The sequence below is a fragment of the Mytilus trossulus genome, chromosome 5 (assembly GCF_036588685.1).
Source record: "Mytilus trossulus isolate FHL-02 chromosome 5, PNRI_Mtr1.1.1.hap1, whole genome shotgun sequence".
Lineage (NCBI taxonomy): Eukaryota > Metazoa > Mollusca > Bivalvia > Mytilida > Mytilidae > Mytilus > Mytilus trossulus.
In genome coordinates this window covers 84,982,989-85,127,167 of record NC_086377.1, presented here as the reverse complement: position 1 = coordinate 85,127,167, position 144,179 = coordinate 84,982,989, and the positions used below count along the sequence as shown (strand labels likewise).

General features: G+C 34.9%; 2 protein-coding genes and 1 long non-coding RNA gene across 5 annotated transcripts; 2 read left to right on the top strand and 1 right to left on the bottom strand.

Annotated features, from left to right (window-relative positions):
- Positions 1–41,886: 41,886 nt before the first annotated feature.
- On the bottom strand, positions 41,887–47,096 carry LOC134717512 (uncharacterized). Its single transcript, XR_010107358.1, has 3 exons — positions 46,903–47,096; positions 42,728–42,869; positions 41,887–42,109 (listed from the first exon to the last, which is right to left on the bottom strand). It is a non-coding gene; the product is annotated as an uncharacterized LOC134717512 (long non-coding RNA).
- A 5,572-nt stretch (positions 47,097–52,668) lies between these two features.
- Positions 52,669–111,367, top strand: LOC134718401 (uncharacterized). The gene is made up of 14 exons (XM_063580901.1): positions 52,669–52,767; positions 61,029–61,118; positions 71,183–71,219; positions 72,198–72,440; positions 72,911–73,390; positions 84,695–84,801; positions 86,198–86,651; positions 88,479–89,251; positions 90,970–91,000; positions 92,401–92,672; positions 103,593–103,620; positions 104,978–105,301; positions 108,697–108,996; positions 110,595–111,367. Exons 1-14 carry the CDS (start codon positions 52,669–52,671, stop codon positions 111,365–111,367), a joined length of 4,011 nt encoding a protein of 1,336 aa, XP_063436971.1.
- A 142-nt stretch (positions 111,368–111,509) lies between these two features.
- LOC134719220 (uncharacterized) lies at positions 111,510–133,369 on the top strand. 3 transcript variants are annotated; one of them, XM_063582224.1, is made up of 3 exons: positions 111,510–111,920; positions 112,377–112,730; positions 132,378–133,369. In XM_063582224.1, the coding sequence occupies exons 2-3, from the start codon at positions 112,382–112,384 to the stop codon at positions 132,773–132,775; spliced, it is 747 nt and encodes a 248-aa protein (XP_063438294.1). In that variant the 5' UTR covers positions 111,510–111,920; positions 112,377–112,381; the 3' UTR covers positions 132,776–133,369. The 3 variants fall into 3 exon arrangements, with proteins under 3 accessions (XP_063438294.1, XP_063438295.1, XP_063438293.1); XM_063582225.1 differs by having other exon boundaries at positions 111,510–112,034; XM_063582223.1 differs by having other exon boundaries at positions 111,510–112,153.
- Positions 133,370–144,179: the final 10,810 nt, after the last annotated feature.

Sequence of the window (144,179 nt, the reverse complement as noted above, 5' to 3'; positions counted from 1 at the left end):
CCAAACTTGTCCACAATCATCTCTAGGGTATCTAGTTTAAAAAATGTGTGGCGTGACCCGCCAAACCAACCAAGATGGCCACCATGGCTAAAAATAGAACATAGGGGTAAAATGCAGTTTTTGGCTTATAACTCAAAAACCAAAGCATTTAGAGCAAATCTGACATGGATAAATTTGTTTATCATGTCAAGATCTATCTGCCCTGAAATTTTCAGATGAATCAGATACTATGTTGTTGGGTTGCTGCCCCTTAATTGGTGATTTTAGGGAAATTTTGCTGTTTTTGGTTATTATCTTGAATATTAATATAGATAGAGATAAACTGTAAACAGCAAAAATGTTCAGCAAAGTAAGATTTACAAATAAGTCACATGACCAAAATGTTCAGTTGACCCCTTAAGAAGTTTTTGCCCTTTAAAGTCAATGTTTAACCATTTTTCGTAAATTTTAAATATCTTTTACAAAAATCTTCTCCTCTGAAACTGCTGGGCTAAATTAATCCAAACTTGTCCACAATCATCTCTAGGGTATCTAGTTTAAAAAATGTGTGGCTTGACCCGCCAAACCAACCAAGATGGCCACCATGGCTAAAAATAGAACATAGGGGTAAAATGCAGTTTTTGGCTTATAACTCAAAAACCAAAGCATTTAGAGCAAATCTGACATGGGGTAAAGGAAGTACACCACTAATTCATGGTCCCATTGCTTTCTATGTTAAATTCCTCCGTTTCAAGCAGGCACACCTCTTTTATTTTAAGTTCAAATAAAGTGGCAATCATTGCATTTCAAAGCAACACTTTATGGTGTCTTGTACTGAAAAAATCAACATACCTTGCATGGCATATAAGAAAGAACTGGTTCCTGGAACATCAGATGTACCAAAACAGGTACTTCAGATCTGACAAACAGACAAAATGTACCCTCCTTTTAAAATTTGGTGCAGTTTTTTTAATATTCAAAACTAAAAGTCCAAAAGTGTTCTACAATGATCACCAGTCCTTCAGCTTTCATTTGATACCAAAAATACCTAAATATTCTACATATTTTGAAAGTTACACTCATGCGTAGGAACTATTTTGTGTTAAATATGAACTACTTTCTGGTATGTGCTTTCTGGCCGGGCCTGAATTAGTGGTGTTACACCTATAACAGAACCAAACTTGCTATATTGACTTGAGCATTACTTTTTTTTCATTCTATGATCTATTTCAAGCAATAAAAAACATATAAAGCTTTAGTCCAAAGACTATTTTATTACTTCAACGCTCAAATTGGACTGGTAGTAACATATGGGTTATTCAAAGAAAACTGCATATGTATATTACCAGTGACCAATATACTTTTTTTATTCTCAATATCATTATTTTATTTATTAATTTCTATTAGGAAAGCTATGCGCTTATTAATAGTCATATTTTTATCAGAGGTTCTTCATTAAATAAAAATATATTAGTCCAAGCTTAAGACATAGATGAGAAATTATCCCCCCTTTTTTCTTAAAATTCAAAAAAAGCTTTTTTTTTGTATGAACCATTAATTATGTGGTAAAACATATATAAAAAAGAGCAATTTATACATCCCTCAGCTATATAACTTGCTAAACTGGTTCAAAATTGCATGCACAGTGAGATTTTAGAATTCTTATATGAGTATATACCATTTGCCTACATTGTAAAAGGCTACCATAAGAAAAACAAAAAATCTTGAAAAATCAGAAAATTATTTTGACCAAGAGCTATTCTGTTCCATATACAAGTCATAAAATACATGTTTTATGGATTTCAATCAGAACAAATGCAAAAATAAGAACTTGGAGTCAAGTCCTAACTGCATGCATGTTGTATGACCATAAAAGGCTAACATACTTGAGTATGCCAATTTAAGAGCTTAAATTTCCCATAAGCAGGTTGGTTGACAAAAAAAGATGATTAAACATGATTACTAACATCATATTTGACTTATTTTCATTGGAATAGGTACAACTTCTAAAAATTGGATTTCTGGTGATTCTCTGTAATAGGAAGTACACCACTAATTCATGGTCCCATTGCTTTCTATGTTAAATTCCTCCGTTTCAAGCAGGCACACCTCTTTTATTTTAAGTTCAAATAAAGTGGCAATCATTGCATTTCAAAGCAACACTTTATGGTGTCTTGTACTGAAAAAATCAACATACCTTGCATGGCATATAAGAAAGAACTGGTTCCTGGAACATCAGATGTACCAAAACAGGTACTTCAGATCTGACAAACAGACAAAATGTACCCTCCTTTTAAAATTTGGTGCAGTTTTTTTAATATTCAAAACTAAAAGTCCAAAAGTGTTCTACAATGATCACCAGTCCTTCAGCTTTCATTTGATACCAAAAATACCTAAATATTCTACATATTTTGAAAGTTACACTCATGCGTAGGAACTATTTTGTGTTAAATATGAACTACTTTCTGGTATGTGCTTTCTGGCCGGGCCTGAATTAGTGGTGTTACACCTAAATTTGTTTATCAGGTCTAGATCTATCTGCCCTGAAATTTTCAGATGAATCAGATAACATGTTGTTGGGTTGCTGCCCCTGAATTGGTGATTTTAGGGAAATTTTGCTGTTTTTGGTTATTATCTTGAATATTAATATAGATAGAGATAAACTGTAAACAGCAATAATGTTCAGCAAAGTAAGATTTACAAATAAGTCAACATGACCAAAATGGTTAGTTGACCCCTTTAGGAGTTATTGCCCTTTAAAGTCAATGTTTAACCATTTTTCGTAAATTTTAAATATCTTTTACAAAAATCTTCTCCTCTGAAACTGCTGGGCCAAATTAATCCAAACTTGTCCACAATCATCTCTGGGGTACCTAGTTTAAAAAATGTGTGGCGTGACCGCCAAACCAACCAAGATGGCCGCAAAGGCTAAAAATAGAACATAGGGGTGAAATACAGCGTTTGGCTTATAACTCAAAAACCAAAGCATTTAGAGCAAATCTGACACGGGTAAAGGACAAGGTATGATAAGGGCCGTTTTTGGCCCCCCTTTTTCCAGAATTTTTAAACTTTAAAGTTGAATCCCATCACGCTTGTGTAATGAACTTCAATATCTGTTCGTCCCTGTAGAAACTTATTTTTAGGTGTTATGTACTCGAATATGTTCAAACTTAGACATTGAATAGGCTTAAACCGACGAAAAGTGTAAGAAATCTACAATTTTGTCAAGTTCGGAGACGAAATTTGACATCAGCGCCAACGTAGACCATCTTGAAATTTTTAACCATCAACGGTACTCTTCTGTATCTTTTCCATAACAAAATATCATGGTGGTCTACGTTGGCGCTCATGTCTAAAAATTTGAAAAATAATCCGATTGTTTACATTATTTTGGCAAGTTATTGTAATACGTCATAGGGAACGGCACGGGTAAGAAATTATTCCGGGATTCATAATCGATCAGAATATCACGTACGGATAGTATTACGCCGTATCCAGTCATCAAGACTTTTTAGACATGTCACTCTCTTAAAGAAATATATTGTACGTGAAATTAGACCCATATAAATCAAAATAGTCCAACACTATGCAGCCAAATACAGAGTTTTGTCCCTTGAAATATGGTGAATTAATTTTTATTCATTATTATTTTCAAATATTCAACGAAATCTTCCAAATGAATTTTATAATAAATTCACAATATATTCAAACCCTTTTTGTAGTTCTGAAGAAAATCATTTCATCAAAACCTATATATTTTGCACTTTGAAGTTTTCTATTTTACCATCTACAGAAAAATATGTTACATATCTATTGGTTTAAATTAAGTTTATGTGAATTGTCCATAATTTCGTATATGCTACAGATACTATGACTTGTTAATAGAAAAATATATAAATACAGTACTAAACTAAAACGTTAAGCATCAGTGCAAAACAGTATTAATGCTGAATCTAAAGTATGAAATGTAAATATAAACATAATTCCATGTAAATTTAAGAGCAGTTGATACTGAAAACAAGTTAACTTCACTTATACAATACTGTAAATTATGTGTTCCAGCCTTTTCATATATCGGTACACTAATGATTTTTCTTATACATGTGTCAGAGCACTCTTTTGACAAGCTGTAACCATAAAAAAAAGTACACATGTAGCATTCAATTGACTCAGATCCAATTTGGATTTTCAAATAAAACATGCTATAGCGAAATTACTTTTAACATATTTTACTTTTTAATGTCGAGCACGTTCGTTAATTTAGATCTATCCGTACGTCCATCCATCCATCCGTCCGTTTGTTTCTGTCCGGACATATACGTCTATTTATCGCCTTAAGATTTTGACCTAAAAAGCTTTTTATTTATAATAGAGATGTATATGTCTACAGGGTTTTGATTTTTTTTTATAAAATTTTCTTTAAATGTCCGGTATATTGACACATTAACTTTTTGGTACAAGCTATATATATGAAGAGTCGGTTACAGAGACGGATTTAGGGGGAGGGGAGGGGGACCAGCTCCCCTTTTGAGAAATAAAATGGTTGCTTATATATAGGGAATCACTGAAGCTTGACAAAATCATGCCCTCTCTTAGGCAGCCAGTGGGCCTTCACTTATGAACTTTTCTGGATCCACCACTTGGTTATCCTACAGTTTTAGAGATACAGCTTTAATACCTTTATTGTACACCTAATTGAAGCATGCATTGCCACCTGATTTTTGTTATTCTTCAAATATTCTAAAAATGTCAGGCTTTTGGACTTAGTCAATATTTCTTGGTACTTAAAAAAAACAATTAGGGTAGTTGTTGAATATTCACCAAAAACGGTAGTTGAACTTGTTTTCCCTCTCACATGCTATATATATATATGTAGGACTCTAAAGTGCGATGGTACTCTAAAGTGCGATGATCACGCTAAAGTGCGATGGTCTACGCTAAAGTACGATGGTGTATCACGCTAAAGTGCGATGGTTGTTTGTTTGCTAAAGTACGATAGAATATCACGCTAAAGTGCGATGTGATTGTTTCTAAATCAAAAGGAACGACCACATAATAATTGCTGAAATGGTAATTGAGGTGTGACAAATATCTATATATCTTGTATATGATTTTTTTTAAATTCGGCCAATATCAAATATTTCATTTTTGATAATTGGCGTTACTTGCCGTTCACACAGTCTTTCACAATTGTGAACATCTCCCCTTAAAGTCGTCATTGTTTAATCTTAATTTAAATGAGAGAGAAATGCCATGTTCTCTGAGCTTTCTCTTTTTTCGCAGCGAGTACAAATACAGGTTGTATTTTCCTACAATGTACTAACTAATGTTTTAGCGGACAATTACTGATTTACGCATAAAAAATGTACCTTTATTCTGAGACTACTATAATACTATATCTGTGTTATAGTAGTCTCAGCTTTATTTTACCGACTTTACTTTTCAATAAAATCGACAATATTTTAACGGTGACCGCAATTGTATAGTAAACTGCAACATAAACAATTATTTCAGTGTATCCGTTAGCTTCTTATATAAACTAGAAAAGGATACTTAGGCGTATAATTGTGTATTTGTATAGTAAAATGGTCGAGTGCAGGATACAAGTCCTTCTTCCAGCACCCGGGGGAAAAAACATTTGCCTCAGCCGACAAAGCACGTTAAGGTTTAAATTAAGTAAGTCATGGACATTTGGTTTAAAGTTGTTAATCAAATATTCTACATTTATCTTTCGGCATGTTCATTTTTTTTGTATAAACGACTGTTCACGTCATAATCCATAGTACGTTTATTACGTCTATTCTTTCGCAGACCATCGCACTTTAGAGTGTGTTGGCATCGCACTTTAGCGTAGACCATCGCACTTTAGCGTGACTATCGAACTTAAGCGTCCCCATCGCACTTTAGAGTCCTACATATATATTACTGAAGACACAAATTGCACTACTAGTACTACAGTTAAATGTCCCTAATGCAATAAATAAGATTTTTTTAGTAATTTTAAATATTTATTCCATGCCGGAAAGGTTGAACTTGGTGACTTCTACAGCCGACATCATTGAGTGTGAAGTCAAAGGTAATATCTTTAGTTTGTTTGTTAGTAAGATGAACCATAAAGTCATTGTTAGGTCAGGTTAACTACCCTCCTTTAAGAATATTCTACTTCAGCAGATTGCCAATCTTTCTATCTGATGGACTATGCTACTTCGAAAAGAGGGTAGTAAACCTGAAAAAATAATGACTTCACGGTTCAGCTAACAAGCAAGCTTACCAAAGACTATACCTTTGACTACACACTCAATGAAATCGGCTGCAAATCTTGAAAATTGAAACCTTTTGGTTAGACATTCAGACATTCAGAATAAAAATAATAAATAGATCAACTTAAAAAGGATAAATTCAGGTTGAAAACGAGTGCACCCGCACCATCGGGGGTCGAACTCACAACTTCAGTGTTGACTAGCTAGGGATTACAGAAGTAACTTCTTAGACCACTCGGCCACCAAGACCCTTTAATGGTCTTTAATGAAGTGTGTCTACGTTTCTTATCAAATTCAAATGTTTTTAGGTATAAAATACTACTTACCAATAACTGTTTCATTAAAAAAACCAAAAAATTTTGGATAAGATAAGGAGATGTGGTATGATTGCACATGATTCTTTACACTGGCGATCAATGTGCTAATTTCAGGATATATATCGTAGAAATAATATATTTGTAGAGAAGCTTGAAGATGTTCATGCCTCTTTCGTCTACATATCTTCATGAGTTTTTATCGTCTTGAAGCCTGACCTCATTGAAAATTTTGAACTTTGTTTTTTAAGCATTTCCTTCTTTAAAATATTGTGTTAAGTGTTAAAAAGTTCACAGTGTACGATTATTGAAGTGACAAACAATGGCATTGTATAGGCTATGCATATTTGCTCTACATACTGTATAAATCTGATACTGAATCTTCAATAGTAATCCAGTTTTTCAATGTACCGGTAATCATCATGTAAATGTGAAATGCTATATTCATAACTTTAACAATTATTTATGAATAATAATTGTCACTTCTTGGCCCATTTATAGACATTATGTTTTCCGGTCTGTGCGTCCGTAAGTTCGTTCGTCCGCCGTCCGCCTGTCCGTCCGTTCGTCCATCTGTCGCGCTTCATGTTAAAGTTTTTGGTCAAGGTAATTTTTTGATGAAGTTGAAGTGCAATCAACTTGAAACTTACTTCACATGTTCCGTGTGATATGATATTTCTAATTTTAATGCCAAATTAGAGATGCTGCCCCATTTTCATGGTATACTATACTGGGGACACATTCTTATATAATTTCTATTTATGCTTTTTTTTTTATTAAACAGACCAATTCCTTGATAGCTATTTTTTATCTAATACTAAAATTGAGAATAAAATGGGGAAAGAGACAACAACCCGACCAAAGAGCAAACAACAACTGAAGGCCACCAATGGGTCTTCAATGCCGCGAGAAACTTAAACACCCTGAAGCATCTTTCAGCTGGTCCCTAATCAAATATGTATGCTAGTTCAGTAATATTTGGCGTCATACTAAACTCCGATTTATACACAAGAAACTAAAATGAAAAATCATAAAACACTAACAAAGGTCAGGGGCTCCTGACTTAAATGCTGCGGGGTTAAACAATTGTTTTTGAGATCTCAACCCTGTTTTTGTAACAGCATATGATTTAATATTTACTTCATCAAGATATAAATATGATACCAAAAAACCTACTTCGGTATACAAAAAAAAATACACCATTATTTAATCGTTGCTAAGCACTGTTTTGGTTGCTAATCTTTTTATCAGCATGCTATACAATTGACTTACTTTCATTTCTTACTTCTAGTTATTCTTGCATGTTTAACATTTCTATAAACCTGGTTGTACTCTAATTTGTACAATTAAAAATCAAAACTGTTTTTCTGTAGTTCAATTTGATTTCTATCTTTTTCGGCTGTTGCTAAGTAACTTTTAGGTTGCTATGGTCAATTTCATTTTCTTGAGAAAAAAAATGATGACCAAGACATCATATATACGAAAGAAAAATCATTTACGGTAGCTAAATCTTTAAATATTGCTATATCTATACCTCATATGGCCGAAATTACAAATTTTTGAACCGTTGCTAGGCAAAATTTTTGTTGCTAGGTTGTTGCTAAGCATTTTTTTAAACTGAAATTGAAGTGACTTTTCCTTTGCAAACTCAAGTTATTGTTAAACAAACAATACTATTTTGAATTATGCTTATTTGTAATACGAAAGCAATGCATATGTGATAATTTGGCTATTTATGAAAACCGTTGCTAGGCAACCTTTCTTTCACCGGAACATAAAAAAAACCACAGTTTTTAAGAGTTTTTATCCTAAGACTATCAATGATATATATATAAACTTATTTGGGAAGGGGGCCAAAAACGCCTCTTATCATACCTTGTCCTTTGTTTATCAGGTCAAAATCTATCTGCCCTGAAATTTTCAGATGAATCAGAGAACCCGGTGTTGGGTTGCTGTCCCTAAATTGGTAATTTTAAGGAAATTTTGCTGTTTTTGGTTATTATCTTGAATATTATTATAAATAGAGATAAACTGTAAACACCAATAATGTACAGCAAAGTAAGATTTACAAATAAGTCAACATGACCAAAATGGTCAATGGACCCCCCCATATCCTCCCTCCGACCGAGCGAATCCGGATTCCCTCCGACCGGGTCCGGACCCAAAAAATAAAATCGTCATTATTTCAATAATTTATCACTTAGACTAACCATTCTTACATTTTTTGTAAACTCTTAATATGTTGCTTTCCATTGATCATTCGCCGATAACTGCTCATTCTTTGGTATTTGAGGAAAAAAGGATTATATTTTATGAACCCTATTCAGAATTGGATTCCCGCTCGCCGGATATACACCTCATTTAAAAATATGCTTTATTTTTTTTACTGTGCAAAATAAACAGACCATTCAAGGCCAATCACTTACATATGGATATATATGAATGACCGAAATAGAACCCATTGATTTATTTCACCAACCCACTCGATTTTTAAGGTTCATAAGTTAGTGTCATATTTTGACATTTTGGGATTTTGATTTTGCTTACATATGGCCATACACAAATACAATTTTTTGTCTATTTAGCTGTTATAACTGTATTTCTTCAAGCGTTTATGATATATTATGTATTGTTTGTTAGGAAACAATTAGTTTTTCCTCAATAATTGAATACAAATTGCCGAAATGTATTATCAAACATTTACAAAAAAATACACTCCGGAAAATTCCGGACTGAATGAGAAATTAGAAAAAAAGGACACATAAAAAGCTTCTAATTTTTTTAACAACGTGATATATATCGGAATAACGATACTTGTCATTAGGGGCAATCAATATACTACCATAAAATCAAAAACCCATCAATCAGTTGTTATAACCCACTCGATTTATAAGGTAAAACAAATTAGTTTCATATTTTGATATTTTGGGATTTTGATTTTGCTTACATATGGCCATACACAAATACATTTTTTTGTCTATTTAGCTGTTATAACTGTATTTATTCAAGCGTTTATGATATATTATGTATTGTTTGTTAGGAAACAATTAGTTTTTCCTCAATAATTGAATACAAATTGACGAAATGTATTATCAAACATTTACAAAAAAATACACTCCGGAAAATTCCGGACTGATTGAGAAATTATCAAAAAAAGGGCACCTAAAATCTTCTTATTTTTATAATCATGTGGAATATATCGGAAAAATTATGTTTTACTCTGAGGGTTATCAATATGCTACCATAAAACCAAAAAACATTGATCAGTTGTTACAACCCACTCGATTTTATAGCTGAGGAAGAATTTCACTCTAATAGATATTTGCCTTAATGTTGATTTTCTAGGCTTTTATGATGGTTTTTCGTGTTTTCCGCTTAATGAGGCACCTATTTAAGTTGGAAAACACATGTTAAAGTTAGCCAAGACCTTAACGGTAAAAATGACACCTTGTATATACCAATGGCATGCTCAGTTTTGTCTCTAGGGTGAAAAGATCCGGGGTAGGTATGGTCAATATTGGCGTCTGGCGATCCAAATTTGGGGTAGGGGTCGATTAAATATTTTCTTGTCTTACGTTCACATATTTCAGTATAAATAAAGATTCAGGCATGTAGTAGACACCCTAAGCATTAGTTTGAGCTATAAAATACCTTAATGGCATGTCTGGGCGGTGCTGGGGGAAGATTTTCACTATAATTGATATTTGCCTTTATGTTGGTTTTCTTGGCTTTTATGATGGTTTTTCATGTTTTTCGCTTAATGGGGCACCTATATATGTTTGAAAACACATGTTAAAGTTAGCCAAGGCCTTTACGGTAAAAATGACACCTTGTATGGACAAATGGCATGCTCAGTTTTGTCTCTAGGGTGAAAAGATCCGGGGTAGGTATGGTCAATATTGGCGTCTGACGATCCAAATTGGGGGTAGGGGTCGATTAAATATTTTCTTGGCTTACGTTCACATAATTCAGTATGAATAAAGATTCAGGCATGTAGTTGACACCCTAAGCATTAGTTTGAGCTATAAAATACCTCAATGGCATGTCTGGGCGGTTCTGGGGGAAGATTTTCACTATAATTGACATTTGCCTTTATGTTGGTTTTCTTGGTTTTTATGATGGTTTTTCGTGTTTTTCGCTTAATGAGGCACCTATTTATGTTGGAAAACACATGTTAAAGTTAGCCAAGGCCTTTACGGTAAAAATGACACCTTGTATGGACCAATGGCATGCTTAGTTTTGTCTCTACGGTGAAAAGATCCGGGGTAGGTATGGTCAATATTGGCGTCTGGCAATCCAAATAGGGGGTAGGGGTCGATTAAATATTTTCTTGGCTTACGTTCACATATTTCAATATAAACAAAGATTCAGGCATGTAGTAGACACCCTAAGCATTAGTTTGAGCTATAAAACCTCAATGGCATGTCTGGGCGGTGCTGGGGGAAGATTTTCACTATAATTGACATTTGCCTTTATGTTGGTTTTCTTGGTTTTTATGATGGTTTTTCGTGTTTTTCGCTTTATGAGGCACCTATTTATGTTGGTAAACACATGTTAAAGTTAGCCAAGGCCTTTATGATAAAAATGACACCTTGTATGGACCAATGGCATGCTCAGTTTTGTCTCTAGGGTGAAAAGATCCGGGGTAGGTATGGTCAATATTGGCGTCTGGCAATCCAAATAGGAGGTAGGGGTCGATTAAATATTTTCTTGGCTTACTTTCACATATTTCAATATAAACAAAGATTCAGGCATGTAGTAGACACACTAAGCATTAGTTTGAGCTATAAAATACCTCAATGGCATGTCTGGGTGGTGCTGGGAGAAGATTTTCACTATAATTGACATTTGCCTTTATGTTGGTTTTCTTGGTTTTTATGATGGTTTTTCGTGTTTTTCGCTTAATGAGGCACCTATTTATGTTGGAAAACACATGTTAAAGTTAGCCAAGGCCTTTACGGTAAAAATGACACCTTGTATGGACCAATGCCATGCTCAGTTTTGTCTCTACGGTGAAAAGATCCGGGGTAGGTACGGTCAATATTGGCGTCTGGCGATCCAAATAGGGGATAGGGGTCGATTAAATATTTTCTTGGCTTACGTTCACATATTTCACTATAAATAAAGATTCAGGCATGTAGTAGACACCCTAAGCATTAGTTTGAGCTATAAAATACCTCAATGGCATGTCTGGGCGGTGCTGGGGGAAGATTTTCACTATAATTGACATTTGCCTTTATGTTGGTTTTCTTGGTTTTTATGATGGTTTTTCGAGTTTTCCGCTTAATGAGGCACCTATTTATGTTGGTAAACACATGTTAAAGTTAGCCAAGGCCTTTACGATAAAAATGACACCTTGTATGGACCAATGGCATGCTCAGTTTTGTCTCTAGGGTGAAAAGATCCGGGGTAGGTATGGTCAATATTGGCGTCTGGCAATCCAAATAGGAGGTAGGGGTCGATTAAATATTTTCTTGGCTTACGTTCACATATTTCAATATAAACAAAGATTCAGGCATGTAGTAGACACCCTAAGCATTAGTTTGAGCTATAAAATACCTCAATGGCATGTCTGGGCGGTGCTGGGGGAAGATTTTCACTATAATTGACATTTGCCTTTATGTTGGTTTTCTTGGTTTTTATGATGGTTTTTCGTGTTTTTCGCTTAATGAGGCACCTATTTATGTTGGAAAACACATGTTAAAGTTAGCCAAGGCCTTTACGGTAAAAATGACACCTTGTATGGACCAATGGCATGCTCAGTTTTGTCTCTACGGTGAAAAGATCCGGGGTAGGTATGGTCAATATTGGCGTCTGACGATCCAAATAGGGGGTAGGGGTCGATTAAATATTTTCTTGGCTTACGTTCACATATTTCAATATAAATACAGAATCAGGCATGTAGTAGACACCATAAGCATTAGTTTGAGCTATAAAATACCTCAATGGCATGTCTGGGCGGTGCTGGGGGAAGATTTTCACTATAATTGACATTTGCCTTTATGTTGGTTTTCTTGGTTTTATGATGGTTTTTCGAGTTTTCCGCTAAATGAGGCACCTATTTATGTTGGTAAACACATGTTAAAGTTAGCCAAGGCCTTTACGATAAAAATGACACCTTGTATGGACCAATGGCATGCTCAGTTTTGTCTCTAGGGTGAAAAGATCCGGGGTAGGTATGGTCAATATTGGCGTCTGGCAATCCAAATAGGAGGTAGGGGTCGATTAAATATTTTCTTGGCTTACGTTCACATATTTCAATATAAACAAAGATTCAGGCATGTAGTAGACACCCTAATCATTAGTTTGAGCTATAAAATACCTCAATGGCATGTCTGGGCGGTGCTGGGGGAAGATTTTCACTATAATTGACATTTGCCTTTATGTTGGTTTTCTTGGTTTTTATGATGGTTTTTCGTGTTTTTCGCTTAATGAGGCACCTATTTATGTTGGAAAACACATGTTAAAGTTAGCCAAGGCCTTTACGGTAAAAATGACACCTTGTATGGACCAATGCCATGCTCAGTTTTGTCTCTACGGTGAAAAGATCCGGGGTAGGTATGGTCAATATTGGCGTCTGGCGATCCAAATATGGGGTAGGGGTCGATTAAATATTTTCTTGGCTTACGTTCACATATTTCACTATAAATAAAGATTCAGGCATGTAGTAGACACCCTAAGCATTAGTTTGAGCTATAAAATACCTCAATGGCATGTCTGGGCGGTGCTGGGGGAAGATTTTCACTATAATTGACATTTGCCTTTATGTTGGTTTTCTTGGTTTTTATGATGGTTTTTCGAGTTTTCCGCTTAATGAGGCACCTATTTATGTTGGTAAACACATGTTAAAGTTAGCCAAGGCCTTTACGATAAAAATGACACCTTGTATGGACCAATGGCATGCTCAGTTTTGTCTCTAGGGTGAAAAGATCCGGGGTAGGTATGGTCAATATTGGCGTCTGGCAATCCAAATAGGAGGTAGGGGTCGATTAAATATTTTCTTGGCTTACGTTCACATATTTTACTATAAATAAAGATTCAGGCATGTAGTAGACACCATAAGCATTATTTTGAGCTATAAAATACCTCAATGGCATATCTGGGCGGTGCTGGGGGAAGATTTTCACTATAATTGACATTTGCCTTTATGTTGGTTTTCTTGGTTTTAATGATGGTTTTTCGTGTTTTCCGCTTAATGAGGCACCTATTTATGTTGGAAAACACATGTTAAAGTTAGCCAAGGCCTTTACGGTAAAAATGACACCTTGTATGGACCAATGGCATGCTTTGTTTTGTCTCTACGGTGAAAAGATCTGGGGTATGTATGGTCAATATTGGCGTCTGACGATTCAAATAGGGGGTAGGGGTCGATTAAATATTTTCTTGGCTTACGTTCACATATTTCACTATAAATAAAGATTCAGGCATGTAGTAGACACCCTAAGCATTAGTTTGAGCTATAAAATACCTCAATGGCATGTCTGGGCGGTGCTGGGGGAAGATTTTCACTATAATTGACATTTGCCTTTATGTTGGTTTTCTTGGTTTTAATGAGGGTTTTTCGTGGTTTCCGCTTAATGAGGCACCTATTTATGTTGGAAAACACATGTTAAAGTTAGCCAAGGCCTTTACGGTAAAAATGACACCTTGTATGGACCAATGGCATGCTTTGTTTTGTCTCTACGGTGAAAAGATCTGGGGTAGGTATGGTCAATATTGGCGTCTGACGATCCAAATAGGGGGTAGGGGTCGATTAAATATTTTCTTGGCTTACGTTCACATATTTCACTATAAATAAAGATTCAGGCATGTAGTAGACACCATAAGCATTAGTTTGAGCTATAAAATACCTCAATGGCATGTCTGGGCGGTGCTGGGGGAAGATTTTCACTATAATTGACATTTGCCTTTATGTTGGTTTCCTTGGTTTTTATGATGGTTTTTCGAGTTTTCCGCTTAATGAGGCACCTATTTATGTTGGTAAACACATGTTAAAGTTAGCCAAGGCCTTTACCATAAAAATGACACCTTGTATGGACCAATGGCATGCTCAGTTTTGTCTCTAGGGTGAAAAGATCCGGGGTAGGTATGGTCAATATTGGCGTCTGGCAATCCAAATAGGAGGTAGGGGTCGATTAAATATTTTCTTGGCTTACGTTCACATATTTCAATATAAACAAAGATTCAGGCATGTAGTAGACACCCTAAGCATTCGTTTGAGCTATAAAATACCTCAATGGCATGTCTGGGTGGTGCTGGGGGAAGATTTTCCCTATAATTGACATTTGCCTTTATGTTGGTTTTCTTGGTTTTTATGATGGTTTTTCGTGTTTTTCGCTCAATGAGGCACCTATTTATGTTGGAAAACATATGTTAAAGTTAGCCAAGGCCTTTACGGTAAAAATGACACCTTGTATGGACCAATGCCATGCTCAGTTTTGTCTCTACGGTGAAAAGATCCGGGGTAGGTATGGTCAATATTGGCGTCTGGCGATCCAAATAGGGGGTAGGGGTCGATTAAATATTTTCTTGGCTTACGTTCACATATTTCACTATAAATAAAGATTCAGGCATGTAGTAAACACCCTAAGCATTAGTTTGAGCTATAAAATACCTCAATGGCATGTCTGGGCGGTGCTGGGGGAAGATTTTCACTATAATTGACATTTGCCTTTATGTTGGTTTTCTTGGTTTTTATGATGGTTTTTCGTGTATTTCGCTTTATGAGGCACCTATTTATGTTGGAAAACACATGTTAAAGTTAGCCAAGGCCTTTACGGTAAAAATGACACCTTGTGTGGACCAATGGCATGCTCAGTTTTGTCTCTACGGTGAAAAGATCCGGGGTAGGTATGGTCAATATTGGCGTCTGACGATCCAAATAGGGGGTAGGGGTCGATTAAATATTTTCTTGGCTTACGTTCACATATTTCAATATAAATACAGAATCAGGCATGTAGTAGACACCATAAGCATTAGTTTGAGCTATAAAATACCTCAATGGCATGTCTGGGCGGTGCTGGGGGAAGATTTTCACTATAATTGACATTTGCCTTTATGTTGGTTTTCTTGGTTTTATGATGGTTTTTCGAGTTCTCCGCTAAATGAGGCACCTATTTATGTTGGTAAACACATGTTAAAGTTAGCCAAGGCCTTTACGATAAAAATGACACCTTGTATGGACCAATGGCATGCTCAGTTTTGTCTCTAGGGTGAAAAGATCCGGGGTAGGTATGGTCAATATTGGCGTCTGGCAATCCAAATAGGAGGTAGGGGTCGATTAAATATTTTCTTGGTTTACGTTCACATATTTCAATATAAACAAAGATTCAGGCATGTAGTAGACACCCTAAGCATTAGTTTGAGCTATAAAATACCTCAATGGCATGTCTTGGCGGTGCTGGGGGAAGATTTTCACTATAAATGACATTTGCCTTTATGTTGGTTTTCTTGGTTTTTATGATGGTTTTTCGTGTTTTCCGCTTTATGAGGCACCTATTTATGTTGGAAAACACATGTTAAAGTTAGCCAAGGCCTTTACGGTAAAAATGCCACCTTGTATGGACCAATGGCATGCTTAGTTTTGTCTCTACGGTGAAAAGATCCGGGGTAGGTATGGTCAATATTGGCGTCTGACGATCCAAATAGGGGGTAGGGGTCGATTAAATATTTTCTTGGCTTACGTTCACATATTTCACTATAAATAAAGATTCAGGCATGTAGTAGACACCATAAGCATTAGTTTGAGCTATAAAATACCTCAATGGCATGTCTGGGCGGTGCTGGGGGAAGATTTTCACTATAATTGACACTTGCCTTTATGTTGGTTTTCTTGGTTTTTATGATGGTTTTTCGAGTTTTCCGCTTAATGAGGCACCTATTTATGTTGGTAAACACATGTTAAAGTTAGCCAAGGCCTTTACGATAAAAATGACACCTTGTATGGACCAATGGCATGCTCAGTTTTGTCTCTAGGGTGAAAAGATCCGGGGTAGGTATGGTCAATATTGGCGTCTGGCAATCCAAATAGGAGGTAGGGGTCGATTAAATATTTTCTTGGCTTACGTTCACATATTTCAATATAAACAAAGATTCAGGCATGTAGTAGACACCCTAATCATTAGTTTGAGCTATTAAATACCTCAATGGCATGTCTGGGCGGTGCTGGGGGAAGATTTTCACTATAATTGACATTTGCCTTTATGTTGGTTTTCTTGGTTTTTATGATGGTTTTTCGTGTTTTTCGCTTAATGAGGCACCTATTTATGTTGGAAAACACATGTTAAAGTTAGCCAAGGCCTTTACGGTAAAAATGACACCTTGTATGGACCAATGCCATGCTCAGTTTTGTCTCTACGGTGAAAAGATCCGGGGTAGGTATGGTCAATATTGGCGTCTGGCGATCCAAATATGGGGTAGGGGTCGATTAAATATTTTCTTGGCTTACGTTCACATATTTCACTATAAATAAGGATTCAGGCATGTAGTAGACACCCTAAGCATTAGTTTGAGCTATAAAATACCTCAATGGCATGTCTGGGCGGTGCTGGGGGAAGATTTTCACTATAATTGACATTTGCCTTTATGTTGGTTTTCTTGGTTTTTATGATGGTTTTTCGAGTTTTCCGCTTAATGAGGCACCTATTTATGTTGGTAAACACATGTTAAAGTTAGCCAAGGCCTTTACGATAAAAATGACACCTTGTATGGACCAATGGCATGCTCAGTTTTGTCTCTAGGGTGAAAAGATCCGGGGTAGGTATGGTCAATATTGGCGTCTGGCAATCCAAATAGGAGGTAGGGGTCGATTAAATATTTTCTTGGCTTACGTTCACATATTTTACTATAAATAAAGATTCAGGCATGTAGTAGACACCATAAGCATTAGTTTGAGCTATAAAATACCTCAATGGCATATCTGGGCGGTGCTGGGGGAAGATTTTCACTATAATTGACATTTGCCTTTATGTTGGTTTTCTTGGTTTTAATGATGGTTTTTCGTGTTTTCCGCTTAATGAGGCACCTATTTATGTTGGAAAACACATGTTAAAGTTAGCCAAGGCCTTTACGGTAAAAATGACACCTTGTATGGACCAATGGCATGCTTTGTTTTGTCTCTACGGTGAAAAGATCTGGGGTAGGTATGGTCAATATTGGCGTCTGACGATTCAAATAGGGGGTAGGGGTCGATTAAATATTTTCTTGGCTTACGTTCACATATTTCACTATAAATAAAGATTCAGGCATGTAGTAGACACCCTAAGCATTAGTTTGAGCTATAAAATACCTCAATGGCATGTCTGGGCGGTGCTGGGGGAAGATTTTCACTATAATTGACATTTGCCTTTATGTTGGTTTTCTTGGTTTTAATGAGGGTTTTTCGTGGTTTCCGCTTAATGAGGCACCTATTTATGTTGGAAAACACATGTTAAAGTTAGCCAAGGCCTTTACGGTAAAAATGACACCTTGTATGGACCAATGGCATGCTTTGTTTTGTCTCTACGGTGAAAAGATCTGGGGTAGGTATGGTCAATATTGGCGTCTGACGATCCAAATAGGGGGTAGGGGTCGATTAAATATTTTCTCGGCTTACGTTCACATATTTCACTATAAATAAAGATTCAGGCATGTAGTAGACACCATAAGCATTAGTTTGAGCTATAAAATACCTCAATGGCATGTCTGGGCGGTGCTGGGGGAAGATTTTCACTATAATTGACATTTGCCTTTATGTTGGTTTCCTTGGTTTTTATGATGGTTTTTCGAGTTTTCCGCTTAATGAGGCACCTATTTATGTTGGTAAACACATGTTAAAGTTAGCCAAGGCCTTTACCATAAAAATGACACCTTGTATGGACCAATGGCATGCTCAGTTTTGTCTCTAGGGTGAAAAGATCCGGGGTAGGTATGGTCAATATTGGCGTCTGGCAATCCAAATAGGAGGTAGGGGTCGATTAAATATTTTCTTGGCTTACGTTCACATATTTCAATATAAACAAAGATTCAGGCATGTAGTAGACACCCTAAGCATTCGTTTGAGCTATAAAATACCTCAATGGCATGTCTGGGTGGTGCTGGGGGAAGATTTTCACTATAATTGACATTTGCCTTTATGTTGGTTTTCTTGGTTTTTATGATGGTTTTTCGTGTTTTTCGCTTAATGAAGCACCTATTTATGTTGGTAAACACATGTTAAAGTTAGCCAAGGCCTTTACAGTAAAAATGACACCTTGTATGGACCAATGGCATGCTTTGTTTTGTCTCTAGGGTGAAAAGATCCGGAGTAGGTATGGTCAATATTGGCGTCTGGCAATCCAAATAGGAGGTAGGGGTCGATTAAATATTTTCTTGGCTTTCGTTCACATATTTCAATATAAATAAAGATTCAGGCATGTAGTAGACACCCTAAGCATTAGTTTGAGCTATAAAATACCTCAATGGCATGTCTGGGCGGTGCTGGGGGAAGATTTTCACTATAATTGACATTTGCCTTTATGTTGGTTTTCTTGGTTTTTATGATGGTTTTTCGAGTTTTCCGCTTAATGAGGCACCTATTTATGTTGGTAAACACATGTTAAAGTTAGCCAAGGCCTTTACGATAAAAATGACACCTTGTATGGACCAATGGCATGCTCAGTTTTGTCTCAAGGGTGAAAAGATCCGGGGTAGGTATGGTCAATATTGGCGTCTGGCAATCCAAATAGGAGGTAGGGGTCGATTAAATATTTTCTTGGCTTACGTTCACATATTTCAATATAAACAAAGTTTCAGGCATGTAGTAGACACCGTAAGCATTAGTTTGAGCTATAAAATACCTCAATGGCATGTCTGGGCGGAGCTGGGGGAAGATTTTCACTATAATTGACATTTGCCTTTATGTTGGTTTTCTTGGTTTTTATGATGGTTTTTCGTGTTTTTCGCTTAATGAGGCACCTATTTATGTTTATAAACACATGTTAAAGTTAGCCAAGGCCTTTACGATAAAAACGACACCTTGTATGGACCAATGCCATGCTCAGTTTTGTCTCTACGGTGAAAAGATCCGGGGTAGGTATGGTCAATATTGGCGTCTGGCGATCCAAATAGGGGGTAGGGGTCGATTAAATATTTTCTTTGCTTACGTTCACATATTTCACTATAAATAAAGATTCAGGCATGTAGTAGACACCCTAAGCATTAGTTTGAGCTATAAAATACCTCAATGGCATGTCTGGGCGGTGCTGGGGGAAGATTTTCACTATAATTGACATTTGCCTTTATGTTGGTTTCCTTGGTTTTTATGATGGTTTTTCGTGTTTTCCGCTTAATGAGGCACCTATTTATGTTGGTAAACACATGTTAAAGTTAGCCAAGGCCTTTACGATAAAAATGACACCTTGTATGGACCAATGGCATGCTCAGTTTTGTCTCTAGGGTGAAAAGATCCGGGGTAGGTATGGTCAATATTGGCGTCTGGCAATCCAAATAGGAGGTAGGGGTCGATTAAATATTTTCTTGGCTTTCGTTCACATATTTCAATATAAATAAAGATTCAGGCATGTAGTAGACACCCTAAGCATTAGTTTGAGCTATAAAATACCTCAATGGCATGTCTGGGCGGTGCTGGGGGAAGATTTTCACTATAATTGACATTTGCCTTTATGTTGGTTTTCTTGGTTTTTATGATGGTTTTTCGAGTTTTCCGCTTAATGAGGCACCTATTTATGTTGGTAAACACATGTTAAAGTTAGCCAAGGCCTTTACGATAAAAATGACACCTTGTATGGACCAATGGCATGCTCAGTTTTGTCTCAAGGGTGAAAAGATCCGGGGTAGGTATGGTCAATATTGGCGTCTGGCAATCCAAATAGGAGGTAGGGGTCGATTAAATATTTTCTTGGCTTACGTTCACATATTTCAATATAAACAAAGTTTCAGGCATGTAGTAGACACCGTAAGCATTAGTTTGAGCTATAAAATACCTCAATGGCATGTCTGGGCGGAGCTGGGGGAAGATTTTCACTATAATTGACATTTGCCTTTATGTTGGTTTTCTTGGTTTTTATGATGTTTTTTCGTGTTTTTCGCTTAATGAGGCACCTATTTATGTTTATAAACACATGTTAAAGTTAGCCAAGGCCTTTACGATAAAAACGACACCTTGTATGGACCAATGCCATGCTCAGTTTTGTCTCTACGGTGAAAAGATCCGGGGTAGGTATGGTCAATATTGGCGTCTGGCGATCCAAATAGGGGGTAGGGGTCGATTAAATATTTTCTTGGCTTACGTTCACATATTTCACTATAAATAAAGATTCAGGCATGTAGTAGACACCCTAAGCATTAGTTTGAGCTATAAAATACCTCAATGGCATGTCTGGGCGGTGCTGGGGGAAGATTTTCACTATAATTGACATTTGCCTTTATGTTGGTTTCCTTGGTTTTTATGATGGTTTTTCGTGTTTTCCGCTTAATGAGGCACCTATTTATGTTGGTAAACACATGTTAAAGTTAGCCAAGGCCTTTACGATAAAAATGACACCTTGTATGGACCAATGGCATGCTCAGTTTTGTCTCTAGGGTGAAAAGATCCGGGGTAGGTATGGTCAATATTGGCGTCTGGCAATCCAAATAGGAGGTAGGGGTCGATTAAATATTTTCTTGGCTTTCGTTCACATATTTCAATATAAATAAAGATTCAGGCATGTAGTAGACACCCTAAGCATTAGTTTGAGCTATAAAATACCTCAATGGCATGTCTGGGCGGTGCTGGGGGGAGATTTTCACTATAATTGACATTTGCCTTTATGTTGGTTTTCTTGGTTTTTATGATGGTTTTTCGAGTTTTCCGCTTAATGAGGCACCTATTTATGTTGGTAAACACATGTTAAAGTTAGCCAAGGCCTTTACGATAAAAATGACACCTTGTATGGACCAATGGCATGCTCAGTTTTGTCTCAAGGGTGAAAAGATCCGGGGTAGGTATGGTCAATATTGGCGTCTGGCAATCCAAATAGGAGGTAGGGGTCGATTAAATATTTTCTTGGCTTACGTTCACATATTTCAATATAAACAAAGTTTCAGGCATGTAGTAGACACCGTAAGCATTAGTTTGAGCTATAAAATACCTCAATGGCATGTCTGGGCGGAGCTGGGGGAAGATTTTCACTATAATTGACATTTGCCTTTATGTTGGTTTTTTTGGTTTTTATGATGGTTTTTCGTGTTTTTCGCTTAATGAGGCACCTATTTATGTTGGAAAACACATGCTAAAGTTAGCCAAGGCCTTTACAATAAAAATGACACCTTGTATGGACCAATGGCATGCTCAGTTTTGTCTCTAGGGTGAAAAGATCCGGGGTAGGTATGGTCAATATTGGCGTCTGGCAATTCAAATAGGAGGTAGGGGTCGATTAAATATTTTCTTGGCTTACGTTCACATATTTCAATATAAACAAAGATTGAGGCATGTAGTAGACACCCTAAGCATTAGTTTGAGCTATAAAATACCTCAATGGCATGTCTGGGCGGTGCTGGGGGAAGATTTTCACTACAATTGACATTTGCCTTTATGTTGGTTTTCTTGGTTTTTATGATGGTTTTTCGTGTTTTCCGCTTAATGAGGCACCTATTTATGTTGGTAAACACATGTTAAAGTTAGCCAAGGCCTTTACGATACAAATGACACCTTGTATGGACCAATGGCATGCTCAGTTTTGTCTCTAGGGTGAAAAGATCCGGGGTAGGTATGGTCAATATTGGCGTCTGGCAATCCAAATAGGAGGTAGGGGTCGATTAAATATTTTCTTGGCTTACGTTCACATATTTCAATATAAACAAAGATTCAGGCATGTAGTAGACACCCTAAGCATTAGTTTGAGCTATAAAATACCTCAATGGCATGTCTGGGCGGTGCTGGGGGAAGATTTTCACTACAATTGACATTTGCCTTTATGTTGGTTTTCTTGGTTTTTATGATGGTTTTTCGTGTTTTCCGCTTAATGAGGCACCTATTTATGTTGGTAAACACATGTTAAAGTTAGCCAAGGCCTTTACGATACAAATGACACCTTGTATGGACCAATGGCATGCTCAGTTTTGTCTCTAGGGTGAAAAGATCCGGGGTAGGTATGGTCAATATTGGCGTCTGGCAATCCAAATAGGAGGTAGGGGTCGATTAAATATTTTCTTGGCTTACGTTCACATATTTCAATATAAACAAAGATTCAGGCATGTAGTAGACACCCTAAGCATTCGTTGGAGCTATAAAATACATCAATGGCATGTCTGGGTGGTGCTGGGGGAAGATTTTCACTATAATTGACATTTGCCTTTATGTTGGTTTTCTTGGTTTTTATGATGGTTTTTCGTGTTTTTCGCTTAATGAGGCACCTATTTATGTTGGTAAACACATGTTAAAGTTAGCCAAGGCCTTTACGATAAAAATGGCACCTTGTATGGACCAATGCCATGCTCAGTTTTGTCTCTACGGTGAAAAGATCCGGGGTAGGTATGGTCAATATTGGCGTCTGGCGATCCAAATAGGGGGTAGGGGTCGATTAAATATTTTCTTGGCTTACGTTCACATATTTCACTATAAATAAAGATTCAGGCATGTAGTAGACACCCTAAGCATTAGTTTGAGCTATAAAATACCTCAATGGCATGTCTGGGCGGTGCTGGGGGAAGATTTTCACTACAATTGACATTTGCCTTTATGTTGGTTTTCTTGGTTTTTATGATGGTTTTTCGAGTTTTCCGCTTAATGAGGCACCTATTTATGTTGGTAAACACATGTTAAAGTTAACCAAGGCCTTTACGATACAAATGACACCTTGTATGGACCAATGGCATGCTCAGTTTTGTCTCTAGGGTGAAAAGATCCGGGGTAGGTATGGTCAATATTGGCGTCTGGCGATCCAAATAGGGGGTAGGGGTCGATTAAATATTTTCTTGGCTTACGTTCACATATTTCACTATAAATAAAGATTCAGGCATGTAGTAGACACCCTAAGCATTAGTTTGAGCTATAAAATACCTCAATGGCATGTCTGGGCGGTGCTGGGGGAAGATTTTCACTACAATTGACATTTGCCTTTATGTTGGTTTTCTTGGTTTTTATGATGGTTTTTCGAGTTTTCCGCTTAATGAGGCACCTATTTATGTTGGTAAACACATGTTAAAGTTAGCCAAGGCCTTTACGATACAAATGACACCTTGTATGGACCAATGGCATGCTCAGTTTTGTCTCTAGGGTGAAAAGATCCGGGGTAGGTATGGTCAATATTGGCGTCTGGCAATCCAAATAGGAGGTAGGGGTCGATTAAATATTTTCTTGGCTTACGTTCACATATTTCAATATAAACAAAGATTCAGGCATGTAGTAGACACCCTAAGCATTAGTTTGAGCTATAATATACATCAATGGCATGTCTGGGTGGTGCTGGGGGAAGATTTTCACTATAATTGACATTTGCCTTTATGTTGGTTTTCTTGGTTTTTATGATGGTTTTTCGTGTTTTTCGCTTAATGAGGCACCTATTTATGTTGGTAAACACATGTTAAAGTTAGCCAAGGCCTTTACGATAAAAATGACACCTTGTATGGACCAATGCCATGCTCAGTTTTGTCTCTACGGTGAAAAGATCCGGGGTAGGTATGGTCAATATTGGCGTCTGACGATCCAAATAGGGGGTAGGGGTCGATTAAATATTTTCTTGGCTTACGTTCACATATTTCACTATAAATAAAGATTCAGGCATGTAGTAGACACCCTAAGCATTAGTTTGAGCTATAAAATACCTCAATGGCATGTCTGGGCGGTGCTGGGGGAAGATTTTCACTATAATTGACATTTGCCTTTATGTTGGTTTTCTTGGTTTTTATGATGGTTTTTCGAGTTTTCCGCTTAATGAGGCACCTATTTATGTTGGTAAACACATGTTAAAGTTAGCCAAGGCCTTTACGATAAAAATGACACCTTGTATGGACCAATGGCATGCTCAGTTTTGTCTCTAGGGTGAAAAGATCCGGGGTAGGTATGGTCAATATTGGCGTCTGGCAATCCAAATAGGAGGTAGGGGTCGATTAAATATTTTCTTGGCTTACGTTCACATATTTCAATATAAACAAAGATTCAGGCATGTAGTAGACACCGTAAGCATTAGTTTGAGCTATAAAATACCTCAATGGCATGTCTGGGCGGTGCTGGGGGAAGATTTTCACTATAATTGACATTTGCCTTTATGTTGGTTTTCTTGGTTTTTATGATGGTTTTTCGTGTTTTTCGCTTAATGAGGCACCTATTTATGTTGGTAAACACATGTTAAAGTTAGCCAAGGCCTTTACGATAAAAATGACACCTTGTATGGACCAATGGCATGCTCAGTTTTGTCTCTAGGGTGAAAAGATCCGGGGTAGGTATGGTCAATATTGGCGTCTGGCAATTCAAATAGGAGGTAGGGGTCGATTAAATATTTTCTTGGCTTACGTTCACATATTTCAATATAAACAAAGATTCAGGCATGTAGTAGACACCGTAAGCATTAGTTTGAGCTATAAAATACCTCAATGGCATGTCTGGGCGGTGCTGGGGGAAGATTTTCACTATAATTGACATTTGCCTTTATGTTGGTTTTCTTGGTTTTTATGATGGTTTTTCGAGTTTTCCGCTTAATGAGGCACCTATTTATGTTGGTAAACACATGTTAAAGTTAGCCAAGGCCTTTACGATAAAAATGACACCTTGTATGGACCAATGGCATGCTCAGTTTTGTCTCTAGGGTGAAAAGATCCGGGGTAGGTATGGTCAATATTGGCGTCTGGCAATCCAAATAGGAGGTAGGGGTCGATTAAATATTTTCTTGGCTTACGTTCACATATTTCAATATAAACAAAGATTCAGGCATGTAGTAGACACCGTAAGCATTAGTTTGAGCTATAAAATACCTCAATGGCATGTCTGGGCGGTGCTGGGGGAAGATTTTCACTATAATTGACATTTGCCTTTATGTTGGTTTTCTTGGTTTTTATGATGGTTTTTCGTGTTTTTCGCTTAATGAGGCACCTATTTATGTTGGAAAACACATGTTAAAGTTAGCCAAGGCCTTTACGATAAAAATGACACCTTGTATGGACCAATGGCATGCTCAGTTTTGTCTCTAGGGTGAAAAGATCCGGGGTAGGTATGGTCAATATTGGCGTCTGGCAATTCAAATAGGAGGTAGGGGTCGATTAAATATTTTCTTGGCTTACGTTCACATATTTCAATATAAACAAAGATTCAGGCATGTAGTAGACACCCTAAGCATTAGTTTGAGCTATAAAATACCTCAATGGCATGTCTGGGCGGTGCTGGGGGAAGATTTTCACTACAATTGACATTTGCCTTTATGTTGGTTTTCTTGGTTTTTATGATGGTTTTTCGAGTTTTCCGCTTAATGAGGCACATGTTTATGTTGGTAAACACATGTTAAAGTTAGCCAAGGCCTTTACGATACAAATGACACCTTGTATGGACCAATGGCATGCTCAGTTTTGTCTCTAGGGTGAAAAGATCCGGGGTAGGTATGGTCAATATTGGCGTCTGGCAATCCAAATAGGAGGTAGGGGTCGATTAAATATTTTCTTGGCTTACGTTCACATATTTCAATATAAACAAAGATTCAGGCATGTAGTAGACACCCTAAGCATTAGTTTGAGCTATAATATACATCAATGGCATGTCTGGGTGGTGCTGGGGGAAGATTTTCACTATAATTGACATTTGCCTTTATGTTGGTTTTCTTGGTTTTTATGATGGTTTTTCGTGTTTTTCGCTTAATGAGGCACCTATTTATGTTGGTAAACACATGTTAAAGTTAGCCAAGGCCTTTACGATAAAAATGACACCTTGTATGGACCAATGCCATGCTCAGTTTTGTCTCTACGGTGAAAAGATCCGGGGTAGGTATGGTCAATATTGGCGTCTGACGATCCAAATAGGGGGTAGGGGTCGATTAAATATTTTCTTGGCTTACGTTCACATATTTCACTATAAATAAAGATTCAGGCATGTAGTAGACACCCTAAGCATTAGTTTGAGCTATAAAATACCTCAATGGCATGTCTGGGCGGTGCTGGGGGAAGATTTTCACTATAATTGACATTTGCCTTTATGTTGGTTTTCTTGGTTTTTATGATGGTTTTTCGAGTTTTCCGCTTAATGAGGCACCTATTTATGTTGGTAAACACATGTTAAAGTTAGCCAAGGCCTTTACCATAAAAATGACACCTTGTATGGACCAATGGCATGCTCAGTTTTGTCTCTAGGGTGAAAAGATCCGGGGTAGGTATGGTCAATATTGGCGTCTGGCAATCCAAATAGGAGGTAGGGGTCGATTAAATATTTTCTTGGCTTACGTTCACATATTTCAATATAAACAAAGATTCAGGCATGTAGTAGACACCGTAAGCATTAGTTTGAGCTATAAAATACCTCAATGGCATGTCTGGGCGGTGCTGGGGGAAGATTTTCACTATAATTGACATTTGCCTTTATGTTGGTTTTCTTGGTTTTTATGATGGTTTTTCGTGTTTTTCGCTTAATGAGGCACCTATTTATGTTGGTAAACACATGTTAAAGTTAGCCAAGGCCTTTACGATAAAAATGACACCTTGTATGGACCAATGCCATGCTCAGTTTTGTCTCTACGGTGAAAAGATCCGGGGTAGGTATGGTCAATATTGGCGTCTGGCGATCCAAATAGGGGGTAGGGGTCGATTAAATATTTTCTTGGCTTACGTTCACATATTTCACTATAAATAAAGATTCAGGCATGTAGTAGACACCCTAAGCATTAGTTTGAGCTATAAAATACCTCAATGGCATGTCTGGGCGGTGCTAGGGGAAGATTTTCACTATAATTGACATTTGCCTTTATGTTGGTTTTCTTGGTTTTTATGATGGTTTTTCGAGTTTTCCGCTTAATGAGGCACCTATTTATGTTGGTAAACACATGTTAAAGTTAGCCAAGGCCTTTACGATAAAAATGACACCTTGTATGGACCAATGGCATGCTCAGTTTTGTCTCTAGGGTGAAAAGATCCGGGGTAGGTATGGTCAATATTGGCGTCTGGCAATCCAAATAGGAGGTAGGGGTCGATTAAATATTTTCTTGGCTTACGTTCACATATTTCAATATAAACAAAGATTCAGGCATGTAGTAGACACCGTAAGCATTAGTTTGAGCTATAAAATACCTCAATGGCATGTCTGGGCGGTGCTGGGGGAAGATTTTCACTATAATTGACATTTGCCTTTATGTTGGTTTTCTTGGTTTTTATGATGGTTTTTCGTGTTTTTCGCTTAATGAGGCACCTATTTATGTTGGAAAACACATGTTAAAGTTAGCCAAGGCCTTTACGATAAAAATGACACCTTGTATGGACCAATGGCATGCTCAGTTTTGTCTCTAGGGTGAAAAGATCCGGGGTAGGTATGGTCAATATTGGCGTCTGGCAATTCAAATAGGAGGTAGGGGTCGATTAAATATTTTCTTGGCTTACGTTCACATATTTCAATATAAACAAAGATTCAGGCATGTAGTAGACACCCTAAGCATTAGTTTGAGCTATAAAATACCTCAATGGCATGTCTGGGCGGTGCTGGGGGAAGATTTTCACTACAATTGACATTTGCCTTTATGTTGGTTTTCTTGGTTTTTATGATGGTTTTTCGAGTTTTCCGCTTAATGAGGCACATGTTTATGTTGGTAAACACATGTTAAAGTTAGCCAAGGCCTTTACGATAAAAATGACACCTTGTATGGACCAATGGCATGCTCAGCTTTGTCTCTAGGGTGAAAAGATCCGGGGTAGGTATGGTCAATATTGGCGTCTGGCAATCCAAATAGGAGGTAGGGGTCGATTAAATATTTTCTTGGCTTACGTTCCCATATTTCAATATAAACAAAGATTCAGGCATGTAGTAGACACCATAAGCATTCGTTTGAGCTATAAAATACCTCAATGGCATGTCTGGGTGGTGCTGGGGGGAAGATTTTCACTATAATTGACATTTGCCTTTATGTTGGTTTTCTTGGTTTTTATGATGGTTTTTCGTGTTTTTCGCTTAATGAGGCACCTATTTATGTTGGAAAACACATGTTAAAGTTAGCCAAGGCCTTTACGGTAAAAATGACACCTTGTATGGACCAATGGCATGCTCAGTTTTGTCTCTACGGTGAAAAGATCCGGGGTAGGTATGGTCAATATTGGCGTCTGGCGATCCAAATAGGGGGTAGGGGTCGATTAAATATTTTCTTGGCTTACGTTCACATATTTCACTATAAATAAAGATTCAGGCATGTAGTAGACACCCTAAGCATTAGTTTGAGCTATAAAATACCTCAATGGCATGTCTGGGCGGTGCTGGGGGAAGATTTTCATTATAATTGACATTTGCCTTTATGTTGGTTTTCTTGGTTTTTATGATGGTTTTTCGAGTTTTCCGCTTAATGAGGCACCTATTTATGTTGGTAAACACATGTTAAAGTTATCCAAGGCTTTTACGATAAAAATGACACCTTGTATGGACCATAGCATGCTCAGTTTTGTCTCTAGGGTGAAAAGATCCGGGGTAGGTATGGTCAATATTGGCGTCTGGCAATCCAAATAGGAGGTAGGGGTTGATTAAATATTTTCTTGGCTTACGTTCACATATTTCAATATAAACAAAGATTCAGGCATGTAGTAGACACCCTAAGCATGAGTTTGAGCTATAAAATACCTCAATGGCATGTCTGGGCGGTGCTGGGGGAAGATTTTCACTATAATTGACATTTGCCTTTATGTTGGTTTTCTTGGTTTTTATGATGGTTTTTCGAGTTTTCCGCTTAATGAGGCACATGTTTATGTTGGTAAACACATGTTAAAGTTAGCCAAGGCCTTTACGATAAAAATGACACCTTGTATGGACCAATGGCATGCTCAGCTTTGTCTCTAGGGTGAAAAGATCCTGGGTAGGTATGGTCAATATTGGCGTCTGGCAATCCAAATAGGAGGTAGGGGTCGATTAAATATTTTCTTGGCTTACGTTCCCATATTTCAATATAAACAAAGATTCAGGCATGTAGTAGACACCATAAGCATTCGTTTGAGCTATAAAATACCTCAATGGCATGTCTGGGTGGTGCTGGGGGGAAGATTTTCACTATAATTGACATTTGCCTTTATGTTGGTTTTCTTGGTTTTTATGATGGTTTTTCGTGTTTTTCGCTTAATGAGGCACCTATTTATGTTGGAAAACACATGTTAAAGTTAGCCAAGGCCTTTACGGTAAAAATGACACCTTGTATGGACCAATGCCATGCTCAGTTTTGTCTCTACGGTGAAAAGATCCGGGGTAGGTATGGTCAATATTGGCGTCTGGCGATCCAAATAGGGGGTAGGGGTCGATTAAATATTTTCTTGGCTTACGTTCACATATTTCACTATAAATAAAGATTCAGGCATGTAGTAGACACCCTAAGCATTAGTTTGAGCTATAAAATACCTCAATGGCATGTCTGGGCGGTGCTGGGGGAAGATTTTCACTATAATTGACATTTGCCTTTATGTTGGTTTTCTTGGTTTTTATGATGGTTTTTCGAGTTTTCCGCTTAATGAGGCACCTATTTATGTTGGTAAACACATGTTAAAGTTATCCAAGGCTTTTACGATAAAAATGACACCTTGTATGGACCATAGCATGCTCAGTTTTGTCTCTAGGGTGAAAAGATCCGGGGTAGGTATGGTCAATATTGGCGTCTGGCAATCCAAATAGGAGGTAGGGGTTGATTAAATATTTTCTTGGCTTACGTTCACATATTTCAATATAAACAAAGATTCAGGCATGTAGTAGACGCCCTAAGCATTAGTTTGAGCTATAAAATACCTCAATGGCATGTCTGGGCGGTGCTGGGGGAAGATTTTCACTATAATTGACATTTGCCTTTATGTTGGTTTTCTTGGATTTTATGATGGTTTTTCGAGTTTTCCGCTTAATGAGGCACCTATTTATGTTGGTAAACACATGTTAAAGTTAGCCAAGGCCTTTACGATAAAAATGACACCTTGTATGGACCAATGGCATGCTCAGTTTTGTCTCTAGGGTGAAAAGATCCGGGGTAGGTATGGTCAATATTGGCGTCTGGCAATCCAAATAGGAGGTAGGGGTCGATTAAATATTTTCTTGGCTTACGTTCACATATTTCAATATAAACAAAGATTCAGGCATGTAGTAGACACCATAAGCATTAGTTTGAGCTATAAAATACCTCAATGGCATGTCTGGGAGGTGCTGGGGGAAGATTTTCACTATAATTGACATTTGCCTTTATGTTGGTTTTCTTGGTTTTTATGATGGTTTTTCGTGTTTTTCGCTTAATGAGGCACCTATTTATGTTGGAAAACACATGTTAAAGTTAGCCAAGGCCTTACGATAAAAATGACACCTTGTATGGACCAATGGCATGCTCAGTTTTGTCTCTAGGGTGAAAAGATCCGGGGTAGGTATGGTCAATATTGGCGTCTGGCAATTCAAATAGGAGGTAGGGGTCGATTAAATATTTTCTTGGCTTACGTTCACATATTTCAATATAAACAAAGATTCAGGCATGTAGTAGACACCCTAAGCATTAGTTTGAGCTATAAAATACCTCAATGGCATGTCTGGGAGGTGCTGGGGGAAGATTTTCACTATAATTGACATTTGCCTTTATGTTGGTTTTCTTGGTTTTTATGATGGTTTTTCGTGTTTTTCGCTTAATGAGGCACCTATTTATGTTGGAAAACACATGTTAAAGTTAGCCAAGGCCTTACGATAAAAATGACACCTTGTATGGACCAATGGCATGCTCAGTTTTGTCTCTAGGGTGAAAAGATCCGGGGTAGGTATGGTCAATATTGGCGTCTGGCAATTCAAATAGGAGGTAGGGGTCGATTAAATATTTTCTTGGCTTACGTTCACATATTTCAATATAAACAAAGATTCAGGTATGTAGTAGACACCCTAAGCATTAGTTTGAGCTATAAAATACCTCAATGGCATGTCTGGGCGGTGCTGGGGGAAGATTTTCACTACAATTGACATTTGCCTTTATGTTGGTTTTCTTGGTTTTTATGATGGTTTTTCGAGTTTTCCGCTTAATGAGGCACATGTTTATGTTGGTAAACACATGTTAAAGTTAGCCAAGGCCTTTACGATAAAAATGACACCTTGTATGGACCAATGGCATGCTCAGCTTTGTCTCTAGGGTGAAAAGATCCGGGGTAGGTATGGTCAATATTGGCGTCTGGCAATCCAAATAGGAGGTAGGGGTCGATTAAATATTTTCTTGGCTTACGTTCCCATATTTCAATATAAACAAAGATTCAGGCATGTAGTAGACACCATAAGCATTCGTTTGAGCTATAAAATACCTCAATGGCATGTCTGGGTGGTGCTGGGGGAAGATTTTCACTATAATTGACATTTGCCTTTATGTTGGTTTTCTTGGTTTTTATGATGGTTTTTCGTGTTTTTCGCTTAATGAGGCACCTATTTATGTTGGAAAACACATGTTAAAGTTAGCCAAGGCCTTTACGGTAAAAATGACACCTTGTATGGACCAATGCCATGCTCAGTTTTGTCTCTACGGTGAAAAGATCCGGGGTAGGTATGGTCAATATTGGCGTCTGGCGATCCAAATAGGGGGTAGGGGTCGATTAAATATTTTCTTGGCTTACGTTCACATATTTCACTATAAATAAAGATTCAGGCATGTAGTAGACACCCTAAGCATTAGTTTGAGCTATAAAATACCTCAATGGCATGTCTGGGCGGTGCTGGGGGAAGATTTTCACTATAATTGACATTTGCCTTTATGTTGGTTTTCTTGGTTTTTATGATGGTTTTTCGAGTTTTCCGCTTAATGAGGCACCTATTTATGTTGGTAAACACATGTTAAAGTTATCCAAGGCTTTTACGATAAAAATGACACCTTGTATGGACCATAGCATGCTCAGTTTTGTCTCTAGGGTGAAAAGATCCGGGGTAGGTATGGTCAATATTGGCGTCTGGCAATCCAAATAGGAGGTAGGGGTTGATTAAATATTTTCTTGGCTTACGTTCACATATTTCAATATAAACAAAGATTCAGGCATGTAGTAGACACCCTAAGCATTAGTTTGAGCTATAAAATACCTCAATGGCATGTCTGGGCGGTGCTGGGGGAAGATTTTCACTATAATTGACATTTGCCTTTATGTTGGTTTTCTTGGTTTTTATGATGGTTTTTCGTGTTTTCCGCTTAATGAGGCACCTATTTATGTTGGAAAACACATGTTAAAGTTAGCCAAGGTCTTTACGGTAAAAATGACACCTTGTATGGACCAATGGCATGCTTAGTTTTGTCTCTACGGTGAAAGATCCGGGGTAGGTATGGTCAATATTGGCGTCTGGCGATCCAAATAGGGGGTAGGGGTCGATTAAATATTTTCTTGGCTTACGTTCACATATTTCACTATAAATAAAGATTCAGGCATGTAGTAGACACCATAAGCATTAGTTTGAGCTATAAAATACCTCAATGGCATGTCTGGGCGGTGCTGGGGGAAGATTTTCACTATAATTGACATTTGCCTTTATGTTGGTTTTCTTGGTTTTTATGATGGTTTTTCGAGTTTTCCGCTTAATGAGGCACCTATTTATGTTGGTAAACACATGTTAAAGTTAGCCAAGGCCTTTACGATAAAAATGACACCTTGTATGGACCAATGGCATGCTCAGTTTTGTCTCTAGGGTGAAAAGATCCGGGGTAGGTATGGTCAATATTGGCGTCTGGCAATCCAAATAGGAGGTAGGGGTCGATTTAATATTTTCTTGGCTTACGTTCACATATTTCAATATAAACAAAGATTCAGGCATGTAGTAGACACCCTAAGCATTCGTTGGAGCTATAAAATACCTCAATGGCATGTCTGGGCGGTGCTGGGGGAAGATTTTCACTATAATTGACATTTGCCTTTATGTTGGTTTTCTTGGTTTTTATGATGGTTTTTCGTGTTTTCCGCTTAATGAGGCACCTATTTATGTTGGAAAACACATGTTAAAGTTAGCCAAGGCCTTTACGGTAAAAATGACACCTTGTATGGACCAATGCCATGCTCAGTTTTGTCTCTACGGTGAAAAGATCCGGGGTAGGTATGGTCAATATTGGCGTCTGGCGATCCAAATAGGGGGTAGGGGTCGATTAAATATTTTCTTGGCTTACGTTCACATATTTCACTATAAATAAAGATTCAGGCATGTAGTAGACACCCTAAACATTAGTTTGAGCTATAAAATACCTCAATGGCATGTCTGGGCGGTGCTGGGGGAAGATTTTCACTATAATTGACATTTGCCTTTATGTTGGTTTTCTTGGTTTTTATGATGGTTTTTCGAGTTTTCCGCTTAATGAGGCACATGTTTATGTTGGTAAACACATGTTAAAGTTAGCCAAGGCCTTTACGATAAAAATGACACCTTGTATGGACCAATGGCATGCTCAGTTTTGTCTCTAGGGTGAAAAGATCCGGGGTAGGTATGGTCAATATTGGCGTCTGGCAATCCAAATAGGAGGTAGGGGTCGATTAAATATTTTCTTGGCTTACGTTCACATATTTCAATATAAACAAAGATTCAGGCATGTAGTAGACACCGTAAGCATTAGTTTGAGCTATAAAATACCTCAATGGCATGTCTGGGCGGTGCTGGGGGAAGATTTTCACTATAATTGACATTTGCCTTTATGTTGGTTTTCTTGGTTTTTATGATGGTTTTTCGTGTTTTTCGCTTAATGAGGCACCTATTTATGTTGGAAAACACATGTTAAAGTTAGCCAAGGCCTTTACGATAAAAATGACACCTTGTATGGACCAATGGCATGCTCAGTTTTGTCTCTAGGGTGAAAAGATCCGGGGTAGGTATGGTCAATATTGGCGTCTGGCAATTCAAATAGGAGGTAGGGGTCGATTAAATATTTTCTTGGCTTACGTTCACATATTTCAATATAAACAAAGATTCAGGCATGTAGTAGACACCCTAAGCATTAGTTTGAGCTATAAAATACCTCAATGGCATGTCTGGGCGGTGCTGGGGGAAGATTTTCACTACAATTGACATTTGCCTTTATGTTGGTTTTCTTGGTTTTTATGATGGTTTTTCGAGTTTTCCGCTTAATGAGGCACATGTTTATGTTGGTAAACACATGTTAAAGTTATCCAAGGCCTTTACGATAAAAATGACACCTTGTATGGACCATAGCATGCTCAGTTTTGTCTCTAGGGTGAAAAGATCCGGGGTAGGTATGGTCAATATTGGCGTCTGGCAATCCAAATAGGAGGTAGGGGTTGATTAAATATTTTCTTGGCTTACGTTCACATATTTCAAAATAAACAAAGATTCAGGCATGTAGTAGACACCCTAAGCATTAGTTTGAGCTATAAAATACCTCAATGGCATGTGTGGGCGGTGCTGGGGGAAGATTTTCACTATAATTGACATTTGCCTTTATGTTGGTTTTCTTGGTTTTTATGATGGTTTTTCGTGTTTTCCGCTTAATGAGGCACCTATTTATGTTGGAAAACACATGTTAAAGTTAGCCAAGGCCTTTACGGTAAAAATGACACCTTGTATGGACCAATGGCATGCTTAGTTTTGTCTCTACGGTGAAAAGATCCGGGGTAGGTATGGTCAATATTGGCGTCTGACGATCCAAATAGGGGGTAGGGGTCGATTAAATATTTTCTTGGCTTACGTTCACATATTTCAGTATAAATAAAGATTCAGGCATGTAGTAGACACCATAAGCATTAGTTTGAGCTATAAAATACCTCAATGGCATGTCTGGGCGGTGCTGGGGAAGATTTTCACTATAATTGACATTTGCCTTTATGTTGGTTTTCTTGGTTTTTATGATGGTTTTTCGAGTTTTCCGCTTAATGAGGCACCTATTTATGTTGGTAAACACATGTTAAAGTTAGCCAAGGCCTTTACGATAAAAATGACACCTTGTATGGACCAATGGCATGCTCAGTTTTGTCTCTAGGGTGAAAAGATCCGGGGTAGGTATGGTCAATATTGGCGTCTGGCAATCCAAATAGGAGGTAGGGGTCGATTTAATATTTTCTTGGCTTACGTTCACATATTTCAATATAAACAAAGATTCAGGCATGTAGTAGACACCCTAAGCATTCGTTGGAGCTATAAAATACCTCAATGGCATGTCTGGGCGGTGCTGGGGGAAGATTTTCACTATAATTGACATTTGCCTTTATGTTGGTTTTCTTGGTTTTTATGATGGTTTTTCGTGTTTTCCGCTTAATGAGGCACCTATTTATGTTGGAAAACACATGTTAAAGTTAGCCAAGGCCTTTACGGTAAAAATGACACCTTGTATGGACCAATGCCATGCTCAGTTTTGTCTCTACGGTGAAAAGATCCGGGGTAGGTATGGTCAATATTGGCGTCTGGCGATCCAAATAGGGGGTAGGGGTCGATTAAATATTTTCTTGGCTTACGTTCACATATTTCACTATAAATAAAGATTCAGGCATGTAGTAGACACCCTAAGCATTAGTTTGAGCTATAAAATACCTCAATGGCATGTCTGGGCGGTGCTGGGGGAAGATTTTCACTATAATTGACATTTGCCTTTATGTTGGTTTTCTTGGTTTTTATGATGGTTTTTCGAGTTTTCCGCTTAATGAGGCACCTATTTATGTTGGAAAACACATGTTAAAGTTAGCCAAGGCCTTTACGATAAAAATGACACCTTGTATGGACCAATGGCATGCTCAGTTTTGTCTGTAGGGTGAAAAGATCCGGGGTAGGTATGGTCAATATTGGCGTCTGGCAAACCAAATAGGAGGTAGGGGTCGATTAAATATTTTCTTGGCTTACGTTCACATATTTCAATATAAACAAAGATTCAGGCATGTAGTAGACACCATAAGCATTAGTTTGAGCTATAAAATACCTCAATGGCATGTCTGGGCGGTGCTGGGGGAAGATTTTCACTATAATTGACATTTGCCTTTATGTTGGTTTTCTTGGTTTTTATGATGGTTTTTCGTGTTTTTCGCTTAATGAGGCACCTATTTAAGTTGGAAAACACAAGTTAAAGTTAGACAAGGACTTTACGGTAAAAATGACACCTTATATAGACCAATGCCATGCTCAGTTTGGTCTCTACGGTGAAAAGATCCGGGGTAGGTATGGTCAATATTGGCGTCTGGCTATCCAAATTGGGAGTAGGGGTCGATTAAATACAGTTTTGGCTTACGTTCACATATTTCAGTATAAATAAAGATTTAGGCATGTAGTAGACACCCTAAGCATTAGTTTGAGCTATAAAATACCTCAATGGCATGTCTGGGCGGTGCTGTGGGAAGATTTTCACTATAATTGATATTTGCCTTTGTCTTGGTTTTCTTGGCTTTTATGATGGTTTTTCGTGTTTCTCGCTTAATAAGGCACCTATTTATGTTGGAAAACACATGTTAATGTTAGCCAATGCCTTTACGGTAAAAATGACACCTTGTATAGACCAATGACATGCTCAATTCGGTCTCTAGGGTGAAAAGATCCGGGGTAGGTATGGTCAATATTGGCGTCTAGCTATCCAAATTGGGGTTAGGGGTCGATTAAATATTTTCTTGGCTGACGTTCATATATTTCAGTATAAATAAAGATTTAGGCATGTAGTAGCACCCTAAGCATTAGTTTGAGCTATAATATACCTCAATGGCATGTCTGGGCGGTGCTGGGGGAAGATTTTCACTATAATTGATATTTGCCTTTATGTTGATTTTCTAGGCTTTTATGATGGTTTTTCGTGTTTTGAATCCATAATTCGGATATGTACAGACTTTCATCCATGTGAACCTAGAGTAATGTTAATTCAATTCATCAGGATATTTCAAAACTTTTGTCACTTATGAGATTTACTACTACTATAAGTGGTCATTAAAGGCTAATACACCAAATTTAAATCCAATAAAACCAGATTTTAATTATTTTATTATATGGCTATAAATTATTCGCCATGCCATTTGGTAAAAACAAAGGAAATTATTTTTGTTAAAATATTTTATTTATTGCGGCAAAAATTACGAGAGATTACCACCCATAATGCAGTTATGTCCGGATATTCAACGGAGGTCATAGGGAATATTGCGAAATGATTATCATATCACTTCCGATATTTTCTTCTTGTTTTCGGTGTATTTGGTCTCTTCTTTTTTTTTGGGGGGGGGGGGGGGGGGGGCATATTTGTTTTTTATGACCTTATTGAAAATGTAGACTTATGAAAATTATCCAGTGTATGCAAAAGAACTTAGTGGCAATAAAGCATAATCTGGATTGGTCCAGACCTTTATCTCCGGTCCAATGGAAATAAACAAATTTTGTAATTTTTCGCTCCGGATATTTCCGGACTTGTACCACCGGTCTGAGGGAATTTAATGAGATTTTCACCAAAAATCCGAAAATATCCGGACTTTCAAACCCGGTAAAAGGTAAACCAACAAAGTTATTACTATAACCACTCCGTATAATTACACTCTTTTTTTACCAGTCTGAGGGAGATTACCACCCATAATGCAGTTATGTCCGGATATTCAACGGAGGTCATAGGGAATATTGCGAAATGATTATCATATCACTTCCGATATTCAGGACCGAATATTTAGGCAGTCTAAGTACACTTATTGAGATTTCTTTCTTAAACTCGTATTTGTCTTGGCATTAATCTTGGTCAAATAAAAACCTGCAAAATTGCTTTTATACCACTCCGGATATTTCCGGACTTCTTTATCCGGTCGGAGGGAATTATTGAGATTTACACCTATAATACGTATACGTCTGGACTTTCGTCCTCATTCAAAGGGGAACAAACGAAATTGTGTTAGTAGTTTACCACTCTGATTATTTCCAGACTTCTTTCATCGATCTGAAGAAATCAATTGAAATTTCCACCCATGATCCGGTCATATCTGAATATTTATTGGAAGTGAAAGGAAATCTAGCAAAATTGTTATTGTACTACTCCGGACTACTTTCGCTGGTCTGAAGAAACTTATTGAGATATACATAGGTAATCCGTATATTTCCGGACTTTCGTTCATGGTCAGAGATAGAGAAAACGACGAAATAGTCATTATACCACTTCTTTCGTCGGTCCGAATCAACTTATAGGGATTTCAATCCATAATCCGGATATGTCCGGACTTTCATCCATCGGAACCTAGAGTAATGTTAATTCAATTCACCAGGATACTTCAAAACTTCTGTCACTATTAGATTTACTAAAATTATAAGTACCATAAGTTGTCATTAAAGGCTAATACACACAATCTGAATCCAATCAAACCAGAGTTTAATTATTTCATTATATGGCTATAAATGTTTCGCCATGTCATTTGGTAAAAACAAAGGAAATAATTTTTATGAAATATTTTATTTATTGCTGCAAAAATTACGAGAGGTGAATATAAGGCTTGGACTATCGTCCATGTACCTGAATATAAATTTTCCAAGGTAACACCAATGACGTCGATTTATGACGTCAAGGTTAATTTATTTTTTTCCCCCATTTTTGCCTCGTTTTCGGTGTATTTGTTGTCTTGTTGTTCGGTTAGGGTCACTCCTACATGCAAGAATCGTTTCTTACTATAAATCACTCGAACGTCAGCCAAAAACAATTTAAATCGATCCTACCCGACATACGGATATTTATTACCTCCCGTAGTAGATTTTCATGTTTTTGTGTGTAATGTTAGTATTGTATTGATATAATAATAGATATATGATGAAAATGAAATGAGCGAACATTGAAGTGATGTTTGGCCTAACTAAAATTGTAAAGTTCTTGATTTTTTGAAAACGCGCCAAAAACAATTTTTAATCAATCCTACCTTAATATTTCACACATATAGTACAGTAAAGGGTGTACAACTCAACTACTTGTACATTTTATTTTTTAAGGTATGGTTGTTACTAATTAATTCATCATTTAAGATCATGTTATATTTTTATATAAAAAATGTTTAAGACATCTTTTATGACAAAAGTAATATAATAAACAAAACCGAGCGTCATTAATATATTGTTTGTAGAATTATTTATATTGAAACATTTTAAACTGATTGTCGTCATCCTTTTCTTTTATGTATTTGTTTTATATAAGGCGTTCTGTGAAACATTTGGGTTGAAATGTGTTGCAGGTGGCAATACTATTATCTTATTAGATTTAAGGTGTTTAAACAACTGGGGAGAATAAAATGTCCACTAAAAGAACATGCGTAAGGTTTGAGCCAAGCTGACATGGTGACCATCAGTCTGATCTTTCCGTTCATAAACAACCATAAAACTCATGATGTCATCTATAATTCATTGCTCAACGTTTCAACTGGGTCTACACAATAAACAGGATGAACGTTAATTGTGATCTAAACACATGCGCTTATTATTACTGTGGTAAGAATATTTTAGATTTTTTTTAAATAATACCTGTCCATATCTATTTTCCGTTCAAATCTGCACCCATTATTTGCTACTATTTCCCGAAAACAATGTTTCATAACAGAAAAAAAATGATTTACAATTAAATCAAGCAAAGAATAACACATTTTAACAGGATGAACGTTAATTGTGATCTGAACACCTGCGCTTATCAATTACTGTAGTAAGAATATTTCAGATTTTTAAAAAATAATACCATATCTTTTTTCAGTACAAATCTGCACCCATCATTTGCTACTTTTTCCCGAAAACATGTTTTACAACAGAAGAAAAAATAATTTACAATTAAATCAAGCAAAGACTATACAGCTCAAATTAACCCGTTTTAACTATTTTTAAGTTGTATATTTTATAATTTATATTAAACTATAAAATTAAGATTATATTTGTACAGGTCATATCAACGCACAGTTTTTCTGCGGTCTGTCATTTATTTAGATTTAAACCAATCATCTTGGTGGATTCGGTTATATTTTTCGTCTTCGATCGTCCTGAAAGTGAATGAAATATTGGCCACTGCACGTTAAAGTATCAAAACTGAATTAATAGTTCGACTCCGGTCAAATGTGACCAATTGAATTGTTATTTTAATCACTACGGATATGTCCAGATTTCTTTTAACGGTCTGTTAGAGAACTTATTGAGATGTCAATCCATTGTTCAAACATGTTTTAACACCAGAAAAAGGAAACCACCGAAAAATTTAGATGCCATCAAGGCAACGATATTTCTCCACACAAGACAGTTAAATTTAAGGATCGAACAATTATTTGAAACTTTGTACACAGTAAAATGTTTGAAAAGTACGACAACTTTATGTCATGAATATTCTGAACGTTGACAAATTTCAAACGAGTAGCAATTCCTTATAATGAAACCCTGTCATTGAGAAATTAATAACTACAATAAATTGTTTTATTTCTCAGAATACAAATTGCTGTTTTCAACTACAATTTTATTATGGAAATAAATTAAGTAATAAAAAAATAAGGATTCATATAGACAATTAAATAAATACTTAATTTCAATTAAAATCCAATGTTCACTTATTCATCTTATTCATGTAATTGTAATAAAATTGATTTTTAAAATCCAATAAAAGATATGTTCCAGCTTGAACTAGACCGTACAAGTATACGCATACGTGGCGCATACGGTCCGGACCGTACGCGTATTGTCCAAATACTCATATGGTCACGAGTATACGCATACGGTCCGGACCATACGCGTATTGTCCAAATACTCATGGTCTGGATCAAATTTATTACTTTTTTATTAATGATTTTCAGTAATGATTGATAAGTTTGTAGGGGGATATTGAACATGCAATTATCGCAGCATACTGTTGGTTAAAAGGAAGTAATTAAATATAATTTCATCTAGTTTTAGTGGAAACAACATAAAGGACATGGTAAGCGGAGAGTTTGGCGCCCGCTAACATGTTTAACACCGTCGCATTCTGTATGTATGGATATGAACTAAGTTAGGAACCTGTTGTTCAGTGTCGTTTGTTGCTAACTTGCTAAGTCACATATTTGCTTTTTGGTTTATTGTTTTGTGTTTAACTCTGATTAGTTTTTCTCGATTAAATTGTTTAACATTTGTCATTGATGGACCTTTTATTATAGCTGATAAGTGGTACACGCTTTGATCATTGCTGAACTTTTGTTCTTAATTTTAGCGTTTTGTAAAGAGTTTTCTCATTAGCAATCTTACCCCATCACTTTATATATAAAGCCTTTTTATGACGTAACAATTGGAAATTTGAAAGAAAAAAAAAACAAGAATATTACGTATCATTAACATGATTTAATCAAAAGACAAACGGATGAAATTAAATGAAATATAGGCCATGCTTTCCCAAAAAGGTTCCGTCCTCACTACAACTTTGGATCATGTGCATGAGGGTCTGTTGAGCCGTACCCAGTACTCCATTTCAGATCCGTAGGCTGGATTCTGCCAGGATTTTTGGCCAAGTCGCCTTTAGATACCTTTAAAGGGTTTTGTCACTGCTGAATTAGAAATATAAAAATGTACACTCAATAAATAAGAATGAATCAATGCATGCAATTCCCTTTTCTCAAACACCTATTTTGAACAAACAAATAAAATGTGATGTGAAGGTTTAGCATTACGACATGCACTTTAATATGTGACATAAGTATTTTACCTACCATTTTTCTTGGAAGATACGGAAGATCGTCAGAAAATTTCAATGACTTTCGGTTTTGGAACTCATTTTCTATTGTACCAGTATTAGGTTCAGTTGAAACAGATATATGGAAATCAGTCAATATTTAGTCTAGATACTTTTTTTAATCAATAAGAAACAAAGGTCTGTGAATTCGTTCTTGTTAACCCGACAATGAATTGAAGATTGTATTGGCATCAAGATAAAAACAAATATATTTCGGTATTCTTAAACTGTAACAAGTATCTATCATAGGTCGCTGTTATCAAATTATTTTTGGTCAAGTGCGTGTTTGATATTTTGTGTTTTTGCTGACTGGGACGATGGTTCGAGGAGAAATGTCGCGTAACATCAGTAGTATGACATAACCATATAACGTTTTTGTATGTATATTTTTCTATTTCATGATAAATCAAAATATATTTTTGTAAATAATTACCTTTCACAAAATGCTTCTCTGCATATTAATGTCATAGGAAACGTGCTCCTATTCAGGACATTCAGCTGTTAAATCTTTGATGAAGGATTCCTGAGTGCACTAAGGACTATACAATGCCACTCTTGAAGGACTAGAAGGAGTGCTGTAATATGTATTATTTTTACATATGATATTAAATGCATAAATTTCAAATTGTATCGGAAAATAATCATAAATAAACAAGATATTCAACATTATTTAGACACGTGTCCGTTTTTCTTTGATATGCCGAAAATCGATGAACCGTCTGACACGTGCCTGTTACATTTTGTTATTAAGATCATGCTGTTAATTATATTTATAAACCATTTATTTGTAAACATCGCATATCTGCTCGCTGTTTGAATATAATATATAATACTGATCGATTTTAAAATATTGAGAGACATCTGAGATTTTGTAATATGTTTGATAAACAAGTAATTGAAGATGAATATCATTTTATTTTAGTATGTGAAAAGAATAATGAACTTCAAAAGAAATGTATCAAACCATATTATTTGAGAAAACCTTCAAATTTTGAACTCATACAACTACTATCTTTTCATAATGTTAAGGAACTTAACAATTTAGGGAATTTTTCTGGCATTAGGAATGCTTAATGTGTTATGTTTAAAATACTCTGCTGTACTGTTATGGGTATACTTACTTATATGAATTTTTGACTAATTGTTTAAATGTTAATATATTTCACTGATGTAATTGAATATTTGTAATATTTATAATTCTATAAGCTGTATTGCTGACGAATAAAAGATTATAAATCTAAACCGGAAATAAATCTCAGCTTGATTTGACATCTTAGCTTTATCCGTTAATTAATCCCAGCTTCAACATGCGTGATTTATGACAACTTATTGTTTGGTGTGTAAATATTGACACCTCTTTTTAAAAGGTTTGATGTTAAAAACAACAAATGTATATACATGTACTTGTTGATATGAAAAGTATGATCTTTTTAAAAATTTAAAAATTTTCAAAATAAGATTTTCTAACTGAATGTCGTGTTTTCTTTTCAATCCTATTTTCAAAGGAAACCAACAACTTTTATACAAAAATACTGCCCCAACCCTCTTTCCACAAAAAAAAAAGAATGTGTTTGTCATTTTTTTTTTATATATAATCATTAATAAACCGCAATTGCATATTGTAAAAATTAAAGAGGTGATTGTTGGTTACTTAACGTCGTGTCATACATGCTTAGGACAATTATAATAAAGATTAATTGACAAAAGAATAAAGTGAAATGTTAGAAAAAATAACGATAGAGAACTATAGAAATGATGATCTGACATCTGTGATTTAAAATATTAAGTAGACCAATTTCAAAGAAACAAGACCATTTAAAAAAGTTAACGAAATTATTGTAATATAGCGTAATCAATTAAATTCTTTTAATGAATAAAATATTACCAGAGACATATAATACAATTTGTATTATATGTCTCTGATATTACTATTACCCCCCCCCCCCTTCTGACTTCCAGGTTCTTGATACGCCCTTGTTATTTTTTCGGTATATTTTTTATACGTGTTAATCGGTATTCTTTCTCATTTTCATGTTATAAGATAACTGTTCCAGACCGTATGAGGATTTGGACCGTACACGTACGGTCTGGACCGTATGCGTACTTTTTCAAAATACTCATACGGTCGGACCGTACGCGTACGGTCTGGCTAATTATAAGAAGTTGGTCAAGTTCATAAGATACAAATGCATATACCATGTATAACAGATCAACATAACTTAACTTAATTGTAATTGAAGTAAAAAATATATTTTATCTATCTTAAAAATTTTCGCTAATTAATTCCGTTAATCTCGTGTATTTAGCATGCGATCTGTAATACATTAATTAAATCATGATCACTGAAATCGAAGATATAGGAAATAAACATAATGTGGGAGGATATTTTTAAAAATATTTTAGCAACTTTACAAAAATGCAAATGCAACGGAACATGCATGAACTGCAAACGTGTAAATAAAAAATAATAGTACGTTATACTTGCGGTAGCAAGTGTCACCTTGGGCGAGAGTACCAAAATAGGATTCAGATACAATTAAACAAATATTGGATTTCAATTACTCGTTAATTCATTTTATTTATCTTATTGAAGTAATATTAATTTGTAAAACGAAAAAGAAAGAATGTGATATGTATTTGTTTAGATTAAACCCATATGATCAAATGACACTATTGTTTGCTCGTACTGGACCATACGCGTATACTCATACGGTCCGACCGTTCGCGTATGGTCGGACCGTACGAGTATACGTATACGGTCCGGACCGTACGCGTACGGTCCAAATACTCATATGGTCTGGAACATGACCACTTAAACATTTACCGGCTTTCTTGTATATGTAGAATTGCTCTATACTATAGTGTACTACTTTCCAGACACCTCGAATCGGACGGCATAACAGTTACTAAGTGGTTACTCTATTTTGTAAAAAAGAAAGACTTCCTTAATTGGATTGGATGTTGAACAGAAAAAGAAGCATGCATATAAATATATTACATATCTAAAACTTGCAAAACGCAAAAAAATATACTTCCTTTAATATTCGAACGACCAAAAGACGAGATATATATATATATGTCACAGTATGGCCTTTAACGATGTACAAAACCAATACCATTTAGTAAGCTTTAAAGAAATGGCATTCTATGCGGCCCTTACTATGAAGGGCGTTTAAAAATAAATTTAGTGGCAAAGAACGTATTTGAAGAAGAAGAAAAACGTGTCCGCTATCATACTCCAAATCCCTCATAAAAAGGAAAAAAGATCGTACCTTAACATAATTTCTTTCGAAAGATTACAGGTAAATGTTAAATTCGATTACACAGTGTCCGTGTAATTTTGTTTGTTACCAGACTTTACCTGACATTATACAATCTTACATAATAATACCTATGTGATAATAGTATTAATGAGGATATTTGTCAATTGCAATATACAGTAATAAATAACAACCATGTCAAAACTTATTTTGTTAAAGAGTTAATGAAATGATTGTTACATAACATGATTAATCAAATCGTTAGAATGAATTATATATTAGACTTAATCGAAAATTAGAAAAAGTTCCCTTATAACTTAAATGAGGACCCAAAAAACTAGAAAGTAAAGCAGAAAGTCACAGGACAAAAAGTCACAATTCATTTTTTCTGATATTTTCTTTGAATAAAAAACACCTATTTCTACAAAAATATTTTAGTATTTTTCTTGAACTATTGTAAATAAACCAACTTATTAACAAAATTTATCAAAAGCATATCAAACATGATGAAATGATATTTAAAAAAAACAAAATGTCAAAGTGGCTTCAGTTGGCACTTAAATGGCTTCATGGTGCCCAGAAATCTTTCTTTTGCATTAATAAATTTAAATAAATTAAATAATTTTTCAAGTATAATGACACATTTTCTAAACTTTATTATGAATATGTGTATTAAAAAGTAATCATTTCAAGATAATTCTCTTACATATTCAAACAATTGTCAACAGATTATTTGTGACTTTTGTCCTGTGACTGTTAGGTGATTTTATGTCCTGTGACTTTCTGTCCGTTTACCAAAAAATAGATAGGGCTCTCTGATCTGTTTTTGGGATTGTGATCTATTATAGATAAGAACTGACTCACAAACGGCTCAAAAGGGTATAATCAATTCAAGTAAATGATAGCTAAAATACATATATGTATAGGAACATAGTCCCCTATGACTTTTTTCAAAGCGCTTTTAGGACTATAGGACATGATTTTTTTACTAAGGACATGTATGTGCCTTTAGCCTTTTTCAAACAATCGTATATTCGGAAAGTCATAGGAATCGTCTCATTAATCAAATCGACTCTTAGATGCAATTTCAATTTAACAAAGATGAAAACTTAATCGTTCTATTCTATAACATCAAATAAAAGATGAAAAAGGGTTTCAGTCAAGAGTGAGACTCCTTCCTAAAAATGGGAACTCTATATACTTCATACAATGCTATTCTTAAATCTGTCCCGAAGTCAAAATATTATTTGTTTTAAATTTCTTACGAAAATGATCTTAAATTAAAATATTTTTTTATTTTGATCAATTATAACTGTTAAAACAACTTGAAGAACCAAAATATAAGTACCGTATTCTATCTTTGTTTTCTCGTTGACGATATTCCATTACCAATCTTCTTTTTGCTGGATGAAAGAAATACTGTCGCTCTGTCGAAGTTCAATTGCAAAACTACATATGACAGTACTTTTTTAACCAAAGCATTTTGATTAAACCAATCAAAATACCTACATTGAAAGACTTGTATATATTTGAGATACCCGGTACGGTATATTAGAGATAGAGGACCAGCCTATTGTATTTCTGCATGGTTTTGAATTCTAGATATCATGTGTTATTATATTATTTCTCACTGAACCTACATTTACTAGAAGTATTTTAAAATTATAAGCGAATTAAAACTGAAAAATACCGTATTCTGTCATAATAAATAAATTGAAGTGCAATCAGCAAAAGGTTCTGTTTGCAACATGTTTGTCGCGTTTATGTTACATTATTTATCAAATAGCACTAACGATATTTTTTCTATTATTTATTTATGCTTCATAGGTTTGAAGGCTGTACAGATATGATATACATGTATATACAAGTTTAAACAACGTTCGAACCTATGATATTGCTTTGGATTTTGTTTTACACATGTGCATGCAAAACAAATTTCTTGGTAGAGGTGTCTAAATACAGCACAAATAACGTTTTTAAAAGACCGAACAGTGAACAAGTATATTTTGACAAAACGCATTTGACTGACAGGTCGAACAAAGGATGTTAATCCTATGTTCAGTATTTTAGTACTTGATTCAATATAGTAACACTTTTTTCGTAATTTTTTGTTGTAAAATGTACTTTATTATATCAAGATTTGTTTGCTTTTGTTTTTGTGAGGGCGAGAAAAAGTAAACTTGAAGTAGTTGAAAACCATACAGGTACATACACATGTCCGACTTTTTTTTAATATGTCGGAATTATATGCCATAATATAGAAAGCAAAAAATAACCAATTAATCAACTGCCATGGACATACAACATGTAGTTTTGTTTTGTAATTCCAAAATGTTTTTAATCAAAATATAAATAAAATAGATAATTTGCTTCGGTTTAAAACATATGCGGCATGGGCTTTGCTCATTGTTGGGCGCCGTACGGTGACCTATAGTTGTTAATTTCTGTGTCATGTTTGTCTCTTGTGGACAATTGTCTCATTGGCAATCATACCACATCGTCTTTTTTATATGTGTCTGTGTGTGGAACAAAAATACAGGAACCAAAACAATTTGGAAAGTGGAACTTCTTATTGTCCTTTTATTTAGCTGATCATCAAACGTCTTTAAATTTTGCTCATAGGAATCTTTACTCTACAATCATTTACGGTACCAACGAAACAAACACAGAAATAGGACAAGTAGCTCCTCATAACATATCTTTTCCCTTGTGTAACTCTGTTCACTTATATAATAAATATTTGTTCAGATTTCTCATGCCTCATGCGTAGGCCTCAAAATATTTATGTACGATACATTGACCACTGTTATACTACTAGTTCCAATCTATATAGAATTCTTATAAATAGCAAACGGCGAAAATCCAATTTCAAACAAAAAGAAATATATATTAATATCAAATGGAATGAAGTTAGGTGATATCTAATCGCCATCGTGGCGGGTTGAGCATACGTTTACGACTTTTCCTTCCATAGACATGTAGGTTGAAAAATCACAAATGTTCATGTAAAATTGTAACCAATTAGATAATTGGTTATTTTGATACATTTCCATGTCTTCATATGAATTGGTAAAACAGTTAACAGTAATTAAGTAATTTTTATTATAGTGACATGTGTAATATATCAGTTCAGTAAAGTTCAAAATATATATTACATACACAACAAGTGTGGACACAGATTAGTGTGGATAGTATGTTTGGAGGTGTGACAGTGTTTTATATGACAAAAGGAGTTCTGCGATTTTCCTATATGGTGTTATTAATAATGTTAACTGAGACACTAATTGCATTAATTACAAAATGATTTTTATGATAGAATATGGCCGTGTTCACACCAAACGCCGTGTACAGTAAGCATGTTTACACTTGGTTTAATGTAATCTACACTAGTTTCACATAAGATTTGTCCAAATCTATACACATTGTTTAGTTACCTGTACATAAGATTTGTTCACACTTGTAAACTATATGTCATTTAAATGTCATTACGTAGAACCGAACTCAAATTTTCGAACAACTTTACTAGCAGTAAGGGAACGACCATTTGACCTAAAAAAAAAAAGAGGGGAGGATGGATTTTCCCACAATTTGATTTAAAAAAAACGGGTCATACAGATGATAAAAATGAAAATATAGTCTGATTCCAAAATTTCTCCATACATTATGGTGTTAAATATTGAATTGGTACCATCGAACAAAATTGAATATTAACTTTCGCGCGAGAAAAAAATCAGACTAAGACCCCCCCCCCCCCCCCCTTTTTAGGTAAAGTGGTTGCTCCTTTAAAAAGTCATTTTGGATGATTTGCAGAAGTTTAAAGATGCCTCGACTACGCATTAAAAATATAGGCTGCATCAGCGTGCTTAAAGACAAAGAAACAGAATTGCGATGTTAAGGATCACTACATTTCTATCTTTTCTGTTTGTTTCAAATTATATTTTTTCTCCAATGAGTATTTAGCAAAAAAGGAAGGGGTGATGTTTTTTGTTTTTGTTATTTCTTACTATCTAACGGATCTGAGATACTAAACCTCACCCTTTTTCAGTAATGCATTTTTGAGTGAATCATTGTTTGAGTAAAGGCCAGTGGCAAATATTTCTGTCAGTGTGTACGTCCAGTCGATTCGGGAAGACCTTTTCAAATGGATTATGTGTTCGGCAATAATGGTGAATGAGTCTTGTCTGTCTTGATATGGGGTTAATAAGGCTACGTAAAGTGTTTCTATAACAAATAAATATATCAAGTATAGAAAAATATTTTTGTAAATAACTTTATTCATAAGTGTTATAAGTATCAATTTTATATAAAAATTGCTTCTTTTTTTAAATATACATGGGAAAATCAGAGTTCTGAATGCTTATTTTTGTGTACACTTAACCTACACAAGGCCTACATCGACTATCGACTGCATGTATACAAAACATGATTTACACTACATGTAAACATTGAGTTTTATCAATGGGAACGTAATTATGTTTAGTTTATGTGTGAGTTACACGAACACAACACCAAATTTAGGTCAATGTGAACACGGCCTATGTTCCACATCTTTGATTTTGGATACATTTTGTAGCTAGGAGAGCAACACATAAAATTTTAGTTTACATTTGTTTATATAATAACAATCATTGAGGTTTCTGTAATCAACATCAATGTGAAATCATAATGCAGAGACTCTAAAGACACATGCAGCGCTTATGTGAACCCTTGTTCGGTTGCTTTCTGTCAAATTAGTTTTTTTCTAACCGGGTTTTAAAAACCATTATTTAAGAATTGAATGCTTCTTTTTGTAACTCCATCGGGATGTAAAAGCGTTGAACGAAGTACATTTTGTACGAAGCGCGGAAGCGCTCTATTTAAAAAAATGTGCACACGGTCAACGCTATTACAACCTTACGAAGTTACAAAATGAAGCATTCAATACTTATAATTACATTTCTTTTAGCTAGGATCATGAAAACACGGTTTTTATCAAGTTTTCATTTAACTTACTTGTGCACTTTATTGTGGAAACTCGGCGTGTCATTATGCATGAGAAATTTTATTGTGTTATGAAGTTGATTAAGGAATAACGCGAGATTGCAATGTAGCCAATCAAAATAACGTGTTATAATGAAACATACATCTACTGTAATTATATCTTCATGGCAATGGTTTAAACTTTGTTATATATTATGTAAGATGTTGTAAGATTGCCAATGACTAAATGTTATCCTCTGTATGTTGTCGCAAGGCCCTCAACAATGAGTCAGATTCATGTTTTGTTTCATAGTGGACATTTACGACACCCTTATTTGAAAGAGAGACATTTCTGAAGTAAAACCGATCCCAGAATTATTTTGCGATTTAAAAAAAGTAAAAAAAAAATCAGACATCATTTTTGTACCAGAAACAAAAGGAACCACGAAATGTTTAATTTTAATCTTTGACCAACCTGATGTTCCAAGTTTAATTTCCATAATCATGACGACCTCTATACTCCACAAAGAATTTATATTAAATGTGAAATAAGTGAAGAAAGTGTTTCGTGATAAATGTACTGACCCATTAAAGGGCATTTGAAGTATACAAATACAAGAAAGATATATTTGATTTGAATACCAAATATTCATCTCTCTTTCATTTATCTCTTTCTTATTCGTGTTACTTTTTATATATATCATCACAGAAACAAGCTATTGGAACCATATTTAACGTATAACTCTTATGAAAAAACTACACCTATTTGTCACTGCACGAACTCATTATTAAACTGAATTTTAATTTCAAGCACTGAGAAGGACTTCAATCTGTTATTTTTACGAATGTTTACTTGATTTTGATTTAAACGTTCTCCTGAAACACAAAAAGGCCATAAAAATGTGCTCCGGAATATTCCGGACTGGATTGCAATTTCAAAATTGGGCATGGTAAGTGAGTCCGGAATATTCCGGAGTGGTCGGAGTCCGGAGCCGAGGTGACTCCGGAATATTCCGTACCAGTCCGGAATATTCCGGAGTAAGGGAATCGGGATTCACGTCCAGGTCCGGAATATTCCGGAGTGGTCCGGAATATTCCGGAGTGAGGGAATCGGGATTCACCTGGGTCCGGAATATTCCGGAGTGGTCCGGACAGATCCGGAGTGAGGGAACGGGGATTCAGGCGGAGGGAATCGGGATTCGGGCGGAGGGAGGATCCCCTAAGGAGTTATTGTCCTTTATAGTCAATTTTAAACAATTTTCATAAAATTTGTAAATTTTTACTACTGGTAACATTTTCCACAGAAACTACTGGACCAAGTTCATTATAGATAGTGATAATTGTAAGCAGCAAGAATGTTCAGTAAAGTAAGATGTACAAACATATCACCATCACCAAAACACAATTTTGTCATGAATCCATCTGCTTCCTTTGTTTAATATTCACATAGACCAAGGTGAGCGACACAGGCTCTTTAGTGCCTCTAGTTTTATTAGGGGACAGCCTAGGCTACTATACTTATATGTCAATAAATGGATACAGTGCTGTAGATAATGATAGTCTCCTGTCCTCAGTGAAATACTTTAAAACTGATGATTTTACTTACTTGTCAGATCATGTACAGATTCAGTTAACTTTAAATTGTAATATAAGACAAATTTTTGACCTTAAAAGTCATATAGAAGAAAAATGGAAAGATTTGAAAACATATAAATGGACTGAAAATTCACAAAATTTGCTTCTTAAAGCTCTTACATCAGAGCATATTAAACACGATATATTATATTTTGAATTCAATGAGTATGAGGGAAATTAGAAAGGGGTTGATGGTGCAACTGAAAATTTAACTAATATTTTTGAAAATATCTCTAAGATTACTTGTAAAATATCAAAAAGATTTAAAAGTAAGAGAAAAAAATATAAACAGGTATGGTCAGACAATTGTGTCTATGAGACAAAAAAAGAAATAAACTTGGTTGGAAATAAATGTAAAAAATGTCCAAATAATCAACTTAAACAGAAATATTTTGAATTGTTAAAAAGTTCTAAAAAAATGGTAAAATTTTAATAAGCACAATACAGAGAGAAGATATTTAACTCGTTGACAGAAAGTTTTGATAAGAAACCTAAAGATTATTGGGAAATACTTAAAGGAATGAAAAACAAAAACAATGTTGGTAATGAAGTACCAAAAATTTTAAAAGACGAAGAACAAAATATGAAGCATATTCAGGACCAAGGAAAACCCACATTTGTAAATATAAAATAGAAAGAGGAAATAGAAAAAACAACTTGTTAATAATGAAAAGAACATTACATTTAATAAAGAAACAGATGCTCCAATAAAATACTCAGAAATAAAAAACGTCATTAGTAAGCTTAAAAAAAAAAACAATCATACACTACCGACCAACCTCCCACCAATCATATACTACAAACATACCTTCCACCAATCATACACTGCCAACATACCTTCCAACAATCATACACTACCAACCTACCTTCTACCAAGCATACACTACCAACCTACCTTCCACCAATCATACACTACCAACAAACCTTCCACCTATCATACACTCCCAACCAACATACCTTCCCCCAATCATCAACAACCAACATACCTTCTACCAATCATACACCACCAACATACCTTCCACCAATCATACACCACCAACATACCTTCCACCAATCATACACTACCAACAAACCTTCCACCAATCATACACTACCAACTTACCTTCCACTAATCATACACTACCAACATACCTTCCCCCAATCATGAACAACCAACATACCTTTCACCAATCATACACCACCAACATACCTTCCACCAATCATACACTACCAAGATACCTTCCCCCAATCATCAACAACCAACATACCTTCCACCAAGCATACACCACCAACATACCCTCGACCAATCAAACACTACAAACATACCTTCCACCAATCATACACCACCAACATACCTTCCACAAATCATACACTACCAACAAACATTCCACCTATCATAAACTACCAACCAACATACCTTCCCCCAATCATCAACAACCAACATACCTTCCACCAATCATACACCACCAACATACCTTCCACCAATCATACACCACCAACATACCTTCAACCAATTATACACCACCAACATACCTTTCACCAAGCATACACCACCAACATACCTTCCACCAATCATGCACTACCAACATACCTTCCACCAATCATACACCACCAACATACCTTTCACCAATCATACACCACCAATATACCGTCCACCAATCATACACCACCAACATACCTTCTACCAATCATACACTACCAACATACCTTCCACCAATCATACACCACCAACATACCTTCTACCAATCATACACCACCAACATACCTTTCACCAATCATACACCACCAATATACCTTCCACCAATCATACACCACCAACATACCTTCCACCAATCAAACACCACCAACATACCTTCCACCAATCATACACCACCAACATACCTTCCACCAATCATACACCACCAACATACCTTCCACCAATCATGCACTACCAACATACTTTCCACCAATCATACACCACCAACATACCTTCCACCAATCATGCACTACCAACATACATTCCACCAATCATACACTACCAACATACCTTCCACCAATCATACACCACCAACATACCTTCCACCAATCATACACCACCAACATACCTTCCACCAATCATACACCACCTACATACCTTCCACCAATCATGCACTACCAACATACTTTCCACCAATCATACACTGCCAACCAACATACCTTCCCCCAATCATCAACAACCAGCATACCTTCCACCAATCATACACCACCAACATACCTTCCAACAATCATAAACCACCAACATACCTTCCCCCAATCATACTCTACCAACAGACTTTCCACCAACCATACACTTCCAACCAACAGACCTTTCACCAATCATACACCACCAAAATACCTTCCACCAATCATACAACACCAACATACCTTAAACAAACCATACACTACCAACATACCTTCCACCAATCATACACTACCAACAAACCTTCCACCTATCATAAACTACCAACCAACATACCTTCCCCAATCATCAACAACCAACATACCTTCCCCCAATCATACACTACTAACATACCTTTCACCAATCATACACCACCAACATACCTTCCACCAATCATACAACACCAACATACCTTCCACCAATCATACACCACCAACATACCTTCCACCAATCATACACTACCAACATACCTTTCACCAATCATACACCACCAACATACCTTACACCAATCATGCACTACCAACATACCTTCCACCAATCATACACAACCAACCTACCTTCTACCAATCATACACTACCAACCTACCTTCCACCAATCATACACTACCAACATACCTTCCGACAATCATACACTGCCAACATACCTTCCACCAATCATACACCACCAACATACCTTCCACCAATTATACACCACCAACATACCTTCCACCAATCATGCACTACCAACATACCTTCTACCAATCATACACTACCAACCTACCTTCCACCAATCATACACTACCAACATACCTTCCGACAATCATACACTGCCAACATACCTTCCACCAATCATACACCACCAACATACCTTCCACCAATCATACACCACCAACATACCTTCCCCCAATCATACTCTACCACCATACTTTCCACCAATCATACACTACCAACCAACAGACCTTTCACCAATCATACACCACCAAAATACCTTCCACCAATCATACAACACCAACATACCTTCAACCAATTATACACTACTAACATACCTTCCACCAATCATACACTACCAACAAACCTTCCACCTATCATAAACTACCAACCAACATACCTTCCCCCAATCATCAACAACCAACATACCTTCCCCCAATCATACACTACCAACATACCTTTCACCAATCATACACCACCAACATACCTTCCACCAATCATACAACACCAACATACCTTCCACCAATCATACACCACCAACATACTTTCCACCAATCATACACTACCAACATACCTTTCACCAATCATACACCACCAACATACCTTCCACCAATCATGCACTACCAACATACCTTCCACCAATCATACACAACCAACCTACCTTCTACCAATCATACACTACCAACCTACCTTCCACCAATCATACACTACCAACATACCTTCCACCAATCATACACTGCTAACATACCTTCCACCAATCATACACCACCAACATACCTTCCACCAATTATACACCACCAACATACCTTCCACCAATCATGCACTACCAACATACCTTCCACCAATCATACACCACCAACATACCTTTCACCAATCATACACCACCAACATACCTTCCACCAATCATACACCACTAACATACCTTCAACCAATCATACACCACCAACATACCTTCCACCAATCATGCACTACCAACTTACCTTCCAACAATCATACACCACCAACATACCTTCCCCCAATCATACTCTACCAACATACTGTCCACCAACCATACACTACCAACCAACATACCTTCCCCCAATCATACACTACCAACATACCTTTCACCAATCATACACCACCAACATACCTTCCAGCAATCATGCACTACCAACATACCTTTCACCAATCATACACCAACAACATACCTTCCACCAATCATGAACTACCAACATACCTTCCACCAATCAGACACCACCAACATACCTTCCACCAATCATACAACACCAACATACCTTCCACCAATCATACACCTCCAACATACCTTCCACCAATCATACACTACCAACATACCTTTCACCAATCATACACCACCAACATACCTTTCACCAATCATACACCACTAACATACCTTCCACCAACCATGCACTACCAACATACCTTTCACCAATCATACACCACCAACATACCTTCTATTAATCATGCACTACCAACATACCTTCCACCATTCATACACCACCAACATACCTTCCACCAATCATACACTACCAACATACTTTTCAACAATCATACACTACCAACATACCTTCCACCAATCATACACAACCAACATACCTTCCACCAATCATACTCTACCAACATACCTTCCACCAATCATACACAACCAACATACCTTCCACCAATCATAAACAACCAACATACCTTCCACCAATCAAACACTACCAACATACCTTCCACCAATCATACTCTATCCACATACCTTCCACAAATCAAACACTACCAACATACCTTCCACCAATCATATACCACCAACATACCTTCCACCAATCATGCACTACCAACATACTTTCCACCAATCATACACCACCAACATACCTTCCACCAATCATGCACTACCAATATACCTTCCACCTATCATACACTACAAACATACCTTTCACGAATCATACACTACCAACATACCTTCCACCAATCATACTCTACAAACATACCTACTGCCACTCATAATCTTTCAACAGACTTTCTACCAATCATATACTTCTTACATACTTTCCACCAAGCATACACTACTAACCTACTTTCTACCAATCATACGCTGCCACCATACTATCAACCAATCATACACTACCAACCTACCATTTACCAATCATACACTACTAACATACCTTCTACCAAATTTACAAACATGCCTTCCACCAATCATATACTACTTACACACCTTCAACCAATTATACACAACCAACATACCTTCCACAAATCATACACCACCAACATACACTACCAACACACCCTACACCAATCTTACACTTCTGCCACAAATACCATCTCATCATACTCCACCAAAACACCCTACATCAATCATAAACTACTGACACAACTACCATCTCATCATACTCCACCAACACACCTAACACCAATCCTACACTACTGACACAACTACCATCTCATCATACTCCACCAACACACCCTACACCAATCCTACATTACTGACACAACTACCATCTCATCATATTCCACCAATACACCCTACACCAATCCTACACTACTGACACAACTACCCTCTCATCATACTCTACCAACACACCCTACACCAATCCTACAATACTGACACAACTACCATCTCATCACACATCACCAACACACCTAACACCAATTCTACATTACTGACACAACTACCATCTCATCATACTCCACCAACACACCCTACACCAATCCTACACTACTGAAACAACTACCATTTCATCATACATCACCAACACACCTAACACCAATCATACACTACTGACACAGCTACCATATCATACTCCGCCAACACACCCTACACCAATCATACACTACTGACACAACTACCATCTCATCATATTCCACCAACACACCTAACACCAATCCTACACTACTGACACAAGAACGATATCATCATACTCCACCAACACACTTAACACCAATCCTACATTACTGTCACAACTACCATCTCATCATACTCTGCCAACACACTTAACACCAATCGTACATTACTGACACAACTACCATCTTATAATCTACCAACACAACTAACACCAATCATACACTACTGACACAAGTACCGTCTCATCATACTCCACCAACACACCCTACACCAATCATACACTACTAACACAATTACCATCTCATCATACTCCGTTAACACACTTAACACCAATCCTACACTACTGACACAACAACCATCTCATCATACTCCACCAACACACCCACACCAATCCTACACTACTGGCACAACTACCATCTCATCATACTCTACCAACACACCCTACACCAATCATACATAACTGACACAACTACCATCTCATCATACTCCACCAACACACCTAACACCAATCAAACACTACTGACACAACAACCATCTCATTAGACTCAACCAACACAGCTAACACCAATCAAACACTACTGGCACAACTACCATCTCATCATACTCCACCAACACACCTATCACCAATCCTACACTACTGGCACAACTACCATCTCATCATACTCTACCAACACACCTAACACCAATCATACACTACTGGCACAACTACCATCTCATCATACTCTACCAACACACCTAACACCAATCATACACTACTGGCACAACTACCATCTCATCATACTCTACCAACACACCTAACACCAATCATACACTACTGGCACAACTACCATCTCATCATACTCTACCAACACACCCTTCACCAATCATACACTACTGACACAACAACCATCTCATTATAATCACCAACACACTTAACACCAATCCTACACTACTGACACAACTACCATCTCATCATACTCCACCAACACACCTAACACCAATCCTACACTACTGGCACAACTACCATCTCATCATACTCTACCAACACACCTAACACCAATCATACACTACTGGCACAACTACCATCTCATCATACTCTACCAACACACCTAACACCAATCATACACTACTGGCACAACTACCATCTCATCATACTCTACCAACACACCCTTCACCAATCATACACTACTGACACAACAACCATCTCATTATAATCACCAACACACTTAACACCAATCCTACACTACTGACACAACTACCATCTCATCATACTCCACCAACACACCTAACACCAATCCTACACTACTGGCACAACTACCATCTCATCATACTCTACCAACACACTTAACACCAATCCTACACTACTGACACAACTACCATCTCATCATACTCCACCAACACACCTAACACCAATCCTACACTACTGGCACAACTACCATCTCATCATACTCTACCAACACACCTAACACCAATCATACACTACTGGCACAACTACCATCTCATCATACTCTACCAACACACCCTTCACCAATCATACACTACTGACACAACAACCATCTCATTATAATCACCAACACACTTAACACCAATCCTACACTACTGACACAACTACCATCTCATCATACTCCACCAACACACCTAACACCAATCCTACACTACTGGCACAACTACCATCTCATCATACTCTACCAACACACCCTACACCAATCATATACTACTGACACAACAACCATCTCATTATAATCACCAACACACCTAACACCGATCCTACACTACTGACACAACAACCATCTCATCATACTCCACCAACACACCTAACACCAATCATACACTACTGACACAACTACCATCTCATCATACTCCACCAACACACCTAACACCAATCCTACACTACTGGCACAACTACCATCTCGTCATACTCCACCAACACACCTATCACCAATCCTACACTACTGGCACAACTACCATCTCATCATACTCCACCAACACACCTATCACCAATCCTACACTACTGGCACAACTACCATCTCGTCATACTCCACCAACACACCTATCACCAATCCTACACTACTGGCACAACTACCATCTCGTCATACTCCACCAACACACCTATCACCAATCATACACTACTGACAAAACTCCAATCTCATTATACTCAACCAACACAGCTAACACCAATCGAACACTACTGACACAACTACCATCTCATCACATTCCATCAACAGATCTTACACCAATCATACACTATTAATAAAACTACCATCTAATTATACTCCAGCAACACATCTTACTACCATCTAATAACATTCCACTAACCCACCTCCCACCAATCATACACTACCAACATACCTGCAATTAATCATACACCACCAACATACCTCCCACCAATCATACACTACCAACATACCTGCAACCAATCATACACTACCAACATACTTTCAACCAATCAATGACATTCCACCAATACACCTTACACCAATCATACACTACCATCTAATCACATTCCACCAATACACCATACACCAATCATACACTACTAACAAAACTACCATCTAATTATACTCCAGCAACACATCTTACTACCATCTAATCACATTTAACTAACCACCTTACACTTATCATAAACTATTAACAAAACTATCATTTAATGACATTCCACCAATACACCTTACACCAATCATACATTATTAACAAAACTACCATCTAATCATACTCCAGCAACACACCCTACACCAATCAAACACTATTAACAAAACTACCATCTAATCACATTCCACCAACACATCTTACATCAATCATACACTATTAACACAACTACCATTCAATTATACTCCAGCAACACATCTTACTACCATATAATCACATTCAACCAACACATCTTCATACACTATTAACACAACTACCATTTAATTATACTCCAGCAACACATCTTACACTACCATCACAACTACCATCTAATCATACTCCACCAACACATCTTACACCAATCATTCAATATTTTTATTAACAGCAAAATCTCATATAGTATTCATTGAGCTCTTTATAATGACACTTCCAATTTGTTGTTGGTTTAGGTTCACTGGTTTTTATTTGAAGTATATATAAATAAGACAATATTCTGCATTGTATAGGTAAAATTAATGCTACAGTAACCTATTATATAATGTTATACAGTTTTTGAAATAAAAGATATATATGTGTATAATTAATGAAAGATTATTTTATTGTATTTCAGGGTAAGACTCCTTATGATCTGGTAGAAATAAAAAGCTATGATGATGAAGAGGAAAAAAGGAAGAAGGAAGAAGTGATGGACTTCCTTAAGGTAAATAGTCTTGTCTTACTTTAAAAGATATTCACAGATTATAAGAGACAAAACAGACTTGGTACAAAGAAATTACAATAAATGGTTGCCTGTAGTTTTCAATGTCTTTGTAGTATTTGTTGTCAGTTAACAATATAAGTTGACTATTCCAAGCTTGTTGCCTAATATACATGTTGGCATATGTGAAAGACAAATGTTTTAAATCTGTGTTCTCATCTGTTGGATGTCTCTTATTTTTTGTGTCATCAGCTGCAGGGGTTAAAATCAACTAGCCCGACGCCCGGGACTAGATCATTTATGCTTCGGCAATTAAAATGTGTAATCCGATATGCCCAACTGACTAGTAACAAAAAATTCTTGATGTTTCCAAAATAGAAAGTGAAAAATCCCTTCATCACAATTCTATGTTAGCCAATTCGATTCAATTAAATCATCTGGGATTCCAAGAATTTGAACTGGTTTGTACAGGTCCTGTTGTACATATTTTAAAATTAGAACAAATAACTCTGGCATGTCTGGGTTGTCTGGTATCATGTGTTGATCGCAATTGTCGTACTTTAAATATCGATTTCTCATACCATGGCTTGGGGTATTGTACATTGCTTATCGTGCCGAGATTTTCAATTGATGGTATTTGGGGGTATGATGTATTGATTGGTATTGACCTGTCTTGTTGCACAGCTGTTGAGCACAAAACCATGCAACAAAATATTTCTTAATATTTTAGTATGGGAACCCCAGGAACTTCGTCAGTTTCAAAACGAAAAACGGTAGATGAAAGGAGTAACGAGGCTGAAAATTTACCCCCCGAAAATGCTAAATACGACATGGAAAAGTCGCGGAAAAAAAATTAATAGTGTCCAGGACAGAAGGGCTGCCAAGTCTTTAGTCTTTAAACTTAGTTGTTTTTTTCTCTTTGATCTTTACAATTTGGCCAACAAATCACGAATTCACTTCCTGAAAAGTTGGCAGAACTGGGACACAATGATTCCCCTGGCAAGGTTGGCTGTTGCTGAGGAAAAAAACAGACAATGCTCTGTGAATATTCTGTTAGTTGCCCCAAACACGCAAAAAAAAAGTCTGCTTTGAATATGGGAACAAATAAGTTAGGTTAACCACCAAAAGAATAAATAACAGATCAACAAAAATTATTAGATACAGTGTATAATGTCTCCTTCAAAACAAAGGACACCCACTTTGTATTTTGCAGCAAGCTCTTGATTTTTAAGGCATGCTAGGGCTAGCAGCTCAGTTTTGATGGACTAGCAGTTCTTCCAACAGGGCTAGTAAAATACTGCTGCCAATAAGTCCTGGGCTAGTTAGCTGTAACAACAATGTTTAACCCCTGCAGCTTGGTATCTCCTAGGTATATACACTACAGTCCAGGTGGACTTTGTCATTTCCACTCGCCCACGGTGGACAAACCAATGCCGTCCACTCTCTGTCCACCGTGGGCGTGGTGCCCACCCTATGCCGTGGACATCCATGGGCGTAGTGCCAACCCTATACCGAGGACAGCCGTGGGCGTGGTGTCCACCCTATATTGAGGACAGCCGTAGACATACTATGCCCTAGGTATACGGTGGAAAGAAGTGTGCACAATTCTGGATATTCCTCGTGATTTTCGTATACGTTAGATGCTTTTTAAGGGATTTATTCCAATATAATCTTTTTGTATAGTAGTTATATTTTTGCAATATTTCATGCACTTTTCATCTTTGTAAGAGACGTTTAAGGGTCGTAACCAGGGGCGGATGCAGGAATTTTCGAAAGGGGGGGTGCTAACCCAGGGCAAAGGGGGGGGGGGGTGCAAAACATATGTCCCGATACAAATGCATTGATCGGCAAAAATAAAGGGGGGGGGGTGCGCACCCCCGGAACCCCTCCCTCTGGATCCGCCACTGGTAACCTTTACCAGTTCACTGACACTAATTATTTCAAAAGAATGACCACTATGCACTTCCACAGGTACAATCAAAATATGGTTTGTTTAAATGACATATCGATGCGAATTGCGATCAATTACAAGAAAGGTCACGCTAAGGTTACTTGCATACGGAAAATATGTCGGCGAATTGCATCCTGGAATCAAGCAATTAAAAAAAGTAATCTTCTAAATGTGGACAAGTTAAAGAAATTTCTTCAGAAAAAAAGTATATGACAGTACATATGTTTTAGAATGAAAACTATACTTATACAATGTTATAGTTGTAAAAAAAAAGTATGCATCATTTTTTTTTTTTAAATTTGAAGTTTCATATGACTTTTTATAATATATAACAACAAACTAGAGTATACTGATTAACAATATAATAGTTGTTACGGTGAGGTTGAATTCCCGGTCATTTATTCATCATCCACACAGGAACTTGTCACCAGAAAACATGTGTCTGTGAAGTGTACCTTAACCTAACTTTTGGATATAGAGATGCGATTCTTTTTCTGATACAAGTGCTTGTCACCACCCAAAAGAACTTGTAGTCATCCGATGTTTTGTTAGAACATTGATTGATTTTAAGATTGGTGAATGCTAGATTTCATCGTCTGTTTAAAGACACAAGAGGATATGGATAGTAAACGGCACTGGAGAAAAAATGTATTTTTATTAAAATAAAACTTTTTGATTTTGCATAATTCTTTCATTATGAGGTTTCCAGCACTCGGCACTTGAGATATGTTTCATTTTTATTCAATTGCAACCTTTTGATAAGAAGCTCGAAGAGATACTTTCCATAATCTAATGAATCGACATACATGTTACGTTCCCCGTAAGAGCCTTAATCATTTCCGGCCAATCTGAGCTCGTCTAGTCAGCAATCTATTGTAGAATTATGTCAATTCTTGGTTATAACCATTTTAAATTTAACATGAATGATTTATGTCAAGTTCGTTTTACGATTTAAAAAATGTGCAATAATATTTAATGAATTGATTTCAAATCAATTCTACGGAGAATCTATCCGAGATTCGATATAACTAGTGTATTCATATTGTTTAACGTGTCGTTCTTTCTAACATGTTCTTTCTTTGTTTGATAAATACTTTGTAATGAATTACAACTGGTATTACAAAAATATGTATCAGTTATTCTCATTGTCAGGTACATGTACATGTACATTTGTACTTGTAGGATGATATGTGATTTTCCGACGGGGAGGGACAAGGGTTGGGAACTACAAAAATGTATGAAAATCTAAATACATCCTTTACGAGAAATGCTATTTTCTGTTACAGACGCTTTCTTTTAACCTTGCGTAGACTTGAGATTTTTTTTTCCAGATACAAAATAATAAGTCCTTTAAAGCATTTAAAGAATGATCCGTAAAGATTCTAAATTTTCTAAAGATAAGGCTATTCAAATACTGTAAAATAAAAGTACTGTACACCTGTGCTTTCTGTCAAATTATGTATGTGCTGGTCCCATATCATTAGTTTGTAATTTGGTGGCTGTCTTTTGTTGCTATTTAACATATTTGATTTCCGTTCATGATTTTGTACGTTAATTAGACTGTTAGCTTTCTTAGATTTTGCGTACTGATGTTGTTTATCGTCTTAATTACGTGTTATATTATTCTTTTATTTGTCTTTATAAATATTACTTTTACTGTTGTCTGTTTTTTGAGATATCCTTTTGACGTAACTCTGTGCTTATGTATCCCATCATACTTTGAACGACAAAATTATTTTATGATGTGACTCTGTACCTATGTATCTTGTCATACTTTGAATGACAAAATTATTTTATGATGTGACTCGGTACCTATGTATCTTGTCATACTTTGAATGACAAAATTATTTTATTTATTAATATTACTTTTACTGTTAACCAACTTTTTTTGTGATATACATTTTACGTGACTCTGTACTTATGTATCAATTCATACTTTGAACCACAATATTGTTTTATTTATTATTATTACTTTAACTGTTAAGTCAGTGTTTGTTATATCTATTTTGCGTGACTTTATTTATGCATCCCGTCATACTTTGAACGACAAAATTATTTCATGTCTACCTGTGCGAATTTCAAACGCGCAATTTTACACCAGTACCCATACCCTCCTTCCTTGATGGGTGCATTTTACATAGACAAATATAATCGTATAATATAATCAAACTGAGGATGTTAATGTGATGTATGCCTTTTTGTGCTTCTTCGTTACATTTGTTGTTTTTATAGTGATTAAGATGATAACACAATGTTGACTGCTGTACCCCTATTTTTTACATTTTTACCTATTATGTCTGTTTGTTTTGTTCACGCATCGGTGACAATATAATGGAATTTGCGACTGTCATACAAGTGAGAGGTTTAGCTAGCTATAAAACCAGGTTCAATCCACCATTTTCTACATTTGAAAATGCCTGTACCAAGTCAGGAATATGACAGTTCTTGTCCATTCGTTTTTGATGCGTTTTGTTATTTGATTTTGCCATGTGATTATGGACTTTCCGAATTGATTTTCCTCTGAGTTCAGTATTTTTGTGATTTTACTTTTTTCAAACGAAACGATACTTCCGAGAACACCACGCCTGGTTATGACAAACTGAAAATGTTTGGGGACATATTTTAGATTTTTAAAACGTTCCAAAAAAAACCAAAAACTTGTGCAACCATTTCCAGAGGTTCAAATGTTCTTATTATACAATTTAAGTTTAAAATACATTTTGATCGATTTTAAGTGTTATTCTTTTACCCAGGCTAAGAGCTATCGCGAAAACTATCATTTCTTTTAAGAAAATGAAACGAGTGAAATTCAGCTTATAATAAAGGCAGTGTCTGCGTCATGCAGGTACGCGTGGCATAATTGGACTTCTTAGGGTACGCGTAACCGCCAAATATTCATATATTATTGGATAGAGATAATTGTGTATTAAACTGGTAAATTATCAAAATAAGTGAAACAAAAATATAATTCACAGAGATTTTAAGATATGAGATGTCAACATACAATCAGTAATCCGATTTCATTTTTACTACATCCCTAATACGCTTTTGTAGAAACGATCCTGGCTAGTTTTTGAATATTTTTCTTTAAATATTAACTATAATTATAGATTATCTATGCATATATATAACAAATTATTTATTCAAATAAATTAGTTCATCATATATAACCGTGACTTAATTTTTATTTTAAATTCTAAATATGAAGACCTGAAACGGAATTAGCAAGCAATTATTCCGGCGTTCTAAATGAATATATAATTATTAATTTGTTGTTGGTCCAGAGGTTGTTGGTCTAGATGTGAAACTTGTTGTCGGTCCAGAAACTGTTGTTCTAGAGGTGGAATTTGTTGTCCGCCCTGAGGTTGTTCGTCTAGAGGTGGAATTTGTTGTCGGCCCTGAGGTTGTTGGTCCAGAGGTGAAATTTGTTGGTCCTGGGGATACGGTAGTTGGTCCCAGTATTGATGACTGTGGTGTAGTTGGAGGCATTGCCCTTGACAAACTTTGGCAAGTTTAAATATAATAAATTTTTATTTAGATTGTTTTTTTAAAATGCCATCAATAAACAGATTATATACCCGTTCATTATGTGTTATTGCGAACCACAGAGTTGTCTGCTCTTGACCAAGGTATTTAAACTTTTGTAAGTTTACCTGTCCCATTGAAATACTATAGCAATTGCTCTCTGTGTAGTTTATTCATTTGAGACCTTAAATTTCTTCTTGGAGAAATCTTTCGTTCATTGATTAATTTACCTGACCAAAAAAATATCCTGGTTTTTGGTTGAAATACATGTATAAACTGCATATGATACAGTATTTATTGAATATCAATAATATATTTTCAATCTGTACATTATAAACACTGATTCAATTATAAAAAAGTTTATTTCGGATTTCCAATAAGTTAAAGGAAGATTTGCATTCAGTACGCTGCTTTCATTGGTTGGACTGTATACTTCAGACATCAGACAATTCAATGCAATTACACCAAACCAGTCATATAAAATATATAGGCCTAAAGTCTGTCAAAGGAGGTTATAAATGATTTGTGACAATGCAAATACTAGATTTTAGAATATAAATGAATAACGTTAACCAATGAATTCAAAATACTAATATCTATTCAAACTCACAAATAGGTACTGAATAAACATCATGTAAATCATTAAATAAAGAAACATGAAATTTATAGTTTTAAAAAAGGGAAATAACAATGAACATTCTGAAACTGATTATACTAGTAAGGGAGACAACTACATATGCACTTTCATATTTAGTCAACGTGCATCACTATGTATTATCTATAAATTATGTGGCGAAGAGAAATGATTTGGTTCAATACAATGACTGTACCTATTATAACAAATAGATGCAAACAACAGAATCAAAGGTGGAAATAAGCAAAGAATTACGGTCAATTCAAGATAATTGTCTGTGTCTAGTCAAAATAAGTTGTGATTGCATTGCGCATTTCAACTTCCTGTAAAATATGGAGTTATTGTACTTTAAATCTGAGATTCACTTGTTGTCGAGTATCCAGTTGCGAGTTGTGAGTATCGAGTTGCAAGTTACAAAAGTCGAGCTGCGAGTTAAGAAAGTCGAGTTGCGAGTTACGAAAGTGGAGTTGCGAGTTCAGAAAGTCGAGTTGCGAGTTACAAAAGTCGAGTTGCGTGTTAAAAAAGTCGAGTTGCGTGTTACAAAAGTCGAGTTGGGAGTTACGAAAGTCGAGTTGCCGAGCCTGGCAATAACCGTTAGGGACCGCAAAATTTATTCTTTGGCAGTCAGACACTCAAAATTGTGGACGTTAAAATTATATATGTCTACATTGGCTAGAGATACAGGGGAAATGATGTGCGTGCATAAAACAAGTTTAAACCCGCTGCATTTTTGTGTCTGACCTTAGTCAGGAACCTTTAGCCTTTGTTGCTCTTGTATATTTTTTTTTATTTTGGTTCATCTTTATATTTAGGAGCATAGAATGGCGTAAATATTCTTGATCTAAAGATATATAACACTGTGTTTCGGGGCCTGTTTGGGGCTCCCTCTAGGTGTGTGATTTAAAATGTTTAGTGCTACATCGTGAATAAGATTTTTGTCGAGCCTTCGACTTTAGTCGAAAAAGCGAGACTAAGCGATCCTACTTTCCGTCGGCGTCGTAGTCGGCGGCGTCCACAAATATTCACTCTGTGGTTAAAGTTTTTGAAATTTTAATAACTTTCTTAAACTATACTGGATTTCTACCAAACTTGGTCAGAAGCTTGTTTATGATCATAAGATAATATCCAGAAGTAAATTTTGTAAAAATAAAATTCTATTTTTTCTGTATTTTACTTATAAATGGACTTAGTTTTTTCTGCGGGGAAACATTACATTCACTCTGAGGTTAAAGTTTTTAGAATTTTAATAACTTTCTTAAACTATCCTTGGTTTGTTCCAAACTTGGACAGAAACTTGTTTATGATCATAAGATAGTATCCAGAAGTAAATTTTGTAAACAAATAAATCCATTTTTTCTGTATTTTACTTTTAAATGGACTTAGTTTTTCTGCGGGAAACATAACATTCACTCTGTGGTAAAAGTTTTTAAAATTTTAATAACTTTCTTAAACTATCCTGGGTTTGTACTAAACTTGGACAAAAGCTTATTTATGATCATTAGATAGTATCCAGAAGTAAATTTTGTAAAAAGACAACTCCATTTTTTCTGTATTTTACTTTTAAATGGACTTAGATTTTCTTCCAGTGAACATTACATACAGTCTGCAGTTACAGTTTTCAAAACATTTATTAGATTCATTAATTATTCTAGATTTTTACCAAACTTGGACAGAAGCTTCTTACAATCATAAGATAGTATCAAAAGGAATATTTTTATTGATTTTTTTCCTCATTTTTGTTTAGCCTGTGATTTACAGCAAAAGTAGGCGAGACACTGGGTTCCGCGGAACCCTTACAAATTTTTTGTAAAGTATTCCTCCTGGGTATTGGGTAACTTATAAAACTGAGTCACTTAGGTTTAAAATTATATAGTGTTCACACGTTTGAGATTGTCAATTATGAATAAATTAGAAAAACGTTTTCAGTTAGTTTTCTAAGAATTCAATTTGGATTGTTCCATATTCGGGAAACTAAAGATGATACTATGGTAATAACATCTGATGCAGGAGGTAACGGTCATACTGCCATGACGTCCATAGAGATGTTCGAAATGTAAAGCCCCGTTCACAACAGATCGTACGATCTTTTGTCGTGGAAGATCAATAAAAAAGTTGTCGTGCAAAATCAAATGTCAAAAAAATATGTAGAGAGGTCACATCAGCTACGACATGTCTACGATGGTTCCACGATGGGTACAGTACAGGAAAAAAGAATTGTAATTATACTGTTGTGGGTTTGTCGCAAATGAGTCTTGTGAAAGCAGTGCGACTGTCGTATAACAATCGTGAGTTTTTGGTTCTATTTTTCAGATTTTCATGTCATGGAAATATGCGTGTTACCATTGTGTCACTGTCGAACGACTGTCGCACAACAGTCGTGTGTCACTCGAACGTTTGACTCCGAAATGCTAGTATATAAACATGATAAAGAAGGCCCGATTTATTGTGTGCCATGTACCATTTGCTTTCAATATTGTTCAGTGTCATCATAAGTTTGGTCCAAATAAAAGGCGTTATTCCATATTGGTATCATTTTAGTAAGTTTCTCGTTATGAATTGGATTTTGAATAAAAAGCATATTCACTTCAGAAAGTGTTATTCACCGCGCTAAACGTCACACACTTTTACATGCAACGTAATGTATGGTAAAATGTTTCATGTAAAATTTGTTTTGGTATATGTTTGTCATTAAATACATTTTCTTTTCTCGGAATATGGAACAAAACAGTTACTGTCTTTTGTTTCGGTAAATATGGGGTTTAATTGACTTTGGAATAACTGATATTCACTTCGGCCATCAGCCTCAGTGAATATCTTGTTTTTCAAAAGTCAAGAAAACCGCTTATTTACCTCATCAAAAGACAGTAACTGTATATTATTCGTATTATATGAAAAAGAATATGTGGTATGATTGCCAATGAGACAACTGTCCACAAGAAACCAAAATGACATAGAAATTAACAACTATAGGTCACCATACGGCCTTCATAAATGAGCAAAGCCCATACCCCATAGTCAGCTATAAAAGGCCCCGAAATGACAATGTGAAACAAATCAAACGAGAAAACTAACGGCCTTATTTATATAAAAAAAATAAAAAATTGATACACAACTATTGAACAATATCAAAACATAATTCATTTATTGTTACCTTTAAAACTAAGGGCTTGGACATTTTAACCTAAGACTATTAATGGCATGGACATGATTCCATAGCAAAATTAGTCTGGGGACATAAATTTTATCAAAAATATAACTATGCAACTCTTAAACATTACTAAAACATAACATCTAAATTTCCATGGTTTAAATGTAATTAAATATTATAGGATTTTATAGGACATGATTACCTAGGAAAATTAGTCTGGGGACATATATTAATAACATCGGACTAAATATACTAGTAAATTCGGTAACCATGGACTTTTTTATACTAGCAATATTTGTCCCCCCGGACATATTTTACCAGGACAAATTTATCACTTACACACGCATGCTTTGTTTATCAAATGTGAATCGATCCTCAAAAATATTTTTGTAACTCGCAACTTGACTTTTGTAACTCGCAACTCGACTTTTTTAACTCGCAACTCGACTTTCGTAACTCGCAACTCGATTTTCTTAACTCACAACTCGACTTTTGTAACTCGCAACTCGACTTTCTTAACTCGCAACTCGACTTTCTTAACTCACGACTCGGCTTTCTTAACTCGCAACTCAACTTTTGTAACTCGCAACTCAACTTTCGTAACTCGCAACTAGACTTTTTAACTCGCAACTCGACTTTTTTAACTCGCAACTCGACTATCTTAACTAGCAACTTGTAACTCGACTATATGAAACCCTCTTTAAATCTACTGGCAGATAGAAAGGCTATTAGAATTTATATATGTATTAAACTATTTGACAAGTTTTCACATGGGGCATGATAGTTTATAGCATATTTTTCTTTTGTAGACTGTCATGTCAAAGACACCAGCACCAGTAGTTGAAGGTAATGCTCTAATGTTAATTATTCAGATACTGGCTGAAATGATTTATAATTACTTGTTTCTAATATAGGGAAACCTTGATATCTGCTTATAATGTTATAATGAAAAAAACCAGCAAATTGATGGGAAAAGTGAAGTAGGCTATTGATGAAGATTGATTGATTACAGATCACATAATTTTTTTTAATCTGTGCATGTCCGTAATTAAACAAATAAACAGACTCATACATCAGCACGTAGACATATTGACACACTGACAGATTTAACACATTAACAGATTTATATATCAACACATTGGCATATCCATGCATTTACAGATCGACATAATAATAGACTCCTACATCAACACATTGACATATTGGCACACTTACAGATTAACATATCACTAGACTCAAACGTCAACACAATAACATATTGAAACACCGACAGATCAACATTTTTACACTCATACATCATCAGGATGATAGATCAACACATTAACAGACATATTGACACACTGACAGATCAACATATTACAAGACTCAAACTTCAACAAATTGACATATCGACACACTGACAGATTAACTCTTTAACACACATTTGTCATCACACTGATAGATCAACACATTGACATATTGAAACACTAACATACCAACATATAACCAGATTCAAACATCAACACATTGACATATAGACACACTGACAGCTGAATACATTAACAGACTCGTACATTAACACATTGACATATTGAAACATTGACAGATCAACACTTTAGCACACATACATCATTACACTCACAGATCAATACACAAACAGGCTAATACATCAACACAAAGACATAAAGACATTCTGACATATTTAACACATTGACATATCGAAAAATGACATATCAACATATTAACCAACAAATGTGGAAAAATTATCTATGAGTTTGTGTATGGATACATTTTTTTTCTCAACATGAATACATCAAAACTTTCTAATTTTTTTATTTTTTTTAGATTCCATCAGAAAAGGGCAACAGTCTGCCATGTTAAATCGTTTATTAGGGAAGGGCAGCTATGAATCATTTGATATGAGATGCATGGTAACCGGTCAATTTTCTGTTGGGAAAACGACTCTTGTGAAGCTGTTAGCTGGGGATGTCCTACCAGAAGGGCAACATCCAACTGATGGGATTTCTCTGGTAGAAGGTCGCTGTGGCCTCGACATTCAGTCAAAAGAGTGGATTCTTGTTGATCCAGGTGAGAAAGAGCACAAGTAGAATATCTGACCACATTAAAAATATACTCTATTGCATGGACTGCGCTTTCAGCAGACATGTTATGGCACTGATTTAAATAGTTTCACATTGTAGCCATTTTTTGTGCCTTCTATTCACGCACCATATTAATTCAATATCAAATCTGATTTGTGTATGAAAATCTTAACATTTTACTAATCTTATTAGAAAGATGTTAAGGTTTTATATTTTGAAATTGAATTTAAATGTTAAAATTATGCAATGAATTAACATTTATTTTCCATAATTTCATCAATCAATCAGTTAAGATATGACTCTCTTTAAAATGTGTTAATAGCATTATATGAATGTTACACCTGATAAGATATGATTCTTATTTTAATTCTGATTTTTCTTACATTCTTCACTTGGTTTTGACAGCCTGCACCTGTTTTGGATTTGATTTGCCTGATGTATTAAATATAATTTCAGACTCTTACAATGCCCTAGATGTTGTGTACCATAAGGTTTTAATGACCTCTCTGGAAGAAGAGGAGGAGAGTGAAGTTACCAACAAAGCTTCAGATACAAGCCCAACTGGTTATGCCAAAGCTACACTTTCCTCTTTGCCCTCAGAACAGTCTGCAACCGCACAATCTCTACCATCTACAAAATCCTCCAATGTGCCTCACACAGTAAACCAGATGGAACAGAAAATGAGAACAAGAATGACTAAAGAAGAAATAAGAAAGAAAATGGAAAAAGTCCTCAAAAGTGGGAAGTATAAAATGAAAGTTGGACGTCTTATCTTCTGGGATTTTGGTGGACAATACGTTTATTTAACAACACACCAGACCTTCATGACATTCCGAGCGTTGTTTCTTGTAGTATTTGATGGGAGCAAAGATTTGCATGAACAGGTCCCTGATGTGATGTGTTTTCCAGGGCAGCACATGACGCCAACGCCAGCAGGTAATATGCATGTTATTTACACTCCGATAATGCAAACAGGATACATTTCTATAACAGCAAGGGATAATTTAAAAAATAATTAAATTTGTCTTTTCTAAATATTTAAGAAAACCTAAATGTTTACGTAACTTGTTTACATTGCCACTTTGAGATTGTCACAAACTACCATATTAACCTCAATATGTCTCACATTTTGAAACATTGATATGAGGTTATACAATAATATTTATCAAAGATTCCAGGTTTTATTTTTTGTATGTTGGAAAGTGTTTTGTATACACAAAAATGATCAGTTACATTTGAATCAAATTGAGTGGCCAACTCTTTTAGGAAGTTAGAGCATGAGCAAACAACTGAACATTCAAATCAGTCGGCAGAACAATAGAATGACATCATGATATATTGTGATAAAGCGCTTTCCTGAAAATTTCTTTAGATTTTGCATGAGTGAATTTTCACAAAAAGGAGCTGATGATTTTATCATAAGCATGAACAGAGTGTTGCACTTATTGACAGACAACATCATATTTATATACCACCACAACACATTTTTGCGGTCGTATATTGGTTTGACGTTTGCTTCAATGTCATCATCCTAAGACACTTTACTTTTCGCACATTAACTGTAGTTTAAGTAAATGCATTACTATGAAATTTTACCATACACTTCAATACCACAAAAAGGAAGGTTGGGATGGATTTTGGGGGTTATGGTACACGCTGTTAAGGAATTAGGGGCCAAAAAAGGGCCAAAAATAAGCATTTTTGTAACTTCCAGACATTAACTTGTGTGTTAGTGAATTGATCTCTCTGACCTTGTACCACAAGGTTCCATATCACAAAGGGAAGGCTGGGATTGATTCAGGGGGTAATTGCCTCAAAATTTTAGGAATAAGGGGCCAAAACAGAAGCAAAAACAAGCTTTTTTCGAGTTGTACTAATAGTACTAAAAGGTTCCACAAAGGTAAAGCTGGAATTGAGTTTGGGGGGAATTGCCGGAAACGCTTAGGAATTAAGGGCCGAAAAGGGGCCGAAAATTATCATTTTTTCTAGTTTCCAGACAATAAATTGTGTTCTAGTGTATGGATCTCTCTGAAATTGTACTGAAAGGTACCACACCACAATGGGAAGGGTGGGATTGATATTGAGGGTAATTTCCTCAAATTTTTTGGAATTAGGGGCCAAAAAGGGTAAAAAAACATGCATTGTTTTAGTTTCAGGACAATAACTTGTGTGCAAGTGTACTACAAGGTTCCATCACAAAGGAAAGGCTCGGTTTGATTTTGGGTCCAAAAAGGGGCAAAAAAACATGCCTTTTTCTAGTTTCCAGACAGTAACTTGTGTTCAATTGTATGGATCTTCCTGCAATTGTGCTGCAAGGTATTATACCACAAAGTCAAGGCTGGAATTGAGTTTGGGGTGATGAATCATAAGGGATATTTTTTTTCTTTAAAATTCCATTTTAAGTTGGTTATTTCTGATATATATATTAAAGCAAAAAATAATGATATGGCAGGAGATACACACCAAACAGGATATGTAAATTATTATATTAAGTATTGTGCAATAGCAAGAAATTTTCAATTGCACAGTTTTGCGCAACAGCAAGAAATCTTCAATTGCACAGTATTGCACAAAAAACAAGAAATCTTCAATTGTACAGTATTGTGCATTAGCAAGAAATCTTCATTTGCACAGTATTGCACAATAGCAAGAAATATCCAATTACACAAAATTGCGCAATAGCAAGAAATATTCAATTTCACAGTATTGCGCAATAGCAAGAACTATTGAATTGCACAGTATTGCGCAATTGCAAGAAATATTCAATTGCACAGTATTGGACAATAGCGATAAATCTTCTTTTGCAAAGTATTGTGCAAGAGCAAGAGATCTTCAATAGAAAGTTATTACAAATATTTTTAACCAATTTTTTTTTTTTTTAAGATAATTCACAACATTTTTTTAGTGTCTGAAACCTATATTATGTCAAAAATTTGATAACAATACAAATTCAGACAGTATCAAGCTTGAATATTGTGTCCAAACACGCACAAACTGTTCAGGGTTCGACCTCTGCGGTTGTATGTATGTGCGTACCTTGCAAGGTCGTCATGTCAGTCAGACAGTTTTCACTTGACCTCGACCTCATTTCATGGATCAGTGAGCAAGGTTAAGTTTTGATGGTCTAGTATATTTGGTGTATGGAAGAATTATAAGGTGTACATGTCCAAGTGGCAGGTGTGATCTGACCTTGACCTCATTTCATGGTTCGGTAATTATAGTTAAATTTTTGTGTTTTGGTCGTTTTCTCATCACTTGGCGTCCGGCGTCCGTCGTCCGTCCTCCATCGTGGTCCGACATTAGCTTTTACAAAAATCTTCTCCTCTGAAACTACTGGGCCAAATCAAACCAAACTTGGCCACAATCATCATTGGGGTATCTAGTTTAAAAAATGTGTGGCGTGACCCGGTCATCTAATCAAGATGGCCGCCACGGCTATAAATAGAACATAGGGGTAAAATGCAGTTTTTGGCTTATAACTCAAAAACCAAAGCATTTAGAGGAAATCTGACATTGGGTAAAAATGTTTATCAGGTCAAGATCTGCCCTGAAATTTTCAGATGAATCGGTTAACCTGTTGTTGGGTTGCTGCCCCTGAATTGGTAATTTTGAGGAAATTTTGCTGTTTTTGGTTATTATCTTGAATATTATTATGGATAGAGATAAACTGTTAACAGTAATAATGTTCAGCAAAGTTAGATTTACAAATAAGTCAACATGACCGAAATGGTCAGTTGACCCCTTTAGGAGTTATTGCCCTTTATATTCAATTTTTAACCATTTTTCATAAATCTAAGTAATCTTTTACAAAAATCTTCTCCTCTGAAACCACTGAGCCAAATTAATCCAAACTTGGCCACAATCATCTTTGGGGTATCTAGTTTAAAAAAATGTGTGGCGTGACCCCGTCAACCAACCAAGATGGCCGCCACGGCTAAAAATAGAACATAGGGGTAAAATGCAGTTTTTGGCTTAGAACTCAAAAACCAAAGCATTTTGAGGAAATTTGACAGGGATAAAAATGTTTATCAGGTCAATATCTATCTGCCCTGAAATTTTCAGATGAATTGGACAATCGGTTGTTGGCTTGCTGCCCTCCAATTGGTAATTTTTAAAGAAATTTTGCCGTTTTTGGTTATTATCTTGAATACTATTATAGATAGAGATAAACTGTAAACAGCAATAATGTTCAGCAAAGTAAGATCTACAAATAAGTCAAATGACCTAAATGGTCAATTGACTCCTTAAGGAGTTATTGCCCTTCATAGTCAATTTTTAACAATTTTCATTAATTCGGTAAATTTATGTAAATTTTTACCAAATATTTTTCTCTGTTACTAATGGGCAAGGTTCATTATAGATATAATTGTAAGAAACAAGAACGTTCAGTAAAGTTAGAACTTCAAACACATCACCATCACCAAAATACAATTTTGTCATGAATCCATTTGTGTCCTTTGTTTAATATGCACATAGACCAAGGTGAGCGACACAGGCTCTTTAGAGCCTCTAGTTTTTATACTGTATGCCATTGGTCTACAATATTTGGTATATGAAATGATTGTAGGGTGGACATGTCCAACAGACAATTTCATAGAAATTGATCCAATATCCACCCATTTAGGTGTGAATCATATCTCTGGCCTAACATTGATACTGTGCTATGTACGTAATGTTTCGGGTTATTTAGGAAATGTTTTTATTCCAGGGAAACCTTCATCAGAGACCACCCCTATTGTTTTTGTTTTGACTTGTTATTTTTTTATTTTTTATTTATTTCTTTTTTAGTACTATTTTACTTTAATTTATTTCGTTTTATTTTCTTTTTAAATATTTTAAAGAGTTTCTGAATTACCTTTTTAATAATTCCACTTGTTGATTTGTTTTTTGTTTTTCTTAACTTTTTCATCCAATGTTGAATTAATTAATTAAGCGTTTCAGAGTATGAATTTGTCCTCAGAAGAATATCAGTTTACATGTGTTGTTTACATGATGGTCATTAATTAGTTCCAAACAGTTTAATGTTTAGTAGGAAATGTGAGGTTTAGATAAATTATTTTATAGTTCGTTTAACTAATTCCCCAAAGTTTCTGTTTCTTTTGAAACCTATTTATTGAATTTAGCACCTATTGTAGAATCCGTCTTTTATATCTGGGCGTTATGTATTCGGGTTTAGTTTTCTGTAATTAGTTAATACTTCAGTTTCATTATGTATATCTCTTTCATATTCATTTGATAAAATTTACTGTTTGCAATAGCACGAATTGTTCTAAATAATAAGAATGTTCTTATCCCGGGCAAACAAACAATGCCGTATTTGGCAAAACCTTTTCAACTTTTGATCTTCAGTGCTGTACAACTTTTTTCACTTTCGATCTTTTATATCTGGGCGTCACTGGTGAGTCTTGTGTGGACAAGACGCGTTTTTGGCGTATTGAATTTTAAACCTGATGCTTTAGTTATATATAAATCATGTTTTTCTTTGTCGAATATGTTCCCCTATTTATTTGTATTGTAGTCCTGTAATATTATGTTGTCATTTCAATGTTATATTTAACTTTGCCATTAAAGTGCGAGGTTTGGCATGCCATAAAACCAGGTTCAACCCACCACTTTTATTCCCCTTTAAAAGTGTCCTGTACCAAGTCAGGAAGATGGCCATTGTTATAATATTGTTCGTTTCTGTGTGTGTTACATTTTAACGTTGAGTCGTTTGTGTTTTCTCTTATTTTTAAGATATTGAGATAAGACGTGGCACGGTACTTGTCTATCCTAAATTCATGTATTTGGTTTTAATGTTGTATTTGTTATTCTCGTGGTGTTTTGTCTGTTGCTTGGTCCGTTTCTGTGTGTGTTGCGTTCCAGTGTTGTGTCGTTGTCCTCCTCTTATATTTAGTGCGTTCCCTCGGTTTTTGTTTGTTACCCCAATTTTGTTTTTTGTCCATGGATTTATGAGTTTTGAACAGCGGTATACTACTGTTGCCTTTATTTAATAAGATGTCAGTATTTCCTGAATACTTTTTGAAGTTTTTCTGCTTGAGGATGATAATTTGCATTGAATGATACATTGTATTTGTTTTCAACTTTGTTCTTTTTCTTTAATTTAATTTGTCTGTCTTTGAATTTGATTTTTGATAGAATTTGTTCTACCAATTTCCGTTTATATCCTCTTACTAACAGTTTTTCAATAAAGAGATTTTTTCTGGTTTGAAATTCACTTTCATTGTTGGTGTTTCTAAGTATACGAATGCCTTCGCCTTTAATAAAAGATTTCAAGTTTGAGAGGGAATGGTTTGAGTTTTTATGAAGATATCGGAATTTTTCGGTTTTCTTTGTAAAACATTTCAGGTCTAAAACACCAGTATTTTTAAAGCGTTCGCCCTTGAATATTTCTAGGTCTACACATTTTATGGGCTGTTTATTGCATAAATATTTTTTTCAGAGATTGGAGAGCTTTTAAGGATTGAGTTTATGTGATGGTAAATAGCAATGTCACATATTTCAGGGGAAGCTGTTGCTCCCATTGAAGCTCCAATGATTTGTCGATATGAATTTCCGTGAAATGTAAATTCATTATTGGAAAGAATGAGTTTTGTTATTTCAATCAAAAAATTGTTGGTAGGTTTTGTTATAGAATATTCAATTTTGTCATGTTCATCAAGCGTTTTGGTAGTGCTTTTGTGATTTCTTCAAATCTGAGATTGGTATATATAGTGATGTTATATCATATGTAACAAGAAGTACATTATTATCAAATGTACAGTTTTCAATATTTCTGATTAAGTCACCTGTATCAGAAATGTATGTTTTTTGTGTTTTCACTAAGGGAAGTAAGAAATAATCTAAGTATCTCCCTAACCTTTCAAGTGGTCCATTACACTGTGATATCATTGGTCTACCAGGGACATTAATAGATTTTTTTTTATTGTTTAGTTTTCAATGTTTTGTAAAACTTCACGGTCTAGTTTGTGAATTTTAGGGAGGAAGTATGCAAAAGGTGTTATTATGAAATTTGGTTCATTTTTAATGTATTTGAAAGATATTTCATCAATACAGTTTTCTTCTTTCATTTTGTAAATTATTTCATATACCTTTTTCTGGGTGTTTTTAAGATTTATCTCTTGGACTTGTTCATGATGTATGTTAACATTCAATTGTTTTTCACCTTCTTTTAGGTAGTCAGAAAGATTTTGAATGACTGTTACATTGTTTTTATCTGCTTTATGAATAATGATTATGATATTTTCATCATTTAAGATTCTTCAAACAATTTTTTTTCTTGTAGTGACAGGTTAAATTCATTTTTAGGGACATATTTAGATAATTCCATTTTCGTATAGAAAATGATTTTTTTTCTATATGGTTATCGGTAAATGCCGGCACCGAAAATTTTGATTTCTCCTTGAATGGATGAATTTTACTGGGAATATTTTGATTTTCAAGGAAAAAATATGAGAGTCTCAAATTTCTTTCCCTTTTTTTAAAATCTTTCATTATTTGTTTTATGGATGTTTTTGTTGTTGAAACAAAGTTTAGTCCTTTAGCAAGAACTAGTGTTTCTGGTTGTGATAATGTTTTAGAGGATAGGTTCAGCAAAAATTGTTTTGCAATTTTAAGCTTGATTTCTTTTTTATGTAGTTTTATTTTATTTTTAACGGCTTTGAATTTTTCAATGTTTTTTATACTTTTTCTTGTTTTTATTAAGTCTTCTATGTTTTCCCATGCTTTTCTTTTTGCATTGGTATTAATTTTATTTTGTAGTATTTCATATACTTAAATATGATTCTGTATCACTATTATCATTGGATGTAATTTCATAGAAATTGATCCAATATCCACCAATTTAGGTGCGAATCATATCTCTGGCCTTACATTGATACTGTGCTATATACACAATGTTTCGGGTTATTTCGGAAATGTTTTTATTCCATGGAAACCTTCATCAGAGACCACCCCTATTGTTTTTGTTTTGATTTGTTTATTTTTGATTTATTTTTGATTTTTAATTTGTTTCTTTTTTATTACTATTTTACTTTAATGTATTTCTTTATATTTTCTTTTAAATATAGGCCAGAGATATGATTCACACCTACATGGGTGGATATTGGATCAATTTCTATGAAATTAGGTGTGATCTGACCTTAACCTCATTTTCATTGGATTGAGTTTTATAGTATTTTTTTCTAATACTATATGTTATAGGTCAGCTATTTTTGGTGAATAGAAATATTTTATGATGTACATGTCAGTCTCTAGGTATCATCTGACCTTGACCTCATTTTCATGGATCATTGATCAATGTTTAGTTTTCAAGGTTAAGTTTGTTTCTTAAATACTATAAGCAATAGTTCAACTATATTTAATGCATAGATTGAATGAACGGTGTACATGTCTGCCTGGCATGGTTCATCTGACCTTGACCTCCTTTGTATGGTTCATTGGTCAATGTTTAGTTTTCTTGGTCATATCTATAAATTAACTGTTTACAAAACTTTTGAAGTTTTGAAATACTAAGTCTTTTCTACCCAGGAATAGAATACCTTAGCTGTATTTGGCAAAACTTTTAGGAATTTTAGTCCTAAATGCTTTTCAACTTCCTACTTTATTTAGACTTTTTAACATTTTTGGATTCTAGCGTCACTGATGAGTCTTTTGTAGACGGAACGCGGTCTGGCGTAAATACAAAACTTAATAAAAGTATCTATGATGATTTTATTTAAGTCTGTTTCTTAGAAACTATAAGCAATAGGTCAACTACATTTAGTGTATTGAATGATTGTTAGGTCTACATGTATTTCTGTTTACTTTATCTGACCTTGACCTCATTTTCTTGGATCATGCTAAGTTTATGTGATAGTTGTAGTAAAACTTTATATTTCAGACTGTCAACATAATATAAATGGTTAGTAAAGAAGGCGAGATATTTCAGTGTGTGCACTATTGTTGTTATTCCTTAAATCTATTTTTGTTAAAACTTCGTATTAAATAGCAGCAAAACAAATGGTATCCTTAATTGTGTCAAAATATGTTTATTTGTTGTAAAATTAAGTTTAGCAATGTATTGTCAAATTCACAATTAATGGCCTAGTCATTAAGCAATGTTAAAAAAAAATGTTTTCCTATAGAGATTCTTATTGTTTTAAATGAGTAAACCACAAAACATATATAATGTTAGAATGTTTACATACTGATTTCTCAAAATATCTACCCACAGACTAAAAATAGTAGTTTTGATGAGGAGGATTTATCACGTTGGTATTTTGAAGGTGTTGCTTTGCTTGAACTAAAACTAAACACATTTATAAAGACAAAACATAGCATTTGATATATTGTAGTTTGTCTGTCCATCCATTATCATTTCAGATAAAAAATAAAATATTTTTTTAATCAGTTCTTACTTTAACGCACGTTTTAATTGAAGGAATAAAGCTTCTTTTTATACGACCGCAAAAATTGAAAAAAATTTTGTCGTATATTGGTATCACGTTGGCGTCGTCGTCGTCGTAGTCCGAAGACATTTGGTTTTCGCACTATAACTTCAGTTTTAGTAAATAGAAATCTATGAAATTTTGACACAAGGTTTATGACCACAAAAGGAAAGTTGGGATTGATTGTGGGAGTGTTGGTTTCAACAGTAAAGGAATTAGTGGCCAAAAAGGGGCCCAAATAAGCATTTATATGGTTTTCGCACCATAACTTTAGTATAAGTAAATAGAAATTTATGAAATTTAAACACAATTGTTATATACAATGTATATTCACTTTTACTACCAACTGATAAATAAAAACAATCTTTACCATTCATTGATAACAATGGATAACAAGCACTTTTCTTAGATTTTAATATTCTATGATGTATTTAAATGAGTAGTTATTGTTGCAAACTCCATTAAAAATTTTAATTGAGATCAGTTTTGGAATAAGGGAAAGGGGGTGTATGTGAAAAAAAAATTGGGGGGGGGGGGGGGTTCAATTTTTTCATAAATAAAAAGAAAATTTCTTCAAACACTTTTTTGAGAGGATTAATATTCAACAGCATAGTTTAAAATTGCTCAAAGGCAAAAAAAGATTTTAAGTTCGTTAGACCACATTCATTCTGTGTCAGAATCCTATGCTGTGTCAACTATTTAACCACAATCCAAATTTAGAGCTGAATCCAGCTTGAATGATGTGTCCATACTTGCCCCAACCGTTCAGGGTTCAAGCTCTGCGGTCGTATAAAGCTGCGCCCTGCGGAGCATCTGGTTGATTTATATTATTTTCAAATAATGCAATTCCAGAGTTACAGAACTTTGTTCACTACATACTTTAGTATGATTGAATCTGTATTAAAGGACATGCATCGTTAGAAACCCACTTATCAACATCTCCATTTATTGCATTAAGTAAAACTTTTCTATGTAATGCAACCTTCTTAGAACTGATTGAAATTATTCCGGAAAAATAAGATTTTTTTTAGCTTTCAGTTTTGACTTCTTAAAAAAACTAATTTTGAAAATAAATCTTAGGAAATGTGGTCTACTTTTTAACAATACTACCTGGCTTTAAATGTCTGTTGTACAGTCCGGGGACACAGTCATCATCCTTTGATTTTCCTTCTCTACAAATATAGTCCCTCATGTGACAATGTATAACTTGCAATTTTTTTTTCTTACACCATCGAGATTTATTTCCTTATATTTTATCCCTAAAAAAGTAAATACAGTTGGAATTACTTGTCAAATTGGGACATGAATTTGCATACAACCGCACACATTTGTTGGGATCATATAATACTATTATGTCGTCGCCCGTCGACACATTTACGAGTTTGACTGTCCCTTTGGTATCTTTCGTCCCTCTTTTAGTTTTGAGACAATAAATTTAGTTTTAAGTGAATGTATCACTATGAAATTTTACAATTATATTCAATATTACAAAAGGAAGGATGATTTGGGGTTTATAGTACCAACAGTTTAGGATATAGGGGCCAAAAAGGGACCAACAAACAAGCATGTTTGTAGTTTCAGGAGAATAACTTGTGTGACAGTGTACGGATCGATGTGGCATTGTACCACAAGGTTCCATATCACAAAGGGATTGAGTTTGGTGGTAATTGCTCAAATCATGCAGGAATTAGCTGCAAAAAAGGGGGACAAAAACAAGCAATGTTTGTAGTTTCAAGACAATAAGGGAAGGCTGGGATTGAGTTTGGGGGTATTTTTTTTTCCCCTAATTTTTTTAAGGGTTCATATCTATTTTTATTTCAAAAAAATTTGAAAATTTTTAAGAATAGATTTTCAAGGTCTTTTACCGCAATTATTTTGTGTCAGAAACCTATATTTATTTCAAAAATTTGAACTCAATCGAAATTCAGACAGCATCAAGCTTAAAGAGGTCCTAATTTGCCTCAACTGTTCACGGTTCGACCTCTGCGGTCGTATTAGACTGCGCTCAGTAAGCATTTAATTTGGTAATGTAGGGATTTTGTCCATTTTGAAAAGGCCAATAATTAGTATATCTGAGGCTGTTACACTGAATTATAGACCCTCTTAACCTTAAATTGTCCACATATTGAGTTAGAGCTGGTGGATATTTCTATAATTTATCATAATTTGTCCCAAAAGTGGTACATTATACTATATGAATCTTTTTTGGATAGAGCAGGTGTGATTTTTTTAATTTGCATTTTTTTGTTTAAAAGAAATGCACCACGGAATAACTGTGTTCTCGGCCATAAATGATAATTAAAAAAAAACCAAGACAGCGATTAGAACAAACACACAATCCAAGGGCTATTCCATAAAATCTTGCACAGGACCGCAACTTGAAATTGCCATTATTTTAGTGGTGTGAAATATTAGTTTGTATACGTTTTAATTGTATGCAGGCCTAAAGCATTGTTACCTTGTAATGTGCCTTCCTTTAACTATCCTGTGTTAATGAAATAGTCTGAAGAACAAATACAACAATTTAGAATGAACATATGTTCTGAAGCAGTTGTCACTTTTTGACAGAGAATCCAATTTAAAGGAAGACTATTACCATGCAGCTGTTTAAATATTAGGTTGATAAAGTATTAATACTTTATCAACCTCATTTATTTAAACAGCAATTCAGCCAGTTTTTTTTTTAAATAAGGGGTTAATAAGACAAAAGACAATGAGATTGTAAAAGTGTAGTATCACAAATATGAAAAATGCAGAATGTATATACTTGTTTATACTTTTTTTTATGACAGATTTTGATTTTATTTTGTAGTATTCTTGCAGTATTGGGTCAATTCCATCCTGACCTATTGTAAGGTTGTATATGCAGGCATTCCAAAGATTTTGTTTGTTGCCACTCACAAAGACAAAGTACCATTGGTGAGTGATCTTATGTTAGAAATATAGTAGTTAGTCATTGCCATTTAAAACACTTGAATAATGTGTAAAAACTGCTTACATAATGATAATATGCCGATATGTCTTAACTTGACCAAACTTCGTGTAAAGCTACACTTTTGAAAGAACAAGATCCTAATTGATTGTTGGGTAATAGACTTAAGATCAGAGTACAGGGCCTATAACTAGAGTAGACTATATGAAGAACCACTTATAGATAAGAAAATCATATTTGGTTTGCGTTTGTATTAATATTCAAAAGTAAAATCACAAAAATGCTGAACTCAGAGGAAAATTTGGAAAGTCCATAATCACATGGCAAAATCAAAAAACAAAACGCATCAAAAACGAATGGACAAGAACTGTCATATTCCTGACTTGGTACAGACATTTTCAAATGTAGAAGATTTTCATGAAGATTCTTTGCCGTGTCACTCTCGGTCATGGTCTTTTCACTTTAAACAATTGCTCAGTTTAAATTGTTAAAGTTTGTATTTTCTTGGCCGTGTCACTCTCGGGCATAGTCTATTGACTTTAAACAATTGCTCAGTTTAAATGTTAAAGTTTGAATTTTCTTAGCTGTGTCACTCTCGGGCATGGTCTATTGACTTTAAACAATTGCTCAGTTATAATGTTAAAATTTGTTTTTTCTTTGCTGTGTCGCTCTCGGGCATTGTCTATTGACTATAACAATTGCTCAGTTTGATTGTTAAAGTTGTATTTAAGTCAGTTTTATTTCAACAAATATTTTGACAAAGTGAAAGTTTAGCATTTAGTGGTACTGCACAAGATATACGTCTTAACTGTATTTTCAGTGATGTAAGTCCCCAAAATATTTGAAATTCCAAAACGTAATACAAATGTTGATGAGTTGATGAAATCAAAAATCTGGACAGGGAATGCATGAGGACGATTCATGCTTTGTTTTAAAATAATTATAATTTTTATCAACAAAAAATTGAACTATAACAATATCCATATGTTCATGCAAATACCCTCTTGACCTGTTTTAGATGTATTGCCAACTTATTAAATGTGACTTATTTGTTTACTTATGTTTCTATACTAGGTAGGTAATTAAAAGTGAATTACCAAACACAAATATAAATAGCTAGTGTTTCCTTCAAAAGACCCTTTTCATTTTATTCCCCTTGGAATGTAAGATTTAACAACTGATAACAGTTTCAGTCTGTTATCTTTGAAAGTATAAGATCTAGGTTAAAAGTGTAAAATTGACCTATAAGAGAAGATGTATGTCATTTGAAAATTTGAGATTGTAGTACGTGTTGGAATATTACATCATTGAAGATGCATATAAATCACCAGGTGTGCGATGCAGTATCAATGTATTATTTTGTCAACTTTTTATGTTTAACAGGAGAATATTGCGACCAGACGTGAGGAGCTTTACAGAGGAATTGAGGAATTGTTTAAAGACCACGAGGGAAAACATCATCTGGTCCTTAGACCTCTAATATTTGTCAATGCCAAAGATCAAGCCGACCCAGAAATAGAAGTTCTGAAGAAAACAATAACAGAACTAACATTCGACCACCCATGCTGGGGTGAAAGGATGCCGAATGCATGTGTTCCACTGGAGCTTGAGATCGCTGAACTAGTGGCAGAAGGAAAGCAAATAATGTCTTTGGCTGAAGTTAAAGAATTAAATGCTATCAGCGAGGTGTCTGTCCTGTCTCCTGAGCAGTTGACCGATTTTCTACATTATCAACATTCTCTAGGGAAAATTGTCTATTTTGACACACCACAGCTAAGAGATAATGTTATCATCAGTCCCCTTCTTATGGTGGAAGTTATGAGATCTTTTATTACTGGTGTGTAAATATTTTTCATTGAGTAATAATTAAATTGCTGGTAAAAAACATACCAAAATATTGTTTACCAGCCAATAATAGCACTAGGGACTGTTAAATGGTGCCCTTAACTAATCTTTAAGTTGGTTTTTCAGAACTTTTTATTATACAATTAGTAAAAAATTATAAATTTTAGTATTCACAGTTTCAATACTTGTTAAATTATAGCTAATTATTTTTTATGCTGTGAAACTTTGGAGAGAATAACAGTTTTAACTTATGTTTTGTAAAATCATAATGGAAAATTATGATAAAAAAACATTTTTTTTAAACTGAAACTGAAACGTAATAGCTTAAAAGGTATAGGTATAACTATAAAACTTCATGGTTTATAAGGCCAGACTTTTTTTATTATCTGTTTAACGAGAAAATTTGTAAAAAAATAGGGTCGAGGGGACGAAATAAAAAAAAATAAAAGTGCAAAATTGGTCCAGTCGACACTAAAAATAAAAATAAAACCAATCTAAGTGACTTTTTTTTTTTTTAAGAATTTATCAAAATACAAGAACAATGGAAGAAAACAGACCTCTAGATTGTGAGCTGGGCTACTAAAATTTTGATAAAATTTAGTTCATCATTTAGGAATAATTTGGTCTGGGCTTGAGTTTCCTAAGTTTTATTCCGGTGTAGGGTGCAAACGTGTACTGTAGGACGGGGAGGACAGGGGTAAGGGAGACAGGGAGAAAGGGGGTAGGAGAAAGGAGAAAGAGGGTGAGAGAAAGGAGAAAGAAGGTAGGAGAAAGGAGAGGAAGGCTGGGAGAAAGGAGAAAAAATTGAAGAAAGGAGAAAAAATAAAATATCTCCTTTTAAAAAATGATCTAATATTTCAAGAAAAAATATCAAAAGGAGATGTTTTATTTCCATGGGAGAAAGGAGAACTGGGGTAGGAGAAAGGAGAAATGGGGTGGGAGAAGGGAGAAGGGTACCCCCCTGTCCTCCCCCTCCTGTAGGGTGCGAAAGTGAAAGGGGGTGAACGTGAATAAAAAAAGTGGTTTTTCAAATGATTTGGTCCCATCCATACACAAAATTCAAAAAGCATTATTGATTTTAATTGATATCTTTGATACTATTTAAATATGCATACTACGATACTACTTCAAAGGAAAAATATAAACCCAAACTCTTCCAAAACGTTGACCGGCATGTCAGGTTCAACATCTGCCTCGTTGGTTATAATGCGGCTGATGCCAACATCTTCCGGTAACTCATTGGACAACGTGACCCCGATTGCCTCATCTCTATTACACTTAACAAATTTGAGCGAACACGAACTTCTCTCTAGTGATCGGACTTAAAGTTTAATGTAAAAAAACGGTCCCTTCCCGGAAGTCGCAGTTTTGTTTGACCATGCGACAAGAGATAAATTAATAATCGCAGACCCGAACTCGTACTTTTTTTTTTTTTTGAGGATTTCGTTACAGTCGGCGGAAAAAATAAAAATAAAAGTAGGAAGCACTACTTTTATTTTTATTCTGAAATCGGACAATGTGGAGTCGGCGGATCTCGTTAAACAGATAATAAAAAAAGTCTGGCCTAAATATAGAATAAATTTTATTTAAAGTGTAACATTTTTCCACAATGAGAAACGATTCAATTTTGATCATCAAATGCCTTGATTAAGGAAAGATAATTTGTTCTAAAATAGAACATGTTATAGAATTATTAAGATAAGATTATTTTCCTGTGCTGATCAAGGTGAGCAACATAGCTTCCATAGATACATTTTAATATAAGTATATTTTTGACTTTAATTTCAAGTCTTAAGATTGATTTTATTTCTTTTTATAGATGTTGAATTCTGGCCAAAAGAAGATAACACAAGAAAAACCTTCAAAAAGATGTCTGAAAATGGAATGATACAAAAACTAGACCTCTACCAGATTTGGGAGCAAGAAGAATTTTGTCAGATATTACTCTTTAAAGAGTACATATTTGATATGCTGATACACCTTGATATCGTATCTGAACAGCGTAGATATGATACAAAAACAGGAAGTCGGCTACCAGTAGAACACTTCTTTGTACCCTGTATGCTTACCCAAAGAAATGATACAGATTTCTTGACACAAGAATGTACACCAGAGAGGACACTTAGTTTGGCCTTTGTTTTCAAAGGAACCATCATACCTCCAGCCTTACCAAATCGTCTCATATGCGCATGTCTTAGTATGTGGACATTGAAGCAATACCGTGGAAGGAAACTTATGTTTTCTGGGTTTGTTGGGTTATCAGTTGATAAAGAGCATGATATTGTTGTTTGTGTAGAAGGTAACAAGATCTTACTGTACCTAATCCATAAACGCTCCAAGGGCCTGATAGTACCTGAGATAGCCACTAGTGTCAGAGAATGTTTGCATTTAACATTGGAGAGGATTTCAGAATTTTATCAGTCCACTGTCCACGAAAAAGTCCGCAGTCAACTACCATTTCACACTGAGTATTCCTGCTCAAGATTTATCTGTCACTTTCCAGAAGAAAGATTAGCTTTAAAAACTGATGAGTGTGTTTGTAAACATGGTGACGACATTACACTCAACTGGAAGGTTTGGAACCAGGAACAGGTTTGTATACTAGCATTGAATATACAAGTTATTTTGTAATCATTTAATTCCCCTACCACAATCATGACAATACAGAGATGTAGTTGAAGTTGACACTTTGTACACAAGTTCCCTATTATCTTTCTAATTCTAATGCCAAATTAGAGTTTTGACCCAAATTTCACTGAACACAGAAAATAACATGTGAAGAGACCACAAATGGAAAAGAAAATCTATAATTTTTGGGAAAGCAAACAATTAAAGTAAAATAAGTAAATTAACGATTGGCTAACTTGTATATAGATATAGGAAGATGTGGTGTGAGTGCCAATGAGACAACTCTCCATCCAAATAACAATTTAAAAATTAAACCATTATAGGTTAAAGTACGGCCTTCAACACGGAGCCTTGGCTCACACCGAACAACAAGCTATAAAGGGCCCCAAAATTACTAGTGTAAAACCATTCAAACGGGAAAACCAACGGTCTAATCTATATAAACAAAACGAGAAACGAGAAACACGTATATATTACATAAACAAACGACAACTACTGTACATCAGATTCCTGACTTAGGACAGGTGCAAACATTTGCAGCGGGATTAAACGTTTTAATGGGCCCAAACCTTCTCCCTTTTTCTGAAACAATAGCATAACATCACAACATATAAAAACATACGATAAAATATCAATTAGCAGACTTAACTCAATCAAAAAACGTATGATTACACAAAGAACGAATAAATTTGATCTGCGATATCTGAATACAAATGCACAGTTAATTAAATATTAGAGACAAACAGTCATGACCAAAAGGCTATCAAATAAATTCAAACACACTGAGAAATATTTAACCAATCAATGTTCACTTTAGAAAAAAAACGTTTTTTTATAATCTTGAAGTTTATACAAATGTTGTAAGAATAAGTGAAAAATTGAAGATATTACAAATAATCAAAGCTGGTATACAGCCAAGATCCATATAAATAAAAAATGACAAAAAAGCATTATAAACAGTATCAACAGGTCGAATTAACAAGAAAATATGATTGAGAGTACTCGCAGTTACTGACAGCTAGTTAAAAGCCAAAACCAATTAATAGTAAAAAATCATGCATCAGAGACTAAAATCGACTAAAACACATCACAGGGATTTAGTATTTTAACGTCATTAATAGTCAAAGAAGACATGACTTGTGCAATGCCAAAAATAAATGTATCGACAGGTAGTAGTATAGTGAAGAGCGACTTCTATAGAAATAAAAGTTAACGTGGCTGTGTCCCCTATACATCTCGCCTCAAAAGATAATGAAATTTAGTTATGTTTTAATTTGCTAATGACAAAATCAATATTAGTGCCAATGTGAACTATATTCAGAGATCTAATTACAATATTGGTACGATAACCCTTACTTATAAGTTTGTAATCCATTTAAATATATGTGTACAATTTGTTAAAAAGGTATGGTTCTTTTCGCTCAAAAGGAATTTTAAGACATAACTTACATTTCACGAGGGAGTTTACCTTATTGAGTTCATTTCAGCTCTCTGGTTAATCTGTTTGCAGTTAGCTAATAAGATATTTACAGAAAGATATGTCAATGTTAATCAATCGAATTTGGGTCATACTGTTAATAGTTCAAATTGTTGTGTTTAGTATATGCTTTGTTATAATTAGTGTCTGTGCAGTTTCTTGTAGATGTTGAATTTACAATTATATATTTGTTTTCCTTTAATAGAAACAAAAGCAGTGTGATCTGGATTGTACAGGTATAGTTATGTGTTTTGTATTTAACTTCGTGTTTTTTTATCGATAGAATAATACCAAAATAGTTAATAATGAATTGACATGAGCTCTCAGTGATTCCTTCCTTAACTGACTGAACTTATTAAACCACGAACAATGACGAAGGTATCAACCCCTACGATACCTTAGATGTATATGATATAACATATGAGAATTATTGGATTTAAATGCTCTTGGGTTTCGTAATAAACTTCTTTTACTATTTAATTCTTGATTTCATTAGACACTGAATTATTACAAGTTCGATTACCCATTCATAGGTCAGTTACATCTTTTCATTAAACAATGAGTTGGTTTTTTTATTACAAAAATAGGGGAATGATAGAAACAAAGTTCTTTTTTTTTCGTCATCAAAAATCGAATTTGTGAAGAACTTCCTGCTATGATCCCAAACAAAAATAAGATGACTCTAACTGCTCATATGATCTTAAAAAGAAATACACTGAAAATAACAAACATTCTGAAAATATACATTGAGACTATGCCCTCAGAGGCTAAATATGGCAAGGATTCAATAACACTTATATTTGAACAGACTATCGGATGTCCAATTGGTTCTTGTTATGCATCATTGGAAACTCATGGATGCATAATACATTAGAGGGAAATTGAATGAAATTTGTTTTCTCGTTAAAAAAAAGTCGTATATATGAACTAAGTATCTGCTTTAAATTAGAGACAATTGCTGATTACTGGGGTTGAACTTTTGGAAAATCTTTGTAGCTTAAAGTGAAACAATACCAAATGTCAAAAAAGAAAGAATTACCTACTGTGCTTACATAATCCACCAATCAGTTGTGCATAAACACAAGTCTTCTGTTGGTTTTTGTATCACAGACACATCATGCATTTCAACCAATTTCTAAAGGCGACTTAAACTTTGTAATTTGAGAAAGATTAATAGTACATGATCCAGGAATGTCAGAGAGATGTTCCATTAAATATCATGTGGAGCGGGCTAAATATACAGCGTTCTATTACAATTTGTGAAAAGTGTCGTTATTCAGTATAAATATAATATTTTCATCTACTTTCAGTTTATATCAAAACTCAGTTTTTATGAATAATGTAAATAAATTAGTCATATACTGAGAAGATCATTTGACTGCTAGATACAAATAATTGTCAACTTAACCAATTATCTATATTTGGGCTTCTCATCAAATTTTGTCAATATAATGCGGCTGTTAACAACTGTCAATTAAATGGGAGATTTATCTTGCTATAAAAACAAGTTTAACCATTTTCTTAGGAAATATGAAAATCTTCCTTGTATTAATATGTTATATGTTGTTAGAGCTGTATGTTGATGTAATGTGTGTGTAAAAATTTGTCATATATATTTGTTATATATTAAATAAAGGTTTGAGTGAAGATGCATTATCTCAGTTTCCTAACAACATAGAGTTACTTCGTCTGTCTGTTTATTGTGAGACACGCATGATACATGATTTAGCTATTCATCTTGACATGGAAGAAACAGAATGGAGTGATATGGTAGAGAATTACCCAAGAAATACACAAATGGTCAAGTTTTTAACACTTATTGATTTGAGAGAGAACAATGGAATACGTTTTGGAGATTTGGCCAAAGGCTTAATCGAAATGAAGATAACAACGCATACCTTATGTATGGTAAGCTATGTATGATACTGATAAATTACTCATTTTCTTCATGTCTTTTTCTTCTGTTTTTTTTTCTTACCCTCCAACTCGACCCTACATATCCAAGTCAATAAATAAGTGTGCTTTAAAACAATATATATCCGCTTTAGTACAATGTTTTTTTTTATTCAATGGCTGTTTGGGGGTAGGGATTTTTGTGTTTGGCTATAAACTAGTGTTGTCAACGGTTAACCGGTCGAACGACCGAATACGGAATACCAAAAACGCTAACCGGTTAACCGGACTTTTTTTCAATTTTAATAGTTTTGATATAAATTTGCATGGAAATCATTAAATTGTTATGTTTTATTTAAAAAATGTCATCGTAGTTATTTATTTGACAGATCAATTGTCCAGTATATTGATTGCTATTGTTGATCCTAAATACATAAAATTAATTAGAGCTTGGGGCAGGACCTTAAAGAAACATGATCGGTAAACATGTTTTTTTAACAATAACTTTAAATCAGAGATGCGATTAAATTTTACCAATTAGTTCATTATTTCGTTTTTGATCTAATATTGTGTAAACATCTAAATGTGTAAACTCAGTAGTGCAAGGTTTAGTCTTTCTTTAAACGAAATGCTGCCTTAAAAAGTGTGAAATGCAAACTAATGTTAATGTACTCAAGGTATACGTGATAGTACGAGTAACATGCTTAAAGAAACAAGCAAACACAGTAAAGAAACTGGTTGTATGTTGAGCTATAGTTATTAATTTCTGTGTCATTTTAGTCTCTTGTGGACAATTGTTTCATTGGGAATCATACCATATCTTCTTTTTTTTTATAATTAATTATTTCAAATTGAAACGCTCCACATTATTTTCGAAAAACAAGAGAAAATTAAACAATGATCGGTTTCAGAAAAATTCAATTCTACGGGATCAAGACGTTTTTTTTTAATATATTTTTCAATTTGAAGTTGGTACAAATGCTATAGTTGATACGGCGTATTTGTTTATCAAAAACCAAACTTCTCCTGGAATCCTCACAGACAAGCCTTATAATGCCAAAGGACAAACTTCAATTCTTTAATCGTAGTATTATGACTTGGATGAAAGGTTGTCAAATTGACACTTATACCACATCTTATAACTATGTGTACATGTATGGTACTATTGAAAAGGCTTTCAAACGACAACTTAAAACTACCGGTTAACCGGTTAATCGGTCGAACGATTATCCGAGTAACCGGTTGGGCAAAAGTGTACGATTTGACAACACTACTATAAACAAAACATATATCTATGTTAACAGTTGTATATATTACATAACAAATCTTCTTGCATATATAGTTATTCATGCAAATCTTCTTGCATATATAGTTATTCATAACAAATCTTCTTGCATATATAGTTATTCATGCAAATCTAGAAAATCAAAATCAGAAAAAGACAATTTTTGTTATTTGTAAATTAGTCCACTAAGGTAAATATCTGTTGTAAAATTAAAAACAAAAAGATTTATGGCATAACATCAAGGATCTACATGATTATTTTCTGCAGTATATGAAAATAAATGATTTTAGGTAATTGAAATAAGTACATTTTTTTATTAATTTTTACCTGTATTTGGGAATTTCCCAAACCAGGTTATTTCAGACAAGGTGCCATGTTCTTACAACAACTTGTCGGAACATGAGAAATAATAAATAGTTTGTGTTATATTCTCAAAATAGTTATTTTATATTTTATTTTCATTATTATATATGCAGTTTTCATTATTTATAGGTAACATGTTTCAGTAACTGAAAGTGATTTTCAAACCTTTCAAATATCCACTTGGTGTTTGTTAATACTTTGCAATTTTACTTCAACCAAACAGATTAACATTAAAACATTTTGTCAAAGATTTGTCAGTTGTTACGAAGAGAACAATGTGTTAGATTGTCTGAAGCTTTCTGATTATTAGTTGTAGTATGAAGCAGTTTTTGGGATACAATTGCTTTCAAGCAATCTGTAGACTTTTACCGTTGACTCATGCTACATTCCCTCGCGTCATTCGTTTTATTCTAAACAATCAGCAACATCTCAGATTCTTATGATTGTCTTGCTTTAAAAGGTAAAAACAAGCAAAAGGATTGAACATAAACAACTTTCCTGTAATGTTCTTCTCATAATCTTCATGTGTGATATTTCCCTTGACTTTTATGCGTGTTTTTAACAACACGGAAAATCAGAATTAAACAGTATTTGTATTTAGTGTTTTTATAAATTTAGAAACACGTCAGAGGGAATTCCCCAGTTTTGATAAATGCGAGAGTTCTCTGAATTCCAATAATTTTATTTCTGTCATAAGAACTGAAGTGGAGTATTTCTTATTTTACCTTTATGAAACTGATATTTGATACTGTACTCTCATTTGGAGAACCATTCATCATATCATTTAATAAACGTTCTTGTTCCAAATCGCAAGTCGCGGTTTGTTTATGTATTAATGCGCATGCCTATAGTTTTCCTGATTTCAAGGGGTATCAGATTGAGTGGTTGCTCTGGATTCCCCGCTTCATTGATTAATTTGAAACTCAGGGGATTCGTTCTATGTCTGTCTGCTATTGAGGGTTATTGTTGTTGCATAATTTTAAATCCTGCATAATTTAAATTAAAATAAATGAATTCCACATCGTAAAAGTTACATATAACACCCCTTCAGCCGATATGGAGTCTTCCATAATATCGTTTCGAGTTGTCTCCCTTCCGGAAGTATTTTGCGTCAAAATCAAAATACAATACGACTCGTCAAGAAAAATTTACTCGTTAGATGTAGATAAACGTCGTATTATATTAAGAACGATCCCAATTTAAACAGAGCAGTGTGTACGGAAAGGAGTCATGCCCTCTGACCCAAAAGGAACTTCAATATTTAAAGAATTAGAAACGGGGTTCCTCCTAGAATTAAGGTGATAAGATACGGAAGCAAGTTAACTCGTATCACGGTAACTCGTACCACAAAAGTTAACTTGTACCACTGGGAAATCGTACCATTCAGAACTTGAACAACTGTAAACTCAAACCATCAAAAATATATTAAAACATATGATGTTTTATGGGTTTTTGTTTGTAAACTTTATAAAAATAAAGTTGAATTACTTGAATTATACTGGATTTAAATGAAAACTTAGACAAAAGTAAAGAATGTTTTTTAAGCATTATTGTGTAACAGATTGGAAAGCTGAGCTTTCTTTTCTGGGCGTGTAGTGGCTAGTACTTCTACCAGAATTCGTTCGTAGGATACACCCGTTGTATTTGTTCAATGGCTATTAACTTTAACAAAACTGATTCAAATAACTACTTCGTTTATTTGACAAAAATAACAATAGTATATCAAGTAAATCAATTTAACAATAGTAAATCAATCCAACAAAAATAAATGAACACAAATTCCTAACAATTGTAAAGTTTCTCAAAAATATAAAGTAAACCTTAATCTAAATGGAAATAATACTTCGCCTTGTGTACTTTAACTAACATAAAATGAACACTGTACCTTAAAATGAGTGACAAGGTCACTATCTGGAACGTTTCCTAAGTAAGCCTGGTGGAAACTATTTTAGTTCCGTAGGTAAGAGAAATGACCTGTCGAGGTCGGCTCAAGCTGCAACTGCCTTATTACTAAAAACTCGCCCTATTTATACTAATGAGAACAAAAGAAAATAGACCTTGACTGACAACATCGATGTCAATACGGGTAAAACTCGAGAGTTACGAGTAAATTTTGTAAATAAGTATTTTACTGGTCAAAACTGAACACTGTCTAAAAAGGACATAAAATGGCTATGGGTCAACTACTTCCGGTTTGCAACGTGCATATCATAGATGAAATTCAACATAAATATATGCTTAACTAAAGTTTCCCAATGAAAATAAGTAAGTGCATTCTTTTTATCTCAAAGGAAAGAACATACATGTATATTTTTACTAATAAATTCAATCTAGAAACGTGACTAAAATTCAACTCTACTACAATTGTTTAAACTGATCTTTCAAACTAGAACTTAATCCAGAGGAAAGTTAAAACATTGCTTTAACTGTACCTTAAATTGAATATATATATATCCAATTTAAGTTAATTAAAGCTGTAATCCATGATAAAAAATTGAATGCTATGTTTACAATTGTTGAAAGCCATGTGCTTTTTTGGCAGGAAAATTCCGGACCCCTTAACAGGAATCAGTTACATTTCATTGTTATTTATAGACAGTAAAAATGATTTTGGAAATCATTTTGACTAACTGCTTAGATTTATTCATGAAAAATTAATATTTTCTTCGGGTGAAACTGTTAATACTTTAATAATCTACATCTGCCACAGTATTTTCTATTCAATAGACAAATGATAGACAAGGAACATTAGCTACAAATTGGTCATTGAACTTTCAAATTATATACATTTTACAGACTTAAGAGGTATTGAGTGAAAGTAACGTATATCATGTATATTCATCATTTAACATCATTTAAATGCATTTAGATAAGTTGGTACGAGTTAGCAGTGGTACGAGTTTGCATTGGTACATTTTTTTTAGTGGTACGAGTTTACAATGGTATGGGATAATTATAATTCGATAAAACACAATAAGTACATGGCTCCTACACTTGTAACCAGGATTGGCTATTTTTAAAGTTGAGTGACTATTTAGATTATTACATTTTGCATGTGCAGTTGAATTTGTTTTGACATTATTACTATCCAGCTGTACTAGGGTTGCCAAAAATGCTTGAGACTCACGCAAATGCGTGAGACTCACGCATGTTCATGCTTTTTTGCGGCAGTATCCTTGGATCTACTGTTTTCCTCTTTGATCTTTTCAATTTTGGCCAAATCTCACGCATTTGCTTTTTTAAAATTTGGCAGAACTGCTATACATGTGTTAATGAAAACTATGGCAATCGTATCCCTAAGAGCATTCTGCTCTTGATTTTTTTTAAAAATTTAAATTTTTTTTTTTCAGTAGTCAGGCTTTTACAATCCCTTTACATCACCACCCGACTATGGTGTTAAGAGGTTTGATATATATATATATATATACAACAACAAAATGACTACATTTTTTTTCTTCTAATGTGAATATATATTATTTAAATATCAACATTATAATAAAAAGTGGAAAAGAAACAATCACACACACATACACACACTATCACACTTGCATTAACATAACATACATCAACGTGTGTATTGCAAAGAAAAATGTTATCTTTGTAAAGATCTGCTCTTTATGAACTGTAAGTTTCATTTTTTATTTTATATGATTTGAATCAAAAGTAATGGTGACTAATCAGTAAAAATGTAATCTAATGCTCTTTGATTTAGTCTGTCGTTTACCCAATGAAAATATGAAGGGATATGAAGTAAATGTACATGAGCCAATATTAATATCAATACATGATAAAACCCAAATATAGAATGTTTGTATTGTTGTCCTTTATTTTCAAGTCACCATAAGGCATTCTACAAATGATCAATATTTCTCATAACTGGTAGTAAGTTCAAGTTGATCCTTCGCATTGGTTTGAGCAGAATTCATGGTTAAATGACATACAAAGCTACATCAAACTTTACATGCTTTACTGAGAGGAATAATTTGATATTTGTTTGCTTTAAGCTTTTTATATCTTCATAAGTTCTTTCAAGTCATGAAACTTATTACATGTTGTTTTCATTTTGTATGGGTAGTGAATGGTCAGTTACCAATTCGCTATTAGGTGATGCCTCATTCCTTGACATAATTTATCAACAGACTATAGTAGTTACATGGCGACTGGAACAGAATCTAATAACCCTTCTTCTGCTGCACATATGCTATCAACCATGGTTAAACATGAGGTTAGCTTTGCTCAGTCTTTAGTTTAAGTGTTTTATATACTTGTTGGTCTTTTGTAATTTTTCGCTTTTGCCATGGCTTTGCAAACTAAATGTATTTTACATAGGCACTAATATCGATTTTGTCATTAGCAAATTAAAACATAACTAAATTTTATCTTCTTTAGAGGCGGAATGTATAGAGACACAGACACGTTATTTTGTTATCTCTTAAGAAGTTGCTCCTCACTATCCTTCTTCCTGTCGATACATTTATTTTTGGCATTGCACAAGTCATGTCTTAATTCTCTGACCGTTACAATACTAAATCCCTGGGATGTGTTTTTGTTGATTTTTGTCTCTGATGCATGATTTTTTATTATTCATTGTTTTTGGCTTTTAACTAGCTGTCAGTAACTGCGAGTACTCTCAAATCGTATGTTCTTTAATTCGACCTGGTGATACTGTTTATAATGCTTTTTTGTTATTTTATATTTATATGGATCTTGTCTATATACCAGCTTTGATTATTTGGAATATCTAAAAATTTCACTTCTTCTTACTACATTTGTATAAACTTCAAGATTTACCTGTATTATGAGAACCGTTTTTTTTTCTAAAGTGAATATTTTCGAAGGGTTAAATATTTTGCAGTGGTGTCTTGTCATGGCTTTGTTTGGAATTGTTTGTTTGCTTTTTGGCCTTGAATGTTTGTCCCTATTATTTTATTAACTGTGCATTTGCATTCAGATATCGCCGATCAAATTTATTCGTTCATAGTGTATTAATTTACGTTTTTATACGACCGCAAATTTTGAAAAAATTTTCGTCGTATATTGCTATCACGTTGGGAGTTTTGGTCCCAATATTTTAGGAATTAGGGGCCAAAAAGGGCCCAAATAAGCATTTTCTTGGTTTTCGCACTATAACTTTAGTTTAAGTTAATAGAAATCTATGAAATTTTGACACAAGGTTTATGACCACAAAAGAAAGGTTGGGATTGATTTTGGGAGTTTTGGTTTCAACAGTTTAGGAATTAGGGGCCAAAAAAGGGTTCAAATAAGCATTATTCTTGGTTTTCGCACAATAACTTTAGTTAAAGTAAATAGAAATCAATGAAATTTAAACACAATGTTTATGACCACAAAAGGAAGGTTGGTATTGATTTTGGGAGTTTCGGTCCCAACAGTTTAGGAATTAGGGGCCAAAAAGGGACCCAAATAAGCATTTTTCTTGGTTTTCGCACCATAGCGTTAGTATAAGTAAATAGAAATCTATGAAATTTAAACACAAGGTTTATGACTATAAAAGGAAGGTTGGTATTGATTTTGGGAGTTTTGGTCCCAACAGTTAAGGAAAAAGGGGCCCAAAGGGTCCAAAATTAAACTTTGTTTTGATTTCATCAAAATTGAATAATTGGGGTTCTTTAATATGCCGAATCTAACTGTGTATGTAGATTCTTAATTTTTGGTCCCGTTTTCAAATTGGTCTACATTAAGGTCCAAAGGGTCCAAAATTAAACTTAGTTTGATTTTAACAAAAATTGAAACCTTGGGGTTCTTTGATATGCTGAATCTAAAAATGTACTTAGATTTTTGATTATTGGCCCAGTTTTCAAGTTGGCCCAAATTGAGGTCCAAAATTAAACATTGTTTGATTTCATCAAAAATTGAATAATTGGGGTTCTTTGATATGCCAAATCTAACTGTGTATGCAGATTATTAATTTTTGGTCCAGTTTTAAAATTGGTCTAAATTAAAGTGCAAAGGGTCCAAAATTAAACTAAGTTTGATTTTAACAAAAATCAAATTAATGTGCCTTTTTGATATGCTGAATCTAAACATGTACTTAGATTTTTGATTATGGGCCCAGTTTTCAAGTTGGTCCAAATCAGGATCTAAAATTATTATATTAAGTATTGTGCAATAGCAAGTCTTTTCAATTGCACAGTATTGTGCAATGGCAAGAAATATCTAATTTCACAATATTGTGAAATAGCAAATTTTTTTTTTAATTAAGAGTTATCTTTCTTTGTCCAGTAAAGTAAGCAAGAAATATCTGCAAGAATTTTTATACGACCGCAAATTTTGAAAAAATTTTCGTCGTATATTGCTATCACGTTGGCGTCGTAGTCGTCGTCGTCGTCCGAATACTTTTAGTTTTCGCACTCTAACTTTAGTAAAAGTGAATAGAAATCTTTGAAATTTTAACACAAGGTTTATGACCATAAAAGGAAGGCTGGTATTGATTTTGGGAGTTTTGGTCCCAACATTTTAGGAATTAGGGGCCAAAAAGGGCCCAAATAAGCAATTTCTTGGTTTTCGCACTATAACTTTAGTTTAAGTTAATAGAAATCTATGAAATTTTGACACAAGGTTTATGACCACAAAAGAAAGGTTGGGATTGATTTTGGGAGTTTTGGTTTCAACAGTTTAGGAATTAGGGGCCAAAAAAGGGCCCAAATAAGCATTATTCTTGGTTTTCGCACAATAACTTTAGTTAAAGTAAATAGAAATCAATGAAATTTAAACACAATGTTTATGGCCACAAAAGGAAGGTTGGTATTGATTTTGGGAGTTTTGGTCTCAACAGTTAAGGAAAAAGGGGCCCAAAGGGTCCAAAATTAAACTTTGTTTGATTTCATCAAAATTGAATAATCGGGGTTCTTTAATATGCCGAATCTAACTGTGTATGTAGGTTCTTAATTTTTGGTCCCGTTTTCAAATTGGTCTACATTAAGGTCCAAAGGGTCCAAAATTAAACTTAGTTTGATTTAAACAAAAATTGAAACCTTGGGGTTCTTTGATATGCTGAATCTAAAAATGTACTTAGATTTTTGATTATTGGCCCAGTTTTCAAGTTGGCCCAAATCGAGGTCCAAAATTAAACATTGTTTGATTTCATCAAAAATTGAATAATTGGGGTTCTTTGATATGTCAAATCTAACTGTGTATGTAGATTCTTAATTTTTGGTCCCGTTTTCAAATCGGTCTACATTAAGGTCAAAAGGGTCCAAAATTAAACTGAGTTTGATTTTCACAAAAATTAAATTGGTTGGGTTCTTTGATATGCTGAATTTAAAAATGTACTTAGATTTTCGATTATTGGCCCAGTTTTCAAGTTGGTCCAAATCGGGGTCCAAAATAAAACTTTGTTTGATTTCATCAAAAATTGAATAAATGGGGTTCTTTGATATGCCAAATCTAACTGCATGTAGATTCTTCATTTTTGGTGCTGTTTTCAAATTGGTCTACATTAAAGTCCAAAGGGTCCAAAATTAAACTTAGTTTGATTTTAACAAAAATTGAATTCTTGGGGTTCTTTGATATGCTGAATCCAAACATGTACTTAGATTTTCGATTATGGGCCCAGTTTTCAAGTTGGTCCAAATCAAGATCTAAAATTATTATATTAAGTATTGTGCAATAGCAAGAAATTTTCAATTGCACAGTACTCAGCAATAACAAGAAATCTTCAATTGCACAGTATTGTGCAATAGCAAGAAATTTTCAATTGCACTGTATTGCGCAATAGCAAGAAATCTTCAATTGCACAGTATTGTGCAATAGCAAGAAATTTTCAATTGCACAGTCTTGCGTAATAGCAAGAAATATCCAATTGCACAATATTGTGCAATAGCAAGAAATTTCAATTGGAGTTATCTTTCTTTGTCCAGAATAGTAGTTGAATCAACTTAAATCAATGTTTTATACAATGTATATTCACTTTTACTACCAACTGATAAATTAAAACAATCTTTACCATTCAGTGATAACAAGCACTTTTTTTACATTTTGATATTTTATGATGTATTTAAATGAGTGATTATTGTTGCAAACTCCATTAGAAATTTGAATTGAGATCGGTTTTGGAATAAAGGATAGGGGGATGTGAAAAAAAAATTGGGGAGGGGGGGGTTCAATTTTTTTCATTTGAAATTTCATAAATAAAAAGAAAATTTTTCAAACATTTTTTTGAGAGGATTAATATTCAACAGCATAGTGAATTGCTCAAAGGCAAAACAAAATTTTTAAGTTCATTAGACCACATTCGTTCTGTGTCAGAAACCTATGCTGTGTCAACTATTTAATCACAATCCAAATTTAGAGCTGAATCCAGCTTGAATGTTGTGTCCATACTTGCCACAACCGTTCAGGTGTCAACCTCTGCGGTCGTATAAAGCTGCGCCCTGCGGAGCATCTGGTTTTGATTGAGTTAAGCCTGCCAATTGATATTTCATCGTGTGGTTTTCTATGTTGTGATGTTATGCTATTGTTTCATAAAAAGGGTGAAGGTTTGGATCCATTTAAACGTTTAATCCCACTGCAAATGTTTGCATCTGTCCTAAGTCAGGAATCTGATGTACAGTAGTTGTCGTTTGTTTATGTAATTTATACGTTTTTTCTTGTTTCTCATTTTTTATATAGATTAGACCGTTGGTTTTCCCGTTTGAATGGTTTTACACTAGTAATTTTGGGGCCCTTTATAGCTTGTTGTTTGGTGTGAGCCAAGGCTCCGTGTTGAAGGCCGTACATTGACCTATAATGGTTTACTTTTTTTTAAATTGTCATTTGGATGGAGAGTTGTATCATTGGCACTCACACCACATCTTCCTATATCTATCTACAGTCAGGAATATGGCAATTGTTATATTATACATGTAGTTCGTTTCTGTGTGTGTTACCTTTTAACGTTGTGTTTCCGTTGTGTCGTCTGTTTTCTGGAATATTTGAGTGTGAATTTATACCACTATAAGACGTGTCACGGTTCTTTTCTATCCCAAATTTATGTATTTGGTTTTGATGTTAGGCCCCAATAAGACAATGTAAAACAATTAAAACGAGAAAACTAATGGCCTTATTTATATAAAAAAAAATGAAAGAAAAACAAATATGTCACACATAAATATACGACAACCACTGAAGTACAGGCTTAAGTATGATTTCTTGTTTAGAAGGGGAAATGATTCATTCCTTTAGCTCGTCTGTTGACAATAGTCTAATATAAACATTGTGTAACATTTGCAAAAGCTGTTGCTGCTTATAGTCATTGAAACAGTTTAATGTCTGATATTAATTGTTTACAGATGCGGAGGAGAAAACAAGTGATGTCTAGTAAGTAACTAGAAGTATAAAGATAATTACATAAATCAGGCTTTTTTCACTCGATCATGATTATTACATTATTAGTACTTTTATTATCCCCTCTCCAAACAGATTTGAAAAAGATATTTAGTGGTTTGAATGTGTGATTGTCAAACATCTGGAAACCATAGATCACTCATCATTTGATGCAATATGTTAAATGACAAAACATTCACACATATATATAATTGCCTTAACCTTTGTTTTACACATGCATGGTATTGATTAAGTTTTGTGTTTATGTTTACAAAGTTCCGTATGTTCAATTGTATTTATACATCCCTCACATTGAAATGTTTCAGTTTGAGCATTCCCGATGATGGTACACCCAGAGTTAGTTTCTGACGTTTCCTGGATTTTCTGACATATTAAGTTTAACTGCGTAACGTTTGTTGTTAATCAAAATATTCAATAAACTTGATTATGTGCACTTATTGTTATGATTTTATGCTGTTTGTATAAATTGCACCATTTTGCATTTATGGTCCATAATATTTTGCCAAACACATGAAAATAGTACAATTATAATTTAAATTTTGACCAAAGAAGAAATTCAATTTCGAGTGATACATGTGATACTTCAATTTTCCTTTTACTTTGGTCCTGCAACTCTTCTAAGTTGGAAAGTTACTTACGAGTCTATGTAGTCAATAGCGTGTGATTTGCAATACAATATAAGCCTTGTAGCCTTGATCAATTGTTACCACCATTTGGTCAATGCCATTGCTTGTACACATTTTGTCTCCAATGGCATGATAGTGCCACAAGTGACCAAGTGGTCAGCACTGTGTTGACATGTAATATATTTTATACAGTTATGTATATGTAAAATTATTGATATATTGTGTAATCAATGCTATTTGTTCATAGACTTGCTTTTGCCTTCCAACTATTTTAATACAGTGCCTTTGCAGCATTTTATATTGATGAGAAACGTGTTACCCTGTGTGAATTTTTATACATATGAAGGCCAGCTCAGGACTAAATATGTTCCCTTAAAACCCTCAGAGATGTCATTTTTTAAACCTTTTTGCCATTTTTAACCCAACTGTAAATAGGTCAAAGAAAAAATCGAATTCATTTTCATATTTTGTTTTGATTGTTTCTAAATCAGAAAGGTCACACGTATGATTTAATAAAATTACTAGATGCATTATATTTAAATATATATGTGTCTTGTGCTGAAAAGGCCAGCAGCATTGTTACATCATAAAACAGAGTAGTTTTAAGTAGTTCCAGTGTTCGGAAGTATTTCATAGAAAGAATTCCTCCCAATGTTTACCTTATTTCTATTTTTGGAAGCATAATACATATGTTTTTCATACAGATATTCCAGACGATATCTTAGATTCAATTCCTACAGATGAAATATTAGATGACATATCACCACAGATCGGTAAAATGGTTTTTCAACTAGGAACAGAACTTGGATTGTCCATAGCAGATTTAGAGAATATAGACAAATGTAATTGTGACTTGACTGCCCAGAGTAAGGAAGTCTTATTTACTTGGAGGAGAGACAAATTAGTACGACCTACAATACGTGTCCTTGAACAAGCTTTGGTAAATAGTAGAAAAGGTGCACGGTGTTTAGAGGAGGTTGTAAAAAATGTTGATCCGAATACACTGAGAGCTGTAGAAACAGTAACAGGTAATACTATTTCAAAGTGGGTAAACATTTTATATGTCTGTAATTCTTTTGAATAAACTACAGTAAAACCTGTATAAACCGGCTGGCTACGGGACTGTGAAAAAGGGCCGGTTTGGACAGTGAGCCGGTTTATTCAGGTTTCCGTATCGACCGGAAGTTAATGACTTATGACGTCCGATAGTTTGCATATAAAAGTTCTCTTTGATGTTAAAGAATATCTGATCAATTAAAATACCTTTACTTCGTTTTCCATTGTTTACATTTACATCCTAATGCTCGCGTTGTTTGGAATGTGAGATGAGAGTTTCGATTTACTTCCATGATCATTTATTTGAAATGTTGGAATGGCCGATCAAAAAGCCAGAATATTATCAAACGTAATTTCATCACTATTGAAACGTTTTCGTACAGTGTAGTTTACCCATTAATTGTTGTCATCCGGGTGTTTTTCATTATCAAGGTCATTTGTTTAGGGGTTCACAGCAGGGAACCCAGGGTTTCGACATCACATTGTAAATTTCTTATGCTGCGATTTAAATTTGTTTATCCAAGTTACAAAACTTAAGTTGAATCCGAGATATATTCGGTGTGTCTTGTCGTTTAATTGACACGTTTATAATGTTTCAATAAATAATACAGCTCACTACTGTACGATTGTAAGTTCACTTCACAGTTTAACACCTGACTAATTGATTATCCTGAAAAGTCATATTGTATAAACAATTATGTTTTGATTGCATATCGATCAGTGAAATTAATTAGACAAACCGGTTTTGACAGGTAATAATTAATGTAATTAAGAGTATTGGAACTTCATAATTAGACCGGAATTCGGAATACACAGGGTCCGGTTTACTAAGGGTATTTTAACAAAGACTTTGAAGGGGAAAAATGGGACTTTCATTTTCGGCCGGAATGTACAGGAAGCCGGTTTATTCAGGGTCCGGTTTAATCAGGTTTGACTGTATAAGATCATCAAACGTAAAATATTTTTCGTACTAGCTTTGAAAAAAACACGTTCATATTATCTTACCTCAAGTAAATAATATTAATAACAATTATTTTGGGGTCTGTTTTCATATATTAAATTACATAAAAAAAAACAATCGAACAGAAAACATTTGAACTCATTACAAAAAAATCTATCAAAACTGAAAAGCTGCTAGAATCGGTTTAGCCTGTGAAAGATTTATTAGTATCATTATTTAGCATTGATCATAATTGTTCATTTGCCATACACTTTTTCAAATTTATCTGAATCTACAAGATAACATTTATGGAAATTCACAAACTATGAATATTTACTTTGTATGCATGAGTCTCTTTGCCTTCCAAACAACTATGCAGACAGTGCCCTTGTTATACGACCGCAAATTTTGAAAAAAAATTCGTCGTATATTGCTATCACGTTGGCGTCGGCGTCGTCGTCGTCCGAATACTTTTTGTTTTCGCACTCTAACTTTAGTAAAAATGAATAGAAATCTATGAAATTTTAACACAAGGTTTATGACCATAAAAGGAAGGCTGGTATTGATTTTGGGAGTTTTGGTCCCAACATTTTAGGAATTAGGGGCCAAAAACGGCCCAAATAAGCATTTTCTTGGTTTTCGCACTACAACTTTAGTTTAAGTTAATAGAAATCTATGAAATTTTGACACAAGGTTTATGACCACAAAAGAAAGGTTGGGATTAATTTTGGGAGTTTTGGTTTCAACAGTTTAGGAATTAGGGGCCAAAAAAGGGCCCAAATAAGCATTATTCTTGGTTTTTGCACAATAACTTTAGGTTAAGTAAATAGAAATCAATGAAATTTAAACACAATGTTTATGACCACAAAAGGAAGATTGGTATTGATTTTGGGAGTTTAGGTCCCAACAGTTTAGGAATTAGGGGCCAAAAAGGGACCCAAATAAGCATTTTTCTTGGTTTTCGCACCATAACGTTAGTATAAGTAAATAGAAATCTATGAAATTTAAACACAAGGTTTATGACCATTAAAGGAAGGTTGGTATTGATTTTGGGAGTTTTGGTCCCAACAGTTTAGAAAAAAGGGGCCCAAAGGGTATGTAGATTCTTAACTTGTGGTCATGTTTTCAAATTGGTCTACATTAAGGTCCAAAGGGTCCAAAATTAAACTTAGTTTGATTTTGACAAAAAATGAATCGGTTGGGTTCTTTGATATGTTGAATCTAAAAATGTACTTAGATTCTTGATTATTGGCCCAGTTTTCAAGTTGGTCCAAATCTGGGTCCAAAATTAAACTTTATTTGATTTCATCAAAAATTGAATAAATGGGGTTCTTTGAAATGCCAAATCTAACTGTGTATGTAGATTCTTCATTTTTGGTCCCGTTTTCAAATTGGCCTACATTAAGGTCCAAAGGGTCCAAAATTAAACTAAGTTTGATTTTAACAAAAATTAAATTCTTGGGCCTCTTTGATATGCTGAATCTAAACATGTTCTTATATTTTTGATTATGGGCCCAGTTTTCAAGTTGTTCCAAATCAGGATCTAAAATTATTTTATTAAGTATTGTGCAATAGCAAGTCTTTTCAATTGCACAGTATTGTGCAATGGCAAGAAATATCTAATTTCACAATATTGTGAAATAGCAATTTTTTTTTTAATTAGAGTTATCTTTCTTTGTCCAGAATAGGAAGCAAGAAATATCTTATTGCAAGAATTTTTTTTAATTAGAGTTATCTTTCTTTGTCCAGAATTAACTTAAATCTTTGTTATATACAATATACAATGTATATTCACTTTTTACTACCAACTGATAAATTTAAATAATCTTTACCATTCAGTGATAACAAGCATTTTTTTTACATCTTAATATTTTATGATGTATTTAAATGAATAGTTATTGTTGCAAACTCCATTAGAATATTTTAATTGAGATTAGTTTTGGAATAAGGGAAAGGGGGATGTGATTAAAAATTGGGTTCAATTTTTCTCATTTGAAATTTCATAAATAAAAAGAAAATTTCTTCAAACATTTTTTTGAGAGGATTAATATTCAACATCATAGTGAATTGCTCTAAGAGAAAACAAAAGTTTAAGTTCATTAGAACACATTCATTCTGTGTCAGAAACCTATGCTGTGTCAACTATTAAATCACAATCCAAATTTAGAGCTGAATCCAGCTTGAATGTTGTGTCCATACTTGCCCCAACCGTTCAGGGTTCAACCTCTGCGGTCGTATAAAGCTGCTCTGCGGAGCATCTGGTTAACATATCTGTTGGTTGCATAATAAGATAAGAGAAAGAACATTTTAATGTAAAGATACAGTTTTAAAGGAATCTAAATCCTTATTTACTCTAACATTGCATACCATATGTGAAAAAAGTCATACAATAATGATCTAATGAATAATAAATCTTTTTGATTACAGATAGAATCAAAGATAATGCAGAAAGAATCATACAGAACATACAAACCAGCCAAATTTTAGACCATATGATGACACATCTGGTGATATCAGCAGATGACAGACGTGATATTGAACATTATCCTCGACAAGATGACCAGAACAAAGCATTGCTGGATATTGTGATTAAAAGGAGAGAACCTGCTTACAGTGTGTTTGTTGATGGATTACGTAATTATGGATATGCAGATATCGCTAATGATTTGAAATGTGCTCCAGAGAAAATGGGCCCAAGTACAACATTAGTAACTGATGAGAAAAAAGGTATAGTTAGCTTGTTTTGTATACACTTAACAGGTTGCTTTTGTTCTGTTACTTTGGCACATTTGGATTTAAAACACCACCAATGACAATATTCAAAGCTACTTACTTTCAGCCCAAGGGTCTTAAATGGTCATAATAGAATTTAAGTCCTGTACTTAAATTCAGTTATCACGGTGCGCTGTACTATTACATTGGTTGGTTATTAGTGAGTTTAAGAAAACTCAAATTTCATTGGTGGTTAGTGAACCATACAATTTGACGTCACGATCCTTTTTTTAATTCGGGTCCAACAGGAGAGGCTGCTTTTAAAATAACTTGTTGTTATCAGAGGAAAATTTTATTCAACAAAAAATTGTCAGGGAGTATTTTATGTTATATAATAATTTTTGAAAGGAATTCTTATAGCTGTACGCACATTAATGAGGATTCGTGCAATAAAAGACAATATTGACGTTAATTATCCAAAAACAAAGATACATGTACATGTGTATGGCGACCACATGGCTGAAATCAAAAAACAAATTTTATTTTTTTCTCTTTCAAAGTTAATTCTATTTAATTTTCTTTAAGTGCCAACAGTTTGGTTTAGATTTGAGTCTCTTTCAACAGGGAAAAGTAAATGTTTACTTTGAAACAAGGATACATGTAACTGACCTAGTGAAGCACATGACGAGCACATGGTTTATTGAATTTTCTTTCAATGTTTTTTCGTTGCCGTTGCTAATTTTCAAATATAATAAATGGTAAATAATGCTTCTTGGTAACATGTTAGGACTACCAGAATTAGCAAAATATTCAAGTTATCTGGCGAGTTGAAATAACCTTTCGTGTGTTGGTTTGCGAACTTGAGCAATGGCAAAATATTCAGGTCGTTGATTGTGTCCATTATCAGGTGAAAGGAGAATATCATCGCGGCTACACGCCCACATTAATGTGTTTCAATACTTGAATTTATAAGACGCGTCCTGGTCCGCACACTTAATTTAGTTATTGTTTATTTACACACTTAAATGGAATGTACCCATAATGCTTTGTATTGTTATTATATATGTAGTTCGTACTGAGTTCTATCACTTAAAAGCTGAAGCCAACTTTATACATTTTTGTACATGGTGTCAGATGTGGGAACGTGTGCATTACATGTATGCATATTATTTGCAAAACTTCTGTTCGAGGAACAAGAATCCACTTAATAATAAATACACTAGTCTCCGTTGTTTCGCCTTCTATGAACGAGTTTCACCGGTGTACATGAGGTCAATTGGTACTTTTAAAATGTAAACAATAACATCAAGTCAAATAGTTATTGAATATTGGTGTTCCTGATGGATAATGGAGTACAGAGTTACATGAAATTCACACAACCTTATTAATAGTACTGTCTTCTTTTAAATAATAAACCGGTCACAGCCTATTTAATTTAATTTAGCTATTTTGTGATACATGTACTGTACATCAGTATTTTGCTTTGTATATATATATATTAATTACACATGTGTGATATTTTCTACTGGACATTTAATCAAGCAATAATCAATCTGGATTAACCGAATATTCAGACAGTGTTTTTAGTTTTTAAATTCTAGTTATTCTTTTAGGAGTCATGTCAGCACAGCTCAGGCAGTCAGCCAGGAAAAGGAAAAATTTGCCAATAGTGGCTGCTGCATCAGCAAGGAAAAAGGCTAACCAGAGAGTACCTGACACTATGTCAGTAACTGCACCACAGTTGCCTACAGTTGATACTGGTACACCATTCATACCCATTACAAGTTCTACTGGTACATACCCAATGTTGTTTTCACAGACAGGGGCAGGCATATATACCAGTGCAAGCACAGGGCCAGTCGATTTGAAGAGCACCGCTAATACCCTTTTATACTCAAGAGTACCACTACCAGACCAAAGAGTGTGCAACACTGTAACCAGTCAAGATCCTCCAGAACATTCCTTAGGTAATACTAATGGTGCCTCAAGTTTTACAATGCCATTTAGTACTTTTGATCACCCTATTCAGATACCCAGCATGCATGCTAATATTGCTTTTAATGTTTCTCAAAGTATTAGAGAAAAAAATCAGAAAAGTGAATTTATTGATTTAGGCATTTTGTTGATTAACAATACTCAGCAGGCTACACAAAAGCTTGTTTTTAGAGGGGGTGAATTTATTGTGCAAACAGAAAATATGCAAAACAAAATTGGGTCTATTGACCAATGGACATCAGCATTTATAATTTTTGTTAGTGTATATTGTACTGTGCATTCAGGTAGATTACAAGATTTACTTAAATACATGTCAGTTGTACGTTTGGGTGCAAAAAGAAATCCAAATAATTTAGGTTGGAAGTTATATAGTGCCAACAGTTTGGTTTAGATTTGAGTCTCTTTCAACAGGGAAAAGTAAATGTTTACTTTGAAACAAGGATACATGTAACTGACCTAGTGAAGCACATGACGAGCACATGGTTTATTGAATTTTCTTTCAATGTTTTTTCGTTGCCGCTGCTAATTTTCAAATATAATAAATGGTAAATAATGCTTCTTGGTAACATGTTAGGACTACCAGAATTAGCAAAATATTCAAGTTATCTGGCGAGTTGAAATAACCTTTCGTGTGTTGGTTTGCGAACTTGAGCAATGGCAAAATATTCAGTTCGTTGATTGTGTCCATTATCAGGTGAAAGGAGAATATCATCGCGGCTACACGCCCACATTAATGTGTTTCAATACTTGAATTTATAAGACGCGTCCTGGTCCGCATACTTAATTTAGTTATTGTTTATTTACACACTTAAATGGAATGTACCCATAATGCTTTGTATTGTTATTATATATGTAGTTCGTACTGAGTTCTATCACTTAAAAGCTGAAGCCAACTTTATACATTTTTGTACATGGTGTCAGATGTGGGAACGTGTGCATTACATGTATGCATATTATTTGCAAAACTTCTGTTCGAGGAACAAGAATCCACTTAATAATAAATACACTAGTCTCCGTTGTTTCGCCTTCTATGAACGAGTTTCACCGGTGTACATGAGGTCAATTGGTACTTTTAAAATGTAAACAATAACATCAAGTCAAATAGTTATCGAATATTGGTGTTCCTGATGGATAATGGAGTACAGAGTTACATGAAATTCACACAACCTTATTAATAGTACTGTCTTCTTTTAAATAATAAGCCGGTCACAGCCTATTTAATTTAATTTAGCTATTTTGTGATACATGTACTGTACATCAGTATTTTGCTTTGTATATATATATATTAATTACACATGTGTGATATTTTCTACTGGACATTTAATCAAGCAATAATCAATCTGGATTAACCGAATATTCAGACAGTGTTTTTAGTTTTTAAATTCTAGTTATTCTTTTAGGAGTCATGTCAGCACAGCTCAGGCAGTCAGCCAGGAAAAGGAAAAATTTGCCAATAGTGGCTGCTGCATCAGCAAGGGAAAAGGCTAACCAGAGAGTACCTGACACTATGTCAGTAACTGCACCACAGTTGCCTACAGTTGATACTGGTACACCATTCATACCCATTACAAGTTCTACTGGTACATACCCAATGTTGTTTTCACAGACAGGGGCAGGCATATATACCAATACAAGCACAGGGCCAGTCGATTTGAAGAGCACCGCTAATACCCTTTTATACTCAAGAGTACCACTACCAGACCAAAGAGTGTGCAACACTGTAAATAGTCAAGATCCTCCAGAACATTCCTTAGGTAATACTAATGGTGCCTCAAGTTTTACAATGCCATTTAGTACTTTTGATCACCCTATTCAGATACCCAGCATGCATGCTAATATTGCTTTTAATGTTTCTCAAAGTATTAGAGAAAAAAATCAGAAAAGTGAATTTATTGATTTAGGCATTTTGTTGATTAACAATACTCAGCAGGCTACACAAAAGCTTGTTTTTAGAGGGGGTGAATTTATTGTGCAAACAGAAAATATGCAAAACAAACCAATGGACATCAGCATTTATAATTTTTGTTAGTGTATATTGTACTGTGCATTCAGGTAGATTACAAGATTTACTTAAATACATGTCAGTTGTACGTTTGGGTGCAAAAAGAAATCCAAATAATTTAGGTTGGAAGTTATATGATGAGCAATAGACAACTTTCAAGTTCATCCGTCACCGGAAAGAGCTCGTCAATTATGCGCGCCTTTATCGCAGTCATCTGTGCGTTTAGGGGCGTCGTCACTTCCTTACATGGTTGAGCGAGTGGTTGGAAAATTATAATTCTATATTGTACGAATTATTCGGCAAATTGAATTCTAAAAATAGACAATCAACACTGCTGTCATTAGGGAATTGTCAGTAAGTACCTACAGAGCAACCATTATTTCTAGTTTATCCTGCACAAAAACGATTACTAAGACGCTTGATGAACGTAAATAGTGCAGGGATACAGGCGAGCCCCTCTATCTGGTAAATGACGTCATAAAGGCGTGCATAATTGACGAGTTTTTGCCGGTGACGGATGAACTCGAAAGTGGTCTATTTAGGTTGCGCAAAACACTGGATCCGGCAAGTTCATGGGCTATAGTAGATCCAGAGCTTTGGTTATTATATATGGCTGATAGTATTGGCACACAAAATTTGGAAGTAGTTTCTTCTGGTTACAATACATTTTCTGCTAATAGAAATGTGAATAAAACGTCCAAGTGCTATGCCTTTAATTATAACGGCGAATGTTTCAATTCATTTTGTCAATATAGTCATGCATGTATACAATGTCATGGTGTTTACTCAGTTATAAACTGTCAATTCACACAAAATAATTTGCCTTCGCAAATAAGACCAAATCAACAGCCAGAACGACCCCAGCAGGGATACCAGAAGATTTAAACATAAATTTCAAACTATAATTGGGTCCCTTATAGATAGTTCAGTTGCCCAAAATACCTAAACAACATATCAAAGAGGTGTATTGGTCTTTAATGAGTTCAGAAAATTGTTTGGTTTATAAAATGTATGGCCAATACCTTTGTATGAATTGTGCAATTTTATAGCTTATTTGTTTCAAGCGTTACTCGCATTCCTCTATTAAGTGTTATTTAGCAGGGATAAGTTTTTTCAGTAGATTGAATGTCTTGGGCGATTTTACTCAAATTTATTATAAAAAATGATGGAGGGAGTTTACCGGTCAAGGCCAAAATTAGGGATTCAAGATTGCCTATTACCAAGAATTGCCTATTACCAAGAATTACTTCTATTAATAGTTAAATTCTATTGTTTATTTGTTCCTCCAGTTATGCAGTTAAGTTGTTTAAAGGTTGTTTTAAGATCCTCCAATCCTAAATTTCTAGTCGTACATGTAGGTGCTAATGATTTAGGGAATATTAAAACTGAAAACTTTAAGAGAAAAGTTGATACAAGCTATGACCTTTATTTCAAAGGACTTGCCTGACACTAAAATTGTGTGGTCCCAAATGTTGCCTCGTTTAAACGGAGATATTCTAAAGTGTAGATACAGCCTATAACAGGGTTAATAAGACAGTAGCTAACTATATATTGGAATCTGGTGGTTATTGTTTAATATGCTATCCAGACATTTCTAGGACTGAAACATGTATAAATCTGATGGGGTGCATTTGTCTGTCATAGGAAATAACAATTTTTTTCAAGGTGGTCTTTAGTTTTTCATGCATAAAACCAATGGTCATGTTTTCCCCTGAGGCCGCCCTCTACTGATATATAAGTATGAAATATGTTGTTTTGTTTTGTGTTTTTGTCTCAGTGATATAAATACAATATTGTTACCTAAGACAAACTTTGTATAATTGATCTTGTGTGTAAATTTTTACTGTAGATATTTACAGTTTTTTACGATTTATTGAGCAACTTTACTAGTACATTTAGTTACATGTAACTTGAAAGTTTTCTTTGATTTTTTTGTGGATGTATTTGGCTCACAGCTTGGCAGCGAACCTCCAGTATATGGCGGTTGACAATGAATCATTATTCTGTTTCACTGTCAATCTGGCATAATTCGCTGCATCAAAAAACATTTTGTTTTATGAATAGGATCATTTACTACAGATCTAGATGAACAATGTAAGGGTTTCGATCCATCACCTGTGTTCCCACGGTGATTTCCAAATTGTTTTAATCCTATCTTCAGTTACCATTATCTGTGGTAGTAATTTATATATATATATATATATATGACAGTACGGTTGCCATAATCAGCAATATGCAGGTAACCTCTTTTTCAGTTATATACAACATGTATAAATTATGAGATTAGAGGGGTGTCCATAAACACTGACAAAATCAAACGTGGTCTTGATCAACAGATTTAACCTCATTTATCAAGGTAAGAGGGGTGTCCATAAACACTGACCAAATCAAACGTGGTCTTGATCAACAGATTTACCCTCATTTATCAAGGTAAGAGGGGTGTCCATAAAAACTGACAAAATCAAAAGTGGTCTTGATCAACAGATTTACCCTCATTTATCAAGGTAAGAGGGGTGTCCATAAACACTGACAAAATCAAATGTGGTCTTGATCAACAGATTTACCCTCATTTATCAAGGTAAGAGGGGTGTCCATAAACACTGACAAAATCAAACGTTGTCTTGATCAACAGATTTACCCTCATTTATCAAGGTAAGAGGGGTGTCCATAAACACTGACAAAATCAAACGTTGTCTTGATCAACAGATTTACCCTCATTTATCAAGGTAAAAGGGTTGTCCATAAAAACTGACAAAATCAAACGTGGTCTTGATCAACAGATTTACCCTCATTTATCAAGGTAAGAGGAGTGTCCATAAACACTGACAAAATCAAAAGTGGTCTTGATCAACAGATTTACCCTCATTTATCAAGGTAAGAGGGGAGTCCATAAAAACTGACAAAATCAAACGTGGTCTTGATCAACAGATTTACCCTCATTTATCAAGGTAAGAGGGGAGTCCATAAAAACTGACAAAATCAAACGTGGTCTTGATCAACAGATTTACCCTCCTTTATCAAGGTAAGAGGGGAGTCTATAAAAACTGACAAAATCAAACGTGATCAACAGATTTACCCTCATTTATCAAGGTAAGAGGGGAGTCCATAAACACTGACAAAATCAAACGTGGTCTTGATCAACAGATTTACCATCATTTATCAAGGTAAGAGGGGAGTCCATAAAAACTGACAAAATCAAACGTGATCAACAGATTTACCCTCATTTATCAAGGTAAGAGGAGAGTCCAAAAACACTGACAAAATCAAAAGTGGTATTGATCAACAGATTTACCCTCATTTATCAAGGTAAGAGGGGTGTCCATAAACACTGACAAAATCAAACGTGGTCTTGATCAACAGATTTACCCTCATTTATCAAGGTAAGAGGGTAGTCCATAAACACTGACAAAATCAAACGTGGTCTTGATCAACAGATTTACCCTCATTTATCAAGGTAAGAGGGGTGTCTATAAACACTGACAAAATCAAACGTGATCATGATCAACAGATTTACCCTCATTTATCAAGGTAAGAGGGGTGTCCATAAACACTGACAAAATCAAAAGTGGTCTTGATCAACAGATTTACCCTCATTTATCAAGGTAAGAGGGGTGTCTATAAACACTGACAAAATCAAACGAGGTCTTGATCAACATATTAACCCTCATTTATCAAGGTAAGAGGGTAGTCCATAAACACTGACAAAATCAAATGTGGTCTTGATCAACAGATTTACCCTCATTTATCAAGGTAAGAGGGGTGTCCATAAACACTGACAAAATCAAATGTGGTCTTGATCAACAGATTTACCCTCATTTATCAAGGTAAGAGGGGAGTCTAAAAACACTGACAAAATCAAACGTGGTCTTGATCAACAGATTTACCCTCATTTATCAAGGTAAGAGGGGAGTCTATAAACACTGTCAAAATCAAACGTGGTCTTGATCAACAGATTTACCCTCATTTATCAAGGTAAGAGGGGTGTCCATAAACACTGACAAAATCAAAAGTGGTCTTGATCAACAGATTTACCCTCATTTATCAAGGTAAAAGGGGTGTCCATAAACACTGACAAAATCAAACGGGGTCTTGATCAACAGATTTACCCTCATTTATCAAGGTAAGAGGGGAGTCCATAAACACTGACAGAATCAAACATGGTCTTGATCAACAGATTTACCCTCATTTATCAAGGTAACAGGGGAGTCTATAAACACTGACAAAATCAAACGAGGTCTTGATCAACAGATTTACCCTCAATTATCAAGGTAACAGGGGAGTCTATAAACACTGACAAAATCAAACGAGGTCTTGATCAACAGATTTACCCTCATTTATCAAGGTAAGAGGGGTGTCTATAAACACTGACAAAATCAAACGAGGTCTTGATCAACATATTTACCCTCATTTATCAAGGTAAGAGGGTAGTCCATAAACACTGACAAAATCAAAAGTGGTCTTGATCAACAGATTTACCCTCATTTATCAAGGTAAGAGGGGAGTCCATAAAAACTGACAAAATCAAACGTGGTCTTGATCAACAGATTTACCCTCATTTACAAGGTAAGAGGGGTGTCCATAAACACTGACAAAATCAAACGTGGTCTTGATCAACAAATTTACCCTCATTTATCAAGGTAAGAGGGGTGTCCATTAACACTGACAAAATCAAACGTGATCTTGATCAACAGATTTACCCTCATTTATCAAGGTAAGATGAGTGTCCATAAACACTGACAAAATTAAACGTGGTCTTGATCAACAGATTTACCCTCATTTACAAGGTAAGAGGGGTGTCCATAAACACTGACAAAATCAAACGTGGTCTTGATCAACAGATTTACCCTCATTTATCAAGGTAAGAGGGGTGTCCATTAACACTGACAAAATCAAACGTGATCTTGATCAACAGATTTACCCTCATTTATCAAGGTAAGATGAGTGTCCATAAACACTGACAAAATTAAACGTGATCTTGATCAACAGATTTACCCTCATTTATCAAGGTAAGAGGGGAGTCCATAAATACGGACAAAATCAAACGTGGTCTTGATCAACAGATTTACCCTCATTTATCAAGGTAAGAGGGGTGTCCATAAACACTGACAAAATCAAACGTGGTCTTGATCAACAGATTTACCCTCATTTATCAAGGTAAGAGGGGTGTCCATAAACACCGATCAAATCAAACGTGGTCTTGATCAACAGATTTACCCTCATTTATCAAGGTAAGAGGGGTGTCCATAAACACTGACAAAATCAAACGTGGTCTTGATCAACAGATTTACCCTCATTTATCAAGGTAAGAGGAGTGTCTATAAACACTGACAAAATCAAACGTGGTCTTGATCAACAGATTTACCCTCATTTATCAAGGTAAGAGGGGTGTCCATAAACACTGACAAAATCAAACGTGATCTTGATCAACAGATTTACCCTCATTTATCAAGGTAAGAGGAGTGTCCATAAACACTGACAAAATCAAACGTGGTCTTGATCAACATATTTACCCTCATTTATCAAGGTAAGAGGGGTGTCTATAAACACTGACAAAATCAAACGTGGTCTTGATCAACAGATTTACCCTCATTTATCAAGGTAAGAGGGGTGTCCATAAACACTGACAAAATCAAACGTGATCTTGATCAACAGATTTACCCTCATTTATCAAGGTAAGAGGGGTGTCCATAAACACTGACCAAATCAAACGTGGTATTGATCAACATATTTACCCTCATTTATCAAGGTAAGAGGAGTGTCCATAAACACTGACAAAATCAAACGTGGTCTTGATCAACATATTTACCCTCATTTATCAAGGTAAGAGGGGAGTCCATAAACACTGACAAAATCAAACGTGGTCTTGATCAACAGATTTACCCTCATTTATCAAGGTAAGAGGGGTGTCCATAAACACTGACCAAATCAAACGAGGTCTTGATCAACAGATTTACCCTCATTTATCAAGGTAAGAGGGGAGTCCATAAACACTGACAAAATCAAACGTGATCTTGATCAACAGATTTACCCTCATTTATCAAGGTAAGAGGGTAGTCCATAAACACTGACCAAATTAAACGTGGTCTTGATCAACAGATTTACCCTCATTTATCAAGGTAAGAGGGTAGTCCATAAACACTGACAAAATCAAACGAGGTCTTGGTCAACAGATTTACCCTCATTTATCAAGGTAAGAGGGGAGTCTATAAACACTGATAAAATCAAACGTTGTCTTGATCAACAGATTTACCCTCATTTATCAAGGTAAGAGGGGTGTCCATAAACACTGACCAAATCAAACGAGGTCTTGATCAACAGACTTACCCTCATTTATCAAGGTAAGAGGGGAGTCCATAAACACTGACAAAATCAAACGTGATCTTGATCAACAGATTTACCCTCATTTATCAAGGTAAGAGGAGTGTCCATAAACACGGACAAAATCAAACGGGGTCTTGATCAACAGATTTACCCTCATTTATCAAGGTAAGAGGGGAGTCTATAAACACTGACCAAATCAAACGTGGTCTTGATCAACAGATTTACCCTCATTTATCAAGGTAAGAGGGTAGTCCATAAACACTGACAAAATCAAACGTTGTCTTGATCAACAGATTTACCCTCATTTATTAAGGTAAGAGGAGTGTCCATAAACACTGACAAAATCAAACGTGGTCTTGATCAACAGATTTATCCTCATTTATTAAGGTAACAGGGGAGTCTATAAACACTGACAAAATCAAACGAGGTCTTGATCAACAGATTTACCCTCATTTATCAAGGTAACAGGGGAGTCTATAAACACTGACAAAATCAAACGAGGTCTTGATCAACAGATTTACCCTCATTTATCAAGGTAAGAGGGGTGTCTATAAACACTGACAAAATCAAACGAATTCTTGATCAACATATTTACCCTCATTTATCAAGGTAAGAGGGTAGTCCATAAACACTGACAAAATCAAACGAGGTCTTGATCAACAGATTTACCCTCATTTATCAAGGTAAGAGGGGAGTCCATAAAAACTGACAAAATCAAACGTGGTCTTGATCAACAGATTTACCCTCATTTACAAGGTAAGAGGGGTGTCCATAAACACTGACAAAATCAAACGTGGTCTTGATCAACAGATTTACCCTCATTTATCAAGGTAAGAGGGGTGTCCATAAACACTGACAAAATCAAACGTGATCTTGATCAACAGATTTACCCTCATTTATCAAGGTAAGATGAGTGTCCATAAACACTGACAAAATTAAACGTGATCTTGATCAACAGATTTACCCTCATTTATCAAGGTAAGAGGGGAGTCCATAAATACGGACAAAATCAAACGTGGTCTTGATCAACAGATTTACCCTCATTTATCAAGGTAAGAGGGGTGTCCATAAACACCGATCAAATCAAACGTGGTCTTGATCAACAGATTTACCCTCATTTATCAAGGTAAGAGGGGTGTCCATAAACACTGACAAAATCAAACGTGGTCTTGATCAACAGATTTACCCTCATTTATCAAGGTAAGAGGAGTGTCCATAAACACTGACAAAATCAAACGTGGTCTTGATCAACAGATTTACCCTCATTTATCAAGGTAAGAGGGGTGTCCATAAACACTGACAAAATCAAACGTGATCTTGATCAACAGATTTACCCTCATTTATCAAGGTAAGAGGAGTGTCCATAAACACTGACAAAATCAAACGTGGTCTTGATCAACATATTTACCCTCATTTATCAAGGTAAGAGGGGTGTCTATAAACACTGACAAAATCAAACGTGGTCTTGATCAACAGATTTACCCTCATTTATCAAGGTAAGAGGGGTGTCCATAAACACTGACAAAATCAAACGTGATCTTGATCAACAGATTTACCCTCATTTATCAAGGTAAGAGGGGTGTCCATAAACACTGACCAAATCAAACGTGGTATTGATCAACATATTTACCCTCATTTATCAAGGTAAGAGGAGTGTCCATAAACACTGACAAAATCAAACGTGATCTTGATCAACAGATTTACCCTCATTTATCAAGGTAAGAGGGTAGTCCATAAACACTGACCAAATTAAACGTGGTCTTGATCAACAGATTTACCCTCATTTATCAAGGTAAGAGGGTAGTCCATAAACACTGACAAAATCAAACGAGGTCTTGGTCAACAGATTTACCCTCATTTATCAAGGTAAGAGGGGAGTCTATAAACACTGATAAAATCAAACGTTGTCTTGATCAACAGATTTACCCTCATTTATCAAGGTAAGAGGGGTGTCCATAACAACTGACAAAATCAAACGTGGTCTTGATCAACAGATTTACCCTCATTTATCAAGGTAAGAGAGGTGTCCATAAACACTGACAAAATCAAACGTGGTCTTGATCAACAGATTTACCCTCATTTATCAAGGTAAGAGGGGTGTCCATAAACACTGACAAAATCAAACGTGATCTTGATCAACAGATTTACCCTCATTTATCAAGGTAAGAGGGGTGTCCATAAACACTGACAAAATCAAACGTGATCTTGATCAACAGATTTACCCTCATTTATCAAGGTAAGAGGGGTGTCCATAAACACTGACCAAATCAAACGAGGTCTTGATCAACAGACTTACCCTCATTTATCAAGGTAAGAGGGGAGTCCATAAACACTGACAAAATCAAACGAGGTCTTGATCAACAGACTTACCCTCATTTATCAAGGTAAGAGGGGAGTCCATAAACACTGACAAAATCAAACGTAATCTTGATCAACAGATTTACCCTCATTTATCAAGGTAAGAGGAGTGTCCATAAACACTGACAAAATCAAACGTGGTCTTGATCAACAGATTTACCCTCATTTATCAAGGTAAGAGGGGAGTCTATAAACACTGACCAAATCAAACGTGGTCTTGATCAACAGATTTACCCTCATTTATCAAGGTAAGAGGGTAGTCCATAAACACTGACCAAATCAAACGAGGTCTTGATCAACAGATGTACCCTCATTTATCAAGGTAAGAGGGTAGTCCATAAACACTGACAAAATCAAACGTGATCTTGATCAACAGATTTACCCTCATTTATCAAGGTAAGAGGGGAGTCCATAAACACTGACAAAATCAAACGTGATCTTGATCAACAGATTAACCCTCATTTATCAAGGTAAGAGGGGTGTCCATAAACACTGACCAAATCAAACGTGGTCTTGATCAACATATTTACCCTCATTTATCAAGGTAAGAGGAGTGTCCATAAACACTGACAAAATCAAACGTGGTCTTGATCAACAGATTTACCCTCATTTATCAAGGTAAGAGGGGTGTCCATAAACACTGACCAAATCAAACGTGGTTTTGATCAACAGATTTACCCTCATTTATCAAGGTAAGAGGAGTGTCCATCAACACTGACAAAATCAAACGTGGTCTTGATCAACAGATTTACCCTCATTTATCAAGGTAAGAGGGGTGTCCATAAACACTGACAAAATCAAACGTGATCTTGATCAACAGATTTACCCTCATTTATCAAGGTAAGAGGGGTGTCTATAAACACTGACAAAATCAAACGTGGTCTTGATCAACAGATTTACCCTCATTTATCAAGGTAAGAGGGGAGTCCATAAATACGGACAAAATCAAACGTGGTCTTGATCAACAGATTTACCCTCATTTATCAAGGTAAGAGGGGTGTCCATAAACACTGACAAAATCAAACGTGGTCTTGATCAACAGATTTACCCTCATTTATCAAGGTAAGAGGAGTGTCCATAAACACTGACAAAATCAAACGTGGTCTTGATCAACAGATTTACCCTCATTTATCAAGGTAAGAGGGGTGTCCATAAACACTGACAAAATCAAACGTGATCTTGATCAACAGATTTACCCTCATTTATCAAGGTAAGAGGAGTGTCCATAACAACTGACAAAATCAAACGTGGTCTTGATCAACAGATTTACCCTCATTTATCAAGGTAAGAGGGGTGTCCATAAACACTGACAAAATCAAACGTGGTCTTGATCAACAGATTTACCCTCATTTATCAAGGTAAGAGGGGTGTCCATAAACACTGACAAAATCAAACGTGATCTTGATCAACAGATTTACCCTCATTTATCAAGGTAAGAGGGGTGTCCATAAACACTGACAAAATCAAACGTGATCTTGATCAACAGATTTACCCTCATTTATCAAGGTAAGAGGGGTGTCCATAAACACTGACCAAATCAAACGAGGTCTTGATCAACAGACTTACCCTCATTTATCAAGGTAAGAGGGGAGTCCATAAACACTGACAAAATCAAACGTAATCTTGATCAACAGATTTACCCTCATTTATCAAGGTAAGAGGAGTGTCCATAAACACTGACAAAATCAAACGTGGTCTTGATCAACAGATTTACCCTCATTTATCAAGGTAAGAGGGGAGTCTATAAACACTGACCAAATCAAACGTGGTCTTGATCAACAGATTTACCCTCATTTATCAAGGTAAGAGGGTAGTCCATAAACACTGACCAAATCAAACGAGGTCTTGATCAACAGATTTACCCTCATTTATCAAGGTAAGAGGGTAGTCCATAAACACTGACAAAATCAAACGTGATCTTGATCAACAGATTTACCCTCATTTATCAAGGTAAGAGGGGAGTCCATAAACACTGACAAAATCAAACGTGATCTTGATCAACAGATTAACCCTCATTTATCAAGGTAAGAGGGGTGTCCATAAACACTGACCAAATCAAACGTGGTCTTGATCAACATATTTACCCTCATTTATCAAGGTAAGAGGAGTGTCCATAAACACTGACAAAATCAAACGTGGTCTTGATCAACAGATTTACCCTCATTTATCAAGGTAAGAGGGGAGTCTATAAACACTGACCAAATCAAACGTGGTCTTGATCAACAGATTTACCCTCATTTATCAAGGTAAGAGGGTAGTCCATAAACACTGACCAAATCAAACGAGGTCTTGATCAACAGATTTACCCTCATTTATCAAGGTAAGAGGGTAGTCCATAAACACTGACAAAATCAAACGTGATCTTGATCAACAGATTTACCCTCATTTATCAAGGTAAGAGGGGAGTCCATAAACACTGACAAAATCAAACGTGATCTTGATCAACAGATTAACCCTCATTTATCAAGGTAAGAGGGGTGTCCATAAACACTGACCAAATCAAACGTGGTCTTGATCAACATAGTTACCCTCATTTATCAAGGTAAGAGGAGTGTCCATAAACACTGACAAAATCAAACGTGGTCTTGATCAACAGATTTACCCTCATTTATCAAGGTAAGAGGGGTGTCCATAAACACTGACCAAATCAAACGTGGTTTTGATCAACAGATTTACCCTCATTTATCAAGGTAAGAGGAGTGTCCATCAACACTGACAAAATCAAACGTGGTCTTGATCAACAGATTTACCCTCATTTATCAAGGTAAGAGGGGTGTCCATAAACACTGACAAAATCAAACGTGATCTTGATCAACAGATTTACCCTCATTTATCAAGGTAGGAGGAGTGTCCATAAACACTGACAAAATCAAACGTGGTCTTGATCAACATATTTACCCTCATTTATCAAGGTAAGAGGGGTGTCTATAAACACTGACAAAATCAAACGTGGTCTTGATCAACAGATTTACCCTCATTTATCAAGGTAAGAGGGGAGTCCATAAATACGGACAAAATCAAACGTGGTCTTGATCAACAGATTTACCCTCATTTATCAAGGTAAGAGGGGTGTCCATAAACACTGACAAAATCAAACGTGGTCTTGATCAACAGATTTACCCTCATTTATCAAGGTAAGAGGGGTGTCCATAAACACCGATCAAATCAAACGTGGTCTTGATCAACAGATTTACCCTCATTTATCAAGGTAAGAGGGGTGTCCATAAACACTGACAAAATCAAACGTGGTCTTGATCAACAGATTTACCCTCATTTATCAAGGTAAGAGGAGTGTCCATAAACACTGACAAAATCAAACGTGGTCTTGATCAACAGATTTACCCTCATTTATCAAGGTAAGAGGGGTGTCCATAAACACTGACAAAATCAAACGTGATCTTGATCAACAGATTTACCCTCATTTATCAAGGTAAGAGGAGTGTCCATAACAACTGACAAAATCAAACGTGGTCTTGATCAACAGATTTACCCTCATTTATCAAGGTAAGAGGGGTGTCCATAAACACTGACAAAATCAAACGTGGTCTTGATCAACAGATTTACCCTCATTTATCAAGGTAAGAGGGGTGTCCATAAACACTGACAAAATCAAACGTGATCTTGATCAACAGATTTACCCTCATTTATCAAGGTAAGAGGAGTGTCCATAAACACTGACAAAATCAAACGTGGTCTTGATCAACAGATTTACCCTCATTTATCAAGGTAAGAGGGGAGTCTATAAACACTGACCAAATCAAACGTGGTCTTGATCAACAGATTTACCCTCATTTATCAAGGTAAGAGGGTAGTCCATAAACACTGACCAAATCAAACGAGGTCTTGATCAACAGATTTACCCTCATTTATCAAGGTAAGAGGGTAGTCCATAAACACTGACAAAATCAAACGTGATCTTGATCAACAGATTTACCCTCATTTATCAAGGTAAGAGGGGAGTCCATAAACACTGACAAAATCAAACGTGATCTTGATCAACAGATTAACCCTCATTTATCAAGGTAAGAGGGGTGTCCATAAACACTGACCAAATCAAACGTGGTCTTGATCAACATATTTACCCTCATTTATCAAGGTAAGAGGAGTGTCCATAAACACTGACAAAATCAAACGTGGTCTTGATCAACAGATTTACCCTCATTTATCAAGGTAAGAGGGGTGTCCATAAACACTGACCAAATCAAACGTGGTTTTGATCAACAGATTTACCCTCATTTATCAAGGTAAGAGGAGTGTCCATCAACACTGACAAAATCAAACGTGGTCTTGATCAACAGATTTACCCTCATTTATCAAGGTAAGAGGGGTGTCCATAAACACTGACAAAATCAAACGTGATCTTGATCAACAGATTTACCCTCATTTATCAAGGTAGGAGGAGTGTCCATAAACACTGACAAAATCAAACGTGGTCTTGATCAACATATTTACCCTCATTTATCAAGGTAAGAGGGGTGTCTATAAACACTGACAAAATCAAACGTGGTCTTGATCAACAGATTTACCCTCATTTATCAAGGTAAGAGGGGAGTCCATAAATACGGACAAAATCAAACGTGGTCTTGATCAACAGATTTACCCTCATTTATCAAGGTAAGAGGGGTGTCCATAAACACTGACAAAATCAAACGTGGTCTTGATCAACAGATTTACCCTCATTTATCAAGGTAAGAGGGGTGTCCATAAACACCGATCAAATCAAACGTGGTCTTGATCAACAGATTTACCCTCATTTATCAAGGTAAGAGGGGTGTCCATAAACACTGATAAAATCAAACGTGGTCTTGATCAACAGATTTACCCTCATTTATCAAGGTAAGAGGAGTGTCCATAAACACTGACAAAATCAAACGTGGTCTTGATCAACAGATTTACCCTCATTTATCAAGGTAAGAGGGGTGTCCATAAACACTGACAAAATCAAACGTGATCTTGATCAACAGATTTACCCTCATTTATCAAGGTAAGAGGAGTGTCCATAAACACTGACAAAATCAAACGTGGTCTTGATCAACATATTTACCCTCATTTATCAAGGTAAGAGGGGTGTCTATAAACACTGACAAAATCAAACGTGGTCTTGATCAACAGATTTACCCTCATTTATCAAGGTAAGAGGGGTGTCCATAAACACTGACAAAATCAAACGTGATCTTGATCAACAGATTTACCCTCATTTATCAAGGTAAGAGGGGTGTCCATAAACACTGACCAAATCAAACGTGGTATTGATCAACATATTTACCCTCATTTATCAAGGTAAGAGGAGTGTCCATAAACACTGACAAAATCAAACGTGATCTTGATCAACAGATTTACCCTCATTTATCAAGGTAAGAGGGTAGTCCATAAACACTGACCAAATTAAACGTGGTCTTGATCAACAGATTTACCCTCATTTATCAAGGTAAGAGGGTAGTCCATAAACACTGACAAAATCAAACGAGGTCTTGGTCAACAGATTTACCCTCATTTATCAAGGTAAGAGGGGAGTCTATAAACACTGATAAAATCAAACGTTGTCTTGATCAACAGATTTACCCTCATTTATCAAGGTAAGAGGGGTGTCCATAACAACTGACAAAATCAAACGTGGTCTTGATCAACAGATTTACCCTCATTTATCAAGGTAAGAGGGGTGTCCATAAACACTGACAAAATCAAACGTGGTCTTGATCAACAGATTTACCCTCATTTATCAAGGTAAGAGGGGTGTCCATAAACACTGACAAAATCAAACGTGATCTTGATCAACAGATTTACCCTCATTTATCAAGGTAAGAGGGGTGTCCATAAACACTGACAAAATCAAACGTGATCTTGATCAACAGATTTACCCTCATTTATCAAGGTAAGAGGGGTGTCCATAAACACTGACCAAATCAAACGAGGTCTTGATCAACAGACTTACCCTCATTTATCAAGGTAAGAGGGGAGTCCATAAACACTGACAAAATCAAACGTAATCTTGATCAACAGATTTACCCTCATTTATCAAGGTAAGAGGAGTGTCCATAAACACTGACAAAATCAAACGTGGTCTTGATCAACAGATTTACCCTCATTTATCAAGGTAAGAGGGGAGTCTATAAACACTGACCAAATTAAACGTGGTCTTGATCAACAGATTTACCCTCATTTATCAAGGTAAGAGGGTAGTCCATAAACACTGACCAAATCAAACGAGGTCTTGATCAACAGATTTACCCTCATTTATCAAGGTAAGAGGGTAGTCCATAAACACTGACAAAATCAAACGTGATCTTGATCAACAGATTTACCCTCATTTATCAAGGTAAGAGGGGAGTCCATAAACACTGACAAAATCAAACGTGATCTTGATCAACAGATTAACCCTCATTTATCAAGGTAAGAGGGGTGTCCATAAACACTGACCAAATCAAACGTGGTCTTGATCAACATATTTACCCTCATTTATCAAGGTAAGAGGAGTGTCCATAAACACTGACAAAATCAAACGTGGTCTTGATCAACAGATTTACCCTCATTTATCAAGGTAAGAGGGGTGTCCATAAACACTGACCAAATCAAACGTGGTTTTGATCAACAGATTTACCCTCATTTATCAAGGTAAGAGGAGTGTCCATCAACACTGACAAAATCAAACGTGATCTTGATCAACAGATTAACCCTCATTTATCAAGGTAAGAGGGGTGTCCATAAACACTGACCAAATCAAACGAGGTCTTGATCAACAGATTTACCCTCATTTATCAAGGTAAGAGGGTAGTCCATAAACACTGACCAAATCAAACGTGGTTTTGATCAACAGATTTACCCTCATTTATCAAGGTAAGAGGGTAGTCCATAAACACTGACCAAATCAAACGAGGTCTTGATCAACAGATTTACCCTCATTTATCAAGGTAAGAGGGTAGTCCATAAACACTGACAAAATCAAACGTGATCTTGATCAACAGATTTACCCTCATTTATCAAGGTAAGAGGAGTGTCCATAAACACTGACAAAATCAAACGTGATCTTGATCAACAGATTTACCCTCATTTATCAAGGTAAGAGGGGTGTCCATAAACACTGACCAAATCAAACGAGGTCTTGATCAACAGATTTACCCTCATTTATCAAGGTAAGAGGGGAGTCCATAAACACTGACAAAATCAAACGTGATCTTGATCAACAGATTTACCCTCATTTATCAAGGTAAGAGGGGAGTCCATAAACACTGACAAAATCAAACGTGGTCTTGATCAACAGATTTACCCTCATTTATCAAGGTAAGAGGGGAGTCTATAAACACTGACAAAATCAAACGTGATCTTGATCAACAGATTTACCCTCATTTATCAAAGTAAGAGGGGTGTCCATAAACACTGACCAAATCAAACGTGGTCTTGATCAACATATTTACCCTCATTTATCAAGGTAAGAGGAGTGTCCATAAACACTGACAAAATCAAACGTGATCTTGATCAACAGATTTACCCTCATTTATCAAGGTAAGAGGGGTGTCCATAAACACTGACAAAATCAAACGTGATCTTGATCAACATATTTACCCTCATTTATCAAGGTAAGAGGAGTGTCCATAAACACTGACAAAATCAAACGTGATCTTGATCAACAGATTTACCCTCATTTATCAAGGTAAGAGGGTAGTCCATAAACACTGACAAAATCAAACGAGGTCTTGGTCAACAGATTTACCCTCATTTATCAAGGTAAGAGGGGAGTCTTTAAACACTGACAAAATCAAACGTGGTCTTGATCAACAGATTTACCCTCATTTATCAAGGTAAGAGGGGTGTCCATAAAAACTGACAAAATCAAACGTGGTCTTGATCAACAGATTTACCCTCATTTATCAAGGTAAGAGGGGTGTCCATAAACACTGACAAAATCAAACGTGGTCTTGATCAACAGATTTACCCTCATTTATCAAGGTAAGAGGGGTGTCCATAAACACTGACAAAATCAAATGTGGTCTTGATCAACAGATTTACCCTCATTTATCAAGGTAAGAGGGGAGTCCATAAACACTGACAAAATCAAACGTGGTCTTGATCAACAGATTTACCCTCATTTATCAAGGTAAGAGGAGTGTCCATAAACACTGACAAAATCAAATGTGGTCTTGATCAACAGATTTACCCTCATTTATCAAGGTAAGGTGGTGTCCATAAACACTGACAAAATCAAACGTGATCTTGATCAACAGATTTACCCTCATTTATCAAGGTAAGAGGAGTGTCCATAAACACTGACAAAATCAAACGTGATCTTGATCAACAGATTTACCCTCATTTATCAAGGTAAGAGGGGTGTCCATAAACACTGACCAAATCAAACGTGGTCTTGATCAACATATTTACCCTCATTTATCAAGGTAAGAGGAGTGTCCATAAACACTGACAAAATCAAACGTGATCTTGATCAACAGATTTACCCTCATTTATCAAGGTAAGAGGGTAGTCCATAAACACTGACAAAATCAAACGAGGTCTTGGTCAACAGATTTACCCTCATTTATCAAGGTAAGAGGGGAGTCTATAAACACTGACAAAATCAAACGTGGTCTTGATCAACAGATTTACCCTCATTTATCAAGGTAAGAGGGGTGTCCATCAAAACTGACAAAATCAAACGTGGTCTTGATCAACAGATTTACCCTCATTTATCAAGGTAAGAGGGGTGTCCATAAACACTGACAAAATCAAACGTGGTCTTGATCAACAGATTTACCCTCATTTATCAAGGTAAGAGGGGTGTCCATAAACACTGACAAAATCAAATGTGGTCTTGATCAACAGATTTACCCTCATTTATCAAGGTAAGAGGGGAGTCCATAAACACTGACAAAATCAAACGTGGTCTTGATCAACAGATTTACCCTCATTTATCAAGGTAAGAGGGGAGTCCATAAACACTGACAAAATCAAACGTGATCAACAGATTTACCCTCATTTATCAGTGGCAGTTAATGTGTTTCCCTTCACCCTGGTTGATACTATAGTACAGGACCTACCTATTGTATTTATTGTCAATTCGTTCTCATCTTGTCACTGGACAATAAGCAAATATATTATACAATTCCCTTTTTAGCGGAGTGTTTTTTTTATTAGATAGCTTGCTCACATTTTTTATTAGTAAAGCAACATATTGCACAGTTGTCGATTGCCAATATATAGAATCATGGTATATCTTTTCTAATGGCGATGTCGGAATATCGGAGGGACCTCTGATTAACACCTTTATTAAGGTGTAGGACTAATGGGGATGTCGGAATATCGGAGCGACCTCTGATTAACACCTTTATTAAGGTGAAGGACTAATGGTGATGTTGGAATATGAGGGCGACCTCTGATTAACACCTTTTTTAAGGTATAGAACCAATGGGGATGTCGGAATATCGGAGCGACCTCTGATTAACACCTTTATTAAGGTGTAGGACTAATGGGGATGTCGAAATATTGGAGCGACCTCTGATTAACACCTTTATTAAGGTGTAGGACTAATGGTGATGTCGGAATATCGGGGCGACCTCTGATTAACACCTTTATTAAGGTGTAGGACTAATGGTGATGTGGGAATATTAGGGCAACCTCTGATTAACACCTTCATTAAGGTGTAGGACTAATGGGAATATCGGAGCGACCTCTGATTAACACCTTTATTAAAGTGTAGGACTAATGGGGATGTCGGAATATCGGAGCAACCTCTGATTAACACCTTTATTAAGGTGTAGGACTAATGGTGATGTCGGAATATCGGGCCGACCTCTGATTAACACCTTTATAAAGGCGTATGACTAATGGGGATGTCGGAAAATCGGAGCGACCTATGATTAACACCTTTATTAAGGTGTAGGACTCATGGGGATGTCGGAATATCGGAGCGACCTCTGATTAACACCTTTATTAAGGTGTAGGACTAATGAGGATGTCGGAATATCGGAGCGACCTCTGATTAACACCTTTATTGAGGTGTAGGACTAATGGGGATGTCGGAATATCGGGGCGACCTCTTACACACCTTTATTAAGGTGTAGGACTAATGGGGATGTCGGAATATCGGTTAGGGTTAGGGTTATCATTATATCTATAGTTGGAAAACGTACTCAAATAAAGCTGATTACAGTCCTCACCAGCGTGTTGCTTTTAGCTCGTTAAAAATGTCATTATCTTTAAACTATTCGTATCTCTACACCATACAAATGTGGTCCAGTCCTAAATAATGGACCACAGATATTAACCTATGGAATGAATGAATCGGCAATACAGATTAGCAGGACAAAACCAAACAAAACCATTTCAAAGCAACAGAAAAAGAAAACAAATATGTAGTTCAGTAATTGTCCTTTCTATCATTTTGTTTCTTGATCATCTAACAACTTAGTATTATAACAGTGTGATCATTTGTAATTTATATCATGTTTTATGTATTTACAGGAACATTTATGAAGTTGATACATTGTGTACTTTATAGTTCAGTCATAAATCACTTTCGATAATGATCTTCTGGACAAAGTAAATGCTTCTGAAATATATTTTTGTGCATTCATTAGTTAAAAGTCAGTGTTGACACTCCTATTCTAAATAAATCACCCATTGTTGCTTTGTTTTATTCAACACTATACCATGATACCAGGTTATTTTTATTATCACCACCTTGTGATTACTGGAAATCGTATAGTAAATGAAATATTCTATATTTTTGCAGGATTATCAGATTGGACGGTTCCATGGTTTAAAATTCGTCTGCAGAAAAATTATTCAAATATCATTACCAGTGTAAAGCATGATACAATAGTAGATCATTTGATATCATGTGATGTATTGACATTTGGTGATTGTCAAAAGATAAATGCGTGTCCATCACAAGAACAAAAGAATAGACAGTTAATGGACACACTTTTGCATGGAAATGAAAATGGATTTACCGAATTTCTCAACGCTCTACGAAATGACTCAGCATATACAGATCTAGCAAATAGAATAGCATCCACAGAAGTTACAAGCACAGATAGATCAAATATTCAGAGTTGCTACAATATAAATAAAAAGGAAATATGGGCTGAATGTACAAGAGACAACAACCCTGCTGCCCAAAAAAACTAAAGAGAATTAGAGGCGAAGAATTGTTCAGGGAAATATCCTTTTGGGTAAAACTGTTGTTCATTTTAACTATACAATATGGGTTTTGCCCATTTGTTAAGGTCATACAGTGACTTCTAGATGCTTACATTTACTCAATTTGTTATTTGGTTGATAGTTGTCTCATTGACTAGCATACCACATCTTCTTATCTTTAATTTATCTTGCACTTCAATAATGCAATTTAGGTACATATGTATAACTGGTGAATAATAAAGCCAGTGATTTTCTTAGGTCAAATTGATTAACACGTTTTATTAATTTGTTTCACTGATGAAATGATTTTTTTCTATTTTTTTTTATTTTGAACATTTTGTCTTCTTACGGACTTGTATAGATTGTTACGGTATGGACTTTGGTCATTTATGAAAACTGCAAGGTCATATGTAGCTGGTCGAATCTTTTGGTTGGTCTGTGGTTTATAGAAGTTAGTTTATTGACCTTGAAAATTATACCACTTTGACATAGTTTGAGATAAGATCTTCCATCACATAATTGTTTTTCGTTTAACTTGATTATCTTACATAAGGTCATACAAATTACATGTTGTGATTTTTTTTTAAAAGATAGAATAACTTTGAAGAAAACTATGTTAACCTCAAATTTCAACAAGAAAACGTTAAATACAGTTTTCTAAATGTATGACAATACTATCAAGACTATGAAGTACGCAGTCATTGTAAAACAAAAAAATAACAAGAACACTGACAAACAGATAAGAGGAAAAAATATTAAAGACAAAAGTTTTTATTTTCAAGACTATATCTGAAAATAGTTTTGCATTTTTAGGAATGATGCATTTGGGAAGCATTTTTATGTCTACGGATATTGGTCCTCAGAAATTTTAAAGAGAGAAAACGATATTTTAATATGAAAGCAAAATTATGCATATTTAAAATGTTGACTCACTGAAACTTTAATTATAAGTGAGACAGTTCGCTCTTCAAAATGATAGATTAATTTTACTGAAACTTGAGGAAAAACTTGTATATTAAAACAACATTAGAAGAAAAAGTTCAAAATTATTAATGCTTACAGAGACATTATCAGAATAAGTGTTATTGTTTACAATGAAATTATTCTGCTTTTATAAAAATAAATGTTGACAATAGTATATAGTGTATGTAATTATTGTTGTTGAATGCCAAGCTATCAATATATTTTATCATAATCAATATAATATTCAATGTTATCCTTGTATAGAAATTAATGTGACCAAGATAGATGTTGTATGTCATAATAAATGTTGTTCGCAATAGATAATGTATGTCGTGATAGATGTTGTTTGCAATAGATGCTGTATGTCGTGAAATATGTTGTATACCATGACGTATGTTGTTTGCCTTATAGATGCTGTATGCCATGATATATTAAAATATTTCTAACATGATTAAGCCCCGTTTAATAAATTTAACCGATCAGACAGCTGTACTGTTGTCTGAAGATCTAAGACCATGAACACTAGTGAGCTGATATACAGACAGACGCATCCTATCAGCCAGTTGATTTCCTCTTTTAGTCTTTGTTAAATTTGCACTTTTAAAAAAAATGTGCAGAATTTATACTTGGCATAAGTAAAACTTTATCCTGTCCAGTACTGTAGACACAATTTCACATAACATTTCATTGCATATAAGAAAATGACCATCACTGGAAGTTAACAAATCAAATGTTCACCTCTTTTAACATGTGTGCAAGCTTTAGTAATCATGTAACCTCAAGTTTCCAAATTATTTTATAGAAACCCCAAATAAAAAAATAATGGTGCTATGAAATACCAAAGATATATGTTTATGACCCAGACATGTTTTACTGCAATGAAATGTAGGATAAATTACTGTCAAATTCAAGGGAATATTTTTTTATGACCTTTTTTCGTATGCAACCGGGTGTTACGTACTATGATTTGGTTACACCTAAAGTAGTGTCGACTTCGGTCAATTACGACTATGATTCTAATTCTTTATTAATAGGGCACGTAAACAAGAAGTTGCTGTAGTTCTCCATTTATCTATTTCTGTGAATATATGCTCATATGAGCTGTGAAAAATGTGTGTCACATCTTTAGAACAGTTCATTCAAGAATGAGTGTCTTGCTGGCTAGTTTTGTCATTTTCATAAGGTGATAGTACTGATATACATGATATAATACCAGTTTGAGACCATTTGAAGCATTAATTTCAATGTCAAACCTTCTAAACATATTAACAAAATTACTTATTAACTTCAGTTTTACGTAATTAATCAATCAAACTGTCATTTCAACGCAAAGTTGATTGATTGTTAATTGCTTAACGTACGGTGGCAAATGTTTCATGCATATTCAGGACGAAAACAAAATAACAATAAATACAATCGCAGCTCCTGTAATAGAAGCTGTCTGGGATTTAGGTCAGTGAAATTTAGGCAGCCAATGGAAATTACCTGTATAGGTGTGTATGATACTGGTAAGATGATTTATGAACAATAAAATAACAATTTATTCCACTATACTATACTATACTAGACGAGGACTTTGCAAAAAACAAGATCATTATTCATATTTACTTATATAATTATCATTAGATTGCAATCTTTCTTAGCAGTGATCGATAAAGATTAAAATCGTTGTTCCCTCCAACTTTTCTAACTTTTTTGTTGAATGACTACGTGGAAATTCCGCGAAATTATCAAGTCTAAATCCGCCTTTTAGCTCACCTGGCCAAATAGGCCAAATTACTTGGCCACAACCATCATTCGGGTATGTAGTTTAAAAAATAAAAGTGTCCGATGACCCTGCTTGTAAACCAAGATGGCCGAAATGGCTTAACTAGTCTAAATGGTAGTAAAATACAAGTTTTGACTATTACTTTGAAAACCATTAAAAATAGAGAAAATCTGACAAGAACTGTTCAGAATGTTAAGCTCTATCAATTGTCAAAACTGTCAGACGGCTTTCTTTAGGTGTTGTTGCACTTAAAACAATGATAAATGTTTCCATTTGTTTGTCACGCTTTCCTTTTATCTTGAAAACTGTAATGGATAATGAGAAACTTTAAATAGCAAAAATTATACGCACAAGTTCTACAAATAAGTCTAAAAAGGTCAAAATCGTCAGTCGACTCCTTATTACATATCTTAAAACTCATAAAAGATAGACAAATGATTATAACAGAAATTGAAATAAGCGAAAATGATCTAAGGTCTAGCACTGGAGATGCATCTATTCTGTCAATTGTACTAAAACAGTTTTTTTTTAATCCAAACAGATCCGTGATAGCCGTTGGGTAATTTTTTTTCAAGTATTTGAAAGTGTTTGATATGATATCAAGTGTCAAAAACGTTCGTAGACGCAACTCCCAATTTTTTTTATTAAAGAGAAGACGAGTTTGTAAATTCAAAATGGAATTATTTATTGGCAGTTCTACAAAATGTAACTTTTCATTTCATCACCAATATCAATAAATGTATAGTTATTCATTTTCTTCAACCTATTCCTTTATTCATTTATCAGCTATTTTTATTGGTGCTGTGTGAACATGTGAATGTTTATATATTCTATAATATTGTATATTATAAAAAAAGGTGTTGCAACAGTTATAATAATCCCATAAAAATAATTTTATACATAATATATTTCTTCTTGTATTTAATCATTCCAAACGTGTAAATAAAAGTCCTTAGCCAGATTTAGTGACTTTATACATATCTTGAAAAATTAAGATTTACAAATTTAACATGTCATGATACCATTGTGTTTTTTATTTTGTAATTTTAGCACTATTTGTGTTTAAGTAGTGTCTTCTGCTTGTTTATATCTGTATGTATTTTTGATGAGTAAAAATACAAATGTTCTTGTTCTAATTTATTGGCCAAAAAATCAAAGCAACATCGACACGTTGAACCTGACAGGCCAACCTATCACAGCAACATCGACACGTTGAACCTGACAGGCCAACCTATTACAGAAACATCGACACGTTGAACCTGACAGACCAACCTATCACAGCAACATCGACACGTTGAACCTGATAGGCCAACTTATCACAGCAACATCGACACGTTGAACCTGACAGACCAACCTATCACAGCAACATCGACACGTTGAACCTGACAGACCAACCTATCACAGAAACATCGACACGTTGAACCTGACAGACCAACCTATCACAGCAACATCGACACGTTGAACCTGACAGACCAACCTATCACAGCAACATCGACACGTTGAACCTGATAGGCCAACTTATCACAGCAACATCGACACGTTGAACCTGACAGGCCAACCTACAACAGCAACATCGACACGTTGAACCTGACAGACCAACCTATCACAGCTACATCGACACGTTGAACCTGACAGACCAACCTATCACAGCAACATCGACACGTTGAACCTGACAGACCAACCTATCATAGCAACATCGACACGTTGAACCTGACAGGCCAACCTATCACAGCAACATCGACACGTTAAACCTGACAGGCCAACCTATCACAGCAACATCGACACGTTGAACCTGACAGGCCAACCCATCACAAAAAAGCAGCGTATTCGTACATATAAAATAATGAGTAAAATGTAAAATAACATAAATACCGAACTCAAAGGAAAATTCGAATCGGAAAGTTCCTTATCAAATGGCAAAATCCAAAGCTCAAGCACTTAAAACGAATGGAAAACAACTGTCATATATTCTTACTTGGTACATGCATTTCCTAATGTAGAAAATGGTGGATTAAACCTGGATTTATAGCTAGCTAAACCTCTCACTTGTATGACATACGCATAAAATTCTTATATATTTACAACAATGTGTGAACAAAACAAACAGACATAATAGGTAAAAATGTCAAAAATAGGGGTACAGCAGTCAACAATGTGTTATATTCTTATTCACCTTAAAAACAAAAGATGTCAAAAAACAATACAATTTCTTTGCAAATGATCGATTTCAAGTAATACATAGATGAAAGATACCAAAGACATATTCCAACGCATAAAGTCGGAGACAATCTGACAAAGACGTGGCCAAAAAAAGATGACAAAAAGTCAAACAACAGTATACAAAACACAACATAGAAAACTAGCCTGAGCAGCACAAAGCACCAAATACAGTGAAAGGAATGAACTTTGATATCTCTCTTTTTATATGTAAGGTTAAATTGCATGTTTATGCCCCCGCCGTAGCGGAATGGGCATTGAGTTTTACCCTTGTCCGTCTGTACGTTCATACGTTCGTACGTCCCAAAGTTGGTTTATATAGAAAGGTTTAGTAAAAGGTGCTTGAAAAAGGTTACCTTAGCTAGTACATAATTGACAAAAATATCCCACATAGAATAACCTGAGTAACTCACATACATCATATTTATCAGTAAGATTTCAATCATCGAATTCATCTGGAGTTTTGATAAATTCACAATTGAGGATCATACAAAACATGTTAGTGATATATCCCGGCTACAATTCAAGAAATAACAGGTATTCTATTCTCCCTTTTTGCAGATATAAATATGACACATGCATAGAAATTTTACAAGTATTTCTCCAAAGGTTAGCTGTCTATGGCCTCCCTCCACTTTTAAAAATTCTTGATCTGCACCTGACCCTAATGAATACGTCCATCTCCTTTATATCAATGAATTTGAAATTAAGCAAAGTGTATCGAAAATGTCTTGGTTTTCTGCTTGCTTCTTCTTTCTGCAACTTCCTCATGTGGTTAGGAGTACATCAATTGCTTGATTATTCACAGTGGGCTTATATTACTCGGTCGAAAATAGTTAAAATCACTTTGGTATTTTACAGTATAAAACGCAATTGCATATTTAAAAGACGATGGGCTTATATTACACGGAAGATAATAAAAGTTATTCACTTTGTTATTTTTTCTTACTCCGACGTTTCTAATAGTCTAAAATCTAAAATGTTCCTGATTGACTTTATGACGATAGTAAAACAGTGGTCTGACACTATTAAATATCTGTATTGCTATTGACAGGGAAATATTGATGACTTCCAACTAAAATCTATAGAATCCTAATGCGTTAACATATCTTCTAAGTAGAACTGTCAGAATCAGTTCTAGGTTGAACTGACTAAATCAGTTCTAGGAAGAACTGTCATGATGAGTTCTAGGAAGAACTGTCATGATGAGTTCTAGGGTAGAACTGTCTAAAACTGTCACGATCAGTTCAAGGGTAGAACTGTGCAAATCCGTTCTAACCGTAGAAATGTCAGCACAACTGACTAAATTAGTCAGGACTGTAGAACAGTTCTAAATGACGTCACTGCAGTAAGGGCATCTTATAATTTAGAAAATAGCAGATTTTCTATATTTTAATGATCAAACGTTACATGTACAAATATCGAAGCGGATAGAGAGGTTATCCAACTCATCGGAGAACTATTTCTATATGATTGCACATAAATATCGTGGTTTACGATGCTTCGTTGCCCGTTTTTAACAGTCTCTTCCTAAAATATAACTCTGCATTTAATTCATGGAATTTTAATCGTAAATCACCTTGTTTGCCTTGGATTTACATTCACGATTTAAGATTCCGTTATGACATGTTCAAACGAAAATTGTACAGTGGATGAATTATGGGATATTAATAAAAAGTGTTGTGTGACTTACAAAATGATTTAAGGAGGCTTGCGGGTATAAGATTTAAAAAAAAAAAATTAAACATTTACGTTTCATTACAAATTTTATTAATTACCTTTAGTAGTTGTTACTTTATCATATGGTACCAAAAATCAGTTCTTATTACTTTACTGTATATAATAGCAGAAATATTAAATAAAAAAATTAATTTAGACCCGCGATCCCCATCAAGTAAAAAAATCGTTGTACATTTGCACAATCTCGTCAATTTAGACAGACTTATCCATAACGATTATAAATGATATCTGGGAGCCTGGGACGTCAGCAAAATTTACTCGATCTGAACATGAATGAAACATTTGCCCCTGGACGTTCGGCTACAAACAAAATCAATCATTCTTCTTTTCCTTCTTCAAAAAACCCAAACTAAAAATAAGAGGTACAACATATAACAATTTTGTAGCTAAGAACATTATAGATCATTCATTTAGTTACTAATAGTAAAACCAACCAGTTCAAAAACTCCATCTGTGTGTGCACTGCAGTAGATTGGAACCATCTTGAGGACTCTGTAGTGTGCGTCGCTACAACCATAGAGTTTAAATCAATACTCATCAGCAAGCGCGAATAATTTATGCGAAGACTAACCCGTCACACAATAGTTGCAAGGAATCTGTGACGTACCCATACGTATTACATGTATTACGATATTACAGAAGCGGGAAATACAGATACAGATAAAGAAATATATATCAACAGTAGACATTGTACTATTCCAAGAAGATAACTTCTCATACATGTACTTTTCATTTTAAAGTATATGAATCAGTCATTAGTGTTGAATGATGCCGTTAAATAGTTTTATTTAAAAAAAAAACATCACGATGTACTGACTTGAACAGTCACTTTAGTGAGGGTTCATAATATTATGGATACAGAGAGGAAAGAATGGCGCGCTAAATAGATGTGGACAATTTTTCTAGATATGGTATACATTGTGTTCCAAAATTGGTGTCATCTTTATCATACAATCCGTCCTGACATACATGTAGAAATATTATTGGTTTACATAAGGCCCTATATACATGATATATTTACATGATGAAGTGTAAATATCTTTAGTTTTTGGTTGATGCGGTCCAATAACTTTGTTAAAATGACTCAGACTGATATATCGAAAATACTGTTGTTTGATTACGATTCAATATTTTAAATAAAAAGAGGACATGCTGGTACTCTAAATTGATGTGGAAATTTTGTTGTTGTCAATGTGTTCCATTATTGCTGTCATTTAAATTTTACAATCCATCGTCATATGTAACTATACATGATTTACTTTGCTGCTATATATATATATATATATATATATATATTTACAAACAAAATCAATCATTCTTCTTTTCCTTCTTCAAAAAACCCAAACGAAAAATATATACTAAGATTTACATAACACAGTGTAAATATGGTCAGTTCTGGTTGATCCTGTAAGATTTTGTCAGTTTTGGTTGATTCTGTCACATATGGTCAGTTTGGGTTGATGCTGTCAAATATGGTCAGTTTTGGTTGATGCGGACAAATAATTTCGTTATATGAGTCAGTCTGAGATATAAAAACTACTGAAATTAGTTTATGATTCAAAATTTTGAATAAAAAGAGGACATGCTGGCACTATAAACTGATGGGATCATATTTTTGTAGTCATTGTTTTCCAATATTGCTTTCATTTATATTAAACAATCCATCCTAATATAAAAATATAAGTGATTTACTTTGTGGCTATTAAGATTTACATCATTTACATAATAAAGTACAAATATGGTCAGTTTTGGCTAGTGCGGACAAATAATTTTGTTATGCCAGTCAGTCTGACGTATGAAAACTACTGATATTTGTTTATGATGCAATATTTTGAATATAAAGGGGACATGCTGGCACTATAAATTGATGCAAATGAAATTAGGGAGCATTGTTTTCCCATATTTCTATCATTTGTCTTATATAATCCATCCTTACATAAAAATATTACAGATTTACTATGCGACTATAAGAGTTACATATAAAAGAGCAAATGTGGTCTGTTTTGTTTGATGCAGTCAACTATGCTCAGTTGTGATTGATGCAGACAAATAATTGTGTTACATGAGTCAGTCTGAGGTATGAAAACTACAGTAACTGATATTTGTTTCTGATGGACAATTTGATAAAAAATAGGAAATGCTTGCACTCTCAATTGATGCAACAAAAAATTGTGGTCATTGAATTCCAATATTGCAGTTTTCTATATACAACAGTCACTCTTGACCTAAAATTATAACGGAATAATGAATTACTGAGCAGCTATATAGATTTACATAAAAAAGCAAATATGGTTAGTTTTGGTTGATGCGGTCAAAAAATTTTATTACACGACTTTGAAGAAAAAGAGGACATGCTAGCACTATAAATTGCAAACAAAATTTTTAAGTCATTGTTTTCCAATATAATTGCTGTCATATGTGCAATACATCCTTTCCTAAAAATTTAACTGGCCCCAGATAACTGCAGTGTGCTGCTAAATGTATATAGATTTACATGTTGAAGAGCAAATATGGTCAGTTTCAGTTTTATTTAAAAACATATTTATTTACAATAGTGGATTGGGAAACAAGTTATTACATTTGGTTAATGAGGTCAGATAATTTTGTTATGTGAAACTGACTCTCGGAATGACAAATATAAAACAATTAAAAAAATTATCCCCCTAGCCGTAGAATTTATGAATCAATTAATATTCTAGTCGTAGAATTTGTAATCAATTCTAACCGTAGAACTGTTCTAGAAGTAGAACTGACCAACGATTTTGTAAGTTCTAGGTAGAACTGTCTAAAACTGTTCTAGGGTAAAACTGTCAGGATTAGTTCAGGTAGAACTGTCAGGATCAGTTCTACGTAGAACTGTCCAAATCAGTTCTAGGTAGAACTGACCAAATCAGTTCTAGGTTAGAACTGTTCTACCTAGAACTGACTAAAAGGTGTCAGGCTGACAGTTCTACGTACTGTCCTAGAACAGTTCTCCTGACAGATTCTGACAGATTTAATGAGAGGTTAGAAGTGATCTCCAGTGTATGTTTGTACTTATACTTGTCATGAAAAATTGTTTTATTTTAAGTTCCTACTTCAATTATATAGAGGGGGATAATCAGCTGATAGTAGGGGCTCAAATTATCCTCTTCTTTTTAATGGGGGACTGGTTATCTGTAACTGAAGAATGATTGGGGTGAAACTAAATAGCCTTGTAAAATATTGAGAATGGATACATGGATTATCAAGCTACTTTTTAATACTTAGAATTTTGGGGAGGGGTGGCATCGAACTTGAAAAAAGTAGATAAATATCAATGTTTCCTTCTTCTTGAATCCTGAATAATAAGAATCTCCTCATCTTAGAAATTTAAAATATTCCGAATACCTACAACTTTCTTAAATTTTATAAGTATTAACAAAACAATCACATCATGGCAAGTAAAATATCATAATTTCAAATTAAAAAAACGAGAACCTCATATATTGTATTGCAACTGATATTATAACATTGAAACTGCAGAATTATACCATTACATTCATGTATAATTATTATTGTTTTCTAATTTACTAGACTGTTCTTTGTTTTGAAATAATCGTAATGAATAAACAAAAAAGTCTATCAACTAGAGAACAACGATGTAGTGTATAACCGCAGGACATGCTTCAGGTAGGGGATGATTGCAATTTTTGCTTGTCGTAAAATAATTAACAGTGTGTGTTTAACATTAGAAACTGCAAGTGTGAGTTGTCTTTCCGGTTTAGTTTGACAAACGTGTAGTGAATGGATGATTTAAGTGAGTTAAGTCCTGAGATACATGCTAACCTTTAAAAGAATAATTTCAGTACATAAGTGAAAGTGAACGCTATTTATCTAAACGCACGTAATAACTCCTATAACGTTATTAAAAAATCCATCAATTCAAAATTATCATTTATCAACACCTTAAAATGCACAATCATTCAATTTACTATTTAACAGTTTAACTTTAGAAGTAGTTAATAAGCAGCTTGGGCGACACCATAAAAAGTTGGTCGATCATGGATAATAATTGATTGGATTAAAAATTACAGACAGTGTATCACATGGGTCTTAATGATAATATCATGTGAATTGGCAACATATATCGAACCGATTCCGTTAAGACTTTGCCTATAGTCATGCCTATAGTTTCTAAAACTGTTCATAAACAGTATCATACTAACAATACAAATATTTCGGACCTAATCATTTTCAAAAACAACAGCAGAAATGATTTGTTAATCAAGGTCTTTGCATCGGAACTAAACACATTTATTCTCAAAACAGTTGTTGGCATGACACGGGTTATGTTCTTCTCATATATGGTATGATGGTATGATACTAAACCCCTAACGGGAAGTATTGTGCCTGATGTTCATATGATGAAATCATAATCTTTCAGTCAGTTTAATTGAAGTCTGGAGCTGGCATGTCAGTTAACTGCTAGTAGTCTGTTGTTATTTATGTATTATTGTCATTTTGTTTATTTTCTTTGGTTACATCTTCTGACATCAGACTCGGATTTCTCTTGAACTGAATTTTAATGTGCGTATTGTTATGCGTTTACTTTACTACATTGGTTAGAGGTATAGGGGGAGGGTTGAGATCTCACAAACATGTTTAACCCCGCTGAATTTTTGCGCCTGTCCCAAGTCAGGAGCCTCTGGCCTTTGTTAGTCTTGTTTTATTTTAATTTTAGTT

What these genes read in the sequence shown, in the direction of transcription:
- LOC134718401 (XM_063580901.1), top strand. Translation starts at nt 52,669, where the DNA reads ATGAAAAACAAAAACAATGTTGGTAATGAAGTACCAAAAATTTTAAAA. An exon ending in AAGTGATGGACTTCCTTAAG is followed by an intron (nt 61,119 to 71,182) that starts GTAAATAGTCTT and finishes TTTCTTTTGTAG; the next exon opens with ACTGTCATGTCAAAGACACC. An exon ending in CATGACGCCAACGCCAGCAG is followed by an intron (nt 73,391 to 84,694) that starts GTAATATGCATG and finishes TTTATTTTGTAG; the next exon opens with TATTCTTGCAGTATTGGGTC.
- LOC134719220 (XM_063582224.1), top strand. Translation starts at nt 112,382, where the DNA reads ATGTCAGCACAGCTCAGGCAGTCAGCCAGGAAAAGGAAAAATTTGCCA. An exon ending in TCCTCCAGAACATTCCTTAG is followed by an intron (nt 112,731 to 132,377) that starts GTAATACTAATG and finishes ATATTTTTGCAG; the next exon opens with GATTATCAGATTGGACGGTT.